We start from the raw sequence: 144,179 nt of genomic DNA, 5'->3' as shown, positions 1-144,179 counted from the left end.
CATTTGTGGTTAATGGCTCTCACTGTGGTTTGCTGGAGTCCCAAGGCTTTAGAAATGGTTTTATAACCTTTCTGGATTGATAGATCTCAATTACTTTGTATTTCATTTGTTCCTGAATTTCTTTGGCTCACCACATGATGTCTAGGATCTTTTGGTCTACTTCACTTTGTCAGGCAGGTCCTATTTAAGTGATTTCTTGATTGAGAATAGGTGTGGCTAGAGAAATTGAACTCAGCTTTCCAAAGATGTGATAAACCATAGTTAATTTATGTTTTAACAGGGGAGGCAATCACTTTTTCACACAGGGGTATGTAGATTTGGATTTTTTCCCCCTTAAAAATAAAAACCTTCATTTAAAAACTGCATTTTTTTGTTTACTTTTGTTATTTCTGTCTAATATTTACATTTGTTTGATGATCTGAAACATTTAATTGTGACAGACATGCAAAAAAATAAGATATCAGGAAGGGGGCAAACACTTTTTCACATCACTGTAAGTGAAAGGATATGGTATCTGGAAAGTGATATTTCAAAATATTTTACACTGTCCTGTAAGAATCAAAGGTATACCAAAATGAACTAATACTCTAGGTTAATGTTCAAAAATAATGAGCTGGGATATTTTTAAAAGTAATGTTTTATTTAAACCATAGCATACAGGTATGCCATTTATTTTTCTCATGGTACATATATGGTGTAGTGTAAGTTATTATATTTGCAAACTCACATTAATAGTAAAATGAAATAAAATAAAATGAAAGAAATCCCAGATGTAATGATGGCCAATGGTTGTATATATCAGAAACTCTAATATGCAACATGAACTTACACACACACACACACACACACACACACACACACACACACACATATCTGTGACTTGTAAAGAAAGGGCAGAGGGACGTGGGTGTTTGGAATATCAATTCAGAGCTGCTCAGGCCCTTCATGCAGAATGCTCCATTATAGAGAGGATTACCTTGGCAAGGTCATTAGCTGTGCTTTTTTTTCCACTGCTGAAGAATACAACGGGCCCCACCACAGGCTTCCACAGAGAAAACCCACAAGCCACACGATCTCTGTTGCCATCAACCACTAGATTAAAAATAAAACTGAACTGTCAGTGAACATGACAGATACTCTCTCCCTCTCTTTTTCCCTCTCTGTCACTCTGCTGACCTCTAACCCCACTCTGTGTTAGTGGGTACAGTTGCCCTTGCTCCCCTATCACCCTCACCACCCCACAACACCATTAACCACTGCAGTCAACACTGTTGCTTGACATCTCACGCTGTTTCAGGGAGAAATAGTGCACCTATTCTCCATTTTGTTGTCCGCTACATCCTTAATGGCTGAGAGACGTCTAAGCCCTTTTGCAGTCTCCCAGGGGATTACTGCTGACGATTCTTTTTTGCTTTTTTTCTATCTAAAAAGCATTGCTAGCCAAACAATGGTTCTGATATGGCCTGACAAGACAACTGTTAAATCCAAGCTATTTACCTTCTGACTTTTCAGTTTCTGTCTTATTTCAGTTTAGTACTATTCAGTAGACATGAACAGCATAACCATATTTTATCATGTTTTAGTTAATAATTATCAGAATGACATCAGATCAACTATCAGTTCATGTTATTTTTCCTCATTCTCTCTGCACCTCTCCTTCATTATTTTTTCATGCTTTTATTGTCTCTCCTTGGTTTCATTATCCTTCTAAGGTTATCAAGTACATTTTCTGCCATAAAGAATAAACAGAGAACACTGTTTCTTCTATTTGCTCCCTGATGCTGAAATAATAGTATTCATCTCCAACAAAAACACTCTGTTGGTGTGCTAAATTGCTGTTAAAACTCCAGCCCTTCTCATATGGAGAGGAGTGATTGGGTCAGTGTATGCTTATCATTGAGAAATCAATGCAAATAGCAGATCATAAGTGAAGGCTGGACTGCGCAAATTTCCAGCTGGCACTTGTCCATTCCCTCACTGAACTCCCTGCACCTCTCCTCTGCTTATCATCAGGGGCTTCGGCAATTGCGATAATTACTCCACCACACCGTGACCCTTCTCTTCGCACTTACACTGTTTCACTTACACGTGCTTGCTACATGTATCTTTCCTTGCCTCAGGTGAAGCAAAAACAGCTAGCACCGTTACTTCCTAGTACCAGGAAGGTGCTCTTTCTCCCTCTCTCTTTCTCTCTCTGCCTCCGTCTGTGTCTTTCACCTGTTTTAACAAAGTGATAATCGCAGGCTAATAATTAGCACAATGCTCAGTCAACAGGGCCCTGACACAACAGCGCCTCTGTGATTCTGGTTGGCTGGCTTGACTGTGGAGTGGGTGGATGAGAAGTGCATTGGAGGTTACAAAATCAAACTACACCTGGGTATAAGGTTGTAGTGCAGGTGACCACAGACATGTTCAGATTAGGGTCTCAATATAGCGAGGCAGCGCGTCGATGTCACCAACACTTCCACACATTTCTAAAAAGCTTTTTTTTTTTTTTTATTGTTTATTGTTACTACAGAAACCTTCCTGGTCACTCTACTTGTCTTCCAGTTGTGGTAACCCTATAAAAAAACTTGACAAGGTGGTTGTTCCAAAACACACACACACACACACACACACACACACACACACACACACACACACACACACACACACATACACACACACAGAGTGGTTTGGAGTATTTTGGGGCAAATTTAATGGCAGTGAGAGAAAGAAGAACTGATCTGGCTACAGGGCAAAAAAAGCTACAGAGAGAGATTGAGAGATAGAGCAATAAAGAAAGGGGAAGAGAGAGACAGAGACAGAGAGACAAAGAGAATTAGATGGCCCAGGTGGCCCAGTGTATGAGGTCACTGAGACAGACGGCGTGAAATTAATGCTTCATATTGGTCTAGCCCAGAGCACCCCCCCCCCCCCCCCCAGGGAGCTGTCAGCTCAAGGCAGAACAACAGCCAATGCATAGAGCAGTAAGACAGCAAACAAGCCTTCTGGATTATTGAGATGTCTTATTCATGTAGTGCAGCAATGAGGTATTGTTCCTTCACATTTTTGGAATACTGGTGTAAAATATGCTGAATAAATGCTAAATATGCTAATAAAATTACTTCTGTGTGAGGTGGAGTTTTCAATCCCCCACTGTACAAACTTCAAATACGTATAGACAGCTCCCAAATCCTTTCAGTCAGATCCTGCAGTGTGAAAGATAAATATGTGATGGCAGGTGTTAAGGAATGTCTGGCATATAGGTGAGATGGCATTCTGAGGGCAGCCCTGAATTGGCCTGCAAAGTGCCTGACACAAAGTTGAGAGTGAGACAGAGGACCTCCGACTCACACATTACCGCCTCCATTGTTACCGACTTCCTCCAGTCACAGAGATAGAGCGCACTGGCTCAGCTTCATTTAGAAAGGAGAGAAAGTGGTTGAGAGACACACAGAAAGAGACAGAAAAGATTTCACTTCCTTTGAAAATTAGGTAAAATACATAGTGGCATCCACCACTAGACTTGGTGAGTGGACCAGTGGAAGAGAAGAGAGGGACACAGTGAAGATGCCCAGAATGCTGTGCACTTCTTCACATATTTTATTTAGTTTAAATTTAATGTTCTAAAATTAATTGTAACAGTTGTATTGTGTGTATGCGTTGGTTGATTTAATTGTGTCTCTTTTTGGTTAATTAGTATTTTTTAAATGTCTATCGTTATCCTGGCGTGTTTTTCTATGAGAAACTCCCCCTATGTTCCTGTTTAGTTCCTTTGTCTGCTTGTTGCTATATGTGTTTTTTTAAAGACCCACTGTTTAATAAACAGAAATTTCCTCAAGTAAAGTGGCATTCTCTGGTTCTTCTTCAATGCTGATGTTACATTGGTGTCAGAAGTAGAACAGAGTCACTGAGCTAAAAGAAATCAAGCTGCGCATTAACAAACTCAAAGACGTAGTGCAGAGAAAGGGGTTACTGACCATTACGCCCGCCAGATGGGTCAAGCCAATCAAGATCACAGAGGCGGGCTGGTGAAGGCAGTGAGGAAAGCAGTGTGGTGAGGCTCAGCAGCAGTGCACGCCTGGCACCCAGCAAGAGAGAAACAACAGTGTACAAGGCTGCCAGAACAACACAATGACCTAATGGCTTGCCCTCCAGCAACATTTTGGCCAGGTGGCAGTGGTGCTCTTAGTCATGCAGCAGCTTCTGGGTAAGGCAGAGGCTGAAGGGAGAGTGTACACACATGCGGGCATGGGAACTGAGCATGATGGTTCAGCAGGTATACCTGCTGTTCAAGAAGGCTGCACAGGAAGTGTTAGCACTGGAATACTGGAACTGGAACACATTCCCAACATGTTACTACCAGAGGAGATGAGGCAATACATGCAGCTCACTGCACTGGACAGCCTTGAAGCAGCTGCTGCTAAGGCAAAGAGGGCAGCTCTCATCTTTGGAATAAAGAGACCATGGTGACCAACATATTGCTATTTGGCAGTGGAGCTTAAAGAGGAGGTGCATAGCCAAGCGACCCTCAAGCAAATGTTGACAGAGTGAGTGGTGGGATGGCAGTGCAGTAAGAGGGGACACCACACCAGTCAATGCCATGAACCTGAGCTGGTGGGAAATGGTAGCAGGGGCTGGTCAGTCAGCGGTGAGCTTGAACTGGAAAGAACAATCTTCAGCATCGACATCACAGCTAGGAAGATCTTCTTCTGTTGCAGACTCTCACTGACACTGGCTCACCCATATCACTGCTAAGACCAGATGTGCTCCGTTTCCCCTAAAATGACACACCTCATAACTGGTAAGTCTATAACTGGAAGGCAGGATGTAGCTTCAGGTTATGGTGGGGTGTCTATACAGGATGTGTGCATACAAGTTGCATTTCCACACCACAACAAGACCTATACTCAACCTCAGGAAGGGACATTGTCAGCAGAATAGCAAGTTGAGGAGTTCTTCTGTTGATTTGGGGTACCATAAGAGCTCCACAGTGACCATGGATGCAACTTCAAGTTGACGGCCATAGCTGAGGTCTGCAACTTGCTGGACATCAGAAAGACCTGCACTACACTGTTCCATTCACAGATTAATGGTCTAGGGGACAGTTTCAACCGGACGCTCACCACTCAGCTCGCCATTGTCACAACACCAGCATGAATGGGACAGCCTCTTACCCCGATCCTGTGAGCATGCCACTCTGCCATCCAGGAATCAGACAGGTTTAATCCAGTTATTCTGGTGTTCACCACAAGCTCAGCTATCCACCATGCACATTAAAAACAATTTAGAATAATAAACACTGTAAAGCATGATTGGTGTATGCTATTGTTAACTTCTATTTATCAGTTGGTGTATGTTGTCATTACTCCACCAGTGGGTACATTTACTATCCCAGGCCAAAAGAATGCAGTTACTTTTAAAAGGAAGTTGACTGTTAATGCCCTTGGTACTGGGCAGTTAAGGACCATAGAGCACGTTAAACATTGTTGGAAGAATGTAAAGCAGAAGGTTGTAAGGACAACTATGAATCCAGATACCCTGCAACTGTTGGATGGATCTGGACAAATTTAATTGTGATTAAGTTTTGAAAAACCTTTTAAAAAGCCACCAACACTCACTAACATCAAGCATACCCCACACCACATGTCCTGACCGGGTATATGTGGCATCCACTGGACTTGGGGAGTGGTTCAGTGGGAAAGTGAATCCCAGTATGTTGTGTGCCTCTTTCTCTCTCTCTCTCTCTCACACACACACACACACATTATATATATATATATATATATATATATATATATATATATATATATATATATATATATATATAGATAGATAGATAGATAGATAGATAGATAGATAGATAGATAGATAGATAGATAGATAGATAGATAGATAGATAGATAGATAGATAGATAGAGTATATATACTGTATATATAAACATCTCTGTTTTCCCACAACATTAATTCCACTCCCCATTCAGTCTCTCTCTCTCTCTCTCTCTCTCTCTCTCTCTCTCTCTCTCTCTCATCGGTGCAAATCGAAGAGTTCAACATCCACTCTCATTCTCTTCTCCTCAGGTTTCTCTATGGGCTGTCTGTGAATTTCACAGCCATGAGCTGAGCATTGGCAGCTCACACCACAAGAATGCCAGCCCAAGGTCAGCCCTGCACAAATCACATGGAGTAGCACGCACAGTTGTCCTGCAGATTACACACCGTAACCTCACCTGTCACCTTCGCGCTTGCTGGGAAGGTTAAGAGGGTTGAATTTGAACAATAATGGAGTGCAGTCTTGAGGGTGTATGAGTCAGAGATTTGGGGGATAACTCACCTTTTTGTCATTATCTTGACAGGGCAGCACTATCTGCTATCTCAATCTTATATCATTCAATCCAATGAGCTTGTTCCCCTACTAGCTGGACAGACCGAGCAGAATAAAAAGATTTGTGATGAGTTTTATAGCCACTATATTTTAAATGCCTCATTCACTTTTTAAGTGTGATTAAATGTAACACAGTGAGGCAATGTACAGAGACAAAACAAGTTGAAGTTGTCATCACTAAGCAGAGCTTTTAAAAGGGCTGTCACAAGAACTGACTGGAAACTTAAACCATTGGTTTTTTACAGCATTTAGCTAATGCTTTTATCCAAAGTGACTTACAATTATGACTGAGTAAAACTTGAGCAATTGAGGGTTAGGGCCTTGCTCAGGAGCCCAACAATAGCAACTTGACAATGGGGGGCTCAAACTAGCACCATTCCAACTATTAGTCAAGTACCTTAACCACTGAGTTATCCCTGCCTGAATCTTAGAAACACAGCATGTATATTATCATTCTACAGATATGAACATTAAAAGGTGAAAATGGGGGGAGTAAGACAGCGTACATCTCCGGCTAACTTGCAACATCAACTTTTACAGTAATTTGGGTGATTTTTATTCCATATCCACTAATCTACATGATAAAGATTTCACATATAACTTCAGTTAGGCATAAGATCATAAAATGTATACCAAATATATACAACCTGTCAAGGGTTTGGGGAGACCTAGTTTTCAGATTTATTTGTTTGTGTGTGTGTTTGTTTGTTTGTTTATTGTAAGAGCATACTTTCTTAACAATTTACTTAACAATTAACATGTTAAATACAAACTGGGTTTGTTCTGAGAATAAAAAATCACATGTATTTATGACAATTTATGACAGCTATATTCTTTAGAAAATAAAAACAAATAAATCTTAATCCTCTCTTACAACTGCTACGCACCACATAAGAACACTTTCCAATAAAACTTCTACACTTTCCGTGTGTGTGTGTGTGTGTGTGTGTGTGTGTGTGTGTGTGTGTGTGTGTGTGTGTGTGTGAAAATTAAACAATAAAAGCAAAAGACAATTTTCAGTGGGCAGTGTAGGACCATAACTACAGCATTTTATTAAACAATATTACAAAACAGCCAGTAAGGATCATAGTAAATAGCTCTAGAAAGATTAATCATAAAAGGTATGATTTTGTTTAGTGAAACAGGCCAAGCAGACACCTAGTCAGATTTAAGGAAAGATTCCTGTAATTTTACATTGATAAAATTTGCTTGACATAGAAAACTCCTGTAAAACTGATTTCAGATTCATTTGTACCTTCAAGTACACCTGCATAATATGCTGTTGTCCTACAATATTGCTAATTGACTTGTCAGTGCCCAGTTTTGAGTGCCCGTGACTTCACTTAAACTAAAGTAACTTGCCTATGGAAGGTGAGTTCTTCAAATAACCAGCTGAAACTTTGAAACTACAAATATGCACATATATGACTGAGCACCATATTTGATTATTTATGAGAAAATAATGTCATAAATTAAAACAGCAGCTCTCAAAGACCTTCTAGAAGGATTAAAATGTGAGAACAGCTCCAAATGCCATTTGTTATGATTATACTTGAGAAGAGTGAGGAAGAGGGGCTGAATGCAACCAAGAAAAAAGATAAAACAAAAGATCTGGAAGAAAATAATGTAGCCCTATGACTATCTGCATCTTTAATTAAGACAAATATGTACCAGGTGGAACCTTTGTCCCTATAGGGGAACCTGCAGAATTTCTGTGAACAGTTATCAAGCAGTGACTGTACATGGTGCAGATAGGTTCTCTAAACTGGAACCACTAGACTCACATCACATGTTTATCACATTTGTCCACCTCATTCAGTTAAAGAAATAGTGGAAATATAATAAATAAACAATTTATTTATTACTTTTAAAAAAGACATTGAGACATCAGAGAGAGTAGCACCTAACAGACAATTATATTTTGTCTTCCTGGTTTAGTAGACCATAATGGGATCTGCAGCTTTGATCTTGAGCCACTATCTAAAAACACAGCTTCAGGAATTTGTTTAAATAACTTGTTCTAGTTTCAGCATGCACCTCTGCACATAACATTATACACATTATAAGAACTACTCCATATGTTACCAGTGTTAAACTGTTAAAGTATAAAGATAGAAACATAATGATAATGATTGGAATAATAGTAGAGGTTTTGGTAATGTGGCATTTCACACTAGTGAAAAATACCAGCTAGTTTTCACACTAGTGAAAAAGACCCTTCAGCACTTGGTTAATGGCTTTATTGAAAATCAACTACTTAAAAAATTAGCAAGCAGGGAGCAGTTAGAATTATATAGGAGTAGATTAATTATCAAATAAATTTTTTTAAAATCTGGCTAGACATATAAATTACATAAACCCTTGGGAAGAATGCCCAGGATATATGGCAGTTGATTTATCCTAATCAACTGATACTCTCTTCTTGATTATTTGGAGTAGCAGTCATAAATTATATCAATGCCGTATGTGAACTTTCGAGCACTAAGCTTAGCTGCACTATCCGTGTTTCAGCACTCTGGGCTTTCTTACACTATACAAGCTGCTATATCAAGGCACGCGCTTTTGCAACCCAAGGAGCTGCGCTGCCGACACGCGTCCTCACTACAGCCAATGATTCACTGGGAGCACACACATCTTTCAGTAATGTATACTTAAACCCAAATCCACCAAACAATAAAGAGCCAACATCCTTGCTCTATGCCATATCCTATCCACTTAAGAAAAAACATACCTGAAATCTCTAGGCTACTTCTCGGTGTAGGCATGCATTTTTAAAATACCCTTAGGAAGTTTGCCTTTGATATTAATAGTTAGTTAGTTCAACAGTTCACCACTCAGACTAAAACACAGAAAAAATAACTTGTAGATGTGAGTATGATAGTACACTGGGATAATCTACTATAGAGGAGACTATATGGCATTTCAGTATGGTTTGGACAATTAGCTGATGAGTGTTTCGAGCGCAGTGCTACGCGACATCTCTTGCACGTGCGATTAGAAGTGGTGCGGACATTTAAAAGATTTTAAGGTGATCGTCATCACTGAAGATTCTTCAAAGCACGTCAAAAGGACGCCACCACCTTGTAATGCTGGCTCACAACCGTTCAGTAAGATCCTAGATTTTATGTCCTATTTTGTTGTTGTTGTTAAAGCGAAAGCAACAAATTCTACAGAGTAATGCGTCTCTTAGCATAGCCTGAAAATTACATATGAAGCCTTTCCAAGTCATTCAACAATGCGTCGCAGAGAATCTGTTGCCAGCTGAATTCCAATGACAGAACCGGAGACACCAAGAAGCCCATTAAACACAAAGTATCTCATATATCAATCTTATATCAACAGTTACTGATTACACAGCTGCATTTCTGCTATCAAATGTAAAGATTCTAAATCTGAAATATAAACTACTTACCTAGTATGATAGCATTACTCGTTAACCGAACGGTAATTCGTGGCGATAAACTGCCTATTACCGAAAATCCGGAGGAAAAAAGTTACGTTCATAACATACGCTCATTTATAACTAATATCATTATATTGCGTCTTCTCCAAAAGGCAAATATTCTCATAATATTTGTCAAAACCTGGAAAACTGGACACGTTTATTCCTCTGGTGCTTACAGAAGAGGGAAATGAGTAAAGACTTGGCGCGCTCTTTAGCGACAAGTGCAAACTGTTCATACTGGGTTGAGAGGAGCTTTCTCTCTCTCCCTCTCACTCACTCACTCACTCTCTCTCTCTCTCTCTCTCTCTCTCTCTCTCTCTCTCTCTCTCTCTCACACACACACACACACACACACACACACACACACACATAAAGACAGGCACAGAGTTGACGCGTTTGCTCTAGTGGTTTAAGTAACCCTGGCGGACTTGGCCGAGCCTAAGGCGTCATCGCTTACCCTGCTGCCAACTCGACTTGTTTCTCGTTTGAGAACAGGAACGTTCTATCAGAAGGCATCACTAAAAGAGCAGATGAACGAGCCAAGACCTCCCAGGGATCGATCCAAAACCAGATGAAACAACGACAGCCTGCCACAACTGATCATTCCAACTAAAATAGTAAATATATAGAATGGCAATATTTAATTATATAGAATGGCAATATTTTTTCAATTTGAAAAATATTTAAACCGTGCACAGAATCACATACTGTGTAGTATTGCCGTATAAAGCCGATTTCGGACATATGTCCAAACAAATGTAAATACAAAACTTACTGGGCAGATGAACAAACTATCTTAGCTATTTAGTTTACCATGTACCATGTTTTTGTTTTTTTTATCCAGTTAGGTGAAGGTTGTGTTCTTCAGTAAAAACGGACCTCTTCCACACTCCGGCTCTTTTCAACCCCTGCAATAAGCCAATGTACTTAAGCATTTTCACCTCCCATTGCAACTGTTTGTTCACTCATCTTAATGAAGCCTTTTTCATATAATATAAAACTACCATTTTAAAACTATCACATAGGTAGCTCTCTCTCTCTCTCTCTCTCTCTCTCTCTCTCTCTCTCTCTCTCTCTCTCTCTCTCTCTCTCTCTCTCTGTGTGTGTGTGTGTGTGTGTGTGTGTGTGTGTGTGTGTGTGTGTGTGTGTGTGTGTTTGTGTGTGTGTGTGTGTGTGTGTGTGCAGGGATGCAGTCAAACAGACAGAAAGAGTGTCCTGCTGTATAAATAAAGGAAAAGAACCTAAACCCATACACAGAGCAGCCTCTGTCTGCTAGTGAGGGAAGAGCAGTTTGGGAGGGGGTGGGGGCTCAGAGAAAAGGTTTAGCTTGCGCATCTGAATGAAACATGAAGTATTTAATGTTACAGTATTTTTCACAATACAGGTTCACAATACAGTATTATGACAGTTCAGTGACAAGAGAAATCAAATATTAAGACATACATAAGCATGATATGAACCATTTGTCCTATGTGCCTTCATATCTTAAAACTGCAGAAAAATGACATGTACTACAACATCCATGGTTACCACTAGCTGTGATGTACTACAACTTTTATTATTAATGTTTTTAAAAGGCCATCCTTTAAAAGAAGTGCCTCTTACAAAGGCAGTAAAAGAGGGTTATTTTAAATCATGTAATTTAGCTTGGTGAAAAATGATACTTTTGAATGGACATCAGGGTGGAATCACGCTGTCTGCTGCCATCACTGGCTTCGCTACCCGGCCACTAAGAGCTAGCAGGCGTCACTCTATTGGTAATTAATTGGAGAGTGACAGTATGAACTCTGCTAGCCAGCTCACCCCATCAATCAAACTTTCAGTTTCAGGGAGGTTCCATAATCACACAAACATGCACACACACGGTCATATCCTTGTGTCCCAATTTGTACTTAAAATCTGGCTAGTTCAGCGTCATCAGCATCAATGAGTGATTTTTCACTAATTAACGTTTAATTACATTACTTTAAAGTGACTGAAGGAAAAAGACTCACCGTTTCTGTAACTTTTGCCAAGATTAAATAATGAAATCTGAACTGCTTTGGAGAACACACGCTCGTACACGTGCACTACCCACATCATTGCCTTTATCTTTGGCCTGTCTATCCAACCAGCTGGCCTGTTGATCCTCTGCTCTGATTAGCTCCTGTACAAGCTTCCTCTCTGATGAACATCTGTGCATGTCTCTCATTTCTTTGCTCAGAGCCTCTATTTTTTTTGTTGTTGTTGTTTTGACATTTGATTGTACTATTGATTGACTTTCTACATATTATGCCTGCCAATGTTTTTTTTTTTTCCTTCTTTCTGCCTTTCTACACATTACCCCAGTGTGTATGAAAAGCACAATGGACATAAGCCATAATATTAATGTTGGTTCCACAGGATAAGCCGACCTTGCAGACATCTGTTAGCCACTGAACCAATGTTTTGTTTTGTTTTTTGTTGGGGTTTTTTTTTTTTTTTGTATCTATTTATATGCCATTTGGATTTTACAGTCCTCTTTCATATCCTGTTCATGTGAGCATAACTGAGCCTCTATGGAAGCATCAGTCATTCTTTCATTATTGTAGCTTCACAAGCATCCACAAGACATTTGCTTCTTCCTCCTGTACGTTCTCATAAGAACTAGAATCACGTACTTTCCCCTTTGGATTCCTCTCACACCTTCAGCTTGTCAGCTAAATTCCTAATGTAATGTCTAATCTCTCCCTTGCTTGCTCTCTCAATCACTCTCTCTGGCTCTTTCTCTCTCTCTCAGGTTATAATGCTACACATGAAACTAAATCCTTTTTTGTTTCACTTAAGCCAACTGCTGCTTTTATTCTAAATGTGAATTTTGTTTTGTTTTAGGCATTCGGCAATTGACAAAGCAACCAGACAGACCTGCAGTGACCATCCCCGGAAGGGACATCTTCACCTTTTTCCATGGGACTCAGAGCAAATTCATACATCAATCTGTCAACTTTCATGTAATAAATCTGTCAAACTCTATCATTGTTGGTGAGTCTCTTATGGATGCTCATGCCTCTGTCACATCATCCTCTTTTCCAATGATATTTCGATATTTTTCCATAGATATTTCGCATTCAAGTATATTAACGTGATATCTGACTTTTTACCTGTCATTTCAGTTGAAGGAATTCCTGCACCACCTCTCCCTACCGAATACAATCTCCACTTTGTAAATTCATAAAAATTCATATTTTCCGGCTTCAGTGTTGGAAGATACTTTATGACCTTATGACCTCATATTATGTCCAGTGAATTTTTCAAAAAATTTTTCTGTGAATTCATGATATGAGTAGTTAATTATTAGAAAAGGTTGGGTTTGTTTTGTACTCAACCTGGCTTCCACACCTACCTTCTTTCACATTCTTTTTTTCCCCTTTATTTATTTATATTTTCCTTTTTTACCTGCAAGGATTGGCTCTGTCTCATGATGGCCCACTCCCACACACCTGCACTTTCCGAATGACCAAGCTTGAACAGTCATTCTGAATCCAGTCCATTTTTATCTGTTCCAACTCCCAAATTTGTAAATAAAAATTAATAATTGCACTTTTTATGACACTTTAGGCTACTGGTCCATGTTGTACATTATCTCACCCACAGTCCCTCTTACTCACTATTTGTTTTGCAATTTTCCTGCAATTATCAAATAAGAGCAACTAAATAGGGTGTAAATTGAAGAATGCATTCACTTTGCCTCCATCTTAAAACTATAGCCACATAATATTACATTTTCTCCTATATGGCATATTCATAAACTGGTCACATCTATCCTGAAATTTGTTTGCATCAAGCTGTAACCTGTCCCCAAGCAAGCTGGCTCACCTTTTCAGCCTTCTTTTTAACCTCTTTTTTTAGACTGCTCCCCCTTTCAGCATTATAAAGCTGCACTCACCACAATGCTGCTATTCTATTTCTCTTCATTGTGATGGACCACATCAATCTCTTCTTTCTTATCCCGTCATTCGTTAATTAAATGTGGTACCCAGCTAAAGGAAAGACAAGCTCAGTTATGGTCTCACTTCTGCATTCATGTTACTGATCTGTTTGTTCCTCATCTAGTAAAAATGTCCAATCTTGTGGACTGCCAATAGTAGAACAAGAGATTGTGGTTTTCTGGTATATTTGAACTATCGGATGTATTCCATAGAAGACTGAATGAGTAATTAATCTACTGCCTAGAGGTTAACTGAGAGTATTTAATGTAAAAGGCTTGAAATGCTACTTATCTCCAATAAATTTGGTTTTGCAGCAAATCTGTGACACAGAACAAGACATACAGTATACCTTCTTCAATGCAATCATTTTTCCATACTGTAAACATGCTAATTTTAGCCATTTTACTAAAATGAGTGTGCTCTTCTTCTAAGGTCTTACGTCAATCTTGCCATGTATCTGCATTATTTTAATTTGTAAATTCATGTCCTCTGGATGTCTCCTAGACACTATCTGAGATAATGGTTGTTAGAATACAAAGATTAAGTGTCTGATATAGAACAGATTTATCTCATAGATGCCTAATAAGCCTGTTATTACAGTGTGGAGAGCAAAATGAAGTCTTTTGTGGGTCCTCTAGTCTGAAAAAAGAATGTGTAACAACATTCTTTTTATCTGCAGAAACCCAGGGTACCAATGAAGTGCTGTAATGATAAGAAGCATCAGAGCCTGCACCACCCCACTAAAAAGATATTGCTGCCAAGATGACACTGCAATTCATTTCACAGGTTCTCTTGCCTATTTTTTGTTATAGAGAAAGGCAATCTTTTCTGCAACACTGTCTGACAAAGTCCTTCTTTGGTTTCTACTGATTTGTACATGATACATAACAGATCCCAAACCTGATGACTTATCTGTTCAATAAAAGACTATGTGCTAAGTGGTTACTTTCTATAGCTAAAGGGGTTTTTTTGCATAATGTTTGATAATAAACATGATGCAAGAATATTCATCAGTATTACTGTTCTTCTGGTATATGCATGTGGTCAAGTGCAGTTTCACTAAATATGATGTCAGAAATATCTCTGAGGTCCTGGACATGGATTAAAAATAGTCATATTGGACTAAATTTAAATGTCAGTGGTGATTAGGGAAAATGTTTTTCCAACTTTCTTGTGGTGAATCAAGTTCTAAAGCATTATATTATCAATCTTATTATTACGGTAGTGTTTATAATTTTCAGTGTTACCCTTGAAGCATCTTATTGCCTCTCTACTTAGCCAGGTGTTCTCAAACTGTCATGTCGCCAATGTTTTGTGCTTCCTTTTGCATCCTATTCACATACTTTTGTTTTTCTTCTGACACACCCAACATGCTTTGCATAGTCTAATACACTTCAGGAAGAGCTGGACTATCACCTGATGGACTGAACTGTGCATGGTCTAACAGGAAAAGCACAAAACTGTAATGCCTGAGGTTGTCATGGTTGGATTTGAGAATCACCCATTTCTAGGCTACATTTGTTCTCTTTTCTTTTCACTGTCAGTCACTTTCACATGTTTTTTGTCTCCCCAGAGCACAAGCCTTTGAGAGAGCATACTAAACAGGCGCTACAGCACCTAAGAACATTTCATAGATCGATATCTTGCAAGAACAATGATGGGATTTTATTTTACACAAAGACAGAATCTCAGTGTTAGTGAAAATTCCATAATTGCCATTTATTCAGTGATTTATATCTTAAAAAACATATTGATTGCAAACACAGTGTACACTGATGTTTGATTGTTTACTATAAAAACAAGTATTTGTGTAGATATTATCAGTGTTATGTTTTGTTTGTTTGTTTATTTTTATACATCCTACTAAATATTTGTCAAAGAGAAAAGGATAATACATGTTATGACACCACATATTTTGCAGACACTCAAGAGAAGATGCACTGTGACACAAATTACATATTTGAAACCACATGTAAATGGGTATGCACAAGCCAGACTCATGTTGATGATGTTGGTAAATCATGAGTGCTGGACACATACAGTCATCATAACCAGCCCCATACGACAGGTTGTCCCATTGTCCATTCTCACATTCAGCTGTGTGTGTGTGTGTGTGTGTGTGTGTGTGTGTGTGTATGTGTGTGTAAGCATAATGTCAGAACTTCTGACGATTTTTTACCATCTGGCTAATAATCTTCAGCAGTGGCACTGTTAAAGTGTCAGAGTTAAATTACATGATGTAGACCCTTTCTCAACCAACCAAATAAACAATAACAAACACTAACAAACTTAAACTGGCATGAAAAGCCCGCATATCACTTCTGGGAAATACTCTCCTCTATTCACACTGGTTCATAAGTATATTAGGTTTTTTTTCCTTTAGTGTAATCCTGGGGAAATAAATAAAACACTAGACACTATAGCGATGGTTAATATCAGATACACACTGAGTGCATGCATTATTAGTCTCTCCTGTTCTTTCCTTTGAAAAAATCAACAAATCACTGCAAACTATGCAGGGTATTTTTGAACTTTGGCTGTCCTGAGCAAAAAATAAGAAAGCACTGTGACAAAGGCAGCAAGCAGGCATGGGTCTTAAACCCATGTCCTATATGCAGCAAACACATGCACCAACCACGAGACCAAAGAGCCAGCTGTACCTATTTTACCTTCCTGAGTGACAGGCCCTGTGACACACTGCAGCACAATATTAGGGCAGCAGGTTGTGATCACCCAGTGTATGTGTTCAGCCCGTTTGAACACTGATACTGATACTGAATTTATTAAGTCTTCTGCAGCTGTCTGTTTTTCTTCTTGCTTCAGCCCACCACTGCAAAAAAAAAAAAAAAAAAAGAACTTTATGGATGATATTATCCTAATCCTTCATTACTGTGAATATGGACTTTTAACCAACTGATTATGCTATTCATAAGAGATTGTCTGCTAGCAGGGTGCAAGCAACTAAACTGGGTGCATGGAATGTTTAATTTTATTTGAGTGACTGGAGAGACTTATTACTCAGCATGCCAACTGTGATTAATAACAATAGGGAAATAAAAGAAAATCTTTTTTTCTCTGCTGTTTTTTTCTCTCTGACTCATATGGGTACAAATTAACAATCCTCACATTTATCAGCAATACAGATTATGTGTATACCATGCATGATTTTAGACTTCTGTAGGTTTAGCCAAAGGTGCCTGTAGAGGGCAGTTTAGAGTTGTTCAGGAGGAAAATAATGAAGAAGCCACAAGCCTAATGTGCTTAAAATCAGAAATTAAAATGCATGCGTGATGTACACCCAAAACAGCTGTACGGTTATACTAAAGATTCCAGAACTCCATTGGTACATGACACTACAAACCATTAGACAATCAGCACTGTGCCAAAGTCTTAGGCAACCAGAGAAAACTTTACATTTATCTGACATGCTTATCCAAAGCAACTTACAATTCTGACTGAACACAATTTGAGCAATTGGGCACCTTGCTCTGGGACAGTGGCAACCTGGCTGTGGTTGTGCTTGAACTGGCAACCTTCTGGCTACAAGTACCTTAACCACCGAGCTATCACTGCCGCTACCACGGGACAGTAAATTCTTTATACTTCATCTTTTCTTTTGGCTTTGGCTGCTTTTTGTTCCTTGCTCTGTCCAAGTGGTCCAACACAGCATGTTTTGTTGATGGTGGAGTTCTGCTTTGCATTTGTTGCTCTTAACCATGTTGCAATGTGTTGGAAGCATTTATTATGCTGAAAGCTTAATTTGCAAGTCAAACCTTGAGGTGAGGTTTGGAAACGAAATCTGTGTTCTTATAGACATCTTAGAAGATATCAATAACCTGTTGGAAAACACATACAAATGCACAGACAAACGCATACATGCATACACATGCAAATATGCACACACACAAATGTAATTTTTTCATGTTAGATTCTAGGTGCATAAAACACTGGTTTTGTGTTATAAGGTATTTTACATGTTGATAAATTCCTGCTTTTCAAATAAATACTGTTGCAAAGTATTGTATGCTCTAGTTGAAATCTTATCATCTGGTGGTCAAGCATATTGCTTTCAAGATACTTGTCTACATCCTGTTCTGTCCTAGAATGGCAACTCTCTCATACATTAGTGGTCATTGCCCCCAATCTGAGATAAACTGGTAATAAAAATTAATCAATATACTGTACATTGACAAATTGCACCAGAAAGAATGCAGGTAAGGGTACATCCAAATGTATACCAAATAGTTTGAATTAATTATAGAGAGAGAAGTTTAACATAAGATCTTAGCATAAGTAATTATTGTAAACTGTACTAAATATCTGACAAATATGGTATATAAGCCGTGAGATGGATACAAATGCTGAGAACAGTGATATTTATTAGGGGCAAGGTCGGTAGGGCAGTCCAGAGTCAATGAGCCAAGATAAACAGAAGTGGAATGCGTGATTACAAAAGAAAGTAAAAAACGAAAACAAAGAAAATAAACGAATAGGCTAACTGAGGAAAAAAATGAATATGCTAAACAGAAACAGACAACGAGGCAGAACACTGAACACAGTCTATATGAACAGAGATGGCAACAAAGAACACAACAGAGAATAGAACAAGTGAACAGCAAGGAAATCTGAGAAACACTATGTTCAAATACATGATTAAGGCTACGAACAAGAAACAGGTGAAACGAATAAGGGGAGGAGAAAACCGAAACAAAGAGCTAAACCAGGAAACAAGGTAAAACTGACACAAGGGTGGTTACTAAGGAGATTGTGACACTAGCGAAGGGGAATCATGAGTCAGAATATTGATTTTCATCTCTTAGTATATTAAGTTGTAGCTATTGATAAATGTCCTACAAGATTAAGTAATTATATATAATACATATAAGAGTAGCAGGTGTGCTTATTGTAATGAAGAAATGTGTACATTAAGGACCAGTGAATTTCTTTAGGGTGAATGGTTGGATAATGCCTATTGTCAAAGTAAAGAACAGAGCCACAGCTCAGATACCAAGTGCAATACAGTCTGACATAACAAACAATCAGACGTTTTGTCATTATTACAAGCTGTCTCTGTAACAATGTGCACACACACATATGTCTCACTGAGGTCAACACCAGATGCCATATTTGAACAGCAGATATTAAATGAATGAAATGTAATTGAATGAGTATGTGTAGAGAGGAGTGAATTTGCAAAGTTACCTGTGGGACCAACATGCACCTAGGCTATTTGTAAACAAGGATTCACAGCAAGGAAATCCATTTGTTATGAGCAATGTTTTCTACACTTTTGTATTTAGGAAAGGCAAGTTTACATCCTGAGATCAATCACGTCAGAAAAGTTTTTGCAAAAAAAAAAAAAAGTGCCTTAAAAACACATAAATTGTTTAAAGAGAAATGTAATAATAACATTATTAAAATTGATTTATATGGGGAAAAAACAAAAATTGAAATGATAAAATAGATTAAAAGAGGAAAATTACATTAAAATACTAAAAGTATAAAAGTAAAATAATAAAATAAAGTACCATGATAGAGTGAAAGAGCTCTGTATCTTGATTGTTAACTATAAGCACTATAGAATAGAAATGTTTTTAAAAATCAATATATTTACTGCACATCTAAGTTTAAAATGGTTCCAGTTATGTGTAGAATAAGAGCTAAACACTACTTTATTCGGTTTGAATTCTAGGCTCTATAAAGTGGCCTGTGTCCATGGATCTAAGACCCCTACAGGGTTTATAGTCTTTGAGCATATCAGAAAAGTATTCTGGGCCTAATTCATTCAGTAATTTACAGACATGTTGTTCTTCTAATTATATACTGAACTAGAAGACAATGTATAACTATGTTCTTGTGATAACGAAAAGCTAAAACGCAAAAAAGCTTTTTGTCATTCAAATTATTTTAAGTAAATGATAAAAAATTATTACTATAATATAATCACAGTTCATCCAGTAGTTTATGCAATAGGGCTAACTGTATGTTGCTAATAGAATTGAGATTATCATGGAGTTTATCCAGTATGTTGATCTTATTGGTTACCACTAAATTGGAAAAGAGGAAAACTGACAAAATAGACAATACAATAAAAGAAAGTGAGTGCAATCAATTAAAAGTCACAGGAATCAAATTATAGACTTCCTTCATTTTTTTCTTAATCTCATAAAGAATGCAAATCATAAATGCACCTTAAAATGTATTTTCTATATGTTGCAAAGCAAGTTGGTGTCCTCCATTTCTAGTCCATTAAAATGTTTCATTAATATATTCAGAGCCTGTGTCCCTATCCATGTGTATATGAACAGAAACATATGCTGGAATAGCAAAAACTCATCATCTTACATCTCCTAGAGGAAAATCTCACATTGCATACAGCCAGACAGGAACATGCGAATGTTTGCGTGTGTGAGAGAGAGTGCCTCAGAGCTGAGCTCACTCCCAGTGGGGAAGACGCATCCCATGCTTCAGTGCTCTGGCTGAAAAAAGCCCTGCCTGTTGCATTCAGACTTACTCGCTCTCACGCACGTATGCGAGTGCACATACACACACGCGAGTGCACGCACACATACAAACAGTTCCTCGCGCTTGGCAGAGGCCATGTCTCCCTGTCCTTCTCCGCCTCACCACCATGCTTTCGTTTCAGCCTCTGCCTTTCTTACTGCCTTCCTTCTCAGCCGCGGGAGTTTCGTCGCGTTGAGACACCGGCTAGTGTGGAGGCGGCAAACAAAGCCGGTCCCTCTCACTTCCCTTGCCTTCCTGAGCAGTGCTGAGTGAACAGGCATAGCAAAGGAACCAGTAGGATGGGTCAGGTGCACTCTCCTAATAGACAAGTGTAACAATCAGACCACTTGGTAGCTGACAACTATGGCCAAGAGGAAAGCATGAAATCACTGGTACTACTGCATGTGACTATTCAGAATAGCAAAACATGGGTTATATAAAGAGAATATGCGTGTAAATATGTCATTTTTGAAGTGAAGGGCGGTCCTGGGCCCGGCTTCCCAAAAGGCAGAACTGTTAGACAGCAGTGCATGTTATCATTTGTAACACTCTCAGACGATTTTAATGAGCGGTTGCCTCTGAGGAACCAGGGCCCACAGCTATTAGTTGGTGGCTTGGCTTGATTAGCTGTTAATTGGTTTTGTAGCAATAATGGACAGCTGCCAGAGAACGATGAAAGAGTTTGAGAAGCACTGAATCTGAATTTAGTAAGAAGAAGAACGAATCAAATAAAGTAATAATCAGAAAGTGGCAGATGGAGGTGACAGACCTTTTAACTGAACACTGTAATCAATTCTTGCAGTGTGTTCCCTTTTAAGTTTGAACTTAATGTTCATTACTGTCATTGATTGCCACTGAGATGTTACTGAAGAGCAACAATAAAAGGGCTTCAGAAATAATTAGAAAGAAAACACTGCACATTTTCCATTAAACTTGTGTGAGGGCTAAGAGACCAGAAATGATCTGATGGCTTCATGTCTGTGACAATCAAACAAATATATTTATGTGCTGAAACCAGTTGTTCCCTACAGAATTAGGGAACATAGCAGTTTGTGACATATAGTAAACAAAATCACATTTTCATTGCCAGTCAATATGTGACTTGTTATTGTATCTACCAGGTAAAAATGATAAAATGTGAAGTATCTGTCATTGTGATACATTTCCCTTTTTATAGAAAACAGGTACAGCTTGTTTACATTTGCAGTCTAATGTGAAGTCACATTGAGCAAGTCTGAAGCAACTTGAAACTCCCATGTCTTGATTGTCTTGTAGCCAATGAGAGCTGTGGTCATGCTCACATCAGTTAATAACTTTTTGTTTTAATTTTGTTTTTCATTAATATTCAGAATAGAATAATGTTAAGGCAACTCTGAGAGATTATCAATTTATACATATTATAATATTGTAGTTTTGCATTTTGTTTGAAAGTGTATAGCTAAACACAGTGGACATTATATTTGAAAAATAACCTAATATACCTAAAAGATAATAATGTAGGTCATTATTGATTATGGCTGAAATTCACTATCAAGGAGGAATGACCAGGAAAACAGATGACTCTATTTTCCCTGAAGATCATAAGTGAGGCCAGTTTAGCATGAACACATCCTACCTCAGAGCAAGTGATAAATCAACATCTAACACTACATTAAACTGAAATTTGAAAAGCTCAGCATTGCCAAGCCACAACATGTTTGTATGCCCACAAGGACAGTAGCAACCCACAATTCACTGGCCATGAAAAAAAAAAAAAAAAACTGTTAACAATCAATCTAGCCATCACCTCATGTTGAGAAGGTCCTCTGTGAACTGCACATAGTGCATTTAGTAATAATTACAAAGGCAATGAAGTGTAGATACAGGGAGGGAATGTGAAGGCATAAGTCACACCTCAAGTCACACATAAGACAAACCTACATATTACACTTGACTTTTTATTACTTTTGTACTAATCATTGTTGTAGTTCCACAACTTCCAGAGTTCAATCAAACAAGATGAGCAAATCAAGCGTGGCCGAAAACCTCTTTGCCAGTCACTTCACTGTTTTCTACCCCCGGCTGATACCACATCATCGGCCACTGTGTGTTTGATTGTCAGGTGAGTCCCCCTGTGGATGAGAGCAGCAGTAGGCCGTGTCTGGCTGACCGACAGGGGTTGATGCGGTCACTGGCATTTGTCGTGGTTTTCATTTGAAGCAGGCAGGCTTCCATATCCCTGGGAGCCAGTTCTGGAGTGATTCCTCTGTTAATGTAGCACAGAAAGACTGACCCACGGAAGCTGGCCCCCGGGGACCTGTCCCTCATTCTCGCTGGGTTCAAGACAACAAATGGCAGCTCTCTCATTTTGTTTTTAGTAAGAAAAAAGAAATATTTGCATTGCACATAAGTGTGTAGTTACAGCATGTGTGATTCAGCGGAATCTGCAACTACAAAGTAGTGGTATGCAGAAATTCCAGAATGGGCACATCTGAGTTTACATTACATTTGAAAAGGTTTGAGCAGAACACAAATGTAAAAAATGGAACTGAAAAAAAAAAAAAAAACAACTGCCAAGGTAAAAATTTCACGTGCAATAAGCTTGTTTGTTTGTACATAAGTAATATCCTGACTCTGTAGGACAGCCTGAGGAAAACAAGGGTAACTGATCATGTCAGGACAAAGTGTAAAAACTACCTGCAATAAATACATGTTAAAAACTGAAAGGGCAAAATATTACTTTTATGGTACAGGTACGGGTTGAGTGAGGTTAAAATTAGATTTAAATTCTTATTACATACAAGTAATTACATATATAATACATATGTTTGACACCATTTTGTGACAAGGTATATAAACAAACATGTATACATATGTGTTTAGCTATGTAGCTCTGTTCATCCCCCACAACTGTAATATAGGCTGATGGGGTTGTGAAAACAAAAGATTTGTGAGAGATGCGTTTTACCCCATCCTTCTATCGATCAGTCTCTGGAGGGGGAGAGATTGTGAAACAAGTTGAAAGAAGAAGAAAGAGAGATGAGAATTCAGATGAGCTTGTGAAGACAATTCAAACTTTGACATCATCCAAATGTAATAGATAACTTTTGCCTTGAACACCAGACCATTTAAGACATCTGTCAGTGTGTCCAGAAACATATGCAGTTTGAGGGTTTGATTAGTATTAGAAATAGGCTGGTAGTCATTTTAGTCATGTAATCCAATTTTAAAAGACTTTGAAATTTGCATTTATAGAGACTTTGTGTTTATAGGGACTGCCACATGGACCTGACTCTGTTGTAAAAATGCTATGTTCTTCTTTTGAAAGAGATGTTTAACAAACCTTACCAGGGAAGTTCATAGTCTAAGATGATAAATATGTTCTGTGTATAATTACATTTTTGAACAGTATGGGCAGTCAGAATGATACCTATTGTAGTACATAGAGAGGAGAGACACTTTTTTTAAAGTCTGACACTGTACACTAAGAAGATGCCATAAAGCAAATGTTTGTGGTAGTTTAATAGCCAAAACTCCTCTGAGGTTTAAAAAATAAGCATAAAATAGAAGCAAGGCAGTGATGGCTGAGTTTATATATTAGTGGAACAAAAATAGTGTTGTCGTGGTCCATCCTCCAAACTGCAGTCACTGCAAAACCCCATTACTATGCTGGTAATGCCACAAAGGGCCACCCACTAGGCCTGCTCTTAGTGCTTTCAACATCTCAAAGAAGTCTACTAAACTTAGATCAGTCTCAAAACTAAAATTCCTGAAGTATCCTTGCTGTTGTCATGCTTTATGTTTCAGCTAAAGGGGAAACTCATCTCAAGTTGAGTTTTCTTGAAAGAGACTGCAGAGTTCATCACTTTATGTTCCAAACTTCTCTGCATCCATTTTACTTTCCATCTCAGTGACAGTATGATGCATGACAGTAGCCAAGCATTATGTCGGCCCTGCTTTCAAAACCCATGTAGATTTTTATATGCATCTCCTATATCCTGAATCATCTCTTCTTCATTTTAATCAAATTAAAGTGCAAAAGTAAAATGTAGTGAAATTTGAAATGGCAGCATTATTGGGCTTCCCACTTCCTGACAGGAGCAGAGAGAACTAAGGAACAGCATGACAGATACAGGCTCACACTGGACTGGCGAAAATGAGGAACTGGCCTGAAAGAGTGAAAATTAATGTGGGCCATCAATTTGTAGGCTTTACGGTATGTGACGCACTTCAAGCTGACAGCTTTTAATTAGATCATCAATAGTGTGGCAGCAGTGTCTAATGGGGCAGTAGACACCACCCAGGCTCCACTCCCACTGGATGAGGTTTGCTCTTCCATCTATGTCTGTGTGTCACCTGAACACATTCCCGTAAGACTACTTAGTTATGTGAATAGGTCAGACATGTAGCAAACCTACTCTGACAAATCAATGAATAACAGGTTTGTTGTGAACCCCACAATGCAGTAATAGTAATTTTCATATGTGTTTAGAAAATTATGTCAATCTGTTAATGAATTTGGGTGCCTTAGGATATGCCATTAACATTCTTGCCATTAAAAGATTTATGGTGATTTGCTGCAATCATTTAAAAAGGCCCATGGAAGATTTTTATACTTAGATTTCATCCAAAAAGGAATAAACAAACAGTATGCTGGCAAGACCAGAAAATGCTGGAGTATATTTTAGAATGGACAACATGTGTCATCTTTCAAAAGTCCTGGCAGTTTCAATAGAGATTTATCAGAAGAGATTCCTAACTGAGGACCTATTGAGTTTGCAACTTATAAGATCTTCCTAAAGCCTTGAACCCAAGACAACATTGACCAACGAGTCCCCATAGCTGAGGTAGTTGTTCTGCATTGACTTTTCTGAAGTCCTAGCTGGCCCAGTTTTCATGCCAAAATCATCAAAATAAGACTAGGGAAGGAGAAGGGGGTTACTTTGAATATTTGAGGCTTATACTAACTGCAATAGTCTGAATTGTCATATTGTTCCTAGTTCTGTACACTCTGGACTATTAGAAGCACTTTGCAGGTTTAAAGTTAAGGTCTATTAATTTGTGCTAGTTGCTCTCGAGCTCTGTTTGTGACCACAGGACAGGAGATGGCTGGACATTTTTGGGAGGTGGTCTTCTCCCAAACCATCAGTGACATTGATACACGTAAGTAAATTAAGTCAACAAAGCCATCCCTGCTTTGCCTGGAACATTTGTGTCAGTTACTACCCAAGGGGATTAAATGTTAAACTTGTGTTTAGAACCTAAATGATATCAAGTCATTAGTGGTTTCTGTGCTCAGAAACCCACCACTGATAAACAAGGCAAACTAATGAACAAGGTGGCTGATAAATGTTGCTACAGTCTGTGATTGTAAACTTATTTAAAAAAACACCTTTAAATCCCTAATCAACTGGCCTGTGAGTGTAGATACCAGGCTAGTGCTTTTGGGTCTACTGTGTGATTAAAAAGTATAAATTATCCACCTTTCCACAGGTGGACTGCTGAAAAGAAGAAGCATTTACAGAAGTCAATTAGTTTTATAAATGGCTTCCAAATGATTTCTAAGCAGACAATGAAAAATATTTTGACCTTATATATTTACGGTGTTAGCATGCAGTGGCTTTGTTTTATATGGGGAACTATATGTCATTTAGATTTCAGAAATTTCAGAGTATAATGTTTTATATGACCTGTATGCCAACTGGATAAATTAGACAATTTAAAACAGACAGGTTTTAAATGTTACTTTACTGCAGACACCCCCCCCCCCCCCCGGCAACTAGTCATTCTTCCTTGCAGCAGCAGCACAGACAAAAACAGATTTGAAAAAACACAGACAAAAAACTGATTTGAAGCCACCACTTTGCCTCTGGAATAAATAAGATAAGAATGAAAGCATCCATCATTCCACGCAGGAAAGGCTAATTTCAGACGCCTCTCCTGACGGTTTTTACAATGCGGTGTGCTACTTTATTTTAATTGGCAATCATAAATTAAGTGAATGGCGGGAGACTCGCCTGCCGACACTGTGTCTTGCGTTTTGAGGCTTTTAATTGGCTCGACTTGATGGGTCCCCCTGATAAGCACAGACAATGCATGCCCGTGATTGGCAACTCATTTGTTGCCATGCAATTAGAGCGAAAGGAGCCTCAGAAAACAAACCACTGTCTATCCTTAAGGCTTTGCTGTGCCACCACTTTAATCACGGCTGCTTTTCAATTATGTTCAAATGCTAGTTTAAGGCAGAGTTCTGCCCTGACTTAAAGCTGAAGCAGCAGTGATGTTAAAAGTGCTGCAGTGGGGTTTATCATCAGAGGACCGCAGGGACAAACTGAACATGGGTATCATAAACCCTCTGGGATCTAAGACATTTTTGGCATGCTTTGTATACCATCATGATATTATTTTAGTAAAACTATGTTTGACAATAATTCTATCATGCTTTATAACATTTTTTTTTCATCATAAGCCTGGCCAGATCCATAAAGTATTATGATGGGTCATTTAGGGGCATCACAAAGTACAAAAGTACAAAACATGTTATAAAAAAAAAAAATTAAAGTTTACATCAAAAACTCACAGTCAGCATATGATTTTTTGATAGAAAGATTATGCTCCAGACTTCTGGTATATGTCTTCTCAAAGTAAAGCTACAAGCTAAATATAGTAAAGGAACTATTTAACACATATCTGGGTTTCCAACCTGTTACTGATTTAAGACAAGAAAATTTAAGAAAAACAAGGAGACCACACTATTTAGTGAAAAAAAAAAATCATTGTGACAAACATTTTGATACTTAGATGCTTAGATTATGGCATATTTATGGCAAAAGGAACACAGTTGAATTGTACAGTAGGATCCTAATCAAGCCAAAGATTTGTGGAAAACTACAGCTTATAGTGTCTTTGGGCTATAGATACACTCTACAGATCATAGGTCAGTTTTAACTGGTTCTGGAATGTGGAAGGAGCTGAAAGAAACTCTCTGCAGAGTGTGTTTTGCATGTTTTTTTATGATTGCTTATGCATTAATGGTTGGCATCACCCTATATATTCTTTAGTGACTTAATACACCTGAGTCATGGTCTCACTCTGCTTCTCTGGCCATTGTGTTCTTTTCTATGATCGAAAATAAATATGATAAACCCAAGCAAAGATGGATTATTAGCTACTAAGGCTTTTTTTTTTTTACACTGAATGGTCTGTTGGACTTGAATATTGATAGATTAAAGATTAATGTGACCTATGAAAACTGAGTGGCAGGGTTTTTTTTTTAGACCTAGGGTTAGGGTTTTAGTACATGATTAATGATCACCATGGAAATCTTAGAATGTGGGGGTGTGGTGTGTCAGTGTCTGGGTGTGAGTATGTAAGGAACTAAGAATGAACTTCCAACAGTATTTAACACAAAAGTGTATCTTGTCTCTGGGGGACAGGGGTAAAAATAATGTTCTTCAATCAATTTGTTTCACTCTGTTCTGAGTGTCCTGCATTTGAGCACATTCTCCTTCAGTGCTGATAGTTTCCATCGCTCTTCTTTATCCTCCTTTTCTTTTATTGATACAGATAGACTCACAAGTGTCTGAGCAGTCCTGGGTTCTCTTCTCGCTCTCTAAGGAGCTGACATGCCTGCTGCAGAGAGATATGTATTGTTGAACTATTTATCTTGCCAGGTAGAGCAAAGGATACTGAACACATGAGAGAAACCTGTACCCACTCTTTTGGTCACCAGACATGTTTCAAAAGAGAACCTCAGAAATACCATTTCTGTATGAGAGCTGATTATTTTCAAAGCAAATCACTCATTTCTAGTGTTATTGAAGTCTGAAGAGCAACTGCCACTGTGTGACCAGAGCAGCACAGCTGGTAGCATCTGTTCTAGTTTACCATGTGTCATAGATTTATTTACAATCAAATCACTACCTTAGGATGACAATACAACTTTAACTCATCTCTTACCATTTTACAGACTTCAAATGTTCAAGAATCCAAGTATCCAAATGTTTACATTTCAAAAGACTGTTTGAGGGTACTTCTATCCACAAAGGCAGAACACAAACTAGAGGGATGTACTTGTGACATTCTATAACAAAGGTGCTGAAATGCATCTTCAGCACTATGGAAAAGCACTTGTGGTTCCTGGTCATGCTTGTAGCAGTGCCAATGAGAAAGCCCTTTCCTGCCCATAATGACACCATGCATGTGTGTGTGTGTGTGTGTGTGTGTGTGTGTGCGCACTTGTGTGTGTGCATGTTTAAAAGTTTTAGGCAGGTGTAACATAAATACTGGCTGCAAAGTAAGAATGTTTTCATAAATAGAACTGTTAATAGTTTATTTTTGGTGATTAGGAAAATTTAATGTGAATGAACAAAAGAGAAATCTAAATCAAATCAATATTTGGTGTGACCACATTTTGCCTTCAAAGCAGTATTGATTTTTCAAGATACACTTGCACAAAATCAGGGATTTTGTTTATAGTGTATGATTAACCAATAATAAACATGTGATGATCATCATATGTAGGTTGAAACACAGTTGTTAACATTAACAATAATGAAACAGAAACAGTTGTGTAGGAGGTTTAAAACTTGGTGAGGAACAGCCAAACTCTGCTACAAAGGTGAGGTTGTGAAAGACAGCAACAAGAGATAGGGTAGTTATTCTGCATCAGCAAAGTCTCACCCAGGAAAAGATTTCAAAGCAGACTCTTTTGAAGAAGCACAAAGAAATGGACAGCTTTGAGGACCATAGATGTATTGGTTGGCCAAAGAGACTTAGTGCAGCAAATGAAAGACACATCATGCTTACTTCCCTATGAAAATCAGTAGATGTCTAGTAGTGCCATCAGGTCAGAACTGGCAAAACCAGTGGAGCCCAGGTACACCCATCTACTTTTCAGAGAAGTCTGGCCAGAAGTGGTCTTCTTGGCAGAATTGCAGCCAAAAAGCCATACATGCAATGCGGCAGCAAGGCCCAGCAATTCAACTATGCACAAAGACATAGGAACTGGGGTGCAGAAAAATGGCAGCAGATGCTCTGGAGTGATGAGTCAAAATTTGAAATATTTGGCTGTAACAGAAGGCAGTTTGTTCATCGAAGGGCTGGAGAGTGGTAGCTGCAGTAATGGGTGTTTGCAGGCCACAGTGACGCATGTTGAATATTCCTTGCAAGTTTTGGGCTGCAATTTGGCAAATGGAGTTGGGAGTTTGGTCAGGATTAATGGTGTTCTCAATGCAGAGAAATACAGGCAGATAATTATCCATGAGGCAGCACCAACAGGGAGGTGTATGGTTGGCTCCAAATTTATTCTGCAGCAGGACAATGACCCCAAACATATAGTCAATGTCATTAAGATCTATCTTCAGTGTAAAGATAAACAAGCATCTTTGGGTCATTGAAAGCACGATATACATACAATTTATTATTACTATTATTATTATTATTATTATTATTATTATTATTAAGGAGTCCTGGTAGTGATGATATGGCCCCACAGAGCCCTGATCTCAACATCATCGAGGCTGTCTGGGATAACGTGAAGAAACATGAAGAAAGGATTTGAGCAAGCCTACATCCACAGTTCTCCAAGATATTTGGAAAAAACGCTCTGCCAAGTTCCTTCACAAACTGTGTGTAAGTGTACCTAGAAGAATTGATGCTGTTATGAAGGTAAAGGGTGGTCACAACAGATATTGATTTGATTTAGATTTCTCTTTTGCCTAAAACTTTTGCATAGAACAGTGGGCGAGTGTGTGATGTATACACACACACACACACACACACACACACACACACACACACATATATATATATATATATATATATATATATATATATATATATCATAAGTATACATGGACAGATCAGAAAGTTCTGTTCAGTCGTGTGAGATTGGAAGAATTATTTACTATAGTTCTCATACATGTGTCTGTGGACAGGAATTGGAGGAGTTATGATCTCTCTCTGTCCTTCTCTGTCTCCCCCCCCTCTCTATACACGTCATCTCATCTTGCAGTCTATCTTGCCATCCTGGTGAAAAATGGGACATTCCTTCATAATTCCCTCATTAAATGTCAGGTCTTGCCAACACACAAGTGCATCCTGGCGGAAAGTCAATAGTGTGTGTGTGTGAGAGAGAGAGAAAGAGAGAGAGCGCAAGAGAGACAGAGAGAGAGTTAGCGAGAAAGAGCAAGAGACAGAGAGAGAGAGAGAGAGAGAGAGAGAGAGAGAGAGAGAGAGAGAGAGAAGATGCAAGGCAGAGTGTCTTTCTTTAGCTAGCTGGACAGGAAATAGTCATTCATGGCTTTACATATGGCTATTGCTGTTTTGTCCTAGGATGTTACTAAGACACAGCCATGGAAGCATAAGCTCGCACAGACACTGAGGAATATCTGATTTCCATTAGAGATAACTTGATTATTACAGTATTACCTTTTTCATGCTGCTTCTAACTTAATTTCCTTCAGTGGTTGAAGGTCATAAAGGCAGTATATTAGAGCAACAATAGTCAAGTTTCTCAGTAAAGGAAACAACACTGCTGCAGCGCACAGGGAAGCTGCCCACTGGCCGTCTCAGAATACTGGATGGATATGTAGAACTTAGTACTCTATGCTATATGGACTGAATTTGTGGACTGCATAGAGGTACTGAAAGCAGAAATAAGCAGTTCAAAATATGGTTTCTGTTTTCCATATTTTATTCAACTTGAGTGGGTTCAGCTCAAGGATACACACGAAAGCCACACCTTATGTTTATTACTGAAACTCCCAGCAAATAAGGAAATCTTCATAGCAAACGAGAAGGAAGAAAGAAAAAGTGTTCTGCTATGTGCATGGAATCAAGAGGAAATCATCTTTAGAACTCTATAAACTGCCAGAATCCCCAAAAGAACAAGAGTTGAATTAAATTCTGCACTTTTATCCATTGAAATGTTTGTTACATAACCTCTAGAGAAAAGAACATGCCGTCCATATCTGTATTGAGACGCTGTGGAGCTGTTTGCTGCGAGTCCAGTGTCACATCTTACTGCAGTAAGGAGGATGTGTGCTTTGTGAAACTGTGTGACCATTCAGAACAGCCCCATACTGTGTTCAATAATACACACTTGGTGGAACTCTCTTGAAAACATGTTGCTTTTCTTTGCTGTTTCACAGTCATTCATTATGCAGTGGCATGGCAGTTAAAGTCTCTTCCCTGATATCCAAGCTGGTAGATCATTAAAGATGCACAGGCTAAGATTTTAATGTTTTTAATAGTGGTCATAATAATTTATCTACAGTCATTATAAATTATACTCTTCTTGTTCTAAAGTGGCTTTTCACACACTGTAATTGCCAGTGTGTAAAAACTGAGAAAAATGGTAAAGACAATCATTTTTAAATGAATCAAAATCTGGTTCACATTGGAATCCTGATCACTCTCTTCAGGTTTATTTTTGCAAAACTGCTGGCTAGCTGTATATTATCCTTTATTTAGTCACTCTACAACACATGCACAAGCTCTGGGCCATTGATTCTGAGCAATTATCAAAGTGGTCTCATGATCCCAACCTTACACTGGGAGAAACACTGTATTGCAAAATTTACTTCTCTGTGTACCATGCACATCATCCTCCAGTTACCACACTTTATAACTTGAATATGGGGCAATATCTATATGTAATTCTACAGGGCTTCAGTACTCCTGTTTTGACCCCTTTCTTTCAGTGAACTTCATTTACCATTAAGAAGAATTAAACCTTTTTGGTACTCCATCTAATAAAGAAGTGGGGCAGAAAATGTTTTGAAGAGTGCATAAAAGTAATTAAAATAATAATATGAAGGTGTTTTAATGCAGCCCTTCTAATTAGGAAATAATGGTCTTAGAATATCTAAAATAGATATGGTATGTGTGAAACATATTGATGTTAAACACAAGACACTTTTTTATTACCATTACCTACCAATCTAGACTGCATTCTCTCAAGGTTAATTACTGTCATTATTACTTGCCATGATGTGCCAAAGCTATGCTAACATAAACTCAGAACAATATATCGTTATTCCCTGAGCAACTTATTGCTCACTACAACACATATTATATATATTTAGCTATGTCATTCCCTGAAGCATACCACAGAACACTGTGATTTATCTTCTTTTACAGATGATTGGCAGAGCTCCTCTTTACTTGCATATCCATGTACCGCTTCTAGTACCATTAACCAGAGGCCATGCCTTTTCCTGCCAGAGAGCCTTCCATCAGCTGTTCACAGCTGGAATCGCTCTTTGAGACTGCCACAAGGTATTCCTCTTCCAGAGATCGTTTCAAAATTACAGTCTGTTTTGCTTAGCAACAGTATTCGCTTCTCTCTCAATCCTGTAGACGTAGGACAGATTTCTGCAGTCTGTCTCATTATATGTTTATGATATGTGATTATATCAGTGGTCTCTGTACTGTCTACTTGCTCTGTGCTCTCTACTTTTTATAATCTTTGTTATGAAACAAAATCTCAATGAAATGAAAAATTATTTCAATTTGCTTAAGATTTTAAGTAAAGGAGAAAGTGATGATAATCACAGTTCAGTCTGTTAAAACCCATAGTGGTCATAGGATGGGCACTCTTGCTAACTCATTTCTTTGCCTGATGCTGTCACTGGGGTAGTTTTCTGAACCCGCATCAAACCCAAAACCCCCTGGGGGTTGTCCTAGGAAGGCACATCTTCTCTAATGAACAGTCCATGAGCTCCATGAGCTAATCATGTGTCTTTCTCTCTTTACACTCCCCTGAACAGGAGCGAAACACCTCTCCTTTGTTTCAGCTCCCCCATGAATGGCAAACAGTGGGGGAGGGGAGGACTCTTTGCCTCCTAACAACAGTTGAGCAGCCGCATCTCTGTGTCCAGCCTGTGCAGCGCACCGAGGAGCCTTGCTAACAAGGTTACTGCGAACAGCAGGAGATGGTGGTGGCAGAGATGCAGGTGACTCCTACTGGCGTATTATGAGCATGCTGGGGATCAGTGGAAGCACTGTTTGTTGAGTATTTGCTTTAAGAATGTTAGTGTAGACTGTGTGGGTGCACACTGCAGCAATTTCAATGTGTGCAAATTTCATGCATGACAAAATGGGTAACAATTTTGCCAGTGTTCAACAATTTTTGACCAGATTATTATTGTAAAAGAAAATGAAACAACCTAGAGAAGAAATACATGAGCAAGTATAAAATACCTGCCTCTAGTGAAATAGAATGTAACCGCAGATAAAAGCAAACACTTGAGTTTTAATAAGAGAAGAGCAATCCAAAAACAGAGGTCATAACCAAGGTAGCAAGCACACAGTACATCAGGGTGAGACGAAAGAGTAGACAAACAACAGGTCCATGTCAAAATCGAGAGGTAGAGACAAAAGTAGCAACCAAAGTGAAGGGAAAAAACAGAGCAACAAGAACAGGGTCAAACACCATACATACAATTAGGCTGCAGAAAACTGCTCATATGCTCATAAACTTGAAGCAGTGTTTCAGAATAAAAAAAAAACAGGAATAACAGATTATATATAGAGACTGGAAATTGGTGAAAATGTTTAGTATTCAGGTGGTAGGAAATGCAGAAGTGAGCCATGATTAGCAGATGGGGAAAACACAGGATTCTGTAGATGGAGACCAAGAGAGAGTCCAAATACTCAATAGAGCCAGAGCCCTGTGGCTTAGGGAAGTCAACCAGCAGCGTGACACAAAGTGTGATATAAACCCGAATCTTGTTCTGATGTCTGTCTTTTTGTATGTCTATGTATATGTCTTGTTCTTGTCCCAGATATAATCTAAACCATCATCCTCATATATCACATATATTCATATCTGTCTTAACCTGCCAAAACACACTGAAATCTGACCACTGCTTATTGTGTTTTTGGTACATACCATCATTCAATTCGGGGCACATTAAAACTGCATGCCATAATATTTCTGAGGTCTCTAACATCTCCAGGAAAAAAAAAAAAATTGTCTTACAAAGAGGTTTGAGCTGTCACAATATCCATTGTTCAAAGCTTTGGTAATCAACTTGATCATCTATATGAATAAAGAGAATGTGAGAGCAAGAGAGGGCAAAAGTATCTGTTTGTGATTGGCTGCAGTTTGACGCTGGATGATATTTCCAGTAGAAAGTGCTGACTCCTGAAAGTGGGCTGCCACAGAACTAGGCCAGCCTTGCGCTTTAATTTCGTTCCCACATTAATTGGCTGCTTTCATCTGTCGTCTCTCATTTTATGGCGCTGTAAATGATGATGGCAACGTCAGTGATAGACTGGAGCTTACAGATATACAACTCTCATCCAAGGTGGACCTCGCCCATATTTTTACATATCAATCAAAAAAGCACAAGCAGGTAGGGTTATGACAACTGTTCAATAAAAAGCATTTCCCAAAAAGGGCAGAGAAGTGGCTTTTATGAAGTCTATTCCAACGAATCCTAACTGATAAATAACAGTCAGGACAAAGGAGGGTTTACTTCTCAAAAGCTCAGCACATTTAGCTTATTTTGAAGTTCGCTAGCTTTTATTAACGTAAATCTAACACTAATGCTGTGTGCATATGATCAGTGATTCACTTGTGATTGGCACTCAGGATATCTTTCACAATGTGACACTCATTCTGCTTTCCAGCAGAACTGGTCCAAAAAAGTGAAAAGATTGACTGGCAAATGGGGAAAAGAAAAAGGTGGGAGTGTTTAAATTTCCCCAGTGAAGACAAGGTGGGCGGCTGGAGTACACGAGAGAGCTTAGATGATGGACAGGTGGCTGACAGTATATACAAAGGGAAGGAAGAGTGGGATTATGGCAGAAAACATTAGTTTAGTTTTCCATATCTCGCATAGCCAAGCACCACTGTCTAATGGTTCTAACCCTACTTATTCTTTCCATCAGTGTGAATCACACAGTGAAATCATATCCAGCATGAAGAAAGCTCTTAACAGATGTCATAATCAGCTTGTGATCAGACAGAGTCATTTGTCATCTTTATTGCTCAATAGCAACCATTACATTATCTTTTTTTGGGCCCTGCTAATGTTACTGACACTTCTGTTGATCAATGGGACGTGACATGATGATTTTCTCCATCACTCAATGTATTCAAAAATAATTGCCATCTCAAAAGAGTCAGCTCTGTCCCTGATTGACACTCTAAGCTTGACAAATTGTGGTTTCTATTCACTGCAGTAGTAAACATTTAATCAAATAACTACTATACTATCAATGTGTTATTCACTTAGATTGAAAGAAAATGTACACTTTTGTGCTACTACAGAAGAAAGAACAAAGTTCACATTAGTTCACATTTGCCTACTGACATATATAGTGTTCTTAAGACCAAGGAGCTTTATTATATTGTGACAAAGAGACATGCTCAACATTGGTTGAAAACTACAAGATTTTTTTTCCCCCTGAATCAGTAAGCAGCATAACCCATGATAATTGGCAGCACCGATTTCACAATTAAAGACTCCATGGGTGAAGATTATTATTAGCATTTAATTGTAATTAACTGCTATTGGCATTCCTATATCCCTCAATGACATTCATTTGCACATCTTATTCTAGCTGCTGATGCTAAGTGAATTATACAGCAACCTATACACCATGCAAAGCCGCCGGTGCAGTGTGCCAATGTCTGTCTCCTGCTGGTGACCCTAGATTCACTTTTTGTGTACAAAAATGAACAAAGGGGTTGCTTACAGGCAATACTTTCATTATTTACATCAAAGAGTGAAAGCAACCAAAGAAACAGTTTAAGGGTTTATAGGCTAGAGATTACACAGAATATTCCTTTTATAACCATCTTTTTTTTTTTTTACAATCATATCCATATTCCTGTTCATTATGTGTTGTATTTCTATTAGGTTAATAATTAATATTTTTCCTGTTTTCCCTGTCCTGTGGAGTGGATGTAAAATAATTCCATACAAGCACTCATACTCTCAGACCAGTTCGTTATCTGATCAGAAACAGGCATGGGGTGGGGATAGGAAGGTAAACAGATCAAAGAAGATAGGTGGAGAGAAGTACAACTTATGAAGCATGGCTGAAATGTTAGCACATCTTTCTGTGTAAGCCAATCCCTCATATGCTTGAGTCTGAGATATTGAATGAAATGTAATTACACTCAATATTATGTTTGAATTGTACACTATTTCAAGTAGTGCCATTTTGGACCTTTAAACTCTGGAACACATATGCTGTGCAACACAATTACAGATTTGACACTGCAAAGCTGATATGCATGTCTGCACCAAAACATTAATATGCACCTTTGAAGAATAGTTAAATTTGCATAAATAATGGGGAAAACAACATATTAAATCAACTGTGCATTAAACACAAGAATTTATACTAGCTGTTATAGTTGGGCTGGATTTACTGTTACCAACATACCCAAAACATCAAAAGCAACAACCATGAACATAAGGCGTTTCCACACTAGTGAAACATTTACAGCCAAAGGAAAAGGATTCTGCATTTCTCACATTAAACCAATGAAGATTACCATTCAGTGCAGCCAGTATTCTCTGACTGACCTTTATCCCAATGCGATGGGTCCTTCATCCATCTTTGCTCTACATCTTCATGACAAGAGGTTAGAAAGTCTTCTAGCACCATCTGAAGCGAATATTACTCCACTTCACTAATAGAAATGCTCAATGTAATTACAGCAATGAGCATGCGTGTCCAGAGAAAACCCACACATTCTGGTTTAATAGTGTTGGCTGGTCGACATAAATCAATTGGCTGTCCAGAGTCATGTCTTGTAATTATAACAACCTAATCACTCTCATTAGCAGATCCTGTCTTTGGGCTGTTACAGCACATTGAGGTCCAGCCCGCAGGCTAAGGGGGTGATTATGAGCCAATACATTATAACATAGCCAATCAGAGATCTGACATTTAATCTAGACATAGGATTCTAGTTGATGTATGGAGTATTCATGCTTGGTGTTAGGTCTCGGAAACCGGTTTAGGAATGGACTTACTCACTATATAGCTTACAAGCTGGATCAGAGCCCTGGATCCCGAGTTATAATTTGCACGTATGTCTTGCGCTCCAATTCACTGATAAATTGTGTCTGCCTAGATGCAAGTTAAAGTACAAAAAACAAAGTATGCATACCTAAACAAGCCAGTTGTAATGGCGTTAAGGTGGCAGACACGTACGGAGAAGAGCAAGATTTATTATGGGCAAATGCAGAGTCATAGTCGTTGTCACAGTCCAAAGTCAAATTACTAACATGTAGAGTTCGGGAAGACATGATAAACTAAGCTAAACAAAAGTACATGATATGAAACAAGGGCTAAGATGTAATACGTGGTAGTAAGAAGGATAAACAAATGGATAGAATTACAAACACAACAGAGTTATGAACTCACAAACAGGCTTAGATTTGCAAAACAACTGCTAGACTTACATACAAGAAGGCTACGCTTACAAAAACAGTGGCTCTACTTACAGCGAACAGGGAACAAGACAAGGTTTGAATAAATGAATTAATAAGCGTTAAACAAGACACAGGTGCAAATAATTAGAGGTGGAGAAAACGAAACTAAGGAACGGAACCACAACAAGGAAGTAAAACAAAACAAAGACACGAGACAGGGAAACCATAGAAACATGGACGCTAGGATGGACAAACCGTGACACCAGTGATGTACATTTTATTACTTAAGTGCAACTGAAAATAGGTCATTATTTTTTATAGATTGTTTATGTTTTGTTTTGAGTAATTGTACTTTTTTACTCTAGGTGTATTATTGGTACACTTTCACATTGCTTTATGCATAATTATATGTGCATGTGCAAAACATAAAGTTCAGACTCGTTGGAACTATCCTTGGGGTCACTTAAGACTTTGTCCAAAATGGATTATGTATATTGGTACTAAAAATAAAGCTATTACATTTCAATGTTTTGTTGTTTTTTTTCAGTCTTTTTTATTGCTATCTGCATTGTGAATACCTCTCACCAAGAGTCTGAATCTGCACCTTTAAGAAGTCCCTTCACTGACTGTGCATGGAACCAGGATTATTAGTTGTTTGCCAAGCCTCATCACATCACCTTCACATGGGTAGGTTATGGCAGACCACATCCTCCACAATATGTATAGCTCCCAGTTCTAGAAAAATGAATAGGGGTGATTACGCATACATGTTATCTGAGCTCTGCAGACAGACCAGGAAGGCCTGCATGGGAATGTTTGGAGTACTAAAAGGAGTGGGATTTTAAACTGCAAAATTTAATGTAAAAGGAAGGCAAGTATTCAGCAGACAGATGTAATTTTTATCCATAAAGGCTTAGATCCAAGTTTAGTATGCATTATTTTTTATTTCTGGAAATTACATAAAACACAGCCGTGTACACTAGCCCAGTGAAAGGAGGGAGAGCAGTTAGGTGCAAATCCACCAGTAGCAAAGAGTTCTGGTATGTTTACTAAAGTCAGCAAGACTGGTCTATCTTCCCATATATAGATTATAAAATCATCTTTAAGAGTGCAACAATTCAATTAACTACTAAGGATAATCGTGGAATGCCCATGATGGTCTTTGAAGTGATAAGATATACAGAACAGGAGGAAACTCAGAAGCACAGAGCCCTGATTTTCTTCTGCTCTTGCTTTTCTGCTAAGGAAAAGGAGAAAGGACATCTTAATATCTTGCTAATTACCTTAATATTTTGCTAATTAAAATAATTTCAGTGTTTATGTTCTCCCATATATTTATATTTTTTTATATTTATATCACTGTTTTTCGAGTTTTGGTCACTGCTATATGAGTGTAAAAGCCAATGTGCAGTACAAAGCTGAAGTAACCTGAAGTTAGGATTCACAGAATCTAAACTATTCAATACAGGAAGTAATATGATTTGATGACTTGCATGTCTTTCTAGTGTGGCAGTGAATTCATATCATATTGGCAGCTCCCATGTAGGAGTCACTGGGTTCAGTAATTACTTGGCATGCTCATATAAGAACCAGGTAAGATGGGACCATTTTACAGGTACAGGTGCACCTTATGGCACAAACTGTTCCCTCATGATGCTTCCATATTCAATTATGATCATGCTTCCATACACAATGCTGAACAAGGTCCAAAGTAGGTTCATGCACACCAAGACGAAGTCAATTGCCCTCCATTTCTTTCCCAATCACAAGTTCTAAACATTATTGTGGCTTTATAGAAAGTTCTACGAAAGCTCTAGAGCACAATATGGGAGTAAAATCCCTACTACTTCATCCTCCAAGTGTTTATTTCTTGAAAAATATCCAACTACACAGAATTCAGGATTTGTCTGATAGCATTCAAAGATGGGTTGAAGCTGCTCTAAAGGAAAAGTGTTGCCCTGCTCCTTATTAATTACTTAATATTAACATTATTAAGATTTTCCATTATTTTGTCAACCTCTTGTTTAAATGGGAATGGGAGAATGGGCTGTCGAGATTGCCCTGTGGAAAAGTAGCGTTCAGCTGTCTCTTAGAGCTATACTTCTTCACACCCCACACATGCACTTGTCTGTCTGCACCACTCACACGGACACTACAGCAGACTTCCGATCAGCACTGCAGAGCTGGGCTCACACATCCCCAGTTCCTCCTCTTCTCAGATGAATAAAAGCCACAGCAGTAACTCTCCCTCTCTGTGAAGTACGGAAGAGCCTGCTGAACCTGCACAGCAAAAACTTAAACCAACCTGACTGTTCTCAGCACAAGTGCCTTGGGGGCAGACTCACTGGATCCCAAAGTCCTAGAGATTAATTCACCAACACCCCACCACCCGCACCACTCCCCCATTATTTATATACAAGGCCTCTGTCAAGTCTATTAAAGACCGCAGCGTTTTTTCAGTGAAGGGAATAGTGCCTCTCATCTTTTCTGTCATGCTTTCTTGGACATTGCAGATAACTAGCGACTTCTTTGGAAAACTAGAGACAAAATGTATCACAAATAAACTTGCGTTTTTAACTCTTTAGACAAATGGAGGTAGTTTGTTTATTTGGGTGGGCTATGTTTATGTTTCTGGATGGTTGCCAGCTTGTCTATTTAACATAGTAAGGATTATGAATGTAAGTGATACAGTCGCCCCATCAAAACAGACGTCTCCTCCCTGTGCCTAACCAAGGGAGCTGAATTAATTTGAACACCTCCCTCATGCTGTGCACTGTGAGGCCAAGATCAAACAGGCAAGGACACAGCAAGCTTGAGGTGGGGATAGAGGCAGGGAGGGGAGAGGGAGACAGTCAGACTCACAAATATGGGCAGAGGCACATAGTGGCTGGTAGATCCCCACATGCTGGATCCCCACACATATTGCAATCACATACGACATTTACAGTGCCTGCCCTTAGTGCAGTGCTGCTCAAGTTTTCTGCAAAATGCATGGATGATCTGACAGAAAGATTTTTTTTCTAAACTTGATGCTACCATTGTGTTGTGATGTTTTATCATTTATAAGATGAAGTCAGGTTTGTTTTTACTTGTGAAGTATTTTTTAGAAGAGGAAGTTGCACCTATGTATTTTTGTCACATGCTGCAGCTCAGGGAACTCACAGTTATTGGTCCATATGTGAAGTTAAAGTTTATGTGAGAGTTGATAAAAAGTGCCTCCTGCAATTTAACAAGTGCTCTGATATGTGTGAGTCAGGCCATAGTTCTCTGCCACACTTTTCCAATCAGGTTTCCAGGCACTTCATAGCACTGAGTCCTCTTATAAAAGATACTGAATGACATACATCAATGATGCCCTTTTAGACAGACTGAAAAACTTGGTAAGGCTAACTGGAATGGTTCAGATTATAGATGGAAAGTAGGAGCTACTTTATTGCCATCACCAATCATGAATTTACAGGCATTCTTGTCCTGTAGTGTCCCACAATTATCCATTCTTATGCCCCTTCTATTCAATCCCTATGTTTTCTCTAGACCACAAAAACAATAAATTAGTTTATCATAGCTATTTAGATGATATGCAGCTCTATATATCTCTCTTCCCAAATAACTACAGTTCATTTTGTTTGTCTGAGCCTAGAGTTAATATATTAAAGGATGCTTTCTACATCTAAAAAAGACAGCAGTAATTATATTTGCCATTAAAGAGAAAGAAAGACGAGAGGTCAGTTCTCATCTTGAGACCAGAGCCCTGGTGACTTAAAACCTGGTCAAAGATCTTGGCATATTAATGGATTCAGATCTAAACCTTACATCAGTCACACCAAATCAATAATAAAGTAAACTTTTACCATGTTAAGAATATATAATGTCTATTCATTTCATGTCTAAACAGGACCTAGAGAAACTTATTTATGTCTTTATATCCATCAGACTGAATATATCCTTCAGTCTTTATACCAGCTTTCCCAGTTAACAATTAAGAATTCTCAAATCCACTGGCTACTAGTTCACCACAGAATTGACATTAAAGTATTTCTACTTGTACATAAATCACTGAATGGCCTACGACCAAAATATATTTCTGATCTACTTGAACAGAAAGTACATTCATACTCTCAGATCACTAGGAACTGGTGAGCTAGTAGTGCCTAGAATCAGAACCAAACAGGGTGAGGCAACTTTAAGTTAGTATGCTGTCAAAACTTGTAAAACACTTCCTGATGTCCCAACTATAACAATTTTTACACTACAAATCTTTTTTTTTGTTGTTTATTTTCTTGAACAGAAACAATAACCTTGTTCTCTACAACAGAACCTTGCATTTCTAGCATTACAATGCACTTTCATTTCTTTTATTTCCTATTTAGACTTTTATTTTGACTTTCTTCAATTTTATATATTTTTACTCTTTTTAACTCTTTTATCACTTTTAGGTTTTAGCATTTTTAGCACTTTCCATTTGTAATTTTATTTTTACTCCTTTTTTGTGATGGCTTTTCTGGGGTGATAGATCAATAGGCTTTATTATTTAATACTTTTACTTCATTTATTGTCTGTGTAAAGAACTTTGGATTATTATTCTGTGTGAAAGGTGCTATAGCGATAAACCTGCCTTGCCTTTCCTTGACTGTGAATGGAAAGTTTTGGTGTGGGAATATATTTTCCATCTTTCATGGGCAGCTGTTTGTAAGTGCCACCTCAGCATGCATCTTGGCTGGTGGAAGCTTTGAAGCTCTGTTCCTCCTACTGTATCATTTGCCTGTTGTTGTCAGGGTGCCAGGCTTGCCAGGATGGCCTATAAACCTCTGACTCCTTTCACCTCAACCCACATGAATACTGATTCAGTCATAAAGCTTCAGCAAAATGAATAGTGGAGCCCTGGAGCATCTCTGTCTGACTTAGCATTCATTTACCTAAACATTTCTATTACAATAGACATGAGCCGCCCTGGGCCAAGTCAAAATTTCCACTCCTCAGCATTTTTAAATACATGCACACACACACACACACACACACACACAGACACACGCACACACACACACACACAGATATGAGCATGCACGCACACGCACACACAATACATGGTTCAGCTTTGCTTCTTGCACTCACATGTAACAACAGCCAGCAGAGTGACATTCCTAAATAGTTTTTCATGACTAACCTTCCTCTTTTGGCTCATAGTTTGAGGAGGAAGTGAAGACTTCTTAAAGACCATGAGTGTAACTTCAATTTAAAAAACTAAGCAAAAATACAGCCAAGAAAAAGGGCCCCTGGGAAAGAGGATACAATGAATACAGCTAAAGAAAATATATTAATTGCCCAGAATTTTGCTTTTAGTTACAACCTCACAGTTTTAGCATTCAAACTTCATTTGTCTTTACAAAATCAATATTTGTTTTTAGATACCAATACCAATATTGCCACTGATCAGTTTCTAGGGAAAGGGGCAATTCACATTCTTTCTATTGTAATGACTTCTTGTGGTGTTTTTAAGCTTGCCCTTCCACTTGAATGTATTTCTGGACCTTCTCTTAAATGTCATTCAGAATGCCTTGTACAGGGATTTGGAGATCATACAACATCCTCGGCAAGGAAAATCCAGAAAAATCCCCATCTGATGAAATAACAAGGTTAACTGAGCCAAGTGGCACCAAAATGGAATGCTCTATGCAGGTTAGGCCTCTTAGTGGTATTTTGGTGCACAATGTCATGTTAGTACACATAGATTAGAATCAACATGCCAATGTAAATGCCACAGGAAATTGATTTCATTTGTACTGATAGATTTAAAGCAACAGAAAAGTGTTTAATTTGCTCTATCTATCTATCTATCTATCTATCTATCTATCTATCTATCTATCTATCTATCTATCTATCTATCTATCTATCTATCTATCTATCTATCTATCTATCTATCTTTTTTTAAATATGAGTTGTAGACTATGCCTTCAAAGTTTCAAACCGCTCTCATAATCATACTTATACTAGCATAATATCTGTCCTTCGCATGACCAGCCAGTTCAGCACCATGGACAGCAACACATGTCGAAACAGGAGTTCAGCAGTGAGTTTACTGACTGTGGAGGATATGTCTGTCTATCTTGGACAAAAACTATTATCTGATTATAAAATATGACATGCTATTTGGTAGAGTAGGTCAAATTGTATAGTAGGTCAAATTGCATGTGCCTTTTAGTTAGCAAAAATCTATATGGAAGGCTAATGTGAAGCAAGCCTCTACAGTACTCTCATGTAACCACAAACATAAAAATCTGGAATTTGTTCAAAATGAAACTTTGTTCAATAGAGCATTTTGAGTGTTTTGAGTATTTTGATTATAAATGCCTATTTTATTTTTAAAATCCTGAGAAAGCTTATTAGAATACACGGCATCATGGACACAAGTTTCAGGACATTTTTGGCAGGGTGGTCAAACTCCTTGAGGGCCACAGTACTTTTAGCACAGTTCAGTTACACAGTTCAGTGTTTGGCTTGCCTAATGAAGGCTTGTTAATACCCTGATGTGTGGAATAAAGAGTGTTAATGGAGGAAAGAACTCTGCAGGGCCATGTCCCTCCAGGAATCAAGCTTGACACTCCAGTTTAGAAAATAATGCAGCTACCTGTGCTTGGGGGCTTTAAGCTTCCAGCAGTACAATGAACCACTGCATTCCTCCACATTCACACAAAACATAGCTCAGTAAACTCAGAATCAAGGTTTTGCAAAGCCAATCCCACAACCACAATAGCTGAAAATAAATCAGAAAATGAATATGTATAAGGTAAGACAAGGCAGACTTATTTATAAAGCACATTTTGTACATGAAGCAAATCAAGGGGCTTTTTTCAAAAAATAAAAATAAAAAGAGACGAATACAAACACTCATTTCATTTGGCAGTTGCATGACAGTTGTTCTATATGACAACTGTTTTGCTTTTATCAATAAGAGCTACATAGAAGCTAAATGCAGCTCCTCTGTGCTTGGTCTTGACCACATTAATTGAGGAGTTCCTAGTGATCTAAGAGTACCATTTGGATTATATTGCTTGAGCATATCAGATAGAAACACTGGCCCTAAACCATTTATTGATTTATAGATTGGTAATAGTGGTTTAAATTAAATTCTGTAACACTCTGGGAGCCAGTATAAGGATATAAGGACTAGGGTGATCCATTCCATTCTTTTGGTTCTATTGAAAACTCTGGCAGCTGCATTTTGAATCAACTGAAGTTGTGTGATTGTCTTTTCAGGATGACCAGTAAGGGAACCATTATAGTAATCAACCCTAGAAATAAATGGATGGATGACATTCTCAAGATCTTGTTTTGAGAAGAAATCTCAAATGATAGAATATTCATTTTGCAATTGCTTTCAAATGACTGCTAAAATTGAGATCACAGTCTATTAGTACGCCAATATTATGAACCAATTCTTTTGATTTGAGAGTTCTACAGTCAATATAGGCAGCAAGTCTACATCTCACATATTGGTTTCCAAATAAATAGTCTCAGTTTCATCTTCATTCCTCTGTAGGAAGTTTTGTCAGATCCAGTTTGTAACATGTTCATGGCACTTAGACAGTAAACCAATGGGACCATAGTCATTTGGTGAGAGATAAATCTGAGTATCATCTGCAAAGATGTTGTAAGATATTCCATAGTCTTGTATGATTTGGTCAAGGGAGTAATGTAGCAAGATTAGGCAAAATGTGTACAAAACCAGTTCATACTAACATCCAGTTTTACGTACCAAAAACAAGTTAAAATAAAAGATATTTCCTGAAGATAATTTGGAAAGCATTAAAACTTTAGCACCACATGCCCCTAAAATAATTTTTTGAGGATAATTATATAGCCACACATCCAACATATGACACAATAGATATCACATTCGTAATTAAAGAGGATTAAGCTGTTTTGGAGGAATTCCGATTTATTTCCTCAGAGACACAACGCAGATGTTTCATAATTACAGTTCCAGAAGTCCCACTATGGCCATAATCCTCCACCCGTGTCTGACGTCCCAGGTTGAGCCCTGTTGGGAAATTACATCAGTCTCATGAGAGCACAAACTGGAACAAGCATATGTGTGGGGTTAGTAGTGTCAGGAGTCATTGATCATTTCTCAGAGGAAAGAGAGAGTCAGTTTCTAGAGTTTCAACATTTGTTGAAAATATTAATATTTGTTAGATAAACAGCTCAGTAGTTGAGGCATATAGTACTTTGTATGTGCTATTATGGCCTGGAATCACACAGACACACAAAATTACAACTGACCACAGTCAAAAGATTTATCCATATTCTTCCAAAGTCCACAAAATGCCCATTATCGTACTCCAGGTTACTTTTCCAACAGAGGTAACAAGTTTGACACACCAGTAACACAACTACTTTTTTTCCTTGCCTGTCTTATGATCTCTTAACTCTCTTTGAGTATTAAGAAAGGTGATTAGCACATTGCTAAAGAGAGAAACACACAGGAGGATCTTCTTCTTCCTTGTGAGTTCACCATTCTTTTGATGTTGTTGTTTTGGTAGAAAGCACCTCCCCTTCATTTGAATATCAGAAGGAGGGGAAACTGGGACTCGGCCACTAACTGTGTCTTTGTTGCCGTGATTAAAGCAGGTGTCGCTGAGGGTTATGTTTGCTAATGACAGGTTGCATTTCAATACCTGTCACTTGCCTGTCAAAGGGGGGGTAAGTGTTTGTTTCCAAGCTTCCAAAGAACTCCCCTAATGCGGCTTTTTTTACATAAGCTGTTCAAATGAGATGAAGTTTGCACTTCATTCTCTCTCTTTCACTCTGTTGTTAGTTTTGGTTTAGTAGTAATAATTAGAGAGGTCTGTGTAATGAACACGTTTGGATGGAAGAGTTTCACCATGTAATCTGAATTATACTAGTTTAATTTGTATTTTAAATGGAGCTGTGTGCCTTATAAACATTTTTTAAAACACTCATATATTATCTGTTTCACATAGGGCTGTGTTTCACACAGCCCACTTTTCACAAAACCTTTTTTTAACATAGCTATTAGATTTTATATTGACATGTTTTGTTGAAATTATTATATTTGTGGAACAGCCAACCAGATTTTCAATCCATTTTTTTGGGTGGAAAATTACCTTTTCATCAGATTCCCAGCATTACAAGTACATAGTCATTCCTTATAAGCCCATACCACTGTGTTCTGTTTACCAGTAATTGGCCATTAAGTACAAGTTTAGCATAATATATTTTAAAATAAGAGGTCATGCTGCTGCACATCAAGGACATCTAACCAAGTTTCATACGTAAGTTCCACCCCAAAAAACTGCTTCCCACAAACAAAAACTGATGGCTCCTTCTTAGAAAAGGATCACAAGGATCTCAGATTGTGGCATGACTAGTAGGTAGTTCACTCCTTGCCAAGACAGATGGGCTCATTTCTTTACCTATTTAATACAGCTACCATAAATCATCCTCTAACACACATCCTAATTAAAAAAAAAAATAGGAAGTGAGTCACATATCATTGCCCCACCTTCTTGGTTGTTCCTAATCTCTGGAAAATCGTCTGGAAGATCAAAAAAGCCAGTCACCATAGCACACCAGACATGTCTACTGAAAAGACTTGCATTTCAGCATCTGTAAAGGGCAAACTCATTACCTTTATATGCACTATGTCAAGACTCTGGCATTAGAGCCAAGCCTGTCTGGAATCAGAGAGCAGAACTACTATCCTGGTGGTGGGTGATTGGTCTTGTAGTCCTATTATGTTTCTAGGTCCTACTGCATTCCAGATGGCATAGCAATTTACTATCATGCCTTACAATGTTTTTGGCTACACAGTTCACATCCCAAATCTGGAAGATGGTTAACATCAGTGTGAGTTGACCTCTGGATACCAGATGGAGAGACTGAACTACATGCTCTGCTGGTACCGGAATAGATACTGTAGGAACTGGCAGGGAGACCTTTAACAAACTCCCATTTCATAAGTAAACAGATGCACAGAAATATATTCAACATATCACTTATCTCTTATTGCTCTTCTACACATGGTAAAAATAAATAACTACTTTTTTGCTACCAGATACTTAACTGACACTGTGTTAGACACTGTAGCATAATATTGTTATTATTAATACTGATATTATGTAATAACATAATATTGTGCATCTCAACAAAAATCCATTAAATTATATTGTCTAACCTCAGATTACCAAATCTGGTTCGATTAACAAATCTAATGTCCTCCTAGGGCAGTAAAGCAGGGAGACATCTGTCACTTTATTCATCGCACCTCCCTCACACAGATCTCTATCCCAGGACACACTCATGTATACAAGCTTTCTCTGTCCACAGCGCTTCATAACAAAAAAGAAGGACGAGAAGAAAGAAAGAAAAAAAAACAAAAGAAGGAAAGAAAGAAAAACACAATATTACTTTGATGGGTTTAGGTTTACTTGAAGTCCCTGGCAACAAGCTGTTCCCTTCCCTGCACACTTTCAATGGTCCTTACCAGCTAAAGAACTCACAGTGAAAATCGCAAAGGGAGGCAGTACTGCTGTCAGTGGGTAATTAGCAATGATATCACTGTTTGTGGCCAGTGGTGGCATTTTTTCCTCCTAAATACTGTTCACATATAAACCCCTGAGGATATGAAAAGTAACCTAGTTTGATTAGCATTATCATTTAGTGGGTAGCTGTTAGCTTCAGGGGGGGTCATGCATGTAAATTCAAAAGCAAACAAGAAAACCGATCATTATGACACACTGGCAGCTAAATAATAATTGCCTTTTTTTTTTCACTGTAATCTGGAAAAGGTTAATTTATTTAAGACTATGAAGCTATGGGTCATCTTTGTGATAAAGCAAAATGAAGAATAAATCAAAGTGCCCTTTCTTTATTCATTAGACTAACTGTTATGTGTATTTAAGGCTCAGGCTAACTTTAATTCCATTTTATATTATCTGTAAACAAGCTGGATTGCTCATTATGCCAGCCAATCGATCAATCACCCCCTGTGAGAGAGGAGATTAGTGGTCAACTTTTAGCACCCAGATCAATAATCATCTCCCTAATTGGGTATTAGCAGCAGGAAGAGTGCCCGCATGTCCACCATAACAGACACAGGAAGCATGTCATAGTCCTGCCAAGGCTGTTAGGGGCAAAACCTTCATAAGGCAAATCCCCCAAACACAAAACCCGAAGCACTTGTATGGGGTATGAAGCTTGAAAACCCTTTATGTGAACTGGGCTATTACAATTACACAAAGCATTGCATGTTGCAGCAGTAAAAGGAAATACATTTTAAAATGTGCCTACATTTATTGCAAAAGATTTACTTATGCAGTGGCTTATGAGATTAAATAATTATGACTAACTTCAGAACTGTTATGAACCCTATAATGTTGGTACCTTCATTTATTATTGACTTTTCAGTTTGTTTTTAAGGCAGATGGGTACCCAGCTGTTTAGAAGTAATGTGACTTGCAATATTTGCATAATACAGGATGCAGCTCATTATTCTGAAAATGACAGAAGTAAGAACTGGAAGAAAATTCTCCACAAAATATGTAACAGAATTTACTGGTCTTGATGGATTGGAAATGTTTCACCCTACAAAATCCTTTATCGTTGGTTCTTCCTTTCTGTTGTACAGGCAAAAGATGCACAGGCAAGCAAATAGCTTCATTTCAAGTCATGTGAATGCAAATTATGAATTCCAAACCATTGTAAACACAAACCATCTGTTCATACATGCTCATTCTTCTCTGATGTGTCCAGCTCCACATCAAGTATTTTGTTGTAGTATCCTGGGGTTGAAAACTGAACAGCTTAGAGTGTTTTACTGACAAACAAACCAAACAAAGTTGAAACTTGATTGTTCAGTATACATAGATAAATTCATGATCACTTTTTTAAAATTAATTTGTTAGTTAAGTTACTTAATTTGTTTAAAACTTAATTATCAGTGGCCTCCATACTGCCTTACTTACTACACTAGGCTATACGTGAGGCTACATTTAACTAAAAAGCACATATTTGGTAGCTGTTGAACATGTTTATAATAGTTTATATATAAATATCTATGCTTGATTCATTGATCTGGCACACCCAGTGGATAAAACTTTATTGTCTTTTATCTAGCCTAGACAGAACTAATGACTAAATATTTGCCATAAACCAACACCTCTTTATACATTTACACCTACAAAGAAAGAAAGAATGAAAATCTTATAATAGTCTATATAGTCTATATAGTCTATTTAAGATCTCAATGTCTCATAAAAGCACCATGATTCTGAATCAATATGATTAAAATGTTTGTCCATTCCATCCAGTGATATTCAAATTTTATCTATTTTGTTTTCCCTTATTATAATAACGAAGAAAACGTGCTTTTGAGTAGACCTTGTGAAATCCACATGCAATATCTGGGGGAAGTCAAGATTTGATGTTAAAAGTAAACAGCAGCTTTTTTCCTGCCCATGATATGTTTCCCACAGGCTGAGAACAAGTTAAATAAGACAACTGAGAATTGTAACTTATGAGGTAAGAATTGTTTTGCCATTTAATTAAAACATTTTCAATGTTATTTATTGTGAACTTTATTTTTTAGTTTGTTTTATAGTTCAGTGTGATTTTTAAAATACCAACAAATTACATCTCGTAATACATTACAAAAATACGATACACTTCATTCAGCATTTAAAACCACCTGGCAAAGTGAAAATGTTGCAATTAAGATGATAAAAACTACACAAATTTCCTGTAGAATTTATAAACATTGCTGGATTGCTTGGCAATGGCAAGAGGCCAGCCTTGGAGAGACAGGAAGGCTGCTTCTCTGTCCACTAAGCTGTCTGAACTGATCCCAGTACAGTCCAGAGGCCAGTGCTCAACTGTGACAGCCTCAGAGCCACCCCAGGCACTAGACAGTGCCTGGCATTCTGTCCCTGCACACAAAATCACTCACACACTGTAACTTAGGCACACACACACATATGCTCAACATTCAAACTCAGCAGGTGCCCTTGTCATTGACATAATTAATACACTGCATGTTTGTGTGTATATGTGTGTGTGGCTGTTTATCCCAGAACTTAAACTCTCCAATTGCTTCTCGCTATTGACTGGCTATTTGCTCTGAAGAATGTTTCATTCCCGAGCACTCTATAATTGTTTTCGTAAAGCAGAACTCACTTAGCTGGTGATTTCATCAACTGCAGCTCATCACTATGGCCACCATGATGCTGTAGAAAGATAAAATCCAATGACATCATTTATATTATTTATAATTGGCAATGAAACAAGGCCTTCCAGAAAGCTACAAGCAAAAAAGCAATATAATAACTATTGGAACTCAGACTAAATAAATTGCTACAATTGCTTGGCTGTGATATATAATTCATTGTAATTATCTAATCCACAACTACAGTGAGTGCATTCCTGTGGTGTACAGTTGAAATATGATTACATTCTTTAACATTTTAAAATCCATCTACAAACATTGAGACCATTAGAATCTTTTGTCCATATCCATTCTCAAATGTTGGTAATAACAATTAATGGTAAAATAAATAATACATATACAATAATGTCAATAACTGGATTTTAATGAACAATAGAAACTCCCATCTGTGACAATGTCAAACACATACTGCACCGTTCATAGCAATACAAAGGTACAAATAGTGCAGAGGTGATTGAGGAAAAAAGAAAAAAAAAAAAACCACTTCTTCTGTCCAGGCTCGAATGCTTAGGCTTCATCACTACAACCTCAATACACTAACTTCAGAAAGACTGGAAATGCCTAAGGTTTTCCAAGTGGACAAGAAGTGTGCCAAGGGGCCAAAAGACTCAACAACCCACTGGACCATAACTACGTTCTACCGATGTGTACAGAAAGCTACTCTTTAGACGTACAGTGTCGATTTTGAAGAACTACCCCAGCAAAAAAATGTACTTGTCATTTGCCAAGCCGTTATTCTTCTCTCCTTGGCGATGAAAACGACTTGTATGTCCAACCCAACTACTGGTTAACGGCTACTCCTGCGGCATTTTTAAATGAACGTGGTATCTCCAAGTGGACGAAACCGCGCAAGCTCTCTACGCACGCGGGTATATCTCATAACCCATCCCTACTATCAAGATGTATTTCTAGAGTTAGTATTTTGGGGATCTGTTTTTCGCGCAAACACAGAGCATGAAGCATTGCTAATGTAAAAATCCTAACAAGTATGTCGCTTCCGTGCGGGAACACTATCCTGATGCTCCGATGTCGTCGCCGTTCTCGGGGCTGTGACATGAGACCCACTCAGGCTTCAGGGACGCTGACCTAGCGCAGCATGCCAGCCTATGGCAGAAAGCACCGTTTGTGACGGATGGGTAGACCAACATCCTTTATTTTCACCGTTGCAATGCCTGTCTCCTACACTTTCAGAATGTTCACCAAAAAACAAAAAAACAACCTCGCTCAGAAAAAAAGGTGCGGTTCGTTCACTCTTTGGGTTGCAATGTGGAGCAGTCACGCATTTGAAAGAATCGTGCTGCTTTAGGTGTTTGTTTCGAGTTTGCTGGGTAGATTGTTAAAATGTTTCAGAATGGTATTAAGTGCGTATCGGTGTCACAATACTGGCTAAAGACCTACAGATCTGAGGTAACATTAAACACGAGTAAATAAATAAATAAACGCAATAAATTATTGTCGTTGTTGCTAAACCTCTACATAAGGTCTATAGTGTTCCGACACCCCATTTTATTATCCAGAGTATCAGCTAATACATGTACAAACAAATGCAGTACTGGGTACATTCCACCCTAAAAAGAGACTGATTCATGAATTCTGAAGTGAAGAAAGAGCCTCCAACATTTAAAATACTGCTTCTGCACAATTTAATGTTGAGAAGATTAAATTACTTAATCAAGAAAAAGCAGAATTACAATGATTAAATTATGTATACATCAGGATGACGACAACCCCTTTTGTACTATTCTGAAAACTATTTATGCAGGAATGGGGGTCCTACATTGATAAAATCATACATGTATGTACATCGGGCTTTCAACAATCCTTTGTATTACTTTGTTGTGATGTTAGGTTGGTAGCTAAATTTACTAACAGTGACTAACTGTTAATTAGCTAGATAGAAAGAAAACCTAATGAATTACATTCAAGATACACAAGTCTGCCTGAATGACAGCTTTTTCATCTTTCAAACGGGCTGTGCTTTGGTTGCTCTGTCCAGGAAATCCTTTTTTGTAATGATTTTCACCATCATTCTGAATCACAGTTTTGCAATACAGCCCAAGATCAATTTGTCATCCCCATGATTCTATATGACCACCCCTGGGGGAAAACATTGCTCAGACTTTTACTACTCCTTTAAAGCAGTTTTACTTCAATAATACAGAGCCTTACAATACTTTAATAATGCACAGCCTTATACTAGAGCATGAATAAAGTGAGAAGGAAATCAGGCAAAGACAAAAAGATTAACAAAATGTTCTCAATATACAGGCGGTACTATTATGGGAACTGTCAAAAACATTTTCAACATTATTTCTAGAACTGTCTAATCATGTTGACAGAGACCATACATATGCCAAGTGCTGTAATGTGACATGAATACAACAGTGCTGAGGTTTTGTCATATTCAGATAGCAAAAATGAGGAACACTATTTACAACAAGCCTAAGTTTTAACAGCACATGCACATGAATACAGGTGAATCAAAACTTCTCTTAAAATTTGAAAAGTCAGCCCAGGTATGCAGGGGAAAGAGCTTACTTTTGCAAGCTAATCAAACCAGCATCATTGATTAAGCTTCCTAACAAGAAGGTCTCCAGCTAGATACCAACAGAGCATGTGGAATATTCTTTCAGTACATTGTGAGATTGAGCTGCATGTTGAGTGTATGGCAATGGATGTAGCTTGTTAGTGTTTTATGTTTTTCTGTGCACAGACTGAGCTAATGCTTTGGCTTCATAAGAATTATAATTAAGGGATGAGTTCAGCTAATGTGAGATGCATCACATTTAGAGTGCACGACTTTTCAACAGGTAGTTTAGGTGGTTGTGAAATGAATGGTCACATGCCTGGCAGGATTTCATGCTATTTGTGTTAACAAATATTTAAATTTGTTACTAACAAACCCCTAGCTCACCTCCTGATCCCTGCTGAGTCAGGAGTAATGGGTCTTTGCATTGGTTACCTTAAAGGTAAGTAACATTATACAGTCCAAAGCATAGCTGCCACTCAAATGGGTCTAAATATGTGACTTGATTTCCAGGACACAATATTCCCTGGACAAGCAGAGCCACTGCAGTAGGACCAGCCTTAGCATATGGATGTGTTGGTGGTGTTTCAAGCCAGCCACCTCTTTAAAATAATCATAATAGTGTGCGTGGGCAGTGGTTAAGCTACTTGACTAGTAATCAGAACGTTGCCAGTTCAAGCACAACCACCAGCAAGTTGCCACTTTTGGGCCCCTGAGCAAAGCCCTTAACCCTCAATTGCTCAAGTTGTACTCTATCATAATTGTAAGTTGCTTTGGATAAAAAGGTATCAGCTAAATGCTGTAAAATGTGACCAGTCAGTTTGACTTATCACAGTTGACAAAACTGAGTAAATCTCTGACTTTTCTTTAAAATGATTATTTTCTCTGGTATGGGAGTGATCACTTAAATAATGCATAATAGCTTTAGTAGGTTGATTAGAAAGACACCTACTTGCTTGGTGTCAATTTAAATATATTCCTGCAAAAGTGTCTGCGTGCGTGTGTGTGCAATAAAAGACAGGTACATCTATGGTGAATGGTTTATCTATGTGGGAGAAGAAAAAGTATTCATTCTTTAAGATTGTGTGCACAGACCAAACTAACACAGGCGAATGTGTGTTTTTATTTCACTTCATCATGATTTCTTATACTTTATGGCTTTGACTGAAATGCTAAGGGGCTACATACCAGTTGCCCTTGCCTTATTTTGCATTGCTGAAATGTGCTAAGACAGGCAGGTATTTAGTATTGAGCAAAACAGCTGTTTGCTATTTTCAATGTCCAGCTGAATTATTGGCTGTAATTGCAATTAAATTGGTTACGGATTTCTTAAAGTCCGGTTATAACTACTTCATCACCTTCACAAGTTTAAACTATAACATGTTAACTACGCACGGCCACCTTCAGTGACAATGGCCAGCAGACACATGTCAGGCCTATGTCTAGGGTTAGGGTTGCCAGTCCTTTAGTATCTTGAGTATTGGGTGACGGCCCAAAATAAATTGATATATTATGCAACATGATTATAGTCATTTGGATGACAGCTGTATCTCTAAACTAACTAAAATAACTTGATTATTTCAGCTGTTTATTCTCTGAATCCTAGCTTTTGTAATGGCAGAAATATTAACTTGCAGACAAGTGAACAGACTTTGATGCAAATATTCTTTATCACTATTGCCAATATAGCTTTCTTAGACTGCTATGTCACTCATTACAATGCCATGAAAAAAGTGTTAGCCCTCTGTCTGAATTTGTGAATTTGTGCGCATTTCAAACACTGAATAACATTACATCTTAAACCAAGATTAAGACACAATAATGCAATAGACATATGCATTTGTTAAGAAGTTATATTCAATGCCCAATCCCTGTGTGAAAAGGTTACTGCTCCCCTCCATTAAAAGGTTGTTACATCCCCATTAGCAGTTATAACTACAAACAAACACTTTCTGTAGTTGTTAGTTAGTGTGTCACAGTGCCTTGGAATTTTGGCCCACTCCTCCTTGCAAAACTGCTTCAGTCCAGTGAGATTTGTAGGCCTTCAAGCATGAATTGCACATTTCAGGTCCTGCCAAATATTTCAATAAGGTTTAGGTGTGGAGCATAACTAGACCATTCCAAAAGTTGAATTTTCTTATTTTTTAACCATTGTGTAAACTTGTTTGTATGTTTTGGATTGTTGTGCTTCAGCTCCAGCTCCAAGACAGATGACCTGGCACTCATTTGAAGAATTGTCCGATAGAGAGCAGAATGCGTAGTCAACGATAGCAAGGTGCAGCAAAGTATCCCCAAACCATCATATTACCCTCATCATGCTTCACAGTCAGTATGAGGTTCATACTTTGACAAGCAGTGTTAGGATTTCACCAAACATAATGTGACCCATGTTAATCAAATATCTCCACTTTTGATCCATCTGTGCATAACACATTGTTACAGAACTAAAGAGGATCTAGGTGTTTCTCAGGCAAGAGCAGGATAGAACAGACTAGAACAGAATAAAACAGAATGTAACAGAATAGAATATCTTCGTAATAGTACAAAACAGGAGTTTGGAGCTTAGGAAGTAAGGTTGCAAAAACCATAATATAACTTGAGACAATCATTTTTATTCTTCTTGATAAACAATGGTTTCCATTGTGCCATTTTACCATACATTTCATTTTTGCCCTTTTCTCAATCCTGATGGTTGAGTCATGAACACTGACCTTGGCTGTAGCAAGAGAGGCCTGCAGTTCTTTAGATGTTGTACTTTGCTTCTCTGTCACCTCATTGATGATTTTACATTTTGCTCATGGAGAGATTTTGGCACTCCTGGGAAGATTATTTAATGTTCCACACTTTGTCCATTTGGACAATTTGACTTGGTTTATAGTTCATTAGAGCCCTAGAGTCTTAGAATAGACTTTGTAACCTTTTCCAGACAGATAGACCTCCACAACCTCTCCTGAGGTCTTCTGGAATCTCTCTTCCTGGAATGTTGTGTCTGACTGGACAACCTGTGTGCTGCTAAGTTCACTCTGATTTAAAACCTTAAAGTTAGATTTTGATTGGACATTTGGACAGGGCTGGCCAAATAATTGCTGGTAGTTAACTGAAGTACTCACACTGGTTACTGATTACTGATCCTAATTTACTCTTCAAAGGGGGGGATGCAGACCTTTCCATACCTGGAGACTGCATAATTGATACCTTGCACATCAAAAATATGAAAGAACTACAAAATGAAGAACATAAATGACAAGCTATACATATATAACTAATATTACTAGTACTACTGGATTGGCATAGGATATTTCACATTTTATCCTGTGTATAATTATAATTACAACTGCTTTAAAAGCTGACTAATTATAATGTGGAAAATGTGTACAAATTCAGATGGGGGCAAACACTTTGTCACAACACTGACAAGCCATACAAAAAAAAAAAAAAAATTATGATAAATGCATTACAGTTATGTCACGCTGTGACTCCTCCCCACATGCTGAGCTATGCTATAAATTACCCCATCTCCATACAAATTTCGAGCAAGTGGTCTCTGGAGTTTGGATATTTATTTTGCTCAAGAAAATTACTTGCAATTATTTGAAACACAAAACCCTTCACTAGACAGGTGAGCCAAACTTCACTTCCATGACTCTTGTCCAGCAGATATTGCCAACTGAATATCATGGCCACATGATCAGTGATCTGCTGCAGAGGGACAGCTTTCATTTTTCTTACAATCACAACTCTATCTGCCTAGAACTTGCAATACAATTATTGCTTTGATGTTAAGGAGCTTGTTGTTGTGTCAAAGATTGAGCTTCTATTTATTGAAGATTTACCGAATAACAGATAATTACTCTTCCTAATTGCCAGCGAAATGGCAGGAGGCTATAGTAAGCACATGCTTATTGACAATTGCATCCCCAGTTTCACAGCAAGGTCCTCGGCCTCATCCCAGGGCTGTGTCCCAAATCTCAGTACTAACACAGGTTACTAGATATAAGTAAGTAATACTAATTCTCTAATGAAACTTTCATCTGGCAGATGGGAAGCTGACAGCCCTCTGAGAAGCCCTTTCTTCCAGCCGATGCCACTTGGTCCTTTTTTCTTAAAAGTTAAAACATGTTTCTCAATTCTGAAAGTGTTCCAGTCTGCCAAATAAGCAGCCAACTGCAGCATTTCGAAATGGTGCCTGACTGCCTCCCAAAGGATGCCACATGAAAGAAGCAGTGGCAGTGGGTAAAAAAGTCATATGCAGCCCTACAGAACAACTTTTATACAGTTGAATTATGCTGCAGTTTAAGCATTTTTGAGATGTGTTGGTATATTTTGAATAAGCAAATTTATTTATTTAGGAAAAACTGCTTCTACTCTTAAAGGTACTAAAAATGCACTGACTAGAGCTGTTACTGAATCCCAGGAAGCGGTACCAGTAATACATTTTTTTAAATCAAGAGCCAGCCCTACTCACCCTAACAGAATGCCAGAGGTAGTATGATACAGGTCAATTCTGTTTTAAATACCCACTTAAGCCTTTGTTTTTTTGCTTTTAGTGTCTGTTACTCAGCCTGTTTTCAGCTAAATTGAGCAGACAGCCCCTTACTGCTAATTGCAAAATGCCCTGGCCACTGCTGGTGGGTTTATTGATTGCTCATCCTAACATTTCAAACAAGCTGAATGACATATGGAGATCGATGAAGCAGAGGCCATGAATTAGCTGCTTTCACTTGGGCCTCCAAGTCAGCTAATTCCGGTGGGCACAGTGTGAATTCCTATGGCCAAACCCATGCCTTAAAATAGCATGAGTTCATGACTGTGGTGCTCTAACGCCGTGCATGGAGAATGGCGCAGGTGGGGTTTGGGTTTTTCGGCTTCTCAGTGTCACTCGATGTTTTATGGTGAAGCTGGGAGGAAAAGTCTTTACTCTGCACAAAGGCTCATTTGGCACTTCAAATACCAGAAGCCAGTGAGCCAGTGTGAATTTGTGAACCATTTCTCAGGGCTCTGTTCACTTTATGAATTGATTCAAGGCTTAGCTACAAATATTCTGAAATATAAAATATACTGAAATACAAAATATGAATATACTGAAAATGTAACTAAAAATTAGGCTTTCTACCCTTTACGAATTGAAATAATTGCTATAATTTGTACATTAATTGTCAGAACTGAACTTGAACTTAGCTGCTCTCTTCTCATCTCTAAAGATCAAAGTTCCTCTTGTGAATAAAGTTCACTCAGTTCACTCAGGAAATCCATCTTGGTGTTCCTAACATAAATACGTAGCTTTTCACACCATTACTAGGGTCTGCTAATGGAAAGCTGGAAATGAAGCTGGATCAGCTTTGTTGAGTCATGGATAAGGACGACCATGAGAAATAACTCACTCAGTCAATTCAGACTAAAAGCTGAACTGGATGAGGCAAACCGCTCCAAAAGAAGGAAAAATAAATCTTTTGTAATTAAAGTACATGTTCTTATAAATAAAGGTACCTTTTATTCAGAGGAACAATAAAAGAGGAGTGACAAGAAACAGCTCAGCTATCTATCTACTCAACACCCTGAAAGCATCTCCTCAATAACTGCAATCACATAAAATCTGTCTCAAAAAATAGACTTTCTGTCAGAATACTGCAGCAATTTGTTGAGTAAGGAAAGCACAATTAATTTTACTTGATGATTGTGAGTGCCTGTATAGCCTTTATTGAGAACTATTCTTTAAGAGCTTAAACAAATTGTATCTCTGTACTGTTTCAAACTGACTGAATACCCTGACAGCATCTGAGTCACTAAGGAGAAGACAGATGAATGTTAACAGTATCCTTTTGCACCCTTGTAAAAACTTACTTTACAAAACTCTCATCATGTGTCAAATCAGATCATTATCTGACTCAGCCATAAATGAGTAACTAAATGATACTGAGTCAGCTATTGCCCCAGGACTAAAGTCATGATGTTAATCTGGGTGGAATATGATGAGATGGTGGATAGAATGCAACATCAGCGCTGAGAAAAAGCGTTGCGTGCTACAAGTAGTCCTCTGCTTCCCTCTTGTGGCTATTATGAATGACTCTTGAGGAAAAAAACTAAGCAGATTTAGCAGTCTTCCTTGTGAGTACTTACGTTCTAACAATACCAAAGCGAAGAGTAAATTCTACAGTATTTTATAATATTTTAATTATTACTACAACACGTATGACTTTATCTTTCCATTTTAATTAAATCTTTTTCCAAGAAATATATATTGAGCTCTTGAATGATAACTAAAATAAGCAGTGTGTAGCCTGTATATTTTCAAAAATGAAAGATATTTTTGTATTCTTTAAGAAAAATTAATGAAGCAGCCAGTAAAAACAAGTACCTTAAGACTCCAATGGTAAATAATTTGTTTTATTTTAAAAGTTCACTTTCACATTATGCCATCTCTAGATACCAATTTTGCATCATATCATGTTAATGATTACTGAGATATGAGTCTAAGTAATGAAAACATTAAATGCTCCATAGTTACAAACATACTGCATTTACATTTTTATTCTGCATGTTTATTTTATTGTTTGCTTTCATAACCATGTTCCGATCATATTTCAAATCAGAATTATATTTGTCCCTGGTGCAATGGTTTTGTCACTTATGACTCAATCAATGCACCGCACAAAACCTTAAGTGTTCATTTAACATTGGCAGTGTCATATCACCTAGACATGAACTCCAAGACATTTAAATTTACTATTTGGAGTTTGGATCAATTGCAGCAGAAAACAATTAATATAACATTCTTACAATTCTAATATTTTCACAATACAATGTGTTTTTCCCTTGGTTACAGATAAGCAAATGGAACCTTTTCATCTCCTTTAATACAACATGAGTTCCTACATGGTAATGGTGGAACAGACAGGTTACCATATGGAGAAGCAGTCAATAAATACAGGGGATGGAAATCAAAAAAGGGTAACAGCTGTTAGATATCACTGCTGGAAATAAATATTCAACGAATACAGAGAGAAATAATAGAACATTTTAATGCTCTATAATGTATTATAGACCAGGTTTCATGTTAAAAAAGAAAAACAGTTAAATGACACACAATCTGGTGGGTCATCCAGTGTAATTCAATAAGCCCAGTACTGGTCATGTGCACTGACTTTATGAAACTCATTGTGTTTGCAGTTAATTTTCATTATTTGCCTTGTGTTTCTGAAATAGAAAGTCGCATCCTGGACAACTTAGTGATTAATGAACTGATTGCAATTTTGATTTTAAAATCATTCAAAATCCTGTTAGGTCCTTCATCTGAGCTAGAATGCTAACTACTGCAGCCAGCTAAACTGACCCACAAGGAAACACTGCATACTGTTCATCAATTGGTATCTTAATACCAGACTTTATACTGATATCACACAACACTGCAATAAAGAACCCTCTAATATATCACTTTATTTATAATTGAGTGTTGTGAGCTCTGTCCAATTTCAGCTATTATGGAGTCAAGATTGTTCAGACCAATATTTAAATAAGCATTAAATGAAAGGTTCACAAGTGTTTTTAACATATTGTGTGACAATCACAATATAATATTTTGACCATCCCATACAGCTTTACTAGCTACACATTCTGAGTCCTGTTTAATGAGTCAGCCAGCAACACTGCTCCACTTGTGCATGGCAGGAAATAAATATACATTACATCTAGATAACGTACCTTAAAAGTAGGGAATACTCATCTAGAACATTGCCTTTTGCACAGATTAGTCTTCAAATTGACCAAAAAACTAGGTTATGCTCCTTTAAGGTCAATGCGTTACAGCAGATTAGTGGGCTTTTTGGGAACTGCTAAATATACCAGAAGACATTACTAGATAATAGTAATAAAGAAACCCAGTTTAACTAGACACTGCAGATAGATAAACACATGCACAATTGCCAGAGTAACCAATGTTTGGGTAGCAGTTTTAAATTATTAGTTTAATAAAACTTACTTCATGCTTTAACCTAACAATGACACCTTAAATAGTAGTTTAAAAAAAAACAAATGTACAATATTTTACACCTTCTAGACATTTACATCACAGAGGGCAAACAATTGAGCACTACTTTATTTCAACCAAAATTTTTTTCCAATTTTTTTTTTTACATGTTTCTTATAAGAGCAGAAGTAACAAAGAGAAAACAGTTAAGCAATAAATAAAAAGGAAAAAGCTTTATTCTTAAAACATCCGGGGAAAATATTAACCAAACTAAGTCTCAACTCTTTTGGATGAATTTTTCAATAATTTGTAAAAAATAATTTGGATGTTATGTTCACACCAAAGAACTCAAACATTGCAATAAAAAAGCCTACAATAAAGGTTTGGATTGAAACATGTAGCTCTAAATGTACCAACTGTTAAAACTGCAATCATATCAATTCCACAATAATTCAATCATGCATACTTGTATTAGTCAATCACAATAACTTTAAGATCAATTTTTGGACCTGCATATCTACCTGAGCCAGAGTACAGCATATATTTCTTAAAACAAAAATTATTTCAAAATTCAAGCATTTACACAAAACCCATAAATTCCAGTAAATTCTTCATTTCTTCTCAGATGTAAGGCAAAGAGATAGTATGATGGTATGATATCTGACCTTTTAAAGCCTATATTCACATATAAAGCAAAAGCCTCTCTTTTTCTTTTGTAGCGAGTGATCTAGTTCTCCACATCATCTCGTCCACAAGGGAGCTGTTGTATTTTCTTGGCGATGCACCGTGCTATGCTTCTACTGCTTGCTGCAATCAACCTCCGAGACATCAGATCAAATGTCCCCCCTGCAGCACAATTGGACAACTGGATTTACTGAAGCACACTTGAGTGCATCTTAGAATAATAGTTAATGGGTGTTTTTGGTTTGTTAGTGATAACTCTGTCAAGGGGATGTAAAGCACTCGATTTACTTCCCAAGTATAAATGACCAGCTATTTCTTATGGATTAATGAAGAGGAACAACAGAAATTGGAAACCCCTTGTACAAATATTTTCTAACTGTATAGATTGTTGACATACATTAATAAAAATAACATTTTAAAACTGTGACTTTGTGCCACTTGGATGCAGCATTGGTTTCACACAAAACACAGAAGCAGCCCCACAGTCTTCAGCTAGGACAACAACAAAACAACCCCAGAGCCCAAGAGAAGGTGGGCCCAAGCGCTCCCGGCCGCTGCCTGCTGATTACCCCACCTGCTCCCGGCCGATAGCACATCAAGAGGAATACAAAGAAGCAGTGCTGGCAGCAGTAACGCAGGGCAACAGCAGGTGGCAAATAACAGTGGCGATGCTTTTTCTCTGAGGCTCTTAAGCACTCCCCTCCTTGTGATTCCCAACACAAAGGAGGAAGGACAGCTGGAACCTTCCACACCTACCTCCCCAAACTGCTGCAACATGTAGTTCAAGGCACTGAGCACCATCCTGCACTACCTTCCCTTTTGGCATTAATCACTGCAAAGAAACACGTTGCCAGAGCTCACACCTGCCACCTGAGCACCTGTAGGTTACACCACACCTACTGTCTCGCACAGTCACAAAGATTAATACGTAATCAGGATGTAAAGCGGTATCCACACACAAACACTGTATAAATCATTTCATTTAAATATTTATATTCATATATATTTATCAACAATCAATTCCCTTTAAATAAATTTAAGATTCTATCTTTATTAACAGAATGCAGAAATTGCCCTTCTTACCCATCCAATGGATAACTCAGCCAGCTAGTATTTTTAATGGTAGCAAACCTTACCTACTGCATAAAGCTAAGAACCATACTGAACATGTGTATAAGAAGACATATGGCCAACAGGTTACTTTAAAACACATTTAACACTCAAGTTCCAACTAAAACAAAATAAAGCTGGCACCATGTCATTAGTGCACATCTCATAGTAGCATCTGAGTCTTAAGCTCATCTGACCTACACAGTAAACTGCCAAAACTGGCTTACAATTTGTCACTCACAGTACTCGCCTAACCTTTGTTCTGATAATGTACGATATGCACAATATCCTTTGATGACCAGTACCTGTGACATCCATGATGACTCCCCCAGCCTCAGTAATTATGGCTGCTCCTCCTGCCATATCCCAGCAGTGGATTCCCATGTGGTAGTAGGCATCTGCTGCCCCGCAAGCTACCAAACACATATTCACAGCCGCACTGCCAGGGGCCCGGATCCTACGGTCCAATTGAAACAGTTTAGCTGGTTTATTTATTTAGTTATGCAGCCTGTAAAACATTTCCTTGCTGTCCAATTCAAACTCATAACCTATGGCTATGACAACAACTATCTCAGACCTACATTGGTGTTTAGGCCTACTGGTCATAAATGTCCATAATGCATATCAAAATATGCTCACCCTCACTAAATCATCAAAGGTGTAAAATTTGGTTTCTTGTCTCTTATGGTTTTGTACAAAATTAATCTAAAAGCTCCTGCACTGTCACATTGCCTTGTGGTCGGATTCCACAAATAGGGCTTCCCTAGAGGATACACCAAGTAACTACACCAGTAACTACAGATCAGTGGTCCATTCTGTTGTACAGAATAGGAAAAAAAACAGACTACTGCATTTGGACATGACTTTATCTAAAATTGTTCAAGAAATAAGAGAGGTTATAAATATGAGACAGTATTCACCCATGAACAGGGATAGTAAGGAGGCTCTCCATGTTGGCCATCATGATCCTGAAGTGTTCTGGATCTTTTTTGAAACCCATCTCTGTCAGTACCAGGGACTTGGTGATGTCTATGTATAAGTAGGCAAAATGAGTACTGTAAGCATCATCCTCTGCTAGACCAGTTCATATTCAAAAACAAAAAATATGCAATGGCTGCAAACAGCAGCCATAAGTTAATAAATGCCCTGGTGGCCATGGCTCTCAGTGTGCATGGACTGACCCTGCTGCCGTGAGACTTTGATAGGGGCTCCATTGCAGAATGCTCCTTTACCCTTGCGAGCAGTATACATTTTGTCCTCAATACAGCTGTACACAATACCAAACTCTATCTAAGGGGGGAAAAAAAAAAGAGCAGGTAAAACTAAATATGCTGTATAAGCCATTACCTCATACTCTACATAGTGGTATACCATTGTGGAAAAAGGGAGCCATTCTGGACTGTGCCGCATACAGCTGAACATAACGCTGGTAGGTACAGTTACAGTACAGGCATGTTAAATAACTGAGTCATTCATAGAGAGAATGCTAAACATGAATATCTAACATATTAATTTCTTAACCATCTGCTCACTGTGCAGACAAAAACAATAATTTAAAAAGGAGCAGTTTACCTAAGATATACATTCTTTTCTAGCATATGAAACTAAAAAAAGATTAACTGTTAAAAGAACCTACTTTTCCTAGATAGCCAAGACAGGTAGTATGGCACAAAAGCAAGCCATTAGCATGACACTGATTTAAACTGGATCCCATGAGCTTGTGTCCATTATTTATCCCATTAGCATTTATTGGGCTGAAGGACAAAAGCAGAGAAAAAATATGAACCAATTTAACACTCCCAAGTGGCTCTTGGGATTACAAGATAATAAACACCAGAAGTAATACCTGTTTATTCACTGTAAATCCAATGGAGACTGACACAAAGGGGAACCTGGACAAAGTCAGGAACAAAAAGTATATTTCTTCTGAGAGCTGTTTTTTTTATTATTATTAATTCATTACTTTTTACATTTTTTTTATTCAAAAGAGTGTAAGGGGTCTGTTAATATTTGTAGAAGTAGGTTATTTACAAGCAGTACATGGTATTCCTTACAGTTCTCAACATTTCCCCCCAGCAAATGGCTTACCATTCTAAAACAGGGTGATCCAATTATTTTCCCTTTGTATGGAAAGTAAATTGAGCAACAAACTCACTACTCAGTTTAAAACTCATCTTGCACCTATTTACAATCACTTGCCATTTTGTTGGTATACTTATGTGCCTTTTAAGGGTTTAAAAGAAGGTTCATAGTCCATCTGTTAGCATATAAAACTTTTCGGCCACCCTCGACTCCTATAGTGTTTTAATACACAAAAAGTCCATCGGTCACTCACACCTGTGGACAAAGTTTGTGGTTCCATCGATAGGATCAATGATCCAGGTCGGGTTATCGGTTAGAACACTGGATGCTCCAGCAGCCACTGATTCCTCACCTATAAAACTTAAAGATGCATCAGGGAGGAAAGAAAGCAGGGGGGAGGGAATGAGTGAAAAGAATGATGGACAGCAAGATACAGACAGACAGAGAGAGAGAGAGACAATCACAATGAGCCTTATGTAGTGACTGCAACACAACTGAAATATTGCTAACATCTTAACAACACTCACAAGGCAACATAATGAGCTGTTTTGATTAGATTATTATTAGTCTTTAATCCTAACAGTACTGAAATTGCACTAAAGCTCTAAGCACCTGTGACTTGGATATGTCTTCTTGATGGAGGATATAATTAGTTCCTCCACCTTCTGGTCTGTCTCTGTGACCAGGTCTACTGGAGAGCTCTTCTGCATTATGGATATCTCTCTCTGTACGGCATCACGAATCATCTGAAACACAGGATGATAGACACAGTGGTCAAGAGGCAGAGAAGGATGGCTTTAGTTTGCAAGATATCAAATGATGTTAATCGTGTTACCTTTGGGTGAACTCTCATAAACTACAATACTGTATCTTGTAATACACTGTAGCTCCTAAGAACGAACAGCTATTTTCATCGCTTACCTTTCCTGCCTCTTTTGTAACCCCAAGACAGTAATCCATACATTCTTGCCAAGGATCCATCATACATGACCTAACAGTAGTATAAAAGAAAGTAAAGATTAGCGACAATTAGACTGGCATGCCGTTGGCTTTTCATCTCGACTTTAGCTAGTAACGTTACGTTGAATACACCTAACGCTAGCGAGCTATTACAGCTGACCAAGGGGCCTGTGCATGGTTTCTCATTTAGCTAGCTACATGTTGATCGATTTTGCGAAGCTCTAGATAAACGAAAAAAACGATTTAGCTAGCTTAGGTTAGCAACCGTACACATAAAACAAAGCTAGCTAGGTTAATAGTGGCACTAAAAGCTCAAAAAACCTGCATGTGTTGGTGTCCCTGACCTTTCAATCAAACATTTTAGTAGCTAACCTAGCTAAGATAACTAGAATGTTTCATTGAATGTTCCTCTAGCTAGTTAGCCAGTGAATTTTCTAGTAACACTAGCTATCGCTGCAGAAAATAAGACGAAACACAAACTCACCATAGCAAGCAAACTTACAGAAATCAGTCTACAGTGTCGACACTAAACGCTCAGTAAATACTGATTATAGCCATTATAGCTAGCGTTGGGTTACGACAGTATCCAACTGCTGAGCCGCAGAACCGCACTTTCAGACCCACTACCAGCTACCTAGTGGTTCATTTCAGAACTGCGTTCTCACACTTTCCTGACCTTAAGAGAGAATTTTTATGTAAAATTCTGGGGGGGGGGGGGGGTGTACCAGTGTATAGCGTACGTAATAATTTTGCTTCATGGTGCAAGCGGTAGATAAAGATAGACAATGCTGAGGTTGAGAAACGGGTGTTCCGAGACTGATTCCAGATGCATTTGATTGTTTCCTACATGGTTCTAAAGATGTCCTTACATAGAACGCAAGGTTCTAAATAGAACCATTTCCTTTACTAAAGAACCCTTGAACAACAATCAATTAAAGACCGATATATACCAGCAAGCTAATCAACTAAAGCACCTGTTTCTCAACCTCAGCATTCTCCTTATCTGTCACTTCTACTACATGAACGTAAGGTTAACGAAACTACCGCCCCACATGCACTTGAAAGCAACGTTATTGCTAACGTACTGTACAGGCCTTGGTACTAAAAAACAACAAAAACGTCATAGTAAATGACAGGAAAGTGTGACTACAATTCTGAAATGAGCCACTAGAGGTGTATTTGTAAGGCGCTGGAACTACGGTCCTGAGGTCCTGACCCTCCTCAGTTGGCTGGAATGGCAACCCACGACAGAAGTCAAAAGACAAGCCACGCCTCTGTAATAAACTCTTGACATGGCTGGAGTCTCTTTGGCTCGGGGTCTATTGGAAAAAGCCAAAACACATAGTGACATTCGTAGTGTTAGAAATTACGAAAGAGACACTCTGTAGAAGATGAAAGAAAAGAAAAAAAAGAATAGAGCTTTGGAATAAATAAGCTTTATATATTTAAACTCTAATATCTTGTGTAATGTAAACGCCTTTGTACGTGGGCACTGTGATTCACAACGTGATGCAGATATTCATGCCAAACACGCGGAAAAATGAATGCCCTTTTTATATTCGTTTGCATATTTGTTTTACTTAGTAAAGAATATTGCTTAATAGGCATGAAGGTGGGTAGTTTCACCATTACACAGTGACATTGCCAGATTTAATTCCGTTTCATTTTGCTTGATGTGATGAAGGCCTATTCTTCATGTAAACAGTATATCTTCATGTATAAGTGTGCTTAAAAGCAGAATCTAGTTCTATTTCTGAGTCAATCTAACTGCTTTAAGGGGGTTTTCAGTTAGAAATTATACGTGAATAACCATGTACACATTTTGAAAAAGAATTTCATTTAAAACAATAAATTCCTTTAGGATGATAGGAAGGAATGGGGATTTTAGAATAAAATACAACCATTGTCATAGGCATTATAGCCTATTTAGTTTTAACCAAATGGGGAAAACAGGAGCATTCTTTGGGCAAATATTCCTCTCCCTTTTGCAGAGGTGCTGCCCATTGTAATTAAAGTCATGGGAGCCTGCATATGTGTGCAGTGGAGTTGTGTAGCGAAGCGTGGGAGAATGCTCGCTGCTCTTTGTCTAAAGGTTCACTATGAAGGTATGCACTATACTTTTCTCTGAGCATTCAATTAACTCTGAAAACTTGTGACTAGATGTGACTAGAACATAATTCGTGTGGGCATAGGTATTGCAGATTTCATACCTTGTATCACATGTTTTGTGTTTTCATAGTGTGTGTGTGTGTGTGTGTGTGTGTGTGTGTGTGTGTGTGTGTGTGTGTGTGTGTGTGTGTGTGTGTGTGTGTGTGTGTATAAATACATGTACACATAAGCCATGGAATCACTACAAGGAAACCATATTCTCATCTGTAGCATGGGACAAGCAATTTCAGGGGGTATGGCCACATTCATCTGCCCATTAGATGGATTTGAGTCATTTATGTGAAAGCATGGAAACACAATGCCCTTACTCATGAACAAATGGACTCTATACAGTAAGTATTTAAAATTGATTCTGCACATGGTGTTTCTCTTCTAATCCCTGTAAATTCATACATTATTTTTCACATATGTCATTGATGTTATTAGCATTAGGGTGTTTTTATTATGTGAAGAGCAGCAAATATTAGATTAGCTTTCTGCAGCCATTATTGCTCAATGGCTGGGTCCTTACTTTGGATCTATTTTCTAGTACCCGAAAGGATTGTTTTGCATTTTTCAATTCTGCTTCACAGGTGTAATGTACATGTTTGTCAGAAGGGGGAGTAGGAAGGAAGGAAATTGCAGTATGATTGCAGGTAAGTACACTGGTGATTAATGTGAACAGTTCAAACTAACAGTTTTTATTTTTTACTTGAGATGGAGACCTATGTTTTTCCTCCATGCCTACGACTAAACAAATGGGATCCGAGTTAATAAACCAATCAATAATAATGCTGAAAATTGATTATGTGACTATTTTGACTTTATATTTAAATAAAGGTGTTTCTATTTCTTCCTTTCCCCTTTTTTCTTTTTTTATTTGAAGAACTCATTGTTCTATTCCTCATTGGTCAAGTAAACTCAGGGCCTGGAACCACCCCTTATTTAAAACAAATTGTGATTGGGCGATGTTATAATTACATTACCCTGGTCAACCCCAGTTCCAGGTGAGACAAGTAGATGGAGCATTTTCTTACATATATTCCATATATAAATAAACTCTAATCTGAATCTGTTTTGGTGTATGAGTTTTAAAAATTGCAAAAATTTAGAATATTAACCCAGGTTTTACTATTAGTTTAGCATAAAAGTGAATGTGCATAATTGCTGTAATGCCTGTGTATGTGTGTGCACTATGTAGGTATAACTGTGAGGAGATCTGGCATGAGTTTGAGGAAGCAGTGGTCCAGAGGACACCATGCAGTGTGGGAGTGAAGGATTACCAGAGAATGTTCCAGGCTGCAACTCAGACTCCCCCCTGTGACAAAGTGAGAGACTCTATGGAGATGTCACACGTGGTGCAGAAGTGGGAAATGGGAGATGACTGTTTTATCAAATATCCATCTAGGATTCTGGGACCCAAATTAAGTTTTAATAATACTTAATCACAAAAATGATTAAAAGTGCTGTTTAGGCTTGTTTAAATTTGATGAACCTGACCCACCATTGATGTACATGAAGGAAAAATGTAGCTATTTTTACACTCTGTCATTTAAACCTTTTCTCTTCAGACATATCAGATAACTGAACAGACTATAGAGTCCAATAAATCTCAGGCATTTGGGCCCCATTTTCAACTACACAACCAATACATGCCAAAAATGCCTTTAATACCTCAAATCGTATTGTCATGATCGAGAATGATGTCCATGATGAAGCTTGTTTAAAGGATCAGACATCCCCACTGAAATTTTGATATAAAAAAATGTGATATTGTATAATGGTCTCCAGCTGTTTGATACATGTTGATCTAAAACAGATATGAGTAATTATATTCTAACACGCTTGATTGAACTAATTATGAATGATTATGAAGCCCTATATCAGTTTAAGTGTCCATCTGAAGGCTCTTTATAACTGGACATATGCACCCTTGTTTTAAATGTATTGTGTCATCCATACTTCAATATCAAAAACAGATGCTGTTCTGGAGCAAGACACAAGGGCTAATGCACACCTACTCAGCTATAACAGGAAGTTTCTGGACCTTAGAAGACACACTGGTGGGATTTATGTTCAATGACCTCAACTGGTGTGGACAGCAGGAAAGAGACAGAGGTGCTTTCAGCACACATACAGCTTACAAAGAGGAAGATACTGCTGCACATTTAGACAAGCAAGCTATTAGTGCATAGGAGATGGAATGCATTAGTAAAAGTCAACATGATATGAAAAATATACGTTGATGTGAAATTACATTTTGTTATTGCTATTTTAACAAAGTCTTTCTCTTCCAACAGGTTTTGATTTTCAGTCATGTCCAGAATGGTCATCATGTGTGACACATCCTGTGTATTCACTCTGGAAGAGGGCGTCACAAAATGTGAGGCTGAACAATTCATCATGAATTCCACATTGGATATTTCTTTGTTTAAAAAACAGGAAATTACATTGAACTTTCAATTAACCAGTAAACTATTACTGGTTTGGAAATCCAGTTTGGAAATCCTGAAGAACATGCTACACAAGAATGGATTTAATGTTGTGACATAGTGATTTCGCATTCTAGCCTGTCCTAGTGCAGTGTCACATTCTGTGACCATTCATCACAGAACACATGGCAACTATATTCAAAATTGAGTGCACTGCCAAGTGTTGGGGTCACTATTTAACTTAATTTAATTTAATTTATTTTATGTTATAACATTAATGTTATAGCTAGTATCCAACTACAAGACTCTAGATCAGATTTGCTTCAGCAATGTCAGCTAATATGTATAATCCCAGCGATTAACCTTGTAACCTCTATGCTCATATTTATTTTTACAGTTTGCTGCAGCAGCCTGTGGAAACATCACAGTGCTTTTAAATGGATCAATTGAGAATGCTTTCAGCAGGGAAAGGTAAGAAATATTAACATGAACACTGTTGTTCATTTATTTTACAGGTACATTCTCTGTGGCTATGGTATCTACATATATTTTAATGTTATTCATAAAATAGATTGGAGTAATTGTGGGATTACTCTGCATATGTTTAATGTAATTGAACACTTTTTAATGTAATTTAATGTAATCGAACACATTTGTCTAGTGATAAGCAGAAAAAAATATGCAAAAGAGAAAGTCTTAGCATACTTAACAGTCAAAGTGTTCTGAAAATCTGAGTGATAACTGACAACTGCAGTTCATACTGGCTCCAACAGATGGCCCAGTTTAACTACGCTTTAATTTAATTCGTACAGTATAATCCTACACTTTCACCTTTCCCCGAAGGTAGTCACAAGCCTGAGGTAATAAAAAGAGTGTTTACAGAGAAAAGAAGTTTGAACATTGAGTTAGAAGTATTATTAACATAAAACATAAAGGGTCAGAGGGATTCTGTATACTTATAAAATGATTTGTGTACAGAGCAGAGGCTTGCAGGCTTCTGCAAAGGATTCTGGGTAGGCTTCAGCTGACTTCTGTGTAAGACACATCATCTCTCCATCAGGTACAGGATGGTGTAGAAATCCAACCTCACGTAAAATGAAGTAATTAAAATAAATAAATAAATAAATAAATAAATAAATAAGAGAAGTCTTCTCATGGACTGTAATGGTACCAAGATCTAACTAGTATAGGTATTGAACATCAATTTGCGTAATAGGAATAATGTACAAGTTGGACATAATAGTGGAAACTTCAGAGAACTATATGAAAAAATGGAGGGCATAATTGCCCTTGAAAAAGTGTATAAAAATTAAGCTCCTGTCTACCCCTCACACATTCTCTGGAGGATGCCTTACATGCATGTTATCTTTGACTTGCAATAAAGAATGGGACCGGCTATTCAACTAATTCTGAAGTCTGTATCTTTATTTTCTAACTGAATGTTTAACTTTAAAACAAGCTAATTAGGGATTTAGGAACAATAACCCCTCCCAATATATTTCCCTTGATTTGTGTGATTTTATTTCCTCCAGCATGTTTGCGAGTGTGGAGCTTGGCAATTTGAACCCCAGGACGGTGTCTCACATCCATATTAAAGTTATTCCCAATCTGGAGGGCCCATTCATGTAAGAGAAAGAGAATTGGTTATCTTGGTTTACAAATCTGTTTTATGCCCACATCATGTACATTGGCTCTGTCTTCTTATTGTTAGGTATAGACACTGGGTAAATATCTTGGAATAGGCAATGTCTGGGTTTATACACTTAATCATTATCAAACTGTAAACTTCTGAATCTCCATTTTACAGGATTGTGTTTATGTTATTGACATTTCAAGGAATGTTTGCTATAAGGAATGCAAGGATCTGCCTGATACCTAAGGAAGGGTACCTTTTCATTTCAGGAGTAACTGAAAATAACACAAACACTGCAGCCAAATAAGTCACTGAGAGAGAGAAATATGCTGTTCTCAATGCTCAAGATTAAAATGTCCGTGAGTTTGTTCACATTACTCAATGAGCGCTTTTTACATTTTTAGAGAATCCTGCTCAAAAGGCTCAATTCTGGAACTCATCAATATTCTACAGTTGCGAGGGTTCCACTGGTCCTGCACAGACAGTGATGAGTATGTATCACACTCCTTTTTTAAAAATAGAGCATGTTTTTCTAGGTTTGTAATTTATGACATACACCTTATGTTTCATAAAAGGATACTAATGATTCTCCAGTGCACAAAGAATCCAGGACAGCCAACCTGTCAAGCATGTTCCAACAGCATCTCACACACCTGCAGTGCAGAAGAGCAACTACAGCATCTTATTTTATTCCATCCATGGAATATGCCATAAATTACAACTAAAATGTATTTTTAAATTCCTAAGTACAACTTAAATGATCAGTGTTATGAACATTTCTACAGTTGTTGCATCATTTTAAAAATTGTACTGCCAACTGTCCTAGACTTTGTATAAGAATAAAACAGAAAAAAACAGGATATTTTAGGACTCATATACACACACAAATTCTATGACAACTATTAGGGGGGGCTGATAAACTAACATGAGACATAGCACTGTACTTAACACTATTTCTAGAGTACTGAAGGCTTATTAAAGTGACATTTAATGCTTGCTCTGTTTAACATTACATCGAGCAGCATATTCAAAACACAGTATATCCAAACTCCAAAATTGGATTTTGCAAATATTCATACCAGTTGATACAAGCAAGAAAAATGTCACTGAATTCAAGAAGTATTAAGTCATAAAACAGTTATCATCATGATACCTGGCAGTAGCCCCAACTCCAACCAGCTGTAACTTTTCATATGAATCATGTCTTGGAGATTGTTATTTGCAATTTGAGGTCACATTGATGCACAAGCAGAATGTGCTTTTGGTTTCTTTTCATTTTTTATTATTGAACCTAAGTTTGTAGTAGATTGTTAAATTCAATCTCCAATACATAATATTTTATTTATAGATCATTAAACAATGGCATGACAGCTAAGTCATCTAAATGCACATATTTGTAAGAATAACAGATACATCATATGGATATTATGATGTGCACCCAACAAAAGGTGGCAATGCAACAAAAGGCAGCTATAACGCAACGTGATGAGGGAGTGGGATGCCGAGGCAAGTCTCTGTAACGAAAAAGGGGTTGATTGACAATTCAAACAAAACTGAAACCAAAACACCAAAAACAGCACAAAACCGCAAAAATGTAGCACTGGCAATAATTGCGTTTAAGTGTTACGTGTTTTACACAAAGGGTCAAATAGCGACAACAGCACAACAAGGGTTTAAATACCTGTGCTAACAATGCACATACCTACGAACAGGTGTAGTATGTACAATTAACCCAGTACGGGTGTGACGATGGACACACACACACACACACACCCACGGGGAGGAGTGTAGGAGAGGGAGGCCATGCCATGACAGTAGCGCATGACCTTTTGTTTATGTTTTTCTGTTACAGGTGACTTTGTTTTGATTTCCTGCCAAACCTCCATCAGGTGGTGTGGCAAATAAGGCACAATACACAACACCTGATGGAGATGTGGCCAGAAATCAAAACAAAGTCACTTGTAACAGAAAAGCATAAACAAAAGGTCACGTCACATGGGGGTTGTTATGCTATTATGTTTACATCCACTATATTTGACATATCTTAACTCCATGTCTTCTTGACACACGTGTAGCATTTTTGATGCAATAGTATTAGTTTTCCTTCTCAGTTGGAAACAAAACTGATACTGAGGTTAACCCAATGACAGATTCAACTTACTGTACAGTGTTATCCCACTGGGGATATGGACTGGCACTTCAGCTGTAGCATTCAAGAGATGTAATTGGTTGCCCACTGCAGCAGTAAATTGTTAAGCACAGTTATCACAAATATTACTGCAAGTACTGTCACAAGTGACCCCATTCTTTCAGGTCGATGGTGGTAAAACTTGTGCAGGCAGGTAATATTTTGTAGTAGTGTTATCAAAAGTATGCATAAACATTAGCATCTTGCCAGGTTTGTTTAATGTTTAATGCCATAGATAAGCAAAAACAAAGATCACGGTAGGGTGAAAAATTAAACTGAAATAAAAATTACTGATAAACAGGCTCACAGTGTCAACCCTGTTGTAAGACCATATTTTTCACTCTTGTCATCCTAGCCAATATAGTAGGTCCAAGAAGTCCAAGAAGACATTGAACTAGAATGCTGTTAAAATACAGGGATAAATGCGGATGCCTAGAAGGGCAAAACATATAACAGACAACTTTATAACAGACAACAATAAGTACAATAAATAATACCCTACAATAAGTACTAGGGTTTCAGTTAGTCAACACAGGAGCAGGAGCAGTGGTCATTTAAATATTCTACAAATAGATGGGCCTTTAGTCTGCATTTGAAGAACGCAAGGGACTCTGCTGTTTGGACAGTCAGCGGAAGTTCATTCCACCATCTGGGAGCCAGGGCGGAGTGGTGCTTGTCTTCCATGAGACTTGAAGCATGGTGTTTCAAGTCGAGTCTTACTTGAGTTTTAAAGTACTTGAGGTACGGATCGGGCTTTGACCATTGACATCATGTATGGAGGGGCTGATCAATTTTTGGCTTTGTAGCCAAGCATCAATGTTTTAAATCTGATGCAGATAGCTACAGGAAGCCAATGAAGGGAGTGTAGCAGTGGAGTGATGTGTGAACTTCAAAAGATAGATGACCAGTTATGCTGCTGCATTCTGGACAAGTTGTAGAGGTCTGATGGCCCTTAGAGGAAGACCAGCAAGTAGCAAGTTGCAGTAGACTAGCTTTGAGATCACAAGAGACTGCACAAGTACCTGGGCAGCTTCCTGTGAGAGAATGGGCTGAATACTTCATCGGTAACAAAGGAGAAATCTGCAAGACTGGGTCAGATTTGAAACATGAGTTGAGAATGACAACTGGTTGTCCAAAGTTATGCCCAGGCTATGAGCAGCTTCAGATGGTGATATCAGGGAGTTCTTGAAGAAAACTGTGAGGTCATGGTAAGAACTGGGAGATCCTGGGATAAACGCAAGCTCGGTTTTACTGGGGTTGAGCTTCAAGTGGTGGGCTGTCATCCATGACGCAATGTCAGTGAAGTATGCTGAGATATGTCTGGAAACCTTCATGTCGGAGGGTGGAAAGAAAGAATTAATTGGGTGTCATCAGCATAGCAGTGGTAGGAGAAGCCATGAGAAGATCTTACATCACCAAAAGAATGAGTATACAAAGAGAAGAGAAGAAAGCCTAATAGTGAGCTCTGGGGGACACCAGTGGATAGTTTACATGGATTAGATGTGGCTCTGTAGCCTGGGCATAACTTTGGACAACCAGTTGTCATTCTCAACTCATGTCTCATATCTAGCCCGGTCTTGCAGATTTCTCCTTTGTAACATTCTGCACTTTCTCTCGCAAGAAGCTACCCAGGTGTTTGTGCAGTCTTTTGTGATCTCAAAGCTAGACTACTGCAACTCGCTACTTGCTGGTCTTCCTCTAAGAGTCATCAAACCTTTACAACTTCTCCAGAATGCAGCAGCATGACTGGTCTTCAAGCTTCCGAAGTTCACACGTTACTCCGCTGCTGCGTTCCCTTCATTGGCTTCCAGTAGCTGCATGCATCAGATTTAAAACCTTGATGTTTGCCTACAAAGCCACAAATGGAAAAGTCTCTTCATACATGAGGTCAATGGTCAAAGCCTGATCCGTACTTCAAACCTCAAGTATGGCTCGGCTTGAAATACCATGCTTCAGGTCTCATGGAAGACAAGCAACGAGACTATTTTCTGTCCTTGCTCCAAAATGATGGAATGAACTCCCATTTGCTGTCCGGACAGCAGAGTCCCTTGCAGTCTTCAAACGCAGACTGAAGACCCATCTGTTTGTGGAATATTTAAATGACAACTGACCCTGCTCCCATATTGACTGACTAAATTAGTACTTATTGTAGGGTATTGTTTATTACACTGATGTTGTTTAACAAACTCTAGCACTTATTGTTTATTACACTTATCAATGTTTAATATAGACCGTATGTATTTTGTACCTCTAGGCATCAGCAGTGATCCCTGTATTTCTATAGTATTCTAGATCATTTGTATATCAGACTCTAACCTGCTTTATTGGCTAGGATGTATTCTATGAGTAAATGATAAAGCACTTTTGTAAGTCACTCTAGATAGAGTCTGCTAAATGCCGTAAATGTAAATGTAAATGTAAAATCCTCTCCATGCAACATAGTGTTATTCTATTTGGTAGTGGTGTAGTGACTGGGTTAGTTTGAATGAACAGTTGGCAGATGGTCAAACTGCTGATAAATGATAAATGAACATCCTCAGCAGTAGCAACCTTGTTATTAAAGGACTGTTAAATATATAGTCTGGCTATATATTTGCTGCTTATTTGATCCCTGCTTGCATGGTGCTTTAAATCAGTTTCTCCCACATTTGATAAGCACAGAGCCTATAGTCATTAACTGTGAAATAAATGTTATACATTTTAAAATTCTAATAAATTAATGTTTCTAATGGCTGGTGAGTATATGTAATTGTGTTGTGTGATAAAGAACAATGGATTTTTGGTACAATTTTTTTTTTTATGCCAAACAAAAAAATGAAATGAGAAAGACTTGAAGAAATGTTAAAAGAGCACAATAATCAGTTTAAGTTTCTCTTGACCTTTTCGTAATAAAGTACAGATGCGTTCAAAAAGTATTTAAGTGCAATAACAAAATGTACTTTGTTGACTACTGCAACTGGTCAGTGATCTCCGTACATTTTCACCTCTTTATATTATATATTTCCACTTGAGTGTTGTTCAACACAGGTCTAAAATGTTTATGTTGGATGTATTCTTGTGATTCAAAAGTGCTTGCTGACTTGCCTTGCCCACTGGCAAAGCAGATTTTACATTTCATGTAATGAAATTAAAGACCATTATCGTAAGAATACAAATCTTATTGTTAGTATAAAATCAGTCTGTTATAAGGAGGAAAATCATGTTTTTTTCAGGCATGGACTGTTCTCGCCCCCCTAATCTGCTGATTCAGTACTCTATGTTCCATATGAAGAACTAACTGCCCTCTTTGACCTTAAGTTGTCCTTAATGTCATAAGAGCAGATTTTGATCAGTAGAAATAATGACAATTGGTAGCAGTTGACTAATCTCAGAACTGCTCATCACTAGCTCTGTTCCATATCACTGTGACATTGTCACACATGCACATCCTGCTTCCCACACCACTGCCCTTTCCCCCATGTGCACCTCCACTCTACAAATACCTTCTCTCTGCTGCGAATAAATTAGAGCTTCTATGACTACAACTGACTCTGCTCTGTTGAGTTGGGGCTGCTGTCCATGCTCATAGAGAAGCTCATTTATCAAGTATTACATCATGATTGTCCTATTTAGTCAAATTACAAGTATTAAACAGAAAGATTCACAAACAAAATATCAAATGTCAAAATCTAAAAATATATGTTGCAAATGTTAAGGTTAATACCAACGTATTTCTAAAAATTTTCTTTTTGTTTACTTCCCTCTAAAGAATGCTCATTCTCTGTTTTGCTTTTTTTGTTGTTGTTGTTTCTCTTTATGGCACAATCTTCCATTTGTTTACAATCCTATACCTATTTATAGGTCTATTTGTAGGTGTGCTATTACATACTAGGCCATCTGTTCCCATACACAACTGGTAAGCCACCCTCTAGCTTGTTTATTTCTGGACATTTACTAACCACGGAACCACTGCTGACCATGTTTCTAATAAAGTACATGATGAGATTATATTTGTACATTGTCTTGTAACATTAAAGGAAGTAATGTTAATGATGATAGCTGGAGCTGTCTTTATTGTCAAGACGTACTAACCATTTACCCATGTCAGGTTAGAATAATGGCTAAAATAAGACAAAATTGTTTAGAGAAGGCTACAAGGTTGACTTAGACACGCAGCAGTGAGTTCAATCACAGGGGCCCAATACTGTACAAAAAGAGTCACCCAAGAACGAAGAATCTCTTTGGAACTCAATTTAAGCAAGCTGTTCCATGCAAAATGTATCTACAGTACTGATGAGGCCGAGGCGTACAGAAGCCCGGAAGGATAACACAAAAAATTAACAGGTTAATATGCCACAAGTTACTTAGTTGAACAAATGCTATCCATCATAAACAACCATTTCATGTATTAAATGAAGCAAGCATGTGTTACAGTTGGACTGACAAAATATTAGCAAGCAATGTGAATTGCCAGTTGCTTGCTGGGACTTGCACACTCTTGTCGAAACAGGAACTGGCTCATGACCAGACTGTGGGCAGTTCTGGGTGTTTGATTGAACATTTGAACCCTTTTCTAGTCTCCTATCTGCACGCCTTGTCAAAATGCCCTGGATGGGCCGGCATTTACCTTGAGTGGTGTTGTGTGAAGTTATCGTAACCATGGCAGTGCAATAAGAGGTTAAGTGTGCTCTGGAGTCGTTATCCCTCAGTTTTGCTCTCCCTCAAATTCACGTAAAATATCACAGAGGAGCTAATGGCTAAGAGTTAGCATTCTGTAGCAACTTCAACCATGAGAGGGAGATTCAGTTAAAGGACTCAACAAATAGTGGCAGTAAAAAACGAACGTTGGCCATCGTTAAAGGTGGGACAAGTTGTTCAGTCGCTCTTTTTTAATTATAACAGGTGATGCTATGGAGTAGTTAGATTATTAAGTATAGATAGATAGAAAGAACTTTGGTCCCAATGGACATTAACAGTAGGTGATTGTGTAGCTATAATAGTTTGATTAGCAAGGCTCAGTAGTTCAGACGCATTATGAGTAGCAGTGGTGTTTCTGCATAATTTGATTATCATAAATTGTCAACTATCATGCATGTATTATGTCCTCCTGTGCGTCTGTCTTCCCTGTGTTCCAGGTTTTGCCTCTGACTCTCCAGTATTCCCCATCCCGATCCATACCAGGTTTTCCAGTGAGCAAGGACTATATAAAAGGAAGAGGAGAAGACGGCTTTGGCTTGGGGCTCATTGGAAAAGAGATTGGTGATGCTGCATTTTGAGCTTGTGTTTGCTTGGCTTTGTGTGTATGATTTTGGCCTTGTCCCTTGATTTATGGTTTGCTTTGCCCCTTATTGGTTTGGTTGCTGGATAATATATGTTTCTTGTATCTTTTATGTATTGTCCTGTATATAGGTACACACTGGTGGTAGGGAGTAGCTGCCATTTTGTTTGTTTGAGTGTGGGTTTATTTCTGTTTCTAACAATGTAGTCAGTGTATGTTTCTTTTTGTTAGCTTGTCTTTTTGTTTCTAGTGTGGTTTTGTTTGTTGTGTTGGCCTGGGTTACTCCTGATGCTATCGCACCAGTTTCTTGTCTTTGAACACTGAAAATTGAACACTTGACCTTTGCTGTCAACTTTATCTGGTTTGTATTCCATTAATCATTTCTACTGCTGTTTCACTCAAACCCTTTGTCATGGCCTCCAAGACTAGACAGGGTCGTGACAAATCTGGCACAATATAATTACTGACAAAAAACTATTAAAATGAACTAAGCAATCCTATAAAATACCATTTTCTTTTAGCTAATATTGAAGGTCTAGAAAAATCCTTTTGCCACATCACCTGATAAGATTTGTGAAAAGCCACTGATGAATGTATTGAATCCACTACATTTACGAGCACAGCTTTGAGCAATAAGTGCCTAGCAGTTGTGGGGCTTGAACTTCTGATTATAAGTTGAACACCTTAACCACTGAACTACCACTGCTCTGTAGGGTGTACTGAGCTTTATTGGGAACTAAACATATACCTGTTGTTCCTGTATTCATCTAAAACGTATAACGTAACCATAAGCTACTCTGTAATTCTTTTTCGAGAATCGTCCTGGAAGTATAGTATAGCTAGCGCTAGCGTCACTGTCGATTTAAGTGCGCGCCTACATTTTGTAATACGGTAGCCAGTGTGTAAAACGATGTAGGGGAAAGGTTTCTCGCACTTTTAGTGCAGACATTGAAAATCTAAAAGAAATGTGTTCTTCATCTTAATTAAACATATCTTACTGAGGTTTAATGTATCGAAAGAAAAGTACACTTATTCCTGTACCCATGGCCTGATATTTGGAGTAGTGAGGTAGCAAAATCATATTAAATTTACTGAATTTAGTGAAGAGATCTGATAATTTGATTATTTTATACAGCTTCAAAAATTGCATATACGTAGCCTACCCCATTAGTCCAAATTCCTACAGTAGAAATGAGTGTGGATCATACCATGGGTATAAGAGTAAGTGTACTTTTCTTTCAATGCATTAAACCTCAGTAAGATATTTTTAAGCTGAAGAACACATTTCGCACTTAAGCCGTCAGTGCAGTTAGCGCGACCAAACTTTTGCGAAGCAGATGGCGTGACTGCGATGTCCTGGATGGCACTCACCGAGTCCACCCCCTAGTCTGCTGGTGCGCGTGCCTGTTACACTGAAACGTATATACAGTTACTGCATCTAAAATAGGGCGCTTTTACAGTAGTACACGCGCAATTTTCCAATTACTGCAAACATTTGTTTTATACGAGTCGTGACGAAACAAAACTTGTTTCCATAAGACTTGTTTCGCCTTCTCCTTTGAGCAAACATGTCATTTGAAGATGTCACCAACGATTCGCACAGAAAACGAAGATATCGCTTCATTTTTGTAGGCGCGGTGGTCCTTGCGATTGTAATCGGTCTCGCCGTTGTCCTTGGAGTCACTGTGAAAAATCTCAAAAAGCCTGACAGTTTCAAGAATGTCGTCATTGGTAAATGTGAAACCTATCTAAAAGAAAATACCAACTTGTCAGGGTAAGGCATTCTGATACATTTCGGTAGCCTATAGAATTCCTGAGTTATTAAATTTATATGTAGGCTATTTGACAGCTGTAGGGAGCGGTTACTGCATAAATTCCCAGTTCTGTTTTTAGACTATTTCTACGCTTGCTCAGTAACCTGCAGTGCTGAACAGCACCGATGATTTCACTTGTGCTAAAGCATAGAATCAACGCCTTGTCACAAAGCATGCGAGTTAATGCTTCTTCTTTTTGGAATACACTCGTCGCTATCGTTTCTCCATATATGACAGTTGAAACTATTATAATTTTATTATTTTATACGGGCTACTTCTGAAGCCACAATTTATCGATTCATATTCGCTTATCTTTGCGTGAAAGTTTGTGTGGTTTATTTTGTTAGAAAGTATCCAGACATATGTTTTTAATTACCCGAGGAATATATTGCACAATCTAGTTCATTTAATATATGTAATGTTACACATATTACAGGCTATTAATATACGTATGTGTTAAACCACCCTTTAATAAAACCTCTATATCTTTGGAAATTATAACATGAAAACAGCTATTAATACTGAGGTGGTTACAACATGAGTAGGCATATCTGTTAGTGCAAGACAATGAGGAATTAGAAAATTGTTAAATATGTTGTGAAAAGGGATTACATAGTTAGTTCTCATATACTCGCCCTTAGTCTGCACTATGGTCTTTATCAGAAATATTAAAAACGCATTGCAAGTTTTGAGGCTGTGGTTTATAAGTTGACATAAATAGCTTGTATTAGCCAACTCTTTATTAAGTGACAGTTTCCAAACACAGGTCTGCTGTTGGATGGATATTTTTGGTTGGCAGACGGTTCAAATACAGATGTAACACTGACACTTGCAAATACACTAACAGCACTGTTGTTAGTGTAACAAAACATTGCGGTGCTATTAACACATCAGTGCCGCTGTGTTGAGAAACAGTTTGATCAGCATTGCTTCAGGTGGCCAGAAACTACCCCATAATGAATACGTTACATTTCTATTTAGAGCTCTTCTCCAGAGCGACTTATTCTCCAGAGCGACTTAAATTAGTGCTAGTTGTCTCCATGGTAGAAATCCTTATTCTAGTATATCTTAGCCTAAGAATGTCATTAAGATAGAACCCTCTCAGAGGGAATGCAAACAAAGGAAATACATGGGAAAATCTGCTTGGACTGGTGATCAATCATGTAACATGAAGTGGCTATGCATCATTTTAAGTGCTACGTGAAGAGGTTGGGCCTTTGTGTACGTATGAAGACAGCAAAGGACTCCGCTGTACGGTAGCCATTAGGTTTATCATACATCGCGCAATAAAACATGTGGGCTACACTCTGTATATTTGTACCTGTTTAAAATGATCCTATAAGATTGATGTTCCTAATAAAGGGGCCAGTGAGTGTAGGTGCACGTAAAAGGCGTGGATCTTTCTAATAAAGTGTGTGTTGTGTTTATGTTACATTGCTATTGGAACACAAACTAAGAACCCACTGTATAATTACATGTACAATCATTATCAGCTCTATATTTAAGGACACTCAATACCTATCTATAGCCGTTGCACATGTGAAACATTTGTGAAATTTGTACTTTATATATATGATAATTACTTTACCAGTCACATAAGATAGGCAGTTACTAGCACCACATGACCTAAATCCCCAATTGCCTTTCACATTTTGTAGGCGTAAAGTTGCTTATTAACTGAAGCATTCCTCTCATCGTAAAGAAGAAAATCACATCTTAACACAGAACATCTCAACTTCTCTACCTGTTTGTTTGTGTGTGTGTGTGTGTGTGTGTGTGTGTGTGTGTGTGTGTGTGTGTGTGTGTGTGTGTGTGTGTGTGTGTGTGTGTGTGTATGTGTTTTCCCCATTTTACTTTCTGCAGACAGCCAACTTCCAAATGCACAGAATATACAGAATACTTAAGAGTTCACAACTGGCTGTCAGAAACTATACTGGTCACTAATGTGTTTTCTTCTTATTCCTTCCTGGAGCATATTTCTGCCAGTACCAGGGTGACAGGGTTGCCTTTCTCTTATTGTTCTGCAGGTACAGTGACTGTGAGACAATCTGGCAAGTCTTTGAGCAGGCCTATGTGGGGAGAGATCCATGTGATGTTCCTCCTGAGGCATACTACCCTCTAATAAACCTTGTCAAAAACCAGCTTGCCTGTAATACTGTAAGAATGTAATCATCCCCACCTTCCCCCCATTATGTGCATTCATTTTTTTTTTTTATAGTCTAATGCAGTTCAGAACTATGACATTTGACATAGATTCTGCAGTGTTGAAATTGTTCTGCAGGAATCTTGGCCCATGTAGACAAGATACTGTACATGAAAAAGTAGATGTTTTGATGTTTTATAACTTCTTTATATATAAACTGGTTTATCCTACTAATTCAAAAGTATTTTGCTTGCACAGCTGATGCAGGACCTCCTTCGACATCCTGTTTCTCTGGAAACCTTGTGTACTTCACTACAATGTTGAATATCTCTACATCTCTTACTACATCTCATAGATTACACTGCAGTTACTCACCTAGAATCATCTCCAGAATTATATATACTTAATTTGCATGTGTACATATGTGTGTGCATTTGTGCAGATGCTGTTTTGGAGTAAAACAAAAACCTTAGTACATGAATTTACAGAGAACAGAGAATGCCTGGTAACTTTGGAGGATACACTGCTTGGGTTCACATTTAATGAACTGACCTGGTGCAGCAAAAATCAAAGCAAAGGTACAGCTTATCATAATTGGTTTAAAAACATATTTTAGCCAAACCCACAGACGTAGCAAACATACAGTCGGATGTTTACATGGCACAAAAACTTATTTGTGGCCATGCTAACTGCTTTTGTTCATATCATGCTCAATTCCATAAGTTGTTAGCCATGATAGTATTGTTGTCTAAATCAAAAACCAGTCTGTTAAATATGGGCTTTTTTATATATGGTGTTTGTATATTTAATGGATATGGATTAAACTTTCTCTGTCAACAGAAACCTTCACTACTGATTGTCCTCTTTGGTCATACTGTGTGAATAACCCAGTACGCTCTTTTTGGATTAAAGCTTCTGCTAATGTGAGTATGCATAGGCAATATTAGTATATTTCTTCATTACTCTGTCAGCTCCTAGTGTTAAATGAATTGACAACAAGGTTTTCTTTGAGTGATTTGCTTTTGTTTTGTAGATTGGTGTTTTGCTTTGGAAGAAGCATTAATGATTAATCGAAGCATGAAAATTAGTCAAAATCATGCTTTGTACATGAACTAACATAAATAAATGTAGCCTGTAAAATTGAAAAAGCAGGCAAATTGTCTTTTGGGAATTGACATTTAACAGATGCTCTTTGCCTGCTCAATTTACAATTTTCAGTTATGTTACAGAAGTAGGTGAGGGTCATGGTAGGATTCCTGCCAAAAGACTTACTGGTATAGCATAGAGCACTTGCCCAGATGGGGATTGAATCCTGGTCCCCCACAGGAGAGGTAGTACAATGTATAGATTGTTGCTCTAGTTTCCTAGAAAGACTTCCAGTCTACTTATATTCAGCATACTAAAATGATAGGAAGCATAATCTGGTATTAATGAACTAATCGAGAGTTGATGTGTCTTTACACAGTAGAACTCAATGGACCTTGGCCTTAGTTACTATGGAAAGGCATTAATTTGATCCTCTTTCAAGTCAATGATGCAAGAATAAAGTGAAAGTGTTTATTGTGGATGTATCAAATAGTACTTTTGTGATAGAAGACAGTGGAGCCTCTTGTTTAGTTATAATTTTATGAACAATGCAACACTGGTGGGGAGTAATCAAAATAATTGTTCCTCAATCCTGGTCCTGCAGTATCAGTGTTCTCTACAATTTAATGTTCTCCCTGACCCAGCACACCCATATTATCCTCATGAAGAACTTGTTATTGATTGGAATCAGGTGTGTTGTAACAGTGAGAAATACTAGAATGTGCAGGGTAGGGGAGAAAACCTGATCTAAAGTACTGGATGCAACAGATTGAATGTGGGCAGTGTCCTGCAAGAGCAGATTGTATCAGCCTTGGTGCTACCCAGTTATATAGGCCCAGATTCCATGAACTCAGAGTAGCCTTTTCTTCTAGCTCATTGAGTAAAGCAGGTAACGCAAGGTGCTAGGAATGTCACAGTCATGAGATGATTCCCAGGGAGCACACATACTGACACATATGAGCAAATGCTGAACATGTAAATGAATATTGCTTCTATATACAAGCACCTCTAGTCTCTACAAAATGAAAAGCTCATTGAGAAAGTTCAGATTATGTTATTATATTATAATATATTAGAACAACAACAACAACAAAAAATCACCAAACAAGACTTTTGGTCTTCCAGGACTGGAGTCTGTTCTAAAGATTTTTCAGATATAATTCAGAAGATCAGGGAAATGCTGAGCAGAACATTAATATGAATTACACATTAATGTATCATACCAATAACATTGTCAAGGAAGTGTTTTAGTTTGAAAAGTGTATCAGGTATACACATGTGTAAGTTATGCCATGCAAGGAACATTGAATCATTCCATCTTATTTACTTACCAGTTTGCAGCCATTGCATGTGGGAATGTGTCTACAATGCTCAATGGATCCCTAGAATCCCCATTCAGCTCCACCAGGTACCACACACAGTCCATACCATCTGTTCAACAGATCTTCCATAAGACTTGTGCCTGCATTTGACTTTGAGATTTCTCGGGACACCTGGCCTGTGACTTTATGCCTACAATTCCCTAAATCCATGGCACTATCAACATATATTTGTCGAAATAATGCCAGATTATACATCTTATATCATAAAATAATGAAAAGACCTATTCTGTTGGTTTGCCAACAATATTTTCTTTACAAACAATTCATGTTACATCTTACTGATCAAAATAACATGTTATTTATATTTGGTTGATTGGGCATCACTTTCTTTTTATTAGTTGATTAGGATTCTGGGTATTAAATTCTTTTTCTCCACTTCACTAATTTAAAAAAGGAGGCAAAAACATAAAAGAGAAAAGAGAGCCTACAGTCAGGAAACAAGCAGACTACTGCACACAAACAAATACTGCCAACTTATATTATTATCATCTGTTACATCAGACTTGATTACTTAGAAATGAAAAATTAACCAATAAAAATCAACCAAAGTTGAAACCTAACACTGTTAGAAACCAAAATACACATTGTCTTTTTTCATGACTATTAATAATAGCATACCTTACTATATACCTCAATGGTAAATGCCTAACACCTTTGTTAAATTGTAAAATTACTGTGTTCTTCACTACAACCTTGCCAGTCTTGAGCAGACAATTGCTTACTAGTAAAAGTCAATTTTGAGCATTGTCCAATTTTTTTTTCCTAGCATCAGTTGTTCTTGTGTTACAAAGTTTAATTTTGTGATTATATGTGGGCACTCAATTGAACATTTTTTATTTAGTTAAAACAATTGCACTGCAGACAGTGTAGATCTACTTAAGAAAACAGAGACATTCAGACGGTAACAGTGTTAAATAAATGTTCCTTTAAGTTGGTGCCTAATTTGTTATTTGTTATTATATTGTTGAATTTTATAAGATGCCAAAAAACAACAATAGTAACATATATAACAGCTTTTGAGCTCCCTGCTCTCTAAATATTGGCATTGGCCATTGAGAAACCCATATTTGTGGACCACTTATCCTTACCCAAGCTAATTTATAAGTATCCATAAGAGCCAATCAAAGAGATCTAAATGATTAGGGGCAGGTTTAGCAGGGAGGCAAGGTGGGGCCATCATTAATGTGGATCCTAAAGCATAAGTATACTGTAGTGGTATTTGCTTTTAATGTTTGTGTTTTCTTTTCTTAACTCGAGTATTTTTGGAGATGTAGAAGTGAGGAACCTTGACTCTACAAAAGTGCATAGTTTGACTGTGTTGCTTGTCACCAAGGACACAGACATGTAAGTAGCCTGCTTTGGACTCTAAATCTTTGTGTGTGAGTGTGTGTGTGTGTGAGTGTGTGTGTGTGTGTGTGTGTGTGTGTGTGTGTGTGTGTGTGTGTGTGTGTGTGTGTATGTGTGTGTGTGTGTGTGTGTGTGTGTGTGTGAGAGAGAGAGAGAGAGAGAGAGAGAGAGAGAGAGAGGAGGGTAGAGAGAAATAGATTCTTTGAAATTTGAAACATGTTTTGAATACTCATTGCCTATCCTTTTCAGCCATCACTCAAACAGCTAGAAAAGAGGTGATTATGTTCAAGGAATGCCCATTGTCAGATTAAAAACCTTGGCTGAAACAGTTTGCCCCTTGTTTTCCTGGTATACCATTTTTTTCTGAGAAATCTCCAATATTCTTAGTAAATGTGAAAATGTCAAAAAGGTAGTTTCATATTTCATAGTCAGTGCCAGTATATCTGTCACACTCTGGCCCACACCTAGCTAAACACACACATAGCCTATCACCCACATAGCCCCTTTCACAATAATTCATTATTTAATTGGCTTTCTATGTAAATCAACTGCATTTTAGTTCAATAAAATGTTAAGTATATGTCACCTTTCTTTTCTCTGTTGTTGGTTAAAACCTTCCTCAGGTAATAAATGTCTGGATGTAATACACATTATTATTAAATGCTTTGGTCTGGGTAAAACATTTTGAATTGCCACTGTGTATGAAAAGTGCTATACAATTAAAGCTGCCTTGCCTCATTTTATCGTACTGATCCAGTCCTATCAGCATTGTCAAATTAGCCAGCAGCATTAGAGTTTTTTATTTTAAGAAACAGAGGTGAGGGATAATTTGGTAAGCATATACATTTCATTCAATGTTTATGTTCTCTGCAGTGTATTATTTCCTTGATTTCCTCCTACTTTCTGAAAAGATAATCCTTAACACCTAGCACTTTTCAGAGTGCCAACTGTGCTATCCCTATTGTGAAAACACCTCTCTCTCTCTCTCTCTCTCTCTCTCTCTCTCTATATATATATATATATATATATATATATATATATATATATATATATATATATATATATATATAATTTTATTAAGTGTTTAATTTTTTTTTTTAATTTTGGGTTGATTTGACCTGTTTGAACATGAGCACTGACTTGACTCGTGTTGCTTGATTCCTTGACTGGGCTTAAGACTTGCTTGTGACTTTCTTGTATGTGAGTTACTGCAACCTCTGTTAACAAGCAACTGATATCCCAATAGCCATGAGAATGACAGACCATGATACTGGCAGACTGTGGGAGAGGCAGCACTGCCTGTTACTGTCTCAGTGCCACATGGCATTCATAATTAGTTCAACTGGGTGCAGTTCAATTAATCCTACTATGAGATTGTCACTAAACACATGGGTAGTGAGGTAATAAAAGTGTGTTAACAGGGAAAAGAGGCCTAACATGAGTGACTGTATGTCTGCATGCCCAGTGATGGGTGTTGTTCTGTCTAGGCTGTTTTTCTTTCTCCCCTTCATGAGGCTGAGACAGGGGTCTGTGGTTTATGCTTGAGAGTATGTGCAGAATGGAATAACAAAAACTCAGAATTTCAGAATGGAATAAGAAAATGTAATTTAGGAACAGCACAATTGTATTTCGATGTGTGCAAAATACAAAGTAGAACAGTCATGTCATTTTGTTTTCCATTTAGTATTTTAGTCTCCCAAACAAACAACAATACCACACACTAACCCATCACAATGACTTACGCTACTGTGACCTAGTTATCAAAGGCCCATCATAGAAGAACACAGTTGTTCAAAACAGTTATGGGGCTTTAGATGGTAAATACACATACCAATGCATATTTTCCTACACTTGTGCCCTCCTTATATGGCAGTACTTTTCTTCTACTATTTAGCACCTATTTTCCAATAGCAGTGATTTTTAGCATTTTTGTGGCAAGTACCCATAAAAGATGACACCAGAACATCAGGGCACACAAGGTTAAAGTCAAATATCAGAATAAAGAATGTAAAGATTGCCATACACACTGTAGTATTATGTTAGGACATATTTGGGACTGAAGACTAATAAATCTGACCAAACATAAATTACTGTGGACAGTCTACCTGTTTACAGGTTTGGTGTGGCATTAAAATTAAAAAATACAAAAATGTATGCAAAAATAAATATGTTGACCGGAACAGGAGCACATTTTCTTTTGCTTTCAACCATATCTAAGTATTTCAGTTTAAAAAAAAAAAAGTCCATCTTATTAGGATTGTAGAAATTCTTTAAATTGTTACTTTTAAAAGACAATTTTAAGATGTTTAGGAAGAGGATAGGCAACATCACTTAAAATAACTGGATTAACATTATGCTAATGTGGTAGGATGTGCTAGTTGTGGTGAAGGTCAGGTCTGAAAGAGAAGGCATAAGATCAGTTTGCGTGGGGGAGGGAACTGATAGAAAGAGAGAGATGCAGACCTTTGCTGAGCCACGTAACCTCTTTTTGAACATTTTTATGTCTAGCTTTTGCCTTTTGGACTGCTTTGTAAGAGATGTGTAACATGTGAGCATGGATTTTTGGAAGGAGTAATAGACTGACATTTGGGAGACTGTGTAATCACCCTCCTGTTTTATTCCACTTCACCTTCTTTGTCCGCAGTGTGAAGAAATGCTTGAAAATCGCATGGACTTTTAACGACATAGCAGTGATAGTGCTTGCCCCAGGACCAGGACTAGGGCCCAATGTCTTAGACACACTGTCTTATTACAAGTGCACTTTATTAATAATTAATGCTGAAAGGTTTTGCAATTGTTTTACAGCATTAATAGACCTATAATAATTTCCAGGAACAGAACTTCACCAAGAGTAGTTCATATAAAGCAAGTCAGCAATGTTTACAAACGAAAGAGGATATAAAGCATGCCATGTAATTACTAGACTGCAAATGTTCTTGGAGATAAAATTCCACCATTCCCTTAAGGTGTATTTTTCTCCTTGTCATCAGGACTACCTGTGAAAATGCTTCATTCATGGATCTACAAAGTGCTTTGAACCCAAACATTACTTACAACTGCAGAGAAGTTCCCTTGTAAGTAAAGTGTAATGGTGCAGGATCTTAACTTAGCTATCTTCATGGCACTATCTTAAAAGGCTTGTACTTGTAACTGTTGTATGAGTGATTGACTATCTCTCTTGATCTGTAGGACCACAGTTCAAGGCTGCATTTCGAATCTAGACATCCCCTGCAGTGACTGCTTTAAGAAAGGCTCCAGGAGATCTGGCCTGGTTTGGAATACTGCAGCAAAGCATAGTCTCTAAACAAGTTGAGCTGCTGAAGAAGACAGTCAGTTCAGCCTAGCTCTACATCACCCACCACGGCACCAAAACATATAAGTTGAAATAACTCAATTGCACCTCTAATCAAGATTGTTTTGTGGTGTGTGTGTCACCTCTTGACATATCCTGACATATGCCTCTGTGCAGAGAACATGTTTACTAACAGAGAACATGCTGAACATATATATATTTATTTGTGAAAAATGCAGTCTAACCTACAGTACACCCGTGAATCATACATTCTTTAGACTATAGCAGGGAATATATAAATAGTGTAAATTATATGTTATTAACAATAGATTCTAGGTTTGCCAATTATTATGACGTTTTTGAGATTTTGTTTTAATATGAACCAGTGATATTCTTTTTCTTTTAATATTTTATTTCTGAAAGGTTATATTTCTCTTATAGTTTTGTTTAAGATCAAACTGACATGAAATAGACACAATTTCTTCACTTTTTTGCTCATATTTACCAAGGGTGATGATAATTCTGGAAAGATAAGAATGCATCTGGAAGGGATGAATGGCACCTACAGGCCTGCCTGTAAGAATCTGTAAGAAGGCCATCTGATAGGCCACCTTTGGGCACCAGAAGGAGACACAGGGTGGCTCCTAGGTAATATGGGTCAATTAGCCATCCCTATCCTCCTGCTTACTGAAGAGCAGCTCACATGTTATGAATGAACAGGTAATTTGTGTTTTAAAATAGCCAACATACTTCTTAACAATTCTAGATTTTTTATTTTGAAAATATTTTAATCTTTGGGTGAAATCTTTTAAGATTTGTTGCCACGGGCTTTCATTTTCCCAGTCAATTATGTTTCTGTCCACAATATTATCAGATGTGGTATGTCATGAACTGACAAACTAGGCTTTTACTTTGGATCAGTTGTTTCTATTAACCAAAGCCTAAGTTTAAACCTACAATACATGAAAACAAGCTATGATGTAATCTCTTTCGTGATGTCAATGAAATCTTTTAAGGTTTTCTTGCAACTGCCTTTAAAATTCCCAATCAAAAATATTTCTGTTCCCATTATAAACTTACAAGCTGTTGCCTGGGTCATAACTTGTGGTTTCATCCTTTTAGATTTACTATCTAAGGGATGACCTTATTTTGAATAAGGACTTTTCTTGTCTTTTCTTAACTTAAGGTTTACATAATATAGATGATGAGTATGCTAGCAGAAAATTTTATTCTGTCCTTACCTTTATCATTCTACCATGTATTAAGTATGTAAATATGACCTAATCTATAATAAACTGTGTATGTGTCACCAGGGGCCCTGAATTTAAGATTTTAGTACAGCATTTGATTTCTACTGACACTGATTATAACACTTTTGCCTTTTTAGATACAATAGGAAGTATATCTTAAGTATTGTAGGAAAGCATGCATTTCAGACACAGCTTGTTGCTACATTAATGGTTGTGCTGTGTGATCTTGACACCATGGTTTTATTTTTGAAACACTACAGTTAGAGGCTAACAGTATGTCTATATCCTAGTAAACATACTGTTAAATGCAAATTATGAAATTCAGTTACAGAACCTTATGAAGTGTCCATTCTATTTCTATTATTGTTTTGTGTGTGTGTGTGTGTGTGTGTGTGTGCGCGTGTGTGTGTGTGCGTGCGCATGCAAAACTCTCTTCCTACAAATTCTAATATAAAATATTTATTATCTAAAAAATATGGGTGAGATCTACATCATGTTTTTTAAAGAGACAACTAATAATAATTCAAATGCCATTCCAACATGTTAGTTTGTTTGATATTTTCTTTTAAAATCTCTATATTGCTTGCTGTCAGTATGTATTGAATCAGTCTATCACATAATGTTATCTTAGGAAAGCTTAACCTCTGACATATTGTTACCTACTGGAACAGCCATTCTAACTTTTCATCCGCTCCAAATGAGAAAGACACAACTGGTCAGTAAGATTTAGAACATGTGTGCATTAGGATTTTGTGGGTGGTGTTTATTTTCTTAGGCAGTGTCCTTTTTGAAGACCCATTTTAAGAACTATGTCCTAAAAATTATTTCTAAGTGAATTAATAGTATTTACAAGATCTGAGTTACACAGGGAATGGGAAAATAGGTTAGCTTATCGCTGTATAAATTTACAAATTTATATTTCCATCTTGTGCCACTTATTGAGACACTCCACTAATAGGCTAAAACACACTGTAAAAACAAACACACACGTACGCACATACACACGAGGGGGTTTCTAAATTTGTTCAATACAGTCAGATTTGACATTAGCAGGATATTGCTCGAAATGTTTCATTACCTGTTACCGATAGCATACTGTGTGTAATGACCGGCATGTGCCACGCGGAATGTGAAAATGTGGTAAATCTTTTGCTCAGAGCACACGCCCACCTTCGCTTGCGTTTCTTCCTACCCACGCGCAGGTTAGGGATTCCCTGTATTAGGAAACCGACAATTGCTTGGTTTGGGGAATCCTCGGTTGGGTGTTCCCTGTATATTTAAATAAGCAGTTTTGCCGACGCTCCACAGATCTCTTCAGGCCGACACTGACAGCGAACCAAAACCGGTGAGATATATCAGTATTTAATTTTTACATTTTACCTGAACTCACAGTGATAATAACTTACCACAGTGATAACAAGCCAACTGTACGTTTTGTAAAACAAACTAACTAGCTAAAATACAGCCTATTTACTCTGAACAGAACATGGCTACTTAAAAAAAGATGATAAAAAAAAACAGTAAATATTTAAATGACTCATGAAAGTTACTGGGTACTTGTTTTATAAAGACTGCACTCATAGTATTTCTTAGAATGTATCGCAGGATTTCTTTTTAATGGTGAGTGTTCTTGTGGGCTTGCAAATGTGAGAAGATAAAGCCACGTGGTGGTTAAGTAATGAACTGAAACATTTGCTTTCAGTGTTGTTTTCACAGTCAGCACCTGCAGCCAGAAAAACTGAAGAGTGCCATGGATGTGCTGCATTCTGGCAGGTAGGATATCTTCTCAGCGTCAACAATAGGTATTTATGCTATTCACCAACAGCTTAAATAACTGGAAGCACCTTCAATGAATCTCAGTTCTTAGGATTGTCAAATTGATTATTTCATTAGAGATATCAAATTACAATATAAGATGGCAAATTACTATTATCTTTAATAATTAACATGTATTTATTTTAGTTGAATTTAAATATGTACACCTTTCCTAGAGGGCTGCAGAAATATAATATTACTTATAAAATATTTGTATTTGTAAAAATAATACATGTATTATAAAATTAAATGCAAATTTAAATTGTATAAATGTAAAATAGTATTTCTAGTATTAGTTTTATTCATGTCTTTTTTAAGGTGTGACGGTGAAGAGCTTGACACTTCTCTACAGAATTGGATTAAAACTTGCTGTCACACACACAGTTCATCAGACCAAGACATAGAACACACACCTGACTCACAGGTGAGCGAAAAGGAGAAGACAGAAGCAAAAGATGATATGTGTGTAGATGTGTGTATGTTGGGGGTGGTGGGTGAATGGGTGTGTGTCAAAGACAAAGGGAATGCAAGAGAAGTGTTAACGTCTTTATGCATTACTGGAAAACCATGTCAAAAAAAGCTGATGTGGTCTGCAGGACTAAAATTCCAGTATTGTACTAACTCTTCCCTTCCATTCTCATTTGATTAACAGAGTTTCAAAATAAAATGTTATTTTATGAGGGTCAGACTGTTGTGCATTTTTGCAGGTTAGTATGGCAAATTTATACATCACATTTTCTACCTTGAGGGAAAAAAATCAAGAGGTCAGTATTGTCAGACACGAATACGCATGCTTGCACACACAACGCGCTCACACACACACACACACACACACACACACACACACACACACACACACACACACACACACACACACACACACACACACACACACACTGAAATGTAGTGTTTTTTGCCATCAGCTTCTCTACATCAACAAAAAATGGGCTGAACAGTACAGAATTCTGAAACAGCAATGTGAATGCAGGGTAAGGACTCTTTCCTCTTTAAGAGGAGTCTTGTGCACACACTGAATTGAAAAACTGGCAGCAGATGAAAGAAGATAAAGAGAAAAGGATGGAGAACTTCACAAAAGTGACTAAAGGTGAACTGGTCATTCTGATGTAGACCTATTTATACTTAGTCTACTAAAACAGAATATCTGAAGCTTATAATTTTTGTCCCCATGGGGAGCAGAGGTAAACAATTTTTTTAAAGTTGATCTTTAATAACATACTTTTGAAACAAAAGCTTCTATGTGAACATTAGCAGGTAAACTGAACCAAGGACTCTGACATTAAACTAGTTACACTAGAATAGAATGTGCAGGCATAACCCTCATTACATTACACAGGATATGACTAAGCACCTTATTAGTTCACTTCTTTTGAAGTGTGTAATGCACATGTCATGTCCATCCTGTTAGAATCTGAATCTAATCAGGTCTACATTCATGAACCCACTATAAATTATTACATGTAATCAATTAATGTATATCAATGCTTATAAATGTAGTGATAGTGTGTCTCTGCAGTTTTTCTTTTTTATTCTTTCTTTTTAAAATTGTTTTTAATAATCATAATTATGATTACTGCAAGGTTTTGGTTGTCGGATTTTGACAGGAGTTGAAGTCTCAGCTTCATGAGGCTGATGGACAGATCGAATGCCTGAGAATGCAATGTGAGACTTTGACTAGTAGAGGGCAGCAACAAGAACAAGAGATCAGGCGACTAAATAAGGTAAAATGATAAATAAAAGATAAAAATCAGTTGCATTTTGGAGGATCAAAAAGTGAAACCTGTTTCTCTTTCTCTCTCCTTCCATATATATAGTTAAACAGTTAAATGGAGTCATCTTTGAGTTTCCTATGCTTTTTTACTTTCAGTTATTCAGCAATTTACTAAATTCATTTGGATAATTTGATAATTTGTTCATATAATAGTAAAAACTATTCCTAGTGTTATTTTTACTTATAAGTAAACATCAACAAGCAACAAAAAAGAAATACAGGTGGTACAGAAATCCTACACATATATAAAAAGCCAGCACTAACACTCGAAAGCGTGTGAACACAGTGAACACCCTGCTGCTTGTTTAACACAGTGGTTTCTGTTAGGCCCTGACTGAGGTGCACAAGAGCTCAGTGTGTCACCAGGATGATTCACAGGCAGGACAGAACATATGGATGCATCAGGTATTAACTGAAGCACACATTGAAGCCCACTAAGTGACTTTTCTCTATATTTAATTTTGAAACATATCCGTTCATAGAATCTTATCATAAGGACCCATGGATGGAAAAAAAAAAAGCACCGGTCAATAAAAAATTTTGTTCTGATGATCAGATGCCCACATTTTAAAAAACTATTTATACCCGATTAACATAAACTTTAAGCATAACAAATCCCTTAATTCCCAAGATTTGTTTTTACCACTATAGCAACGAGAAGCTGAACAGCCTTACATCCCCAAATTTCCCATAGGGTAATATTTGCGCAAACGGTTACTGGACGACGTGTGAATCACTGATGACGGAGTGCGGAGTGACGGTCATGTTTCATAAAGCATGTGTCATATTTGGTTATGTGTTTGACAGTGCCCTGCAGCACTCTCCCTTGATTCCCCCTCTGTGTTTAATGTTAGAGCTGATCGTGGCTGTTGTTGTGTGGTGTAAATCAGGCCCAGGTCTATAAGGAGGACTTCTTAAAGGAGAGGAGAGACAAGGACAGGTTGAAAGAAAAGTACACTGAGCTGGCGAACAGGTGCAAGAGAATCCATGCCGAGTTACATGTTGCCAAAGCACAGGTGAGCTAATGTGGCTTTCTTTTAAAAAATTAGTTTTTTACATTTTGCTGAAAGACAATATGTATGTTCAAGTATGGCCAAATGAGTGTGGGAGTGAATGAATCACTGTTAGTACATGAGTGTGCAAGTGAATGGGTGATGGATAAATCACGAATTCTACTTCCTTGATAATGCAATGTAATCTTTATAAGTCCTGCTTTTTTTTTAGGTACGGTGGACTCCATCCACAGGATCCTCACCACACACATGACCCAGTATTGCCCGTAGCTATACAGACACAAGAAGTTTAGTAAATTTAAAAATTCCCCGAGTATGCAAATTTCTCTCTGTGTCTTCATATGGAACAGTGTTTACAGATTTCATGCAGCAAGTACTACTATTTAACCATGCTTCAAATTAATTAAAGTTACATCCTGTCACACTGCCTTGCTGTTGTACTGTGTCTGTTTTGACTATCTTCCAACTCTCTTCACAACGATTTTTATTACTGGGGTGCGGTTTCCCACAAACCTTTTACCTTCATCCAGGCCTTTAGCCGTCACCATGAAAAAGGGACAAACGATTTGGATTCAACATTTGTAGAACAATTTTGCAACATGTAATCATGTTCAAAACTGCTTAGCCATATCCAGTTTATTGATCTGAAATGATTTAGCTAACACTAAGAACAGGCCTTATAGCTGCTCTCCACCAAATGAAACCGTTTTGACAAATATTCAACAAATGAACCTTTTATCTATTTCTGTAATGATAAACATTTTCAGAAGTGGTGGGGGTTAATATTTACGTTTAACAGTCATCCATTAATTTACACCACTAACACTGTATTATTCAGTACTGTGCCGAATCTACACGTAATTAATTTAGATTGAATAATTCTGGTTTGCGAATACTGAGTCAGCTATGTGGTTGCAGCATCCGTGACTAGCACAAGATGGCGTTTGCAAAGGTTGTGTGCACAGTCATGATTTTTCTGTTACTTGTCGCTTACGCAGATGGTTACAGCTCAGTTCTGATGATGTCTTAGTCCGCTGCATAAGAGGGTGCTGTAAGGCAGTGCAAAGCAGTTCAGCTGCAGTTGTACATCCGGCTCTCTGATTTGCCTACAACAAAAAGACTTATATTTGGGTTTTGATGCTTGGGGTTTACAGAATTCAGTGTTGAGGATACCACTGGCAATTGCAGACTGAATGTGGTGCCAAGAGTCCGTGCAAGGTGTTTCGTGAAATCCACATGTATGACGTACCAGCTATTAACAGGACTCTTCATCGTTATTTTTGATCGCAAACACGCCAACCTAAATAGGGCGTATCGACATAGTCACTGGCTGGTGACGAAGATGACTCACAAGTCCAATGTTGTGACAACGCCGCGTTTGCTTCGTTTACCCTTAATGGGAGATGGTTTGGGAAATTATCGCCGTGTAGTATCGTAATCCTTTCGTTCGCTAAATAGTGAAACAATTTAGCTAGCTAGCTCGTTGACAGTGATTTATGGTTTAAATCATTGCGATTCAGTGATGAATTAGCCGCGTTTTTGTTTGTCCAGAGATCATGCCTGCTTTTACGGGTAAATTGCGTTTAATGGTGCTCGTTTTGTGGGTTAGCTGCGTTTTTATATTCTGTGAATATGTGATATATTTCCCTACAATTCTACGATGCTCGTGGCCGGAGATGACCGACCACAAAGACTTTCGGGCTCCTCTCCGGGCGCTGTTCTTGTCCGATACTCATCTCCTCGGGGCTATTAGAGGACACTGGTTCGACAAACTGAGAAGGTATGATACATGTCATAAATAGGACTCAAAGTTTAGCAATAATTAGAAATGTTCATGGATGTTACGACATATCAGTCATAACATTGCTGTAATACTATAAATATTTGCCTAGTTCCATGATCATTGAATGCACTATTGATTGAGCTATCTGGCTCCTTAGCTGAGGTAGCATTTCGTTTTTCGGGAAATAAGTAGCTAGCTAATTGTGAACACGTACAAGTACGTTACATGGACAAAGTGAAGAGATTTTTTAGGGCCATAAAGACTAGTTAACTGATTAAACAGTATCTGTTACCTAAACGCAGCTCATTTGATAAAATACCTATTGCCATTAGTGAATATAACTGATATTGAAAATTTGATTACTGGAAAATTCACTCGGGTTATGCCGTCATATTTTCTCCTTAAAGGTTTTATCCCCTTTTTTTAAGTCACTGTCTGTGCCCACTGGCCGATGCAATTAAGATGTTAAAATATGCAGGTTTACTATTTAACATTTTCAGCATGCTGCCACGTTCCAGTTTAGGTAACTATACCTTTTCAGAGACTGTGAAGAATGTCTAATATTTCATCTTTAAAGAGATTTAAGAGAGCTGAAATATATGTACATGGCAGGGGGACCTGGTTAAAAACCTGGATTGTAACCTATTCTTAGATTTTTTTTTTTCAGCAAATGTAAATGTTTGGATTTTGGATATGGTCTTTTAGAATGTTCAGGAAAAAGTTGACAAGGCAAATCAACCTGTGTGAAGACTGATACTACACATAAAAGTACATATATAGTGTAAGATCAGTATGTATTAACACCAGCTCTGTCTGAGACACAGGAGTGCTGCACAGAGAATGTTAAAGTGAACCTTGAACAGGCGCATCGCTGAACTTCTGCACGCTAACTGCTTCCATTTGCACCTGCTAGAGAGTGGCAGATGGAGAGAGCATTCCAGACGGCGCTGTGGCTGCTCAAGCCCGAGGTGGTCTTCATTCTGGGGGACATTTTTGATGAGGGCAAATGGAGCTCCCCCAAGGTAAAGCTGAGGCTCTGGAAGGTCAACCAAAGTCAGCGTCATCATTCATTTTATTTTGAATCTGAAATGAATTCGTTTTTGCAGTCATACATATTTGCTTGACATTTAAAGGGCAGGGCAGAAGTAAAAGGAAAAATAACTTACTGTGTTACTGTGACATCTTATTGTGACATCTCTTTGGGTCAAATGACACTGTTTGTTTTTCTTCCTGGTTAACTATCCTACGTTTCTTCATGCTCTGAGATCTCATTCGGATGCTGAGTAGGCCCCAGAATGGTCTGACTGTATGTAGATTTGGTTTGGTGTTACAAATGAATGCAAATGAATATGAGCGAGCTAACCTTATGGTATTGTCTCAGATAATATATCATTTTCCCTGTTCCCACTGCTGCTTTGTTTCACACTGTATAGTTTTCCATGTTTGCCTTTCTTAAAATTCTTCCAGTCATACTGTGCTGTAGTTTCCGCTACCTGCCATTTCAACTGTAAATGTAGACTATTTCCTATTTATTACACAACTGATCTGGTCACATAAAGGCTGTTTTAATTAATTGTATTTTTGCCTGATGGATTGCTTTGTGATTCCCTTCAGGACTGGGAAGATGACGTTAGACGCTTCAAACAAATCTTCCGTCACCCCAGTGACATGGAACTTGTGGTTCTTATTGGCAACCATGACATCGGCTTCCATCATGAGTGAGTTCAAAGGTTACTGAACAATATTACAATTCTATTGTCTAATGTTTAAGAATTAACAGAAATGGACAGTGTTGGGTTAAAATTGTGATGAACTAACCCAGCTTTCATTCGAGTGTTTAGTTGGTTTCTCCATATGAGTGGTTGGAGAGTGACAGTGAATCAAGACACCAGGGTCAAGTGTTCAGCAAAAAAATTGCTAAGGTTGAACTGAAAGTGTGTGTGTGTGTGTGTGTCTGTGTGTGTGTGTGTGTGTGTGTGTGTGTGTGTGTGTGTGTGTGTGTGTGTGTGTGAGAGAGAGAGAAAGGGACGGGAAAAAAGTGAAGTGTATGGAGAGTTACAAGGATAAGTAAATGGGTTGTGTTGGGACATGTTACTGAGAAATTAAAGAAGAATATGAACATGTCAAACTTGATAGTCTAGCAGGTTAACAAATGTCAAAACAGGCATAGGAATTATGTTATTGAGCTGCAACGTTTCCCAAGGTCTGTTACCTTCTAAACAGGATGACGCGCTATAAACTGGAGCGCTTTGAGAAAGTGTTCAATTTGACGTCGGCACGCATAATCACTAAGAGAGGTGTCAAGTAAGCCATTTTTACAGAAGCTTTCAGATTGCACTACTTTTTTAGTGTTTTATGTGCACTTTGTCTTGTAAACTATGATACATGTGTGTGTGTGTGTGTGTGTGTGTGTGTGTGTGTGTGTGTGTGTGTGTGTGTGTGTGTTTGGGGCATCATAGTTTTTTGCTAGTGAACAGTGTGGCACTGCATGGGGATCACTGTCCAATCTGTAAAAGTGTGGAGAGTGAGCTGCACCATCTCTCACAGGCACTAAACTGCTCTGTACAGGCAACCCACGCATCATCATCACCATCATCACATCAGCAGGTACCATCAGTGTTGCTCGCCTTTATCACTGGTTATGAAATGTTTGTTTAATCTCTCAGGATATCTTTAGCTGAATATCTGTCTGTTGAATATCTATCTGTTTGTCTGTCTCTCTTTCACATAAAGGACTTGTGTTGTAGTATTGTTTAAAGTCAATGTACTCCTTATTGCTATCTCTGTGTGATTAGTGTATATGAATCATTGCAGGGTAGAAGGTCAGACTTATTGTCATGCTGGAGCTTTCTCGTTCTCCGTCATATCTTAGCAATAACGACAACCCTTTAGGGACTCCCCCAAGCTGGCTTCAATGAATCATCTGTAGGCCTTTACAGACAGTTTCCTTATTACGAAATTGCTAAAGATGTTAGGTACCTTTTGCCCTTAAAGTAGGGTATTTTTAATGAGGTTGTCTGGTTCATTATTCATAGTGGTCTGGTTAATATACTTTTGATTTGCTTATAGAGAATGTTAAGGAGCAGAAGACTCCAACTACACAGCCATCTTTAAAGAAGAGCTTAGTTTATTCGCAGCTTTTTGGTTTTGTGGATTATAGTCATGATTTCGACTGTCAGATTCTCATAACATATTTATTTGGCACAGTTTCAGATTTAGAACCTAATTCCGGGTAAACATTTGAATAGCAGCTCTGAGCTGATCATCTGCTTGGTTAAGGTCATGCGGAAGTAGTTAAGCATGTGATTCACTAAAATAAATTGACTTGCATTTGAAGTATTTGCAGTCTAGAGGGAGGGGGGCTGGTGTAGGCAGGGCCATGCTGATTTGAATTCAGGGTTTCAAGGTAGGATTTCATCCATTATCCAGTTTATTTTAGCATGAAAATACAGCTTACTCCTGTATTACTATGCACATCATTTTAACAGATGTATACTGCAAAGTGACTTTTAGGGAGACATCAAAATAAGATTTTTCAGTGTTGCAGCCATGTAGCCAGAGGCCAGAGTCATACATCATGTGCCTGCATTTTATCTTTGTCAAGACGTACACTGAAGCACTTAGTTATGTTGTTCACCTATTTTCTTTTAGCAAAAGCCTTTAATGTCATATGGACACATTTCTTACAAGTTCTCGTAGATTTTATCTTTTGTGTAAAAAATGAAAACCTATAAGATATGAGATTTATTTTTTTTCTTCATCATATGGGTCCTGTAAGAGCCGTCCACTGCTGTGCTGACTGAGGCTTACTGTCCCTGTGGATCTCCTCAGAGCCATAATGCTGGTGGAGAGAGGCATCGCTGCAAAGATGTGCAGAAATATGCATCCTCTCCTCCCGTCATACTGCAGGTAGGCATGAGAGGGCGTGCTCAGGCCAGGGAGTAGAGCTTGGCCCAAAATCTTGGGAGTTGTGGAGATGAGTACTGACTCGTGTGCAGGCAATACTGATGCACAAATCAGGGTTTTGTTTTTTGAACACTGGTCAGAAATTAGCAGTCCTTGTGGAATTATGTAAAACAGCAGGTCAGCCTCAATGTTAAGTACGCAAGGTGTTGAGATGTTCAGGGTACTCTTTGGTTATATTTTAATCACAGTGGCATAGTGCTATTGCCCTTATACATTTTATGTTTGTGTTTAAAGGGCAAACACTGTAGTGTTGGTCTATGTACCTTCTAATCTTTAATCCTTTGGTTTACTTCAGTCTCTGGTTTGCATTATACAGCAGAGACACTCTACAATCATTGACCAAAGCTCAGGGAACAGTGTTGTATCATGTTTCATAAACCTCTCAACTAACCTGCTTTTGAATGTATTGAGTTTTTTGTCTCTTTCTTTTTTTTGTGGATGAATCAGATCTCCAGTCCTTGCTGTTCAGTTCCTTAATCAACCTGCAGATAATTTTAACCTCTATATTAAGATATCTTCAGACTGAAGATAACAGCAAGGGCTGACCCATAGGCATGCTGCAGTGTTTTTTTTGCACTTTTAGTGCAACTGTATAGGCTGACATCTTGATAATTTAGGAGAACCAGGTGTGTTAATGCATGGTTCCCTTAATCAACATTTTGAGTCAGTTGTAGAACACCAGTGTTCTCAATTTGTACAGGCAGATCAGAACCAGCTATATCACAGAACTGCTATTGTGCCACTGCACTAATATCTAGCTGTAAGCATTTGTCTATGTGTTCCTGTAGCTCAACTAATGTGATAGGTGGTGCAACACCAAGGTCATGGGTTTGATACCCATCAGAGTACACACACTGTCATACTAATTTTATTTATATGAATGTCAAATGCTGTAAATATAAGCAAATATGCAAATCTTTCATTTGCCTATAGAGGGCAGTGCAATATGGGACAAAGGGTAGGGCAGGGTGTGTGTGTTTTCCACACTTTAAACGTGAGTCAGATTTACAGAATATCACTATTCTAAGTGTGCTTCTGTAACACTCAGTTATACGTCTTTAAGAAAATACTGAAAATAACATAAAATAATCAGGTAAGTGTGGGCAAGTCAAATAAGTGAACTGTCATCCTTTGAAATAGTTCAATAAACCTGGGTGGGTGTACCAATGGACAGTTGTGTAAAGGATAACTTTTCAAGTATATGTCCTGTGTGTGCTTTCCAGCATTACCCCCTGTATCGGGCCAGTGACAGCAAGTGCACAGGGGTAGATGCAGCGCCACCTAACGAACGCTACAAGCAATTTCATGAGCGCTATGATGTGCTCTCTCAGGATGCCTCAAAGATGGTGAGGCACACGCGTACACAGTAACACATCTGTTGATCTTGTGGTACCTATGATGTACAAAATAAAAATTATGAATAAAAATAAGGGAACTGAGAACAAGACACACTCACACATTGCCACTCTTCCAATCATCAGCTGCTGTGGTGGTTCCAGCCCCGCCTTATTCTCAGTGGCCACACCCACAGTGGCTGTGAGTTTCTCCATGAAAACCGGTTCCCCGAGGTCAGTGTTCCGTCTTTCAGCTGGAGGAACCGCAACAACCCCAGCTTCATATTGGTAACCATAACCTCTTTGTTAATTTATTTGAAGCTACACAATGTAGGTTAGGAAGCTAGTTTCAATAATATCCAATGTATATAATTCACTCATTTAGTTAGTACATATGTACGCTAATACTTCTGAGGCTAATATGGTTTCTCATAATGAGGGATTGTGTCCTTGTTTAAATGTATAAATCATCAGAAATGACTGAATTAGTTTCTGCAAATTAATTTGACAATGTAGATCAAGAATCTGAGGGCACTCACACAATATCACAATAAAAGCAAATTAACATGCATGAAGTCTAAAGTAAGGAGTAATAAAAAATGAGCTCCCAAGTAGGGCCTGTGGGCAGAGTTCAGCATTTGAGGAGGAATCTGCAAATCTGCTAGATAGGGCTCCATATACCTTCCAAAGTGAATGGAGTGTGGCTAAAAGCGCTTTGTTTCTGGTACATGTATACCTTTTTGACAATTTGACAATTGTTTTTGCCTCCTACTGTGTGTGTGTGTGTGTGTGTGTGTGTGTGTGTGTGTGTGTGTGTGTGTGTGTGTGTGTGTGTGTGTGTGTGTGTGTGTGTGTGTGTGTGTGTGTGTGTGTGTGTGTGTGTGTGTGTGTGTGTGTGTGCACGCTTCCATGTGCAGGGATCATTTTCTCAGTCTGACTTTGCATTGTCTAAGTGCTTCCTGCCCGAAGAGAGCAGTGTTATAGCAGTATACTGTGGCAGCGTCTTGGTAATTGCGCTCATCACACTCAGCCACCTCAGTGTGTTCAGGAGGGCGCTGCGCTTGGCAAACAGGCTTCTAGGGAAGCAGAAGTCTATCTGAAAATGCACACTAACACTAATGTGAATATATGCTCAGTGATTACACGTTCGAGGTATTTTAAAGAGCCATTTTGCACAGAGTTTCACTGTCAGGGAAGTGGATCCAGATGCCAGCTAATGCACTTGGACTGAACTGTGATGAGTCAACTGAAACTGGAAGTATTTTTAGGAATTTTTTTGAAACCTTTGTGTTAATGATTGTGTGTGTGACTAAGGCTTTACTTTTATTTAAAGCTGTGTATTAATCCATTTACTTTTAAAGTCTCTTTCACCTATGTTTTCCCAAGTCTTTAAGGATTTTCACCTTAAAATGTCTTCACTAACTCAGGTGGCAAGGCCTGATTAGATTTTTTTACTCTATGAGAAATGTTTTGAATAAAGTTTTGACTGAAACAAATGCAAATAAAAATGAACATCTAAATCTGTTTGTTAATGGAATTTGTTATTCTTATGCTAGTTGAGTAATAAAACATAACATTTCTTTTAGAGGTATTTTATTTGCAAAATTACATTTCTCCTGACATTCTCATTCTAAACAAAGACAAAGGTCTTCTAATGTGCCTCTTTATTAAAATGAAAATTAAGAAACATAATAAAAAAAAATGGTGAAGTCCTTGAAGGCCAGATAGAGTTGGGTTTTTTTGTTTTGTTTAATTTTCTTCACTCAGTCATCACTCAGTATTTGAACATGAAGAAGCCTCAAAAGAAAGAATTAGCCTATCTACCAGTGCTATGGCCTCACCATACAGTGACTGTGGCACCACATAGCCTGTTCCAACCATCCAGATAGAGTACAATAGAGTACCATACCCCCCTCTCTGGCCAGGTCTCCCTGTGAAATGGTGGACATATGTGCTTTGGAGCTATTTAGGGAACCACACAGATATGAACTGCCAACGGACACATTCACCTTTACCTCACTTCCGTGTGCAAGCTGAAGGTGGGATAAGGTCATTCATTCAGACTTCTGTTCATCTGATTTGCAGATTTATCTGGGCCCCGGTGAAATGTGACTCACATGTACAAATTACATCATAAAGTGAAATGGGTCTATCATAGTTCACTAAACCTGGACACTGAGGGCAGAAAGGAAATGTGGAAGAGTATTTTGGCCTGGCATTTTGCAGATGGTGGTGATTGTGACAATGGTGAGCTGTGGGTGCTAATGCACAAAAACAGGCAGTGACAAATGGATGAGTGAAGGTGGGCTTTCTCCCAAACTTCTCACACAACTCCATTCTCCATTGATCTAGCCAGCTCTCCGTGTTCACATATGACTGTCCTGTGATGTACTCAGTGGGCAGGCGGAAGAGGCTCAGTGCTGCTCAGTGGCTGTGAGGAGGGACAGTCAGTGCCTATATGTCCCAGACCTTTGCGTAGTCCTGAAGGTTTATGGGACAGTCAGTGAGGAACTAGTCTCTCTCACCTTCCTTCCCGCTTCTAAAGTACGCCTACGTGTATGCATTGCTATGCAAACAACCTTGCTAGACATTCATAAATATGTATACGCATAGGCACACACATTCTATGTATAATTATATATTTATAGAATATAGCTTCTTTTTGTAACTTTATAAATGTATATGTACATATATAAATATAAAAATGCAGATGTACATTTGGGTTTTAACACAATGTGTGTGTATGTGAGTGTACACATGCACATGTGCATGCAAGCACACACACACGCATTCACACATTTAATGCCATAACCCTGTGCACATGCCTCAAGCACACAGTCCATGTCTAAAAAGTTGCTTCCTACTCAAAACATCAGCAGGCCGCAAGTTTGGACACTTAAAAGGATTTCCAATGGTTTTAAAGCTGTCAAAGAGTCCTAGAAAGGGAAAATGAACAGAAAAAAGACATGTACTCTATCTGTAAGTTCTCAACATAGGTAAGTGGTTAATTTTGCATATTGTATACAAGATTTTTTTGCCTAATTTTCATTTTATACTAAAGATTTCATTAATCTTTACAAATCACAAGAAAAAATGTGTTTCTACAGAGAGACAAAGACTTCCCATCAGCCGGCTGTGCTGCAGTTAAGGTTTGACATCAAGCTGTACAACGCTGTCAAAAATGTAATTACATCTAATCCCCATTTACAGGTACAGCCGTAATCAAAGGCACAAGGAGCTTCTACAAGTCAAAGTTTCTTCTCTTTCTCAATTAAGTTGTACAAAATAACATTACATTTTGCAGGCCTGTACAAGAGAAAGCAACCTTACACATTCCTTAGTATAATAAAACACCCCCTCCCCCAAAAATATATTATGTGTTTATTTATATTTATTTATATAGGTTTATCGCCCACCAAGACAACCCCCATGGTATGAGCGATATCTATCAGCCAATCAGTGTGGTGGTTCTCCCTAGGCAGAAAGCGGCTGGTGCCTATTGGCTTAGAGCTGCAGAGGACTTGAAGTCCTACAATCCACCACTTCTACTCTTAAGTCTGTGCTCTTTATATTATTCCAAACCCCCATCTATCCCTGCAACCCCTGCACGCTTGACATAAAAGTGATAAAAGAAATGCAAAACACATTAAAAAAAAAAAAAGATGAGTAATAAATATGGTGGTGCTACATAGTGAATTATGCTTCCTGGCCTTCATTTTAGGAACCTGATGCAAAGTGCATTATCCACCCTATGTCAAGTACTCCTAAAAGACCTTCACAAGATTGCAGAGGAGAAGTCGGAAGGTCTAAGTTCAGACTACCATGCCTGAAGTTACCACAGATTTCCATTAGTATAACTGGTCCACATCCAACCAGTGCTCGCACAATGTAAAAATGAAAACACTTTAAAGCAAAAGCAAAAAAACCAAACAAACTGAAAACAAGAATTTCTTGTGTGTGCACCTACACACACACTCATCTTGGAAAAAAAGGCTATAAATAAGGATCAGATGAAACGGAGGGAAGCGTCAAAAGGTGGGGGAAAAGATCACATGACAACATTGTCACTTGTCAGTAGTTCACATAGTCCTGCAGCTATCTGGGAGTGTAAAAGAAGTGATCTTATTGGAGGAGTGGCCAGTCACAAGACTGCAGCAGCCAATCACAAGAGCTCATACTGACGAAGGTGCATCCTCTGTATGATGTCACGACAGTCATTGAAGACACGGCGGATGTTCTCTGTGTCCACAGCACAGGTGAAATGTGGGTAGCAGTAGTGTTTGTCCGAACCACTCGCTGTGCTTATCCTCTGTACAATCCACACATACCCACACCCACACACACACACATCCATACAGAGAGAGACCAAGTTACCTAAAGACTATGAATGCAACAAGTATACCAAGAGACAAAACACTCAGATGGACTTTTTTAATACACATAACATGCAAACTCACAAGACAAGGTTTATGTTAAAAGTAGGAATGAGAAAAATGCACAAAGCAGAGAAACCACATAATTCAACAGATATTATCTGTCTATATACATTTACAGCATTTAGCCGATGTGTTTGTCCAGAGCTACTTACAAAAGTGTTAGTTGTCTCCATGGAATAAATCCTTATTCTAACACACTAGACCTGGGTCTAAGGATACCATTAAGTTAGAACTAAGGTTCTAACTTAATGGTTATAATTCACACATTAAGATAGGATAAATAAAATTAAAATAAATTTATATAAATTATTCTAAAACCCTGAGAATACACACTTTATGATAGGATACCATTACTCTAAACCATGGGAATACATGTACTAAGATATGATACTGTTACTCTAAAACCCTGGGAATACATACTTTGAGACAGGATATCATTATTCTAAAACCCTGGGAATGCACACATTAAGCTAGGACATCATTACTCTAAAACCCTGGGAAGGCACACATTAAGATAGAATAAAATTATTCTAAAACCCTGAGAATACACACTTTAAGATAGGATGCCATTACTCTAAACCCTGGGAATATATGCATTAAGCTAGGATACTATTACTCTAAAACCCTGGGTATACACACATTAAACTAGGACATCATTAGTCGAATACCCTGGAAATGCACACATTAAGATAAGATAAAATTACTCTAAAACCCTGAGAATACACACTTTAAACTGGGTTACCATTATTCTAAAGCCCTGGGTATACACACATTAAGCTAGGACATCATTACTCTAATACCCTGGAAATGCACACATTAAGATAAAATAAAATGACTCTAAAACCCTGAGAATACACACTTTAAACTAAGATACCATTACTCTAAACCATGGGAATACATGGATTAAGGTAGGATACTATTACTCTAAAACTCTAGGAATACACACAAAGAAAACAAGAAGTTTTTATTTAGAAAAGTAAAGGACTGTTGATTATTCAAATGCCTTGAAGACTTCATCACACCCACACCAAACCCACCCATGCACACCAACACACTGCAAATATGCAGAATCTATATATACAATTTAGCATCCATCCCCTTATGGAGCTCCTGGAGAAACAAGTGATAAAACTTGGATATGTTTTGAACATACCAAAAATTCATCCCGGATGAAGAACTTGGCCCTGGTGACTTTCTGGTCCTCCCCAGGGTCAGGGGTCACTGTTCACAGGAATACAGGGGTCAAAAGATCAATGTCTTTTATTTACCCTCAGGATTATGTACAGACCATGTATTTTCAAGTGATTAAAGTCTAAGACAGTTTAATGATAACAGAATAAAACAAATAATTTAAAGATTTATACATGGTAACAAAAGTGTCCTAGTCACCCATTATCTAATTATTAGATTTTACAATTATTTGTATCCTTTATCTTTAAATATCTGTATATTTATCTTTCTGCCAAATTTAATTGCTGCCAATTTGCAACCACTGTTAGACTCCCAGGCAAGTGCTAATATGCTTTTTCCTTGACAAATATTACATGTCATAATGGTGTATGTCTTACAGGCCTTGGTAGAATGAAGAATCAAAAACAAATGCCAGCAATTCCAGTTTACAGGCTAACCTTCACCGTGTTAATCTTATTTATTACTAATGGCGCTCTGAGCTCTGTTCATGTCAGAGAGAGGAAACTAAAATGAGTGATACTTTAATGATTATAAAACCGGCAAAGCTTTCTTATGGGACACATTTTGAGATCCCTCTGATAACAGAGAGCAAAATGTTACATCCGGCTAGTTTTGGTGAGGAGGGCTGATACCTTCAGGTGGGACTGTGTAGCGAGTGTACTCAGGGAAATAATCTTCAAGTTTGGATTTGCCAGCCAGAATCTTCTCAGCCAGCATATCCTGTTTGTTCAGGAACAGGATCACTGATATGGTCCGTAAAAACCTGGACATCAAAGAGATGGACAAACAGACAGGCAGACTTCACAAGTGCATAGCCGCAACAAGGAAAGACCTTTCTATCCAACGGCAGCGAAAACTTTCTTTAGAAATGATTCACTTAATTTGCCACCTTTGTCTGCCATGCAAAACACTGGACTTCATCCACAATCAACTGACACTTTCTTCTTGCAAGAGTAATGAACAGGGATAGAAGGGGAGCTATTAAGTGACAGACAGAGAAGAAGAAAGAGAAGAAACACTAGAGAATGAGAAGGAAGGGAACCTGTTATTCCAGATACTGCGGAATAGGTCTAGGGATTCGCGCAGGCGGTTGGTGCTGTTGTCCTCTCTGATCACCATGTTGTAGCTACTACTGGCTGCCACGAAGATGATGGCTGTCACGTCTGGAGCGACAAAACACACTGGCACTCAGATAGGCCTTTTTTTCTTTTCTTTCCTTTTCTTTTATTTTGAATTGCAATCTGGAACTGAATGTGCCACATTTAGAAAGGGTATGCTGTACAGAATGGCTTCATGCTGTCAAATGCAGCTGTTTGAATAGTAAAGATGAGTTGTAGGAGCAGTCAACTGGCCTGCAAACACATGACAACTCACCATTAAAACACTGGATCCACTTCCTTCTTTCATCTCGCTGACCTCCCACATCGAACATGCTGAGAGAGAGACAGAGATTAAAAGATTATTTCTGCAAAATGGAAACAAGTGGTTTTAGAACAACAGATCTTCTATAAATTGAGAATAAATCTGATCATAGCATTTATTATACTGCAGCATTTATTATACTGTCATCCTTCATTCAATAAACATGATTTCAAGTATGATATGAAAGCCCTGATATGATAAATACAGATAAACACAGTTTTTGACAAATCGGGCTCCAGATCAACAGGCTCGTGTACACGGTTTAGATCATGTACACTGCCATTTGATGGGGCGCAAAAGCAAAAGCACAATCTGCAAGCAGTTACTGATGTAGTGGCACTAACGCTGAGAATGTAAAACAAGGTAAAAGCAAAGACCTCACCAACATGCAGTGACTTACTGAAAGTTGACTTTGTCTACTTGAAATCGTGTTTCAAAAATCCCTGAAGTCAAAACTCGGCACCTAAGCAAATCCTGCGAAAAGATGGAAAACCAGATGCAAGAAGAGGAAGATGAACACGACTGGGGTCCAGATGAGCATGTCTAAGGCACAGATGAGCAAAACTGGAGCGCAGATGAGCACAATTGGAGCCCAGATGAGCAAACCTAGGGCCCAGGTGAGCACAACTGGAATGCAGATGAGCATGATTAGAGCACAAATGAGCAAAACTATAGCACAGATGAGCAAGACTGGAGCCCAGATGAGCACAACTGTAGCACAAATGTTCTGAGCTGTGTAAAAGTGCTATATTATCCATAACTCCAATACTGCTACAACAATAGAAGCTACAACAATATAAGCTACAATATTGTTAAGTAAACAAAACTATTTTGGACTAAAGCATAAGTAAATAAAAACCAAAATGTTTGGAAAAAATGAATTACTCATTCCAAAAATGCAAGATACATCTTACTTTGGTGGCTGAAACAGAAACTGAATTATAGTTTTAGGTTAAAAAATATTTTTGCCCTAAACCAATGTACTTTGTTTTGTGTATCTTTCCCAGATTTTATGGTGTTAAATAAATATTCATACACTGCCTCTATATAATCAGATGAATAATCTAAATAATTTATTTTCAAAAATGACAGGTATTGCATTGAAATAACTTTAATTTTTAAAGTCTGCGAGACGTCTTAGAGTCACTTAACCTATGATATTGTCTCACTCTAAGGCCCATAACAATACAAAAAGCACCCTCTTGTGGACAAATATTTTAAAATTTTCAAAGGAAAAAATTACAAAATATCAGTGGACTAAATGTCAATATCCATAAATATTTATAAAATGAAACATAGGTGGGCATTAGAAGCTGAATTAATGATCGAATTAGAAGTTGATATTAGAAGTTGATTAATTATCGAATTAGAAGTTGATATACTAGTCTGACTCTTATCATACTTTAATTACTACACCTCTCATGCCAACCTTACCACAACTGAAAAATGTTAAATATTAGTATGCTCCCACCTGGTCTGTTGGCGTGTAGTCGTTCTGTCGTACAGAGTCGATCCTCTCCAGGAAGCTGGAAAGCACAAATGAAAGACACATTAATCCACCATTACAGGGATAACACACAGGCAGACCAGGATGTAAAACAACCACGACAGCCATTAAGCAGGAACATGGTCTATTGCCTGAGGTCTCTCCTTTAAGTTCCAACCTTCATATTAATTTTTTTAGTCTGAGAGACCTATTAGATACACTTTTTAACCTAAGACATTGGCTCAGTTAATCTCTGCAAACCTACAGTGGTTCATAGTGTGACACAACTTTTGCAGCCTATGCGTTTACAATGTGTTGCACCAATAATCTCACTAATCCCAATTTGTTGTGCCATTTTGGTCATTCTTGAACACAGATCTTGAACAGTCCTTGCTGTGAAATTCAAATTTGAACTTAAATGTTAAGTCCTCCAAGTTGGGAGATACCCAACAATTCCAGGTAGGAACATGGTCGGCTAGATCTACATGATGACCTTTTGACCTTTCACAAATCTAAACATATCCTTGTTGCCATGGCAGTGTGTGTTCTTGATAGGGACAACATATGAGTGTGTGTGTGTGTGTGTGTGTGAGTGTGTGTGTGTCTGTGAGAGAGAGCGAGACAGAGAGAGAGACAGAGAGACAGAGAGAGCAAGAGAGAGGCATAAGGGTTTACTAGATGAGTCCAGGAGAAAGTGAGAAGGATTTTAGACATTCCGTAGTGTTGCCATGGTGCACCCTTCCCTAAACACCTACTTGTACCAGACAGAGGCTCATAATCCACACATCTACACATAGCCGCACACACACACACATTATGCATCTCTCTATATCCTTCGATCTCATGTTGCCTCCTCCTCCCTCACTCTCCCTCTCCGAGTCACATATCATATTTGTGTGTGTTACGGGGCGGGGGGTCTTTGCTCTAAGCACGTCTGTGCAGTGTTGATTAATCCTGGATATGAAACTCAGTTACTTTGACTTAACAAACACATACAAACACACATGCATACACATTTGTACCATATGGATTTCTGCAGTTTAACATTCATAATATAGTCCATAATATTCTGGTTAGATTGGCATAAATTAGACTGATAGTTTACCCCACAAAACCAAACACAAAACTCTGACTTCCTCTTTCCACTGAGTACTTCAGGGCTCAACAACAAGACACAATCAATGGTGTTCTTTGATTTGATACCTGCTTTAGGCAGTCCAAAATGGACAGTCCCAGCAGAGGGCGCTCAGACACCAAAACACCACCATCGGTACTCTCCTCTGGTGACAGAAGCATGCCCTAACTGTTGCTGCAGAGTTGAATTTGCATGTGGTTTGTGAAAATAAAGGTTACAGTTTGGCTAGCAATAGCTTTCAGCTTCCATGTGAAGATATATTTTGAGGACCAGAACTTGGAGGTGTACACATCAACTGTACTGTTCTACATACAAGACAGTGGTGAAAATTTCACCATCGATAAACACATCCGGGTATTCCCCAACCAGAAGCCATTGATGACAAAGTAGGTCAAAACTCTGTTTAAGTTCCATAACTCTGCCTTTAGGTCTGGTGACCGCCTTATACAGAACTGCTAGAGCCAACCAGAAGAGAGGCATCAACGAGGCTAAAGAGGTGTACCGGAAGACCGACGATCACTTCACCAACAACAACTCATGGAAGGTGTGGCAGGGCATCCACACATCACTAGTGGCCCCGATGGTGGCATAGGGAGGGTGCTGAAAGAATGTGCAGACCAGCTTGCCTGGGTCTTCTCAGTGATCTTCAACCTGTCCCTGTCTAGATTAATCATCCATCCATCCATCCATCCATCCATCCATCCATCCATCCATCCATCCATCCATCCATCCATCCATCGATCCATAGGAGTCTCAATGACTACCATACAGTGGCACTCACAATGATCATTATGAAGTGTTTTGATAGGCTGGTCCTTCAGCACATTAAAGTCAGTCTCCTATCCACCTTCGACCCACAACAGTTTGCCTACAAAAGATTTGCAAATTGGTCTGCAGAAGCTGGCATCACTACTGCACATAGCACATATCTTCACAGCACTCACACACCTTGAATAACGGGGGTTATGTGAGTAGGCTTTTTATAGATTTCAGTTTTGCCTTCAATATGTGCATCACAGTGAGACTGGTCACTAAACACACTGACTTAGCACTTTCCCACCTGCTATTGGATCAAAGACTTTCTGACTAAACACCCTCAGACTGTTAGACTTGGCATCTACCTCTCCTCCACCCTCACACTCAGCACTAGTGCCCCACAAGGATGTGTTGAGCTACCTTCTTTACACCCTGTACACTTATGACTCATGATATGCTCCCATCCACCCCAACAACACCACCATCAAATTTGCAGATGAAACAAGTGCTGTTGGACTCATCTAAGGAGCAAACAGGGATAAAGACCAAAGACTGGCAGCATGGTGGTCTGAGAACAATCTTACACTGAAATTTTCAAAAGCAAAAGAATGTATAATAAATTTCTGGGAGAACACGAGACCCTAATCCACTACACAGCAACAGGGGCTGTGTGGAAAGGGTTCTGTCTTTCAGGTTCCTGGGTACATACATCAGTGAAGCTCCTCTCCTGGACCTCCAACACCACAACAGCAGTCAAAAAGGCTCAGCAGCGAATCCACCTCCTGCAAGAAAAGCTGAGTGTGCCGATACACTGTATCTCTGCGTGGTACGTCAGCTGCTCAGCGGTGGAGAGGAGAGCCCTTCAGAAGATAGTCAGCTGCTCAGTTCCCTCGGTGGAGAACTTATTCAGCTCTTGCTGCCTCAGTAGAGCAGCCAACATACTGAAAGACATCAAACCCTGGACATCATCTGTTTGAGCTGGTGCCCTCTGGTTTAAGTCCATCACATCAGAGACAGACTTAAGAGCAGCTTCTACCCCATGGCCATGAGAGCACTAAACACTGCCAAACACTGACTCTGACAGTTAGGACATGTGTAATCATCAGCACAAAAGTACTATAGTTATATTTAGGTATATTTAGGAACAGATTCTATAAGACCTATATATTTATACATTCCTAAATGGCACTATTTGTGCATAGCACTAATACACTTTAGTAATTGTGCAATGTATCAGATGCTATAGAGAATTCATATTTTCAATGTGCAATAACTCAGCTATATACTTCTATACAGCTGTATATACTTCTATATACTCAGATATATATTTGTAAACACTATATTTTCATTCATGTGAATTTCTCTCTCTCTCTCTCTCTCTTACTCACACACACACACACACACACACACACACACACACAACACGCAACACACACACATATGAAATTAGGAAACTCAAAGACAAATAACTGGTCTACACTTTTGGAACCCCATAGAATGAATATTATGATTTAAACATCTACTTTTCCAAATATAAACTGGTTCCTTAGAAACATTTTGCTTGCACTGCTGATGAAGCACATCTATCTGAAACGTCCCATTTCTCTAAAAAACCTTGTGTAGTTCACTATAATTTTTTATCTTTTACTACAGTACACTGCAGTTACACACTCTGTGTGTGTGTGTGTGTGTGTGTGTGTGTTTATAAAACTGATTCAGATCAGATTCTTCATGAGATCTGTAAGGTGCTTCAGAAATGGTCCCATGGGTCTCCAAGACACCCTGGGAACCACTGGACTATGATTCATGCTAACATGTGAACATGCAGCTGCTGTGGCTTAGCGCTGCAAGACCGCGCGCCCCTGTCCGACTCCCATCCGCCCTATGACAGCTGCATTCTCCTACAGCTGGCCTGCTTCACCCAACCAGTTCAACCTGGGCAACCTTTATCAAAAGAATGGGCCCTATTAATTGGCTGAAAGGGAGCAGTGCGTGTTGATATTTTCCAACTTGTGAATGGCAGTGATCGTTGAAATAGCCTAGATGCTCTCTGACACATGTAGCAAAAATCAACACAGGTGCAGCTGCCTCTTTTGACATTGTTCTGTTTCTGGCATGTAAATAATGCTTAGCAGATTCTTTTAACTAATGGCAGAAAGGTTTTATGTAATGCCTACGTTGTCAGTCCCAAAGCCCTGGCCCTTGCCCTGTCCTTTATCTTTGAACCATACTCATTTAACATCCCAACCCTAAAGATAGTCTCATGTTCTACATTCATGACCTAATCTACAATGAATCACCAGTCAGTTACCCATTACATAATCAAGGTGAACAGTGTTTGCTTGGTCATTGCTTAGGAATCAACATAGGTATTACATCTCTTACAACCTTATTTTGTCTATGATCTGATCTTTTGGTGTTTGCCTCCTGTGGTCCGGTGTGTGAAAAGGGCAGAAATTGGAATGGCACTACAATAGAATACAATACAATAATGTCTTAGCTTAGTTAAATACTTGTGCACTATGTTAAATACTTGCGCAGCTGGGATTTTACATAAAACCAGCAGTGTTGCTGGTCACCAGTGCAGGCAGCTATAGTGCACTAGCTGCAATTTCACACTGATTTAAAACAAAAGTTTGAGAAAGAACAGACAGTAACGCATGCTGTCAATTACATACTGCTAAGGCCAAGGCACTCAGACTTATGATTAAGCAACAATGATCCTTAACTGTCATCTCAGATGAACTCCATAATCCATTATGGAATTTCAATGTACAAACAAATAAATATAATTTAAAAGGCTACAAGAATAACCCAGTGCAATTCCAGTTAAACCCAATTCCAATTCTGGTACAATTCCAGTTAAACCCTATTGTAGCTAGAAGAGATTCCTTTAAAAAAAAAAAGGCATCACTGGTATGCAAATAAAGTGTAGGTGGGTGTGGCCAGAGGCTGGGCGAGCATTCTTCCTCTAAGAGCAGACAGACCTCCATGCAGCTCAAAGTGGTGTGTCTATCCTAAGCCTGGTCCAACTACTCTCAACAGCTCACCATGATTTTGAGGCCCTCCCATGTGTAGTGTTTGCAAGAAGATAGAAGCAGAACTTCTCTGTGGACTCACAGAACATACACTCTCTGTCTGTCTGCAAGGCAAAGTGGAACCAAACACACACGGAAACACTCCACTTTGCAGACTGCTTCTTACCGGCAGCAAGCTATAACTCAGATGGCTTGGCTTCAGGTGGGGTCTCGTCTTGTGGTTACATAATTCACGTTGTGTTTTCACATGTGCCAGTGTATGTGTTTGGACAAATGTTTACCTTTTTATTGTGGGTGGCAGGATTACACATTTGTCAAAGCAAGAAAATTCTCTGCAAAAACGTAACTGAACTGGTGTAATCAAGGAAGTCCACATAAACAAACACCAATGAAATTTCAGAAAATGTACACAAAGAAAAAAAAAAAAAAAAAAAGAAGCCAGCACACACAGAGCAGCAATTTCCTCTCACTAGTGCTTAGTCAGCAGTGATCCTCCACATCACAATGCAATCTCATTCACGTCTCCCTTTTTTCTCCTTCGTGCATTCTCTTCATTATGGCTCACAATCAGCACACAGCACTGACTCTTCTCTCCTTTTTCCACCCCCTTTTTTTTCCTTATCTCTCACTCCTTCAATCCACACGGCTTTCGCTCCTGTTTCCTCTCGAAAACCCCATTCCCCATCTTGCTCACTCTCTCTATCCTCTCTGAACTCTCTCTCCTAGAAGAGCAACGGAGGTTTACGTGAGAGGAGATGAGACCGTTTCACATCCTGACAGCTACAGTAAACACATGAAGCCATGCACCTCCTAAAAGTACAGCGTCTCTCGCTCTCTTTCTGCCTATTTTTCCCTTCCTCACTCTCCCTGTCTGTTCTTGTCTGCCTTTATTTCACACAAACACACACACACACACACACACACACACATTTACTCACACACACGCTTTCTCACACACATACACACATCTGCTAAAAATAGGCCTGCGTATGGAGTCTCTCACACCAGTCCTGGGGACATAAACACACAGGCCCTAGTGAAGTACCTGCCCAAGATGGCTGCCGGACTCCCAGGCTCGTCTTCATCAGGCACAGCTAAAACAGTGCTGTTTACAAGTGAGTGCTTCGAGGAACAGCTGCTGGCTTGCAGTTTGGAACTTTTGAGGTGTTATTTTTGGCTACCTCTTGATGGTTGGTGTATAACACACCCGTGCTAAAAATGGATCTGAGATTTTGTCTGGAGCTGAGCTCCAAGCCAGGAGATACCCAAGTCATCCCTCTGTTGCAGCTTGAGAAAATGTCATTTTTAAGAGCCAGTGTAAACGCTGCTTCTTGACAAGACTACACACATTCACATTAGAATTCAACAGTTAATTGTAATGCAAAGGCTATATACTGAAGAAGCAGAAAATAGTTACAGAGAACTATATAGACTGAGAGAGAGAAGAGGGAGAGAGCGAGAGCGAGAGAGAGGATGCAAGCAGGTCCATAGACTGCTCATGGACTCCATAAGCTATAAATGGCTCTTCCTGTGCTTGGCCTGGGATATTAGACAACTGTATCAGCCTGAATCTGCATTGACTCAGCCAACTCTCACAGGATGAACTAAATGTGCAGCTGTTCGACAGAGAGACAGAAAAAATGAGAGTCAGAGGAAGAAAGAAAGAGCAAGAAAGTAAAGAAGATGCATACCCAGAGGGAGAGAGAGAGAAGGAGAGCAAGAGGGAGGGCAGAGAGAGAGAAATGGACCATCCTAGCTAGGACCTGCAGCTGGATCACCATGGTAACTCTAACTGGCAGGTCAATAGTCAGTGCTCCTCCTCTTCCTCTTTAACTGGGCAAGAGAGCATTTGGCACACACACACATGCACCCACCCACCCACCCACACACACACACACACACACACACACACACACACACACACACACACAGGGTATCCGGTCAGTGAAACCCTCACAATGTACTTTTTATAATGACTAATTTGGCAGAAGAATAAACCCACAACACAACGAATCATATTACATGATTTCATTTTTCTATTAAGCTTTGAAGTATTCTGATTTTTTATAAGACTATATATTGATTAATTTCCTTAACTATAAGTAGCTTTATGAGCTTTTGGTGTCCCTTTCTCCTCTGTCTCCTCCTCTCATCTCCCCTCTTATCCTCTCATCTCCCCTCTTATCCTCTCATCTCCCCTCTTATCCTCTCCCTTCCTCTTCTCTGCTCTCTTATGAAATTCCAACCTCACTGAAGCATCATACAGTGAGAAGATTTCAATACATACAGACAGACACACACAAATGCACAAACACACACACACATGCACACGCACACACTCGGCGAGTTCTTTAAGAGAGTTCTGAAGGCAGCAAGTGTCTTTGTGACAGACTGACTTCTCAAAGTCATTCAGCATACACTTCCAACTGTTCACTAGGAAAATATTAACCTGTGAATTTGCTGTTTCCTACATGTGTCACAAGTTCATTCTCCGCAATGCCTGGGACCTCAGTCTTGTTTACTTCCTGGGTCAAGTGTGTCACTTCCTGCTCCTCATGCTCTAGTCTTTACCTTGCATTCTCCAGAGCCTTTTCACCAACCACAGTGTACGCGAGATCAACACAGGATGCGTGTGGACAAATGAAAATTAGAAAGCTGACTGGAACACAGAAGACTTGCATCTCTGCCTCTATCTCTCTGTCTTACTTTGTTTTTTCCGTCTCTCTTCTCCCGTCTCTCCCTCTGTCCTCTCACTCCCTTACCTTCTGCCACTGACCTTCCTTTGTTTACTGGCCATTGGTCGGATTCTCCCTTTGACTGGCCAGAGACCATGTGATCGAAGCCTGGGTAGGGCTCCACAAAGCAGAGCTAAAATTAGCAGCAGCCTAGCCCGGCTCCGCAGTTAGTTTACATACACACACTGGTAGAGGAAGGCTGGGAGAGTGAAGGAGAGAGGGAAGAAAGGAGATCGACTGAGAGATAGAAGAGAAGAGGCTGATGCTAACTTTTTTTTCCACAGCTTATAACATTATAACCAGTTCAGTTATTTTTTTCTCTCTCCCACTGCTTTCTTCAACCCCTTTTGTCCACTTTAATACGTTCCACAAATCAGTAACAAAGGAACCCCAAAACAGACGTCGCTGTTCGCTGTGTGTCTTTGTCTGGTTAACTCAGCAATGGCTGACTCAAAGCAGGACTTGCAAGTGCCACTCCACAAATAGCTCAACTGCTCCAAGCTTTCCCACAACCAGCACAAGCCAAAAAATAAAAAATAAAAATGAACCGACACTCATCAAACTTCAATCACAGATAGGTGCTCTCCTCTAAAGCAGAGCCATAGCTGAAGGCCTACTGTATTGGAGCATTTCCACAGGAGGGGAAGTGCCTCCTCACATCCAAAACCGGACAGAACTAAACATTTGGTATCATGCGCTGCTCTTCATCTGACCTAGTCTCCTCGTTAAGGATAGCATGAACGACAACTCAGTACAGCATGTGTACTGCACACAGTATATTACATGCAAGTTTACGAACAATACATAATTGAACAGTGAGGACCATTATGACATGACTTATATATTTTCAAATATTTGTATATTTTCGAATAAAAATGGGACATTTCCAGATTAACAGATATAAATGTTAACTTTATACTTTTTTTAAACACTGTAGATACCGATCCAAATTTGTAACTAAACTTTAATCAGACTTTGCAATCAACGTAATCAATGTAAACAAACACCCAAAAAGGTTCTATGTCCAAGCCAAAGCACCTCTTTAAATATTCAACTCTTTGCTCTGCATAGCCTTGGCTATTAGCCACAGCGCACACCTCCAGTTTGTGAGCGTCTGTGGCAGGGAGCTTTGTGTTTACTCTTTGCCTGGCAGCTCTGCGTGGAGAACAGTGAGCTCTCTGTAGTCACGGAGAGCAAGAGCAGCTTCTTATCAGCCCCACGCATCTCTAATGCTTCCTACTGAAGAGTGCCAGGGAGGAAAACACAGCCATTGTGTGGCACTACAATTCAGGGGGAGCGAAACGCAACACTTATAAAATCAGACGAAAACAATCACCCTGGGCATACTATTGACTGTTCTTAAATCTCAGAGTTCCAGGAGGAAAAAAGAAATGACTGGAATCATAACATTCAGAGGTCATTTTTAGGAATTATACTAATAATAATTTTACACATTTTTTCACATAAAGGGATCTGATATTCCTAAGAGCCCAACTATTTTAAATAGTTTAACTGGAATACGAAAGATTTCAAAGTCATATGCTTTAACAATACATACAAAAAAATACAAAAAAACAGAATGAAAAATGAAAACCTTATACAGCGTGTAAGGGACCATACAATTTGATCGAGGGGAGTATTGAGATTTTAAATGTAAAACTTTCAAACATTTGATTTTGATTTGTTTTTCATTACACATTTAGTGCTTTTATATATATGTATATATATATATATATATATATATATATGGGCAGCTGGAAGAAGACCAGAGTGCCCAGGGACAACATGAAATGTGCAGGGGTATCTGGGGGTGCAGATGCAGGCGTCCGCCTGGCTCCCACGCAGCTACACTGCACTACCTCCCATCTGACTGTGTATGTGCCATGTTCCAGTGGCCTGGAATGTGCAGCCAAATATAGCCCCCAATCAATTCAAACACAGACACATATTCCTAGGACTAAGAGAGAGGGAAAGAGGAAGAGAGATACATACAGACTCAAGGACAGTGAATGGGTAGGATAGAGAGAGGGAGATGGAGGGAGAGGGAGAGAGAGAGAGAGAGAGAGAGAGAGAGAGAGAGAGAGAGAGAGAAGTATGAGATAAAGAATAAGCAAGAGACAAACACAGGGACAAAAAAGAAGTGAGTACAGTAGAGAGAGAGAGCACTTATAGGCTAGTCTGATATTGATATGGACATCCTCTTTTACATAGTTAACTGCAGGAGTATTCTGTCAGTGTTTATGTCCAGGATGCAGTGATAATCACGCTAAGACAATTCAAGCTCGTTCCAGACCTGGTCAGTTAGCACCTAATGACTGATGCAGGCTGATTGGAAACACACACAGAGCTGGGCTCATCAGCCTTTTACACTTACAATCTACATCAGGCACTTTGGACATGCTCTACATTTGTAAACATTTACATATCCTTTGACTGGAGTTTTTTAACAAGCCACAGTGCCACAAGGGAAACCTTGGAGTTGTGCAGCTAAGAAGATTGCTCATAGGATGCTATGATTTTATATTTATTTTTCACATTTCTACTTAACATTTAAGAAATGTTTTATTTTTACATATAAACCTGAATGCATTCTAAGGTGAGTTTTGCAGGGGTTTGACAAAATGGGAGCAAGGGTTTGACACAATAAAAATGCGTACAAATCTTTATTTATCTAATTAAAATGTAAACATTACCATTAATAAGTCAATTGATTAAATAGTAATCTTATCAATGCAGCAAATTCTGACTCACTGCTGAATTGACCTGACTTCACAGCATCGTAGCTGCAAACGAAAAATTCAGTCTATTGACTTTCAGGCATTGATGGCGCAAGGTGCTCATGAAGTCCATTAGCAAGATTTGTACTGTTGCACTTCCATTCCTCTTGCATCCTCAAGGCTTCCCAGGAGCAAGCGAGGAGCTTTAGCAGGTGTTACTGGAGCCCATCGGACCTGATGTAACTAGGCCCTCCTGGGAGACATCTGAACAAGCAACAACCCAGTTATGAAGCAAACGCTTTCCTCGCTACAGCCCTCATGAGTCTACTACCTGGATTAATGACTCTGTTATGGCACAAAGATCTGATCATCTGATCAATCTGATAAACTTGATCGCCCGAAAAAGTAAGTGTAACATATAATCTGAGTGGTTTGATATTCATTTATTCATCAGTGCGACATCAGCACTAATCTGAAAAAATCTTAACAGCACTTAATCCAACATTACGATCCCCAGTTTGGACACCCTTTCACACTGCTAGACAGAGCTGTCTCCAGTATAGCCCGGACACAGAATCCATTACCCAGACGGCAAAGCAACCTGTGTACACCCTACATTGAAACAGGAAAGACAAGATCATAGATCTGTGCTTTACAGTTCCAAACACTCTTGAAGGCTTAATTAGAATCAAGTGTGTCAGAGCAGAGAAAATTCTCAACTATCCAGCACCAGGACAGGGAAAAGCTGCTGTAGATCACGTGGCCTGGTCAGCTACAAGCCTGCATGTTTGAACTGACTTATAGATGTTTTTTGTTGTAATTGTTCTTTTGTGGTTTTGTTTAAACAGTTTGCAGCAGACCAACAGACTAGCACTGAGTACTGCACAGTATTAAGTAAATTTACATCACAGAAAGAAGCAGTCTGTATTAAGAAACTGGATTGACATTTTACATTGATATAGCAGACAAGCAGGGATTAAAATGGACACAAAAAAATCACAAAGCATTGATTTTAACAACACCCATATCTTAAGCAAAGATCTCACTGTGCAGGCATGACTGACGGCATATGAATATTGAGAATTTTTAAACTAGTCAAACTAGTTAGAATGTTCCAAAATTCATTTCAGTCTCAGGTGTAGAATAATCTACAGAATAAGATGAAAACATGTTGACACCAATAACTCCCTTCTACATTTCTCAAAGAGAAAGCCAGGCTGTAAGGCAGGCTGGTGAATGTGTGTGTTGTGTGTGGTACATGTGTATAGCGAGCGTGTCTTCCAAGGTACATCCTACTAATAACATGAAACTTCCTGGGAGAAGGTATGATGTTTACTGACATCACACAATCTTCAGTACCATGGATTAGGAGAGGACAGGCTGTACCCATTTCATGGTCTCATTGTTTTGTTTGTTTGTTTTTTAGTGTGTTTGTGTGTGTGTGTGTGTGTGTGTGTGTGCGTGTGTGTGTGTGAGTGTGTGTGTGTGTGTGTGAGTGTGTGTGTGTGTGTGTGTGTGTGTGTGTGAGTGTGTGTGTGTGTGTGTGTGTGAGTGTGTGTGTGTGTGTGTGTGTGTGTGTGTGTGTGTGTGTGTGTGCGCGTGCGCGTGCATGTGCAATAGGCATTATTAAAGTAACTGAGGTACATACTCAGAAATAATCAACACTGCACAAATGTGTTTAAAGCAAAAAACAAAAAACAAAATCTTAATCAGACCACAAAATCATTCACACTCAGAAACAGGGACTCAAGCTTTATGATGCTTTTGGATGCTTTCCTTCTGTCCTCTGTGTCTATTTCTCTGTCTTTCTCTGTCGCTCATAAACTTTTTGAAGAATGCTACCACAATCCCTGAAATAAAGTCGGTTATGTATGATTGGGCCCCTGAGAGACATTAGCTTTATTCAAGCCACTGCAATGAAACTGCAGTTATGCATTTCAGATTAGTGTCCTGACCTCGCTGTGCGTGTGTGTGTGTGTCTGTGTGTGTGTGTGTGTGTCTGTGCGTGTGTGTGTGTGTCTGTGTGTGTGTGTTTTGTGTCTGCCTCTGCCATGCTCTCATTTGTTATCGTGATAACATGCCATCTCAGCCAAAGAGAGCTGCTTATGATGGTCTGCTGTCTATCAAAAGTCAGCATAGTATAGTGTATCAACAACATAAATTCTACGTCAGCATTAACTTCGCAAATGCATTTAACAGTGGACATGTCTCATACTTGGATATACTGTTCACAGATGTTTCAGTTCCCAATATACCCAGCATGAATTTGCAGTGAACCCTTATACACTGATAAGGTTGCAAGGCATGGAGCCAATTTTGCCATTTTTATTTGTTAATGCTGCCTCGTACTTTTTCTCACAGATTCATGTAACAAGCTGCAAAAAACATTAGGTATTGTCCCATTCCTATCGTTGGCTATGGTTTACTTCTACAATTAGCCACTAGAGATTTTTTTAAGTAAATGCTAACCTCAGGGTAACTTACCTTCAGAGTAAGTCCTCGAACTCACTGACTGCTCTCACACACTGACTTCTGCTGCAGAAGAAGTGAGCCACAAACGCTGCTGATTCTCCATCATTGAACCAAAAGGGACCTCAACAGTAGACTCTGCATTTATTGCTTTTTGTTTGAATAACTTCCAATCCTTTTTATACTAGGACTTCTGACCTATTCTTTTAAATTCACTTTTGAGACTTATTACATTTTTAGCTCTGCAGATGCATTTGCACTTCCACAATGTGCAATTTTTTGTTCATTCCTGATTTCAGCAGCAAAATAAATAGCAAATAAAAACTAAATATAAAGGAAATGACTGTCTGTGGTTTTGACATGAATAACAGTTTGTTTCTATGAATATGCAGTAGACTGCACTTAGAGTATAACAGCTGCATGCAGCTGCCAACACTAGGGATTTTGTACAGGATTTCTTGAAGAAACTGAGAATCAGAGACATGGAGAATGGATTGAAGAATTAGCATCAAGTCTCTAATAATGTTAAGAACTGCGTTAGAGGGACTGAAAAAAATCCCTTCAAAGACCATAATGACAAGAGAACCTGAAACACAAAATATATTTGTGGCAAAACATATGCAGATTATTATGCCACCTGTTTTTAAAGGGATAATGGTGTATTAGCAGGTGTGATACTAACACTCCTCTGAGGACAGGTAACAGGACCTCAGGGACGTCAACTTATGACACAACAATTACCTCAGCCTCAGCTTGCGTGAGGAGAACAACACGCAGCTAGCCTGACAGTGCAGGCGTGGGCGATGGCACACTCACGCTCCCTGATATTGTGCCATGACCTGAGCTTGCCTGCCTTCACACTGACCCTCCAGAGGTTGAAGAGATGCACGCAGAGGCACGAAGCCTACACCTCACGCTAATCACCAGCAGCCCAACACACAGGGAAGTGGTGAGAGGGATGAAAGAAAAGAGTGGAGTGGGAGTGAGAGAGGAAGCGAAGAGAGGAAGGATGAAGTAACCAATAGAATGAGGAGGGAGAGAGAGAGAGAGAGAGAGAGAGAGAGAGAGAGAGAAAGAGAGAGAGCATGAAAAAAAAGAAGTGTTTAACCAGAACAGACCAGCAAAAAAAGGAAGAGAAGTAGGAAAGGACGCTGAAAAAGTCATTTAATGGAGGAAACAAAAAAGAAGCGTCCTCACTATTCTGAAGCACCTACAACTCTCCAAACTCTCCCATTCATCACTTTGGCTAGTCATTAAGAGTATGGTTTACGGATGAATGCTGTTATAATGAGACCAGTAGTGTTTCACAATTAACCTGAAACATGTTTTCATAAATGAACATGGCTCACAGAAGGGGAAATACTACTCACTACTGTGCACAGTCGATAAGCTGGTACTCATTTGAGCGTTCGAAGCAGGCCTTCACGCCCTCGTCATCCCAAAGCTGTTTAGCGTGCTCAAAAAATTCCTGTTAAACAGACAGAAAAAAACATGTGAGAAAAAAGAGCCTTCATTGGTTGTGGTAAAATGTTTTCTTACTTATTTTCCTTTATTAAGCACCTTTCCTTTAATTTTTTTCTTCTTTGTTTAGAGAAAGAGCAACAGTTACAAAAAATCAAACACTGAAATAAAACAGTTTTTTTGGTATGTACATTGCCTTATAACAATCAATTCAGAAGCAAATCAACACAGACAAGTCTACCAACAGAGATTTCAAAATTCAGCCTTCCTTTGGATTCTGTGGTCCATGAAGTTGGGTGGGGTAGAAAACAGAAAGGTTAAGGCTGTGGACACAGCACTGATCACTGAGGTGTTCTTTTACCACTTTCAATTAGCAGAACCCTACATGATTCACATGTAAAGCAGCAACATGTTTATGACTATTCATCAGACTCATGAATTAGCATGAGGTCTCCTTTCTCTTGGCCTGTTTACAGAGGAAAAGTGCCACCAAGGCATATGAAGCAGGATGACAGGAACCCCCTTCATTGTGGCTGCATAAATCAGGCTACAGGAAAAGGATGTGATGCAATATAAATGTTTTGAGCTCATGCCAAAGATCAGTTTTCACATTGGTGTCAGCTCATACCTGTATAAGCTAATTCCACCAAGGTTACAATGATAACAGACCAAATTCATTCAGATCAGTGAGTCTGATACGAAAATAAACATGTCATCACTGAAATTTGCCTGAAGTTCATCTAGTTGTAAAAAAGGGACTCAATCTCAAACCATGTTCGTTTATCCGGAACATGGGTTAATAATTAATTCCTCACAATCCTGACAATAAACATTTATCATATTATTTATTTATTATATTATGATTTACAGTTATCTGCCATTACCAATTATCTGTTGGTACTGACATTGCCTAAGTTAGGCACGTAATTCAGTTATTCTTAATGACTGTGGTTGGTTGGAAGCACTGTTGATGCAGCTTCTCAGAATTCACTGAGGTGAACATCTGCTTTCAGGGCAGTCATCTGCCTTCAACAACAAGCCATCAGATGCCATGCATCTTGCCCATCATTCAAATTAAACTCATGCTTATAGTGTGTCGACCTGCCTGCCCTACCCCAAAACAAGTGGGAACGGTGGGGAGAGGGGAGGGAGAGAGAGCGAGAGAGAAAGAGAGCGAGAGAGAGAGAGAGGGAGAGAGAGAGAGAGGGAGAGAGAGAGAGAAGGGGGTCTTTCTCAAAAAAGACTTGTTTTTCTCTCCCTCTTCCTTGGAGAGTAGAGATAGCTATACGGTAATTAGGCCCCCAGTGAGGTCCCATCATATAATCACCACAATACAACAAAACAAATGGCTACAGAGACGCAAAACAAACCAGTGAGAGAATGCACCAAGGCCTAAGCAAAAAAGAAAAAAAGAAAAAGAAAGAAAAATAACAAAAGTCTAAACTGTAGTCTGTGTAATGTAGTTTTAAGAAATATGGCAACCCTGACCTGAAGCATCTAAGAGGACTTCTCATCTAAGATAAGTTTCTTCTGGTACAATAACAGAGCATAAACAGTTACTAATGATATAAAACTAGGTAGGGACCTACAGGAAGGGTTCAGTATTCATGCAGTTAAAAAACATAACAACAACAACAACAAGAATAATAATATAGAGCCAGCATTACCTAATTTTCCAAATGTTTGCCTAAACATTGTACTCAAATTTGAAGTTTATTTTAAGACAATTTAACCATGCTATTACCTACTCAACAAATCCAATGGTGACCATCTTGATGTTAAAACTATAAGTTACAGCAAACACCCAACAAAGGTTTTTTATGAGTGCAATCCAACACACCCATCTTTCTACTTAGACCATATACAATGCACAATGTGTATTCTGTACAGATATACTCTCTCAGAGAAGACCATCTATTCCCCACCTTTGACTGATTCCTCATGTTCCTTTGGCCATTATAAAACTAACACAACCCTTACTTTCCTTTTTTGTCACTGGTTCCAGGTAGACTTGCACAATGTATCGTTTGTTAATCATTCTTGCAGTGATGGCCTTTGTAACATTGATATCACAGAAGGCTGTAATATGCAAACTGGCCTTCTAACAAATCACACAAGTTTTTATGGTGCACTGTGAGTATTCTGGCCTCAGATGAATGTTCTGTGGGTGTTTTAAGGAAATCACAGCATTCACAACGTTAATCAACAAATGTAAAGAATTTTGGTCAAGACTTTAGTCATGTCACATCATGGAGTCACCAACATATTTTTACTCGATTCCAGGGTATATTAAAATTCCAATGTAGAATTTTGTCAATACAGTGCAACACTAGTTCCATGTGTGCCTTGCTTGATCTCCAGTAGAGAGGTCTTCATTTCATCTCCATATTCAAATCTGGATTGGCTGTCCTCCTGGTCAAAGGACATCAGTCTCTCCAGCAGGAATCCACTCTGGATAAGAAGAGTGGCAGCAGAGTGATCTAGTAAGTGTGTTTGTTTCTGATGAGGCAATACTACTTCCTACTTTACCACAGCCATAGAAAGTGTCAGTTAGACTGAGTGCTATGCCATCACTGGTTATCATCTTCCTTGTTATTAACCAAAAATAACAAAAAGAGATCAGGTTTTTTTTCCACTATATGACCAAACACTGTAAGACCACAGTCCTCAGACTGTTAGCATAAGCATTGCTGGGACGCTGCATTTGCACCAAGGCCTGTAACGCCGAAGCTTCCTTTACAGAAGTGGACACAGTCCTGGTGCCGGGTGGCGGCTGAGCAGCAAACAACAGGCCGGGGTGTTTCTGAGAGTTTGTGTTCACTGGTAATGCGGAGGAGGCCGAGAAGAGTGGTGAGAGACAAGGGGATCCTGTCCAAAAACAAAATAAAATATCGCCATGCCAATCTGAAGCATCCAGGGAGCCTGAACGAAAGGAAAACATGAAAACAAACGTTAACAGCCAGCTTGTGGCCTTTCAGAGAGACAGGCCTCTCCCTACCTGAGCTTCATTAGCACGAGGAGAAGGCAAAAGAGTCATTAAGAGAAGGGTAAGTAGAGCCGATGGCAAGCTCCTGGGACATGGCTAATGACAGCCGCTGCTGCCCTGGGACTCCCACGGGCCCTACTGGAGCTCCTCCACCAGGAGCTCAACATGAGACCAGGGACTGCACACCCACACACACACATACATGCACACACACTCACTCGAACCCAAACAGATGCACATGCGAATCCGGAGATACTCACACATGTGCACGCTTGCTAAAACACACAGAGCAACACTAAGCCGTTTGGACACACAGTTCCCCTTCAATTTAACACGCTCACACACACACACACGCACACACACACACACACACACACACTCACACACACACACACACGCTCATGCTCTTTCAGAATAGGGTGAACTGTTTAGGCTCTCTTTAGATGTAAATATGCTCTGGCTTAAATTACAGATGCAAAGCTTTCCTGCGCTGCCTAGTTATTTACCCACAAACAAGCAAGAGGAAAAAACATATATTCAAATTCTGTCCTTTATGATAATTATGACACAAAACACACACACACACACACACAGCCCACACAGTTCAAATGTAGCCATGAGAAAGATATACCTCTAAATGACCCACTTGGTTTTGTTTTCTGCCTCCAGTCCTAGACACAGGCCATAAAGCTCTCCAGGCTAACCTGCAATATGCCACGCTAATGCTTAGTGAATCACTGGCCAATCTACTGCAGACTCCAGTAAATTTACTCACACGTACTTATGCAGGCCACATCTTATTGCTAAAGCATGCAAGATAGATATGGCTAAGTAATAGCAACAGCTATTTGTTTTTTATGCCCAGTTCACTTTGTTGTGCGTTGTGCAGCCAGACCCCCAGAGTTCAGCAGACATGGGTTAAACTGGCCAAAGAACAGAATGCGTCTCCCCTGTTTCCTGCCAGTGGGAGAAAATCATGAGGTACTAACATATCCCAGCCTTGACAACACACACATTTACAGAGAGAAACAGAGAGGATGTAACCCTCACAAAGTGAGTCCACTGGTGACACCAATACAATCAGATTAATCGGTGTATGCATGCATGACAGGGTGTGTGTTTTAGTTGGGTAACTGCACACCTTCACAGTGTGAAAAAACAAGGCGAAAAAGCGAGAGCTGACTGTAAAATAAACATAACACACACACACACACACACACACACACACACCACACACAAACTTCCAGACACACAGACGCACACACACACACTTGTTCCTTGTTCACCCGTCCATCACTGCTATCATCTGTGCTAAAAGCTGCTTCTGTCCTCTGTGTAACATGCTTGTCAGATTCCCTATCGAGATGAGAAAAAGAAAAAGCACTGGTCCTTATGAGCTCAATTAAACAGTGATATGCTCATCTTTCAGTATAGCTTCTAGAGGCTTATTTAAAAATGTGTGTGTGTGTGTGTGTGTGTAGGTGCACACACGGGCATGCATGTTGGTTGTGTTTTTTTTTTGGGCTTTGATGTTGGTAACATATGCTATAACCACATCCGGTCTTCATGCACACACTTCCTCCCTTAACCAATCTGAAAAACTCAGCTCCCAGCAGCGTCAACAAATTCATTCCCCATCTACAACGTTTTTGATGAGCCACTTCTTTTTTCTGCTCTTGGGGGAGGGCTAAATATGAGTGTGTTAACCAGGTCTACTGGTATGACCTGCTACTGCATAAACATATTCGACAGATAAACAAGGAAAGATGTGGTGTGAACGTATAGATTTTTCACATGAAAAATCTAATTTAGTCAAAGTTTCCATTGCCATTGTTTTTATTTTGTATTCTGTGCGTGTGCATGTAATCAGTATTTCATAAGTTCCAAGCACTGTATCACGTTCATCACAAGTACAATATTTACACTTCTCTGTACACTATTCTATACAGGAAAACAGAAAAGAAGTGAGCAGTGTTTTAAAAGAAAGAGACAGTGTGCACTTGCATATATTAATCTGGAGCTGCCCCACCTCATCAAAGCTGAATTGTGAAAGAGAAGTCTACTGTTTGGGGTCCTAAGTGGTATATTTGGAAGATCAGATAAACACAAACAATGCCCCCAGCATTGCAATTTTTTAGCTTATAGTAATGTCTCAGTCAGACAGGAAGTTTACCTCGCACTTTATGTTTAGCAACGCCTGTCACACACTGTGAGGCATCAACTAAATGAAAAGACTATATTTAGCAACTGACAGTTTGATGGAGATGAAAAAGTCTCAAATCCTTGGGGCACAAGAAAGCCATAGAGAGAGAACAAAAGAAAGAGAGAGTGAGAGAGAGAAAAAGACAGAGGAAAGGCGAGAGGAAGAGCAACTCAAAGAGCTTGAACACACAGCTACCACAGAATCATCACTCCTTCAACCAGGCCATCTATATTCGTACAATACTTCTATATACGTCCCACATGCTGCATGTCATCTCAGCTCCTACCCTATTCACCCAAACAGTGTACGTTATCCAGGGCTGACCCTGGCTAAAACAGGGCTCTCTGTGTTTCCTCTCCTGCCATCCCTTTTCCTGAGCTGGGGTGAAGAATCTCAGTCTGTAATACTGCCTTTAACAAACACACAGCAAGGCTTTACACTGCCGGACTGGAAGCTTCAGGAAATGGAGGTCCAGACCAAAGCAGACGATCACAGGAAACAGGATTAGCAGGAAGACATGAGAGGGGAAAGTGAACTTGGAGGGTTGAATCCCTAGAGCGGACATTTCCTTTAACGGCAGCGCAGGACCCACAAATTACTTAGAACCTGGTTCATCCCGACATAAGGAGAGATAGCTATTGTGCAGACTACTAGGGAGGAAGTGGTTACCAATTTCTTGGTAAACCATGGTAAAATTCCTGATGGTTAGTATTATCATTTAAAAATGTAATTGTCATTAAAACCATTGTTGATTATATGGTTGATTAGAAAAACTGAAGTCAAATACTGTCTAGCATTATCAAAATTTCCAACATTCTCTCAGATGCAGGCACCGCATACAATATGGGTTTTTTGAAAGTGAAAACATGGTAGAAGGCAGTCACAGTGCCTTCTAAGAGAACTAAGTCTGAAGTGCAGTCGAGAGACTTCATAATGGGGGAAAATATAATTGTCTAACTTGATCATACCTTGTCAATAATGTAAACTGAAGATTTTGATGTTACCTACTCTTATAAAAACAATAAACAATGTCAATGGTGCACTGATGTAGTGAAATCGGTACTTTTTCACCTCAGCCTCAGAGCTGAATGTCCATCAATGAGCTCTGTGTTCATTTGTATTTGAACATTCTTGAAACAACACAATTTAGACCAATTGTTTCCTTCTGCTGTATGGACTGTCCAGTATAACTACAATATGACAGCATTATTTATATTATTTGTATTTGTATGTATATAAATTCAGTAAATAGTTTTGATTTCTGTCAGGGGGAACTGATCACTGGAAGACACTGCTATTTAATTTGCCCTCTTCAGCATTATTGTTATATTTTGAAGGAAACTAAAATTAGTCTATGATACCAAGACTTGTAGAAATCAGACTTGACTCTTTCCTTTGCATTTGAGCATCCTCGAGTAGTGTGAGTAGTGAGTAGTGGTCATACTCGGTAATTCACATCTTTCTTACAAGCTCATTTAAAAAACTGGAGCCGGGTATGGGAAAGTTGTACCAGGCAGCCTAACTTCTGCCTTTAGAGTGTTTTTGTAGCCCGAGAACGTAATTTTGTCTGTAAAACACCTAGTAGACTATGTATGCTAATTCATTTCAAGTACAGAATTTCAAGGTCATTTCAATGACAGTAGGTTAGCCCACTACCTTCTTTTGATGTGGGTATTTAGCAACAATAACACTAATAGGCATAATAATTATGACGCCTTTGACTGCCATCTTCTTCGCGTCTTCTCTGCATCATCGTGTGTCTCTATTCACATATTGCACATGATAGCACATTACATAGTTTAGTCACCCAACCATGGCATTTTGTTGATTTAAAATCCAGCAGTCATAGAATTTGTTGTAAATTCTTCCAATAGGAGAAACACAGTAATTACACTGGCTTCTTAAGGCTCATTTTTACTTATGTAAATAATAATAATAATAATAATTAATAATAATAATATACTTGTTTGGACATTTTCGGCAAATTTGAACAATACCATAATAATACTGATTACCATGATAATTCAGGTTACTATAATTGTGACATTAAATTTTCATAATATTTCATCTCTATCATAGGTATCCATAGAAGACAACCAGTTTCAGCAGTGGTCGAATACAGAACCAAGCCAACGGAAAGAGTACTCCGCAGTGAAAACCCCACTGTCTGGTTGATATTAGGAACGTCAGTTCCTGCTGAAGTGAGAGCAGGCTCAGTGCTCTCCTAAGCTAATCAATAACATGGTGATGGGGCCTACAAGGACCATGTAAGCCCACCTTATGCTTAAGTGGTAAAACAAGAAGATACAAGAGAATGTCAACTTAGTAAATTATTAGTGATAAGGCAGCAAATTCAGAAGAGAGAGAAAGAGACAGAAGGGGGGAGAGTGCGAGAGAGAGAGAGAGAGAGAAGGGAAGTGAGGCCCATTTCCAATACAGAGAAGCTGCCCTATGTTCTAGGGGAATATAAAAAATTAGCAAACAAGCAGCATGGTACATTTACACTTGCATTTACACCACGTGATACACTCCTATAAGCACACACTTTTTATTCATTTATTATCATCACTATTTTCTTCACCTTTTTCTTCTACTTTTTATTACTATCTTTTTATTATTGCTATTATTAGAATATCTTACCTAATTGTTAACATTACAATAATGCATAAATCACATTCATTCTTTTATGCTCCACAATGCTCGTTTGTACTACAATGTTCTTTTAAGTTCTTAAACTTTACACCAAATCTTTGGCAAAACAATTGTTAATATTTATCTAGCCAATTAACCAACATTGAATTAAAGTTAACTGAACTGAACTGAATTGAACTGAATTAAACTGAATTGAATTGAATTGAGAGAGAGAGAAGCGGGAAGGAAAGAGACAGAGGGACAAGTGGACAGAGAGAGAGAGAGAGAGAGAAGGGGGAGAGATGCATGGTTAAAAGAGAGGAGGGAGGGAGGGAGAGAGAGACAGAAAGATGGGGAGGACCTCCTCAGGGCTTGGGCTCAGTGAGGCTCGTGACACACTTTGAATGAAAGCAGTGTACACTTTACTGCCTTGAAAAAGAAAAAAAGGAAAAAAGAGAGCAAGAATGAGTAAAGAAAGAGGGAGGGAGTGAGAGATAGCTAGAGAGAAAGAGAGAGGCTTGGACATGGCCCATTAATGTTGCTTATCACAAATGGCTGCAAGCTGACAGAGATCAGTACACATGTGCACTCGCCACTCTCTGTATGCTAAATCACGTGCTAAAATTTTTATACACTTACATGTCTTAGGTATAATGCTTTGATTCTTATTCTGTAACTAAAATACAGACTTGCTAAAAACTATAAAGTCCAATTGCAAAATAGATGCATAAATACTTGACAGTAGACGGTGCAAAAATAGTTTAAATAAATCCGAATTCATCAAGATATTCGGTTTGGACAGTATGAAAGTGTGAGGCACTTTCTGAGAGTCTGAACAGAAGTCATGAGAATGAAGCTGCATGGAGCGATGCATGCAATCAGCATTTTGATTTAGTCTCTGACACTGTTCATGAAACACAGAAGTGTAAAATAAATACATAAATATCATTTACACTGCATTTACACTAAAAAATAACATTTACACTAATAATAATAATATTATAATTATTATTACTGTTGTTGTTGCATTGTACTACTATTAATAATAATAATGATTCTCAGTTATGCAATAACACATGCTAATGGTCATATCTTGTTAAGGGGGTGGGAAGAACAAACGCTTGTTATGCAGCATCAAAATGCAATATTACCACACTGTTATACAGGATGAATGAATGTTTTTCAAATAATTGTAAGATGCAAAGATAGATGATTTCTCCAATCACTAGCATCACATTAGGATGGGTCTGTTTCCAAACTAAACATTCCACCTTTGTCACAGAATATAGACACTGTTCATAATATGAAGTCCTTTCCAAAACTGTGCCAGTCAAGACAGCAACAAAACCAAATGTTTCACTACCTCAGTCAGTTACAATCTTCCCAAACCTTCCTTAGCACAAGGCCCAACAGCTGTGAACCTGAACACCAGAGACCCATCACAGCAGGACCCTTAACACAAGAGACCCATCAGAGTAGGTCCCTGAACACCACAGACCCACCAGAGCAGGACCATGAACACCCATAAGAGCTGAATCCTGAACACCACAGACCCACCAGAGCAGGACCATGAACACCCATAAGAGCTGAATCCTGAACACCACAGACCCATCAGAGCAGGACCATGAACACCCATAAGAGCTGAATCCTGAACACCACAGACCCACCAGAGCAGGACCATGAACACCCATAAGAGCTGAATCCTGAACACCACAGACCCACCAGAGCAGGACCATGAACACCCATAAGAGCTGAATCCTGAATACCACAGACCCATCAGAGCAGGACCATGAACACCCATAAGAGCTGAATCCTGAACACCACAGACCCACCAGAGCAGGACCATGAACACCCATAAGAGCTGAATCCTGAACACCACAGACCCACCAGAGCAGGACCATGAACACCCATAAGAGCTGAATCCTGAACACCACAGACCCACCAGAGCAGGACCATGAACACCCATAAGAGCTGAATCCTGAACACCACAGGTGCCTCTGTCCTGTGCCCAGCCCTCATCCAAAGTGGTCAAAATCCCTTTGCCATTACATAATAGACCTCATTAATTGAGCTAAATCTGGAAATGGACATTTTATTTTTGCAGTTTTGTAGTGTGGTGGTAATTTTTTTCCCTCTCACAGTCCATGGTTTGACAGACAGTGGACATAACCAGTCATGTAGGACTAAACAACACACACACACACACACACACTCACACACACAAACACGCACTTCTGCTAATACATGTAAAGTCCAGCCTAAAACCATTTAGTGCTGAGCTATCCTTACCTACCATTCAGAATTCAAACAGCATTTGAAACCTTCAACATTGAAAGGGCTGTAGTACAATATGAATGGACAGCAATACGTAAGGAATTTCACAGTGTCATCTTCTATCACACACACGCAATGTCACACCTTCCTGATGTTCCAGCCCCAGGTGCAAAAATCTGTAGCAAGTCATGAACTGCACTCCACAGGGGAAGAGGGAAGCATAAAATGGTTATTTTCAGTGTTAACCTAAAATCTGCAGGTCAGGTACACATGACCCTAAAAACAGATCTGGCCCAAATTCTGTAAACAAATAAAACATTTGTATGCAAGCTATGAGGAGGTCTATGAATTCCCTTCTATATATAAGCATGCATGGATACATACCACAAAACATAAACTTACTATGATCTTTATTAGGAACATTTTTTAACATTACATATTGATTTTATTAGAAACCCAATATAAGTGCTCAGAATTAGAATCCATCTGTCACTGAGCATAACACACTGCTATCAGTCAGTTTCTGACCATTGCACTATTGTTGGCGGGACATTTTTGGGTGCTAGACCACCGTCAACATCGCAGTGACACTGGAATGTATAAAAACTTGAGCAACAGTCCTGTGCCTCAGGCTTTTTTTTTTTCTTTTTTTTTTACAAGCGAAGCCCCACAACCATGCCACTCCCCAAGTGAGAATAGTCCCCCAGCCAAATGATAGCCAGTTAGAGAATATCCAGCCAGAAACCAACCAGGGATCACTGGGTAGAAATTGGCTAACAAATGGTGCATGACAACAGATGGGCAGGAGACTATAATCATACATCTATAAAATGCACCCATATGACACGTGTACCTAATAAAGAAGACAGTGAGTGTGGCTGCAAGGTAGGTGCCTTTAATAGAGTGGTAGTGAGTGTATGTACATGGACATGTTGTGGCCTTGAATTATATTATATTATATATTGACTAACATATATATATATATATATATATATATATATATATATATAAACTGCCTGTGGTGGCAAATGGCATACAGGCGTACCACTCACAACCCCAAACCGCCTGGAACCTGGAATGAATGAAGTATGGCTGAGAGGAGAAGTGAGAGAAAGGATTCAAACCCGAGCCTCATCGCTGTCATCACCACCACTCAAAACCCAATTGCCAGAGGAAGGGAGAAGTTGAGATACTGTACTGACTGGTGGCTGTGGCCTTCTCCACTGTTTCCATACAAGCTGCAGCCCACCCTTACCCAACTGATACTACAAGCTGGGGTGAAACGATTATATCTATGACATCAACAGTGCCTACATGCTTCTTTCTTTTTGTCTTATTTTTCTTTTTTGCCATTTGAAAGCACACCATTAGATCTTAGGACAGGGGACATGGGGGAAGGCCAAGGTCTGAGAGAAGAAGGCAAGGAGGAGTCTGTGTATGAGAGAGAGGGACTGAGGGCAAGACTTTTTGACAGCTATTGACTTTCGAATGAACCAGATAAAACTCAAGACATGTCCTATTTCTGTCTAACATTCGACTAAAAGGATTCTCAATTAGATAAAAGCAGCACACACAAACACACAACCCCGCTCAATGACTCTCCAGAACATCTCCCCTGAAGCAACAGTTATCAAATACAAACTATTTCAGCTCCAAAAGGAGGAACTGTTTGAAAATCTTTCATAACGTCCCATAAGCAACAGCTTGAGCCTTGTCCTTTTATATCTGCCCTATCAAACCTTAACTGGCTCAAATTGCTAAACAACAAAATGGATGCCATTCAGTCAAATGTGCAGTAGCCAAAATCCTACGAGTTGCACAAGACCCTCAAGCTCAGCTCGGCTAGTGTTCAAAAACCATAGGCTGTTGCATGTCAGTGAGACCATTTCTTTCTGTGAGAGTTATACAGAAAGAAACGGTTGGCTTTAATTTGGTTACTGGTTCACTTCAGTCTGAAAAAAAACCCAGAAAAAAGTAAAAATAGTGGAGTCTCTAACTGTATGCTGATATCTCTTTAAGACAACGAGAGCAGCACAATATGTGAATGCTTAACTAAGAGGTCATTAGGTGTGCTAATCAATGGGGGGGGGGGTTGGCCATTGCAGCTCTAATGCCATAGTGAGGCTATGCAGATGTATAGACATGGTATGTGTGTTCTCTCCTTCCCTGTAACTGTAAACAAATCAACAATGGCCACTGAAGGCACAGCCTGTTTTTAGATTTTTCCTACTCGCAGCACCAATGTTGGCAAGATAAAGCCAAGGAGGTAGTACAGGTGCGTTCACATCTGCCCTTAGGGCGGCAAGCCCGAAGCCAGGGCATGTGCTTGCATGAGTGTGATAACGTGTCAGACACATGACTGCCCCTGCAAGATCTGATGCTTGCCACATGGAGAAAAATTGCTCACATCAGCAAGGTGTATCACTGTTGTTCCAACTAGGTCTTCAGACATCTTCTAAGAATTAGCTCAGTCAGCATGGGGGCATTAGAAAAGCACACAATCTGCCAGTGAGCCACAGATTAGCTTCTGTCTGATCTAGTCCACTGCTGCATATCACATATAGCATTGCGGTGTTTCAGTCTTTTGTTTCTTGCATAAAATAAAAACCCAGAATGCATTTTTCCATTTAGCATTTGAATGCAGTTTGAATAGAGAGTGAACTGATACAGTGTGCAGTTCTCCACCCACTACGGCACCTGCTGCTAGTAGCTGGTTACAGTAAGCACTCCATGCAAGTAAGCACGGAGGCCACAAACACAGTGCAGGAACGCTGAGTGCTATCAGCAAGAGATCAGACTCCTTACCTCGGTGTAGTCAAAGTCTGACAGCGGGGCTATACTCTTTATGTAGTCCAATCGGAACTGGTTGCCGGGGTTGCCGAGTGGTACCGGCGGTATTAAAGTGCTCATGGCCGATACTATCGTCTAGGAAGTGGATGAAACAAAAGAACACACAGCACTAAGCAGAATAAAAGTGAGATAAATCACAGGCTAAGCCTCACTGATCACCCATATGGGACTGCTGAATGCAGTGGCCTTGTGGAGCACAAAATACAGACATCAGTTTTTAATTTGGCAGTTTTGGCGAAATAACTTACCACAATGGCATCCTTCACATTTTTTCGGATATCCAATATTTTCTGCTTTTTTTCTCTGTGAAGAAAGAATAAATGAATGAATGAAAGTATTGATAAATGAATTAGTGAATAAATGAATGAACAAATTAATAAATGAATAAATAAAACAATGAATCAATGATATGTTACAAGTAATAACAAAACAGCCATTGTTAAGACTGTGTGGTCCACATGGTAAAAGCAAGCCCAAAAGAAGGGAAAATGTGATCTTATCAAGCAGCATGGAAACCTAACAGTAGGCTACTAAGGATCGAAATTAGGTCTGTTTGTAACTGATGTTAGACCTGCCTCGAGCCACCTAATAACTAATTGTTTTATTCTTGTTGAAGATGAAATAAAGTTACAGTCTAGTTGTGTTTTACTGCATAACAGAAAAATAAGATGTTGTTTTAATTCCAGCCCTTCATTACAGTATTCAGTTTAGCTTGCAAGTGTCAGGCACAAATGAAGAGAGAATGGACACCACACCATACTAAAAACTATCTGCAAGGTCCTGCCCGTGCGGAATTGAAGGCAGTTAAAAGGAGTTATTACATTTTCTGTTTCCCTACCCATTGTACACGATATCTTTTTTCACACACAAACACCAGAATCATTTCTCACCTGAATCCGGAGGTTTAGCTGAGGGTTGGGAATCTTGGAGTCTACTTACATACATATCTTTCAATATGACGTCTTTATCTCTCTGACAGCTATTAGAAATCAGTTGGACATAGCGAGATTGTCGCCATGCTGGACCTAACTGCGGGCCCTCTATACTGCGGTTCTCAATCGCTATGAAAAATAAACCGGACGCAGAGGCGTTGCTTATCGAAAATAGCACAAAAGGACATACAATTAGCTACACTCGGTAACGTACTATAATAAGAGGCAAATAACAGACGATGTGACTACATTATGCGCAAAAAAGGAATAACCAAACACTTACTCTGCGTTAAAACCATTGACGTGCAAGATCCTCATCTGTTTGACAATTGTACTCTTTCCGGATTCTCCGGCCCCTTGACATGAAAACAAATAAAGGAAACACTGTCAGCATAATGTAGGACAGCATATATCGCCTATCACTTTCCCCGGCGATGCCGAAATACACGCGAATCCATGTTAATTGTCACATCCATCCACCAAGACGGAGCTCGCAATATCCAGACCTGTCAAGGTATGATGTGGGCTGAGGGCGAAATTGAAAACATGCATGATACATTGCTTATCCGTTACCGCGTCCATCTGGTGTATCTTACCTAATAAAAGCAGTCGATGTGTGGCTTTATAAGCCTGTCTTTCTTTCTGTAACTGTTTCTCTATCTTTTTATTCGCCTCTCGCTGAGCCTTTTCGTCGATACGCTGGTCTTCGGTCTTGCTGTTCCCCAAACAACCCATATTCAGACAGCCTCTTCTCGTTAACACAATGCAGAGTAAAGGCTATTTAATTATTACTTTAAATATATGAGACGAACAAATGGAGCGAAAAAATCCGTGCGCCACTTATCCGTCGCCACGAAAAAAAAGGTTTCGTTTTAACCCCTTCACCCCTTTACAAACAGAATCCGAACAGATTCAATGAAATCCTGTAAGTATATGCATCATAATGCAATTAAAAGACACTCCAATAGTCAAAATAATTGGAAGTGGAGAAAGGCAGAAGCTGGGATCTTGCCAAAGGCTCCGCTGTCGCTCCTCTTTCCCCGCTCGGGATTTTTTTCTATCTAAAATTCGGTTTGTATTTCTCTGCCTTTAACTCAGCAGTGCTCGCTGTGGTTACAGGAAGTAACGCTGCACTGATAGCGACACGCCACACACGCTTGGCTGGCAAACTCAGGCCTCCGGGTTTTGCGAGCGTAAGATGCAGGTAAATAGCCTACAACTGTTGACAAATAGGTGACCAACAAAAAAAAAATTGCCATTTGACAATATTATAGAATCATAAGTTCTCGATATTGAACTTTTTTTACTCAATTTCATATTATCATAGCTATCAATAGTATTTAGAATATTATTATTATTATTATTATTGTTGTTGTTGTTGTTGTTGTTGTTGTTCTTCTTCTTCTTCTTCTTCTTCTTCTTCTTCTTCTTCTTCTTCTTCTTATTATTATTATTATTATTATTATTATTATTATTATAGAATGTTTGTGCCCCTTACAGTTGACAGCCTATATTATGTGATTGCACTTAAACTCAACTTGTGGAATGTCCAAAGGTATTGGCCCACCATCATTAGAAGTAGGATAAATAAGAGAACATGATCATTTCTAACACTTCCTAACCCACGCACTAAAGAATCCAGACACTCCACGTTTTATGCACAGCAACAACAACTATTATTATTATTATTATTATTAATTATTATTATTATTATTATTATTATTAATAATAATAATAATAATAATAATAAGAAGAAGAAGAAGAAGAAGAAGAAGAAGAAGAAGAAGAAGAATAGTGATAATAATAATAATAATAATAATAATAATAATAATAATAATAATAATAATAATAGTTGTAATAATAATTGCTGTAAGGGGCACAAACATTCTAGTTTGGATGTAACAATTAACATGTAGATGCAAACACAAATGTTTTGACACACAACAAGATACGTTCAGTGCTGGCTAAACAAATATTTCATGTGATGTGTTTTTCCTGAGTCACTGCATTATTCTGTTGAAACATGTGCCAGGTATACGAGCAAACAATGAAAGACAAAGCGATACTTTTGTTTGCTCAAACGGAGCTCGACAGTGCTGGGTAGCCCAGCCTGCCTCTAGTGGAAAGAGACCAGGACATGTGGTGAGCGCGCTGGACCGGTTACCTTTGCTTCTGATTTAAAAAAAAACAAAACAAAAACGACAGGTTGCAAATTCAGAGGACAGCATGCAAATGTGTAACAATTTTGCATGGTTGTGGATATAGCCGAAGCCCATTCGGCTCGAGTAGCTGAAACCGGTGTGTTCTTCCTCCGGGAGATAACCGTTTACGCTTCATGTTTCAGGCGATTCTCAGCCATTTGGTCGCCCTTTAAAATTGTGAACTGCGAACTGCATCAGACGTAATTGTCTGGGAAGCGATACAGGATACTGTTCGCCCATGTCAAAAGGATGCAGATACGTCTGGTGTGTCTGAAAGCAAATTCACTATTTAAATTCTGAGGCAAAAAGTGAAGGCCCAAAGAAAGAGTTTTAGTACACTTAAACTCACTACAATTTGACTACAAGATTAATACTTAGCCTTTGTAATCGCCCTTGGGACTGTATTTTCTTTTAGTCCCATATTTATGTTGTAAACCAAAAAAGTGGTCCATGATTAGCACAAATGGCACAACTTGACGGATTTAAATGTTATCTTAAAATATGTTTGGTTTGCAAGTTGGCCTTTGGTGTAATGTCGTATACTACATTTTAGAAAGAGTTTGTTTGAAACTTAGATAACAGCATGACCGACGAATGTGGGGTGAGTTGAGCGGCAAGTAATAGAAAATGAGACAGAAAATGCCTAAATTACTGTGTCACAAGACTGCCTAACTGCGTATTAATCATTATGGCTGTACGTGCCATTAACTTGTCACCACTAACAAATATCACGCAGCATGATCGGAATATTTGAAGGTTGAGATGATTCTTATCTAACAGTGAGAGGGAAGCACAGAAAAGGACACTGGTGTCATAAGGACAATGGAAAGATTTTCCAGTGCGAAAAATGAAAATGACATGCAAAGCTGATCTTAAAGGAGTTTAAAGCCATGGACGGCTCCACCAAATCATGCAAATCTTCACAGTACTATGGAATGTATGTGGGCACATGCGGGTGGTAGGTGTGTGAATTTCATGCAGCGGGAATTGCTGGCGTATCCTCATAATGCCTCTGACAGGAGCCTTTAAGCTCCCTCTTGTGGACAGTGGCAGGCATTGCATACTTTTTAAAAAATGACCAGTGAACGATCTTTTCTCTCCAATGTGGAAAAAAATAAATGTAAATAATTTTTATATATATATATATATATATATATATATATATATATATATATATATATATATATATATATATATATATATATATATATATATATATATATATATATATATATATATATATATATAGAGAGAGAGAGAGAGAGAGAGAGAGAGAGAGAGAGAGAGAGAGAGAGCATGGGAAATTCCCCTTAGAATAAAGTCACATATTTATAAACATGTATTTCAATATTATGTCTAATTGTGGGAAGA

General features: G+C 38.6%; 6 protein-coding genes across 9 annotated transcripts; 4 read left to right on the top strand and 2 right to left on the bottom strand.

Moving 5' to 3' along the window:
- Positions 1-59,931: 59,931 nt before the first annotated feature.
- On the bottom strand, positions 59,932-66,893 carry LOC113582411 (inositol monophosphatase 1-like). Of its 2 annotated transcripts, XM_027018156.2 has the most exons (9): positions 66,698-66,892; positions 66,175-66,244; positions 65,866-65,999; positions 65,509-65,613; positions 65,018-65,063; positions 64,353-64,461; positions 64,092-64,200; positions 63,477-63,628; positions 59,932-62,223 (listed from the first exon to the last, which is right to left on the bottom strand). In XM_027018156.2, exons 2-9 carry the CDS (start codon positions 66,235-66,237, stop codon positions 62,105-62,107), a joined length of 837 nt encoding a protein of 278 aa, XP_026873957.2. In that variant the 5' UTR covers positions 66,238-66,244; positions 66,698-66,892; the 3' UTR covers positions 59,932-62,104. The 2 variants fall into 2 exon arrangements, with proteins under 2 accessions (XP_026873957.2, XP_035382471.1); XM_035526578.1 differs by lacking the exon at positions 65,509-65,613 and having other exon boundaries at positions 66,698-66,893.
- A 2,114-nt stretch (positions 66,894-69,007) lies between these two features.
- On the top strand, positions 69,008-73,140 carry LOC113582405 (ADP-ribosyl cyclase/cyclic ADP-ribose hydrolase 1). Its single transcript, XM_027018149.2, has 9 exons — positions 69,008-69,017; positions 69,248-69,368; positions 69,563-69,689; positions 70,341-70,479; positions 70,662-70,744; positions 71,191-71,264; positions 72,326-72,418; positions 72,831-72,917; positions 73,002-73,140. Exons 1-9 carry the CDS (start codon positions 69,008-69,010, stop codon positions 73,138-73,140), a joined length of 873 nt encoding a protein of 290 aa, XP_026873950.1.
- Positions 73,141-81,242: 8,102 nt separating this feature from the next.
- Positions 81,243-92,244, top strand: LOC113582404 (ADP-ribosyl cyclase/cyclic ADP-ribose hydrolase 1-like). The gene is made up of 8 exons (XM_027018148.2): positions 81,243-81,645; positions 83,713-83,842; positions 84,271-84,406; positions 84,669-84,751; positions 86,249-86,322; positions 87,554-87,640; positions 90,634-90,717; positions 90,833-92,244. The coding sequence occupies exons 1-8, from the start codon at positions 81,440-81,442 to the stop codon at positions 90,945-90,947; spliced, it is 915 nt and encodes a 304-aa protein (XP_026873949.2). The 5' UTR covers positions 81,243-81,439; the 3' UTR covers positions 90,948-92,244.
- Positions 92,245-94,964: 2,720 nt separating this feature from the next.
- LOC113582407 (TNFAIP3-interacting protein 3-like) lies at positions 94,965-97,055 on the top strand. Its single transcript, XM_027018150.2, has 5 exons — positions 94,965-94,989; positions 95,623-95,739; positions 96,117-96,194; positions 96,680-96,805; positions 97,014-97,055. Exons 2-5 carry the CDS (start codon positions 95,674-95,676, stop codon positions 97,053-97,055), a joined length of 312 nt encoding a protein of 103 aa, XP_026873951.1. The 5' UTR covers positions 94,965-94,989; positions 95,623-95,673.
- Positions 97,056-97,766: 711 nt separating this feature from the next.
- Positions 97,767-105,392, top strand: mppe1 (metallophosphoesterase 1). 2 transcript variants are annotated; one of them, XM_027018147.2, is made up of 9 exons: positions 97,767-98,582; positions 99,499-99,607; positions 100,200-100,303; positions 100,809-100,889; positions 101,045-101,192; positions 102,417-102,494; positions 103,775-103,897; positions 104,033-104,173; positions 104,803-105,392. In XM_027018147.2, the coding sequence occupies exons 1-9, from the start codon at positions 98,359-98,361 to the stop codon at positions 104,983-104,985; spliced, it is 1,191 nt and encodes a 396-aa protein (XP_026873948.2). In that variant the 5' UTR covers positions 97,767-98,358; the 3' UTR covers positions 104,986-105,392. The 2 variants fall into 2 exon arrangements, with proteins under 2 accessions (XP_026873948.2, XP_026873947.2); XM_027018146.2 differs by having other exon boundaries at positions 102,366-102,494.
- A 69-nt stretch (positions 105,393-105,461) lies between these two features.
- On the bottom strand, positions 105,462-141,679 carry gnal (guanine nucleotide binding protein (G protein), alpha activating activity polypeptide, olfactory type). 2 transcript variants are annotated; one of them, XM_035526445.1, is made up of 12 exons: positions 141,204-141,679; positions 140,891-140,963; positions 139,924-139,978; positions 139,631-139,750; positions 126,641-126,738; positions 112,406-112,460; positions 111,335-111,408; positions 110,887-110,945; positions 110,555-110,675; positions 110,145-110,275; positions 109,475-109,542; positions 105,462-108,194 (listed from the first exon to the last, which is right to left on the bottom strand). In XM_035526445.1, exons 1-12 carry the CDS (start codon positions 141,340-141,342, stop codon positions 108,048-108,050), a joined length of 1,140 nt encoding a protein of 379 aa, XP_035382338.1. In that variant the 5' UTR covers positions 141,343-141,679; the 3' UTR covers positions 105,462-108,047. The 2 variants fall into 2 exon arrangements, with proteins under 2 accessions (XP_035382338.1, XP_026873958.1); XM_027018157.2 differs by lacking the exons at positions 126,641-126,738; positions 139,631-139,750; positions 139,924-139,978; positions 140,891-140,963; positions 141,204-141,679 and adding an exon at positions 118,395-118,456.
- Between the last annotated feature and the right edge of the window lie 2,500 nt (positions 141,680-144,179).

The sequence above is a fragment of the Electrophorus electricus genome, chromosome 5 (assembly GCF_013358815.1).
Source record: "Electrophorus electricus isolate fEleEle1 chromosome 5, fEleEle1.pri, whole genome shotgun sequence".
In the NCBI taxonomy this organism is placed as follows: Eukaryota; Metazoa; Chordata; class Actinopteri; order Gymnotiformes; family Gymnotidae; genus Electrophorus; species Electrophorus electricus.
Note: the sequence above shows the minus strand (reverse complement) of the source record. Positions and strands in the feature narration are given on the sequence as shown.

Excerpts from the sequence above, each read along its gene's own strand:
- LOC113582411 (XM_027018156.2), bottom strand. The coding sequence starts at position 66,237 with ATGATGGATCCTTGGCAAGAATGTATGGATTACTGTCTTGGGGTTACA. Across the intron at positions 64,201-64,352 it reads CAAAGTCTCACGGCAGCAGG|ACATCACCAAGTCCCTGGTA; the intron begins GTCAGTCCATGC and ends ACTTATACATAG. Across the intron at positions 62,224-63,476 it reads AGTCATCATGGATGTCACAG|GGGGGACATTTGATCTGATG; the intron begins GTACTGGTCATC and ends ATTGTGCTGCAG.
- LOC113582405 (XM_027018149.2), top strand. Across the intron at positions 70,480-70,661 it reads ACAGCAGGAAAGAGACAGAG|GTTTTGATTTTCAGTCATGT; the intron begins GTGCTTTCAGCA and ends CTCTTCCAACAG. Across the intron at positions 71,265-72,325 it reads AATGCTTTCAGCAGGGAAAG|CATGTTTGCGAGTGTGGAGC; the intron begins GTAAGAAATATT and ends TATTTCCTCCAG.
- LOC113582404 (XM_027018148.2), top strand. The coding sequence starts at position 81,440 with ATGTCATTTGAAGATGTCACCAACGATTCGCACAGAAAACGAAGATAT. Across the intron at positions 86,323-87,553 it reads TCCCCATTCAGCTCCACCAG|TATTTTTGGAGATGTAGAAG; the intron begins GTACCACACACA and ends TCTTAACTCGAG. Across the intron at positions 90,718-90,832 it reads AACTGCAGAGAAGTTCCCTT|GACCACAGTTCAAGGCTGCA; the intron begins GTAAGTAAAGTG and ends CTTGATCTGTAG.
- LOC113582407 (XM_027018150.2), top strand. The coding sequence starts at position 95,674 with ATGCAATGTGAGACTTTGACTAGTAGAGGGCAGCAACAAGAACAAGAG. Across the intron at positions 96,195-96,679 it reads AGAACATATGGATGCATCAG|GCCCAGGTCTATAAGGAGGA; the intron begins GTATTAACTGAA and ends GGTGTAAATCAG. Across the intron at positions 96,806-97,013 it reads TACATGTTGCCAAAGCACAG|GTACGGTGGACTCCATCCAC; the intron begins GTGAGCTAATGT and ends CTTTTTTTTTAG.
- mppe1 (XM_027018146.2), top strand. The coding sequence starts at position 98,359 with ATGCCTGCTTTTACGGGTAAATTGCGTTTAATGGTGCTCGTTTTGTGG. Across the intron at positions 99,608-100,199 it reads GCAAATGGAGCTCCCCCAAG|GACTGGGAAGATGACGTTAG; the intron begins GTAAAGCTGAGG and ends GATTCCCTTCAG. Across the intron at positions 100,890-101,044 it reads ATCACTAAGAGAGGTGTCAA|TTTTTTGCTAGTGAACAGTG; the intron begins GTAAGCCATTTT and ends GGGGCATCATAG.
- gnal (XM_035526445.1), bottom strand. The coding sequence starts at position 141,342 with ATGGGTTGTTTGGGGAACAGCAAGACCGAAGACCAGCGTATCGACGAA. Across the intron at positions 139,979-140,890 it reads GTCAATGGTTTTAACGCAGA|AGAAAAAAAGCAGAAAATAT; the intron begins GTAAGTGTTTGG and ends CTTTCTTCACAG. Across the intron at positions 108,195-109,474 it reads TCATCCGGGATGAATTTTTG|AGGATAAGCACAGCGAGTGG; the intron begins GTATGTTCAAAA and ends TGGATTGTACAG.